The sequence below is a fragment of the Etheostoma cragini genome, chromosome 12 (genome assembly GCF_013103735.1).
Source record: "Etheostoma cragini isolate CJK2018 chromosome 12, CSU_Ecrag_1.0, whole genome shotgun sequence".
Classification (NCBI taxonomy): domain Eukaryota; kingdom Metazoa; phylum Chordata; class Actinopteri; order Perciformes; family Percidae; genus Etheostoma; species Etheostoma cragini.
In genome coordinates this window covers 10,596,473-10,710,358 of record NC_048418.1, presented here as the reverse complement: position 1 = coordinate 10,710,358, position 113,886 = coordinate 10,596,473, and the positions used below count along the sequence as shown (strand labels likewise).

The window sequence follows — 113,886 nt, the reverse complement described above, 5'->3', positions numbered from 1 at the left end:
TACACACACACACACACAAAGAAAGCATCTCCTCCCTTACCAACCTGCCCACATGTATTTGCTTTTATTTATACATGTTTCTGCACAATACCATCTAGATTTACCCTGGATTATCATTGATTAGGGTATGTTTTGTTTTATTGTGATTGTTTTACACAGGACTTGGTGGAATACTACACGCAGCACTCTCTAAAGGAGGGTTTCAGCAGTCTTGACACCACTCTGCAGGTCCCCTATAAGGAACTGTCCAATGGAAACATGCCCAATGCCATTACCAAGGCTGGCAGTGGTGAGTCTGCTTCACAAACATTCAGGTTGCCTTCCTGAGACTGAAGTAAATGCCACCAGATCAGATATTGATCAGGTTACAGTTAAAAGTAAAACGCATTTGTTTTGACCTGTTTGCAGTAGGGTGCGGAGGGGTGGGTTTAGCTACAACAGTTCAATTTGGATTGAGGCAGGTGAGATGTTTTTCTCTGGGAAGTAGACGTGCATGTTAAAGCCTTTTTGTTTGACAAAACAGTCAATGGGAACTGATATGGCTCAGGTCATCAAGTAGAAACAACAGGACACAACAGTCTGCTGATGTCAGTAGGCCTATCTCCCATGCTATATTTCATTACTACAGACCAGCTTACGTACTGTATGCCCCCACCTATACAAACTGTAGAAAAAGGTCCCACCTTACATTACAAAATGATGGTGACAGAGCATTTGCCGGGTGATTCAACACTCAAGTTGAAACTGTGTCTTAATACCGGAGGCAGTCGTGTCTTTAGATGTGACATGCTAGAAATATTTATCACAGCATAATTATCTTACATGATTACCTGCAGGATAATGCTGGATGGAAGAAAGCAGCCATTTTTGTTGGTTGATCATCTTTTTCTTGTCACAAGTCAAATACAGAATTTTTAAGTATACAGATTTTTTATGTATAATGTCATTTAGGTTTGACTACAAACATAAGACTTAATCTCCTTATGACATGGCATGTGGTGTGCATGAAATGTTTGCTATTGTTTTTTTGATATTTTTTTTTTACTAACTAGCAAAATATACTTACTGTAGTTTTGTTCAGTGATGTAAGATGTCAAACATTTCAAAAACTAGCCGATACAGCTACTGTAGCGAACATTATTTGGCAAAACTCTAATCAAGATGGTTTTATACCCGCAATGTACATCCAGTAAACCAGACTAAGATCAAGCTGATCAAATCCTATACACGTAGGTTGCAATGTATTTCATATGCATTTGTGCTTTGAATAAATGTGTTTTTCCTTACCCAGAGAAGATATCCAAATACAGATGGCATGTTTATACCAAGTGTGAATGGGGTAAAAGAGAGACACATGGTACAAAGGGAAGATATGGGATTAGAGAGAGAGAGAGGGAAAGCAAAAGACAAAGGAGGGAGTGAGACAGACAGGGGGTAAAAGAAATAGAAAGGAGCCTCGGCAGCTCACCAGGCTTGGCAGAGAGGTCCCAGTTAGGGCTCAATGCCCCAGGCAAGCACCAGGAGCCTGCTACTCCAAACGTCACACTGAGCATGCTGCTCAGCTCTAAGATGGCTTCACAATTTTCCTGACAGGACATGACATTTCACTTGGGCTGGTAGCGGAGAAAACTGTGTGACAGCCGCCTGCTGACACATACCTGGGGGATACCCCTGGTCCAACTGCGCCTGTTTCCACAAAACTGGGAAAAGTTTGAAAATATGATCTGATGTAAAAGAGCATAAAGCAGCTGGAGGTAAACTGTCTTAACTAAAAGAGAGGGTGTTTGTGTAAACAAGCAGAGCCGCTGCAGCAGACGCAAGCAGACGAACGCTGGAACAAAGTTAAAAGTTAGCCGTTTGTGTCTGTTCGGATGTAAAATTCTGCTACATCCTTGTCCCTCTGCCTCCTTTAGTTGGTCTCCCAGCGCATCAGGCTTCAAAGCAGCTCTGCAAGAGGTGTGTTTGTGCATCGTTGCCATTCACCGTGCTTCCTTATGTGAGGAAGCCTTGACAGACCCGCCATTGCCTCAGTAAATTCTGGGATAGATTATTATTGCCTTAAGTCGTCCACCCCCATAGACAGACTTAGTGTGGGCACCACGTTCTGTGTCTGGTAAACAGCCTCTGTGGAAAGACAGATGTCATGCCAAAACAAAACACACACACACACACACAAAATGTTTTGAATTTCAAAACGGATACCTCTTAGCAAGGAAAACAGAATGCAAGGCTGAGCAAACAATCACAAGATGCAGAATTATTGAGTGACTTGTTCGTGGAAACGCCAGCTAGCATTTTTAATTAGGAGTGCTTTTCCCCTGTGTTTGTGTGTAAATGTATGGATGGAGAATCAATTTAAATTATTTGGATTTTGTAGTAAATTATCAGTGTTTTCGGTTTAGACAATTCTGTTGTCTAAAATTAATGACTGTAACTTATGCAGTATCTGTCAAAAGGATATCTTAAAATATTAGATTCATTAGAGAAATACTGAAAATAGTACAGGTTATTTAATTTGACCACACTGAACTCTATCATCTTCTTGCATCAAATCCTAGTGCTAGCTTATGCTAGTCTGTACAGTACTATTTATTTATATATGTAAACATGCAGTAGCCTATGTAACTGTTTATACGGTATACACTTCCTGCAGGTATGTTTATAGTTGTTTGTATGCACTCTGGTCAGACAAACAGTTGAAACATACTGGCCTGCATTTACGTATCCCTCTGGGGGAGAGAGAAGAAGGAACCATATTGTTGTGATGACAGCAGGTGGTTTTCTCAGTGTGAGGGGTCTGCTGGCTCAGTTGGGATTTCATATGGGAGCAGAAATCGTTGGCTCTGCGCACTGCACATATGTTTATGATACTCTGAGACAGGATTCTACAACTCTGGAAAGTTATCACCAATGCAATCTTTCATCGCAATAATGGCAAGTAGACCTGTAGACATATAATGTTCACATTTGATTGGCCACTGATGCACCTTGTAGAGTGACATTATGTTGCATAGCAACAAAAGTAGAGCTTGGTTAGACTATTTTTGCTGTAAGACCCGTTTTGCAATGCCACTGCAAGGCTGGACTGGCCTCATTCAAAGGAACGATGAGGCAGTGTCTTTTTCATGCGGAGTTGGCCCTGGGTCACAGCATTTCAAATCATCCCAAAGGTGTTGGATGCGCCTGAGTTCAGGGATCTGTGCAGGCCAGACAAGTTCTTCCATATTAAACTTAAAGAAAGTATTTCTTTATGGATCTGGCTTTGTGCAAAGGGGTATTGTCATGTTGAAACAGAAATGGCTCTCTCCAAACTGTTAGCAAAGAAATGGAAGCAAAGTAGTGTTTGAAATATCAGTGTGTGTTGTATGATTAAGACTTCCTTCAATGGTACAAAGGAGCATAGCCCAAATAGTGAAAACCCCCCGCCTCAAACCAATGTACGCATACTTTTGTTTATATCCAAAAGTAAGTTAATTATGGATGTTGACTATTTTTATACCCAACCAGGTGAAACAACAAATTGTCTGATGCTTTCATTGTTTTGATTCCTCTCTAACTCTCCTCTCCTACCCGTCCTTGTTTTTTCCTCGTTCTTTGACTTTGTCAACTTTTCCCCTCTCTCCTTTCCCCTCTGTCATAATCTCTTTCCATCAAACTTGTGTTGACTTTGCTTATGTTTTCTCTTTGCTCCCACTACGGCCTGTTTGCCACCCCCCCTGCTCCATTTCTCTGTAGTTCCTCTTGGCGGCTGCAGCTTTGTTCCACCTTCCTCCTCGCCTTTCTGGTCAGGTACAGGTACATCTTTTCTTCTCTGTGTGTTTCTCCTTTGCAGTATGCCCACATTTCCAGTTTTCCGTAAAGGTTTTCCTATCTTTGTTAAATAATGTAATTATATTAGAGTTGGACACTCCAAACTGAACAGACATTAATCATCTATAGATTTGGCGTGTCGCCTAATTTTGTAGTAGGCAATGTGCCCCTCGGGAGGGAAACCGGGAGCTTGGCCGAGGCCTGCTGGGAAGCTGCTTATGTATAGCGCGCAGAGTAGCCGGAAAAACTTGTGCAACTGCTGGCAAAGGACAACATGCTTGAAAGACCAAGATCCTGAGTGTTCATCTACCATGTGTTGTATACAATTATTTTCATTGTTTGTATGTAGGGTAGTTTGTATGCTGTTCCTCCCGTTCTCTTAACACATCCATGTTTCCACCCTCTCTAAAGGAACAATAGGCCATAAAAATAATGGATGTAGCATTTTTAAGTAAGGCTAAATCATGGATAATAGTGAAGGTATTTTGATGGTGCTAACATAATTAATGTTATAAGTTAGTTCACAAGCTTACAATTTGAGTCGAAAGATTTACTTTCCAAATAGTCGTATTGATCGACAGTGCCCCACTGCGGAAGACATTCTTGATTGAGAGCCATGAAGGCTGCACCCGCATCTGCACACGGTTAGCTGTTTTTTTCCCTTCAACCTTTATCATATGGTCGCTTAGTTTGTTAAAATTCAATGCCGAGTTCATTTGGTACCCAGCAATACAGCCGTCAAGTGTGAAGTAGATCCAATGAACGGTTCTCAACACACACACACACACACACACACACACACACAAACACACACAGTCCTGTTTTTTTTCTATTGGATATCATTTTTTGACTACAAGGTTAGCAATGGCAGTAACAATGTTGGTTTAATGAGTAAATGCTCCCAAGTTAGAATAGTGGGAGGTTTCACCATTTTTCTTATTCTGCCAACATGGCATGAATTCAGCACAAAAGTCTATTGCAATTACTTTGTTTGTATCTGCCTTTGTGTGCATGAGCAAATGCATGCATGTATGTTTCATGTTAACATTAACATTAAATGAACACATCACCATGATAACCTATGACCTGTCATCTATTTGTCTAATATCTCCATCTGTGATTCTGTGGTTTTGCTTTAACACTTAGTATGACTCAGGCACAGAAGTCAAGCCTCTTTACTGCATCATCCTCCTTACGAAAAAGCCACAGTCATTTCCCTTTGCATAATACTTGATGGAAATGTGTTTCATACCATTGTAAACCTTTTACAAACTAAAAAAATCTAAAGAAATACTGTATAATGGTAATTTACAACTGTATATTAAAGGTAGAGAAACTGTATAACTAGAGCACCGTAGATACTATAGTATTTGTGCATTTGTAGTTAATTGGTTGCTCTTTTAACTTCCCTCTTAGAAAATCCCTCATTATCTCTGACAGTATTATCATGATATTTGTGAAATTAAGTGGAGATTGTGCTCAATAATAAGTCAAGATGTCTTTTTTCCAGTGTTTTCTCCCCGGGTGGTGGGTATTGCAGTGGCACGCTATGACTTCTGTTCCAGAGACACACGGGAGCTCTCCCTGCTGCAGGGAGACATTATCAAGATCTATACCAAGATGTCCAATGGGTGGTGGAAGGGAGAGGTCAACGGCAGGGTAGGTCTGCTGTAGGATCCTCTCATGATGGCAACGTTTTGTACACATTTGATTTCATCTTTACCTTGGTGATTTTGTTCCATCTGTGCTTTTTTAATGTTCTGTGGCAACTATGGTAAAACTATTCTCTACACATGTATTTTACGTATTCATACAGTATTGTTACACATTTAGTTTATTAGAAAGTTCTCTCTTGAATCTCATGTATTAAACTGTGGTATGTGTCATAATGTTCTGCAGTTCAGTTAATCTGAATAAAAGTAATCAATTTCTTCCCTCTTAGATCTTAAACAAAACAAAAAATCTGTTTTTTTTAAAGTCTTTTCTGAGCAGTGGAGTTTCAGTGTATGTACTGACCAAAATAGTCTACAAATATTTTAGTGTTCAAACTAACTAAATCTCAATCAGAAATTTAGGCATGTGTAGGCCGGGCCAAAAGTAAGAGTTTAAAAGAACTTTTCACCATTTAAAGTATATTAACCATATATACTGTATGTATTTGCACTGTATAATTGTATCCTGTTGGGTTGCTTCTCAGATGGGCTGGTTCCCCTCTACCTACGTGGAAGAGGAGGACTGAATTTCCGGGATGTATGACATCTATTCAGCGTTTGTTCAGAGCTGACCACCTCCAGCGAGCACCGCGCTGCTCAGCCCCTCTCTGTGCCCTGCAAGTAAAATCTCTTTGATAAAACCCAGAGACTCGGACTAAAGAGGAAGCGGTGGTGCCCTCAAAAACCTTACACTGCCCTCTGACAGACTCTCAGACAGAGCAGATGTCAAATCACAGTTTCCAGGAGTGTCATGCCATATCTCGCCTCTCTTCGGCCCTGTCTGCCCCCGCGGCCCACTGGGAAGTTCCTGTGCTGTACCCAGATAACTCTCCCTCCTTCCTTCCTGCTCACCTTGTCTTATTATTGATGACTCCTTTGGCTGGTGCGAGACTTGCCTTCACTGTCATCATGTTTCAATACCAGGAAGGCTCAGGCACCCAACTGGAACACAGATCCTGCTGACAGCGCACCGCCCAGGTACCAAACCAAATTGAAAGACAGGATCTTAGGGGCTTCGACTGTTGTTGGAACACTATTGCTCTCTTGAATATTCAGACTTATGTTTTTAACGGTCTGTCCAAGACTTTTATTTTTTAACGGTTAAATCCCAGGAATAATGTATACTATGTGATATTTAAATGCAGTTGCTGAATTGTGATTTGACATAGTTTGAAAAAAGGATGGGAAGATGTCAGTGCCACAGCGTGAAGGATTGATCTGTCATGCACATGCGGTGTGTTTGCCATCTTAATGACTTATTAGTATTTTATTAGTATTTTGGAGCCAAGGGTGATATGGTCATATCATTACAGGACAGCATGTCTAGAAGCAACGTAGTTGATAATGTTGCTGTAGAAGGTGTTTAAATACACCAGTGATAAAGGTGTGTCTTCAAGCTTTGATTTCCTGTTTAATTTATTTGTAGTCATTGTTTAGTTGAAGAACTACCTCAACTTTAAGAAGCATCTTCAGGAGACATTGGATTGATGTAAAAATTTAAAAAGTAGTTCACCCATTATTGTTTCCACCTACATGTAAAGCAATAGTTGAAATTCTGGAATTTGTTTTGTTTTCTTGCCAAAAGTTTGGATGAGAAGATTGATACCACTCTAATACAGTATGCTTCTATTCAGTATGAAGCTACAGCCAGCAGCTGGTTCAGCTGCATGAATAGACTCATTTGCAAACATGATTTAGTTTCGTAATATGTGAAATTTAGTTCATTTTTTTGGCAACAACAACTTTATTCTACATGATAATGCTGATTTTTCAATCAGCGGTTCTCATTACAATCAAGCGAGACAGAATAAAGCTCTGTCTCTCAAGACAATATATACTTAGTTAATTACTATATTGAAGGCTTTTTTTCTTGGTGACCTGTTGACTCCCTTTAGAGCCATCTGAAGGCAGTAGGTATCTGTCTGCAGTCTCTAATTGGAGTGATGTTGCGCACAGCAGATCGCACAGGGTAAATTTTGAGCAACCAGACTCGTACTGCTGTAAAATAACCACAGAAACCTCCCTGCCCATATGCACATCAAGCCTGTTGTTTTGATTTATTATTCTAACTTACTCAGGAGCAGTCTTTCAGATCCCAACTTGAGTGTGCCCAAGTGTGCCACAGGTGCATCAAGCCACGACATTTTCAAAAGTGCGTTTGACACTGTCCCGACAAACTTGGCAGAGCAGACTTGAATCTGGAAATGCTGATGGGTTCAAGAAAATGAAGCCAGCAGCGGGTGTTCTCTTGTGTGTACAGAGCAGCAACTAACCATCGACTTGTAGAGGTAAGGAGAACAAACGCTCTGTGTAGAGAAAGTACTGACAGTTGCTTATTCTGAGGGCAAAAATTCCACAATACCCTTTCAGCATATTGTAATTCAGGTGGTCTGAGAGAAAAATAGTCTTGCACCTTTTTGGCCCTGTTTTCAGCTTTTAAAAAATCTAGCCGGTGAATGGGAATGGATATGCATTTTTCCCAAATTATTGAATATAGTGGATCATCGAAAGGAAGAACTAACACACACGTAAATAATAATTCATTTTGCTCCCATTCAATGGCACTAACAGGAAAAAGAATGCCCATTTTTTATGTTTGGCTTCACATACGTGAAACCATCAAATAGGCAAAGAAAAAGAATTACAAAGTCAAATAAGATTTAAAAGGCCATGGGTGTGGGGTAGATTGTGTAATTGGAGGTATAGGTAGATACTTCACTTCGAGCTGCTTTTGATCATTCTCTGTTTTACAGGTTTTGTGTTTACCTCAACTCTTTTTGGAGTTAAAATGAATGATTCAAGGGTGATGTAACACCTGTTCACTGTAGTGCAAAGTAGCACAAGAGCGTTGAGTGATGCTGTTTTCCTTCAAACGTTAACATCCCGCTAGCCATGTGTGTGACATCAATATTTAATAAAAGCATACTCTTTGAATTGTACTGTTGAAATTTGATAGGCTATTCTTCCCGCTTCAGACAAACGTTGGCTTTGTGGTTGCATCACAAATCATAGCTGTGTCGGAAATTGTTATGGAGGCGCAGTGGAGAACTGGCAGCGCTCAAATTATGGCTAAACAAACAGAACAGAAAAGAGAGACACAAGAAAGCAGTTGTGGAATGGGAATATGCAAGTTTAGCAAAGGTCTATGTTTTCTGTCTAAATTTGCATCACCGAAACTGGAAACAATCTCAAGCCCCTTTCACCAGTGTAGCGTTAACATTTGTTGCATATAACGCATTTCATGGCTCCTTGGCATGTTTAAAACAGCAAAAGGTATTGGCTGTATCTAAACAAGTCATTTATTAAAATACATGAATGTGTTAAATATACAAACAGGGACGTGGTTTGGCAGAGAAAATCATAGTTTACACCATTGTTTCCAGCAATAAGGCTTTATTATTTTCTAATTGATTAAAAAGTGTGTTGGAAAACCGTTTTAGATCCTTTGAACTTTTAGTATGAAGTTAGTTATTGTCCAATCATGTCTGTTACCATATGTCTGTACTGGGTTTTGGCATATTTTTCTGCAGTGTTCTGATGCTCTCAACCTATTACACTGAGTCTGTGTTTGTCGGTTGATGTGCTCTGTCTACAGTTTTATACACATTCATTTATTACCTTTTCTCTTATATGTATTTTGAAATATAGGATTAAACAGAAATGCACTGTCAAATTTGACAATGCAGTTCCACACCACTGTCTCATAATATCCGTATTCTGGTAATGTAAACAGTCCCTCACGCGTACTTTTCCCTCACTGCTCTGCAGTCCCTCTTATGACCAAACTTAGCAGAGGTAGGGCTCTGCTGCGCTAACAGTAACCCTCCCGTCACAAAGAGGCAGAAAGAATGGCTCCCCTAATACTCTTCTGCTCCTTAATCTGCCTGTTCTTGTCTTAGCCAGATAGATAAAAGGCGACGACAGAGAAGTTGGACAGCAGCCAGAGAGAGAGAAATGGGTGTACAAGGTTGCACGGAGTAGATAACGTGCAGGGAGAACGGGGATGGTGTATAGGGGAATGTGTGTGGATCTGAGAGAGAGACAAAAGGCAGACAGAGAGAGCAAAGGAAGCCATGCATCATTTTCATCTGTCTGAATGATCTTCTTAACCCCCAGTCTTTGCCAGTCGGCCCCTCTGGATCTCTATATGGGGTTAAACAGGGATTTAGTAAAAGCTGAAGCTGCCCTCAAATACGGAGAGCTCCCAGTTTCTCTCCAGAAGACTTTATCTATAAGATTTATATTAAACTGCTGACTGTCTACCCCCTTACAAAATCATAAAACTACAACACAGAGTTTTTCTGTATTCAGACAAAGTACATAAAACCTGCCTTGTACGAGAAATGAGAATGTAGAAACATATATCCAGTCAAAACTCAGAGAAGCTGTTGTAGTTGTAGTCATTTACTATGCAATGTCCACCTGATACTATAAAATCAGAATTTGACTTTGTGAAGGGGGACTCAACCAAATACTACTTCTATGCAAGTATCCATGCCAATAGTGGAAAATTGTATTGATTGAAATCTGCAGAATCTTTCTGATTCTTCTCACCTTTATCGTACAAATTCATGCCCTGCTCCTAACAATGATTTCTTTCAACCATGCAGGCAGTCTTGTTATAACCATTACCATAACCACAGTGTTTATCCAATTCTAAAGAATTTTTAGGAGGGGAGGAGAGAACATCTAGAAATATATACAGTATTTCATGAGATGGCAGCAGGACATGTTTTTGGTGATTTAGTCTTCATCAATGTGAAGCACCCTTCCTAAAATGCAGACCCATAAAGATCCCTAAAGAGTAGACACTGCCTGTGTTGGTGGGGGTGATGTGGGTTGAGCAAAGCATCACAAAGATATTTGAAGAGCAGCGTCCAATGGTTTATGGAATTTGGGAAGAATGATAATTGGTCAGGTTCAATGATGTAAGAATGTGTTAATGAGAGGAGCTCTGAAAAAGCTGGGAAATAAGGTTGGAGCTGGCAGGAAAAAGCTGAAATTCAATAAAAGAAAAGATCTTCCTCACTGACCTTCAAAGACTCATTACCTGCCAAATTATAAATGTATCTCAAAAAATATGGTTGGTGGATCAAAAAACATTCATGGGGTGTTTTTCCGGTAGTAAAATGAGTCATTCTGGAACCTGTGTTGTCAAGGTGTAAGAGCTTTCATCTAACAAAACCAGCAGGCCACATCCAGTGAAATATTTACACATAACTCTTCCTTTGCCATTATTGTCAGGTCAAAATTTAACTTCTTTTCCAAAAACGGTATGTTCAAATTCCTGCAAAACTAAGGGTTTTCCCGTCGGCCTTTGATTGTACTTTGTGTTAAGTAAAAATAAGTTAGCTCAAACAATAAACTAAGATGGCTAAACATTACATTACATAGTGTTTTATTCAAAGCACCACTATGCCAAAGTAACTCCCTACAGCTTCCAAAGTGGATGTATAAGTTTATTCTGCCTTACCGTTAATAGAAATAAAATAAAATAATGTGCAGGAATGGAGATGAGTTTATCCAGAGAATAAAAAGGAATAGGAAAGCAAAGGTATGGACAAGACCACCCTTCTCCCTCCACGCCTTGCAGATGGTATTGCTAAGTTGCTGTGATGGCTCCATCAGTGCAACCCAGCAATTAACATCTCACAGATCAAAGCAGTCTAAATGAGCTAATCCTCAAATAACCGCTGCTCTCTCCTTTTCCATCTCTCTCTTTCCCTTTCTATCACTCCCTCACCCTGGTTACTTTCTCGTGACTCATGGCTTCATGTGCTGACTGGGTTTAGATTCTTGACAGCGCTGGGTCTGCTAAATGTAAAATAGTGAATTAATTGATAACACTTTCATATCCTTAGTGCCAATTTGCACAGGCTCGGGAGCATGTTTTTAAGGCTCTCAAGACATAATTGGTGATTATGAATCTGGATATCAGCTGCCCACATGCAGTGCAGCTGAGCGCGGAAGCCTAACACAAACTTGTGAGGACCATTTTTGCAGAAAGGCATTTTGCACAATGTTTATTAACAATCAATATTCATTCAAGCCAAACCTGCATGGTGCAACAACAAGCCCCTTGTGAGTGTGGTGAGTTGGAACCAGCGCTGACGTGAAACCGAGTGACAGCTTTGAGGTCAATAGTTGTTCAAAGGAGCGTGACGCCACTGGCTGCTTAGCAGCTCGGCCATTACCATAGAAAAAGCAGAGCATCTGCCTGTGACTCCTGCGGACAGGTTTAACGAGGTGGCGATGCTCATCATGGGAGCCACTTTGGCAGGGCCTGTCTGTCCCTCACCATTCCTGCTCCTTCTCTCTCCTCCATCTTCCTCCTTTCCTCCAATCCCTTCCTCCAGGTCTGCCAAACAGGGGTGTTCATGTTTACTGCTGCCTCTTTTCATTAGGGAACCATTGTTTCATGGCGGGCTTTTGTGATGAAGGCTTATATTTTCCCTACTTTATTTCTTCCCACTGTAACTTGAAGCAGTTCTTGTGTCTGTCAGTCTGTCGCTCTGACTATCTTTCTGCATGTCTGTTTCTTCTCTATCTGCCTTTGTAGCAGCTCTTTGTTTTGGGATTTTCTGTCATGACCACCACCTGTGCTTCATTTTCTTCCAAATCGTAAGACAACAGTCCTAGGATTAACAAATACAATCGCCAACAATGGTTTGCGAAAAATGTGGAACAAATACTTTTTGTCAAAATACAGACTTGTTAAAATTATAATTATTGATGGTATAATTTGTTTTTTTTACATAAATCCATTTCTACTTCCACCCTAAAATACTATGTAGGTGACTCGTTTAAAAGAAATAGTCCCTGTGAAGGCCCAGGTCTGTGACCTGTGAACTGGACATTTTTGCTTTTGAATTTTGTAAGCGTAAAGGGAAACACACTGCATGCGTGCAGTGCATCAAATTTCTGCATCCATTGTTGTGAGCCTGCACGATGGCTAAATCTTGACCCATGTGATTGGATGAATCGAGACAACACAGGATATACCATTGTCATATTTTCTATCGCCGATGCATGTTGACTCCTCAGAAAAGCCGCAAATTTATCACATTTACTCCAACAATCCATGCATTCGGTCTCCTGTACTTATGGCTTTTTTCCACTGCATGCTACCTACTAAACTTGCCTCGAATCTATCTAGAGAGGTAAAAAGCTAAAAAAATGGCAAAATAATGCACCTTTAATGCAAAATATAATTAATCATCAACACTGCATTTGCAAAATGTGCAGGCATTCCACAGCCAAGCTTACAGCTTAACAATGTGTGTATTCATTTTTATCTAGCATTTTTATTGTAGCCTGTAGCGTTAGATCTGTGTATGCCTGTTCTTGACTGTTTAAATTTTACTGAAATAAATTACTAATTGGAGCCTAAACACATACTCAACTTATACACTGTTGTTTCTGGAACTCAGGTTAGGTTTTCCTGACAGGATTGCACACTATCTGTTGCCTACTTTTAAGAAAGGTAGAGCAAAATACTAAATGTTAAAATCTTTCCAGTTTGATTTTCAGGACTCATTATGTAGAGAACTTGAAATCAGTCCTTGTGTTCAATGTGCTTTGGAACAGGTGATAATTTTTGCATGTTGTTTTTTTGTTTTCCAAGTCAAAGGTGTTTATGATGCAACCCAGGGAGCAAGGCAAACCCCACATCCTTTTCAGCACGTGAAAAAAAACAAGGATAAAGAGTTTTCTTTCAAGCTTGGGGAACTCTGGAACAGACTGTGAATGGTATCTTTTATTTATGGACAACGTCGGTGTCATACATAAATAATTTCTTCAGGGTGTCGGGGGCTTGCGGTGCCAACCCCAGCTGTGGCTGATTTGCAATTTAGGTGTGGGACTGAAGGCCAGAAGTGCTGGACTTGGCATTGAGAAAAAATAGACAAGAATTGTGATCTTGTGTGACACTGAATAGGATTACCATCTGTATCCGAAGCTCCGATTGCTGCCCTAGATTGTATTGAAATGAGGGGACATCAGATTGGTTTGTGGCCGTGACAAGAAAACAGGTTTCTTTTATAGCTTTAGCTTTGTGCCCCTTAACACTCCTGCATAAAGCTGCGTATGCGTAAAAATCATTTACATTTTATATTGTTCGCAATAATTGTTAGGCAGTTTATTTGACGCCGACATTAGCTCTATCACATCAAAGCTTAACAGACAAGTCCTCAGCGTCACATGATAGTTTCAAATAAAATAAGTTTTTTTTCATACATCTTTCTTGAGCTAATGGATGGTGGCAGAGTGGAAGCATGGTTAGTCATTTCTAAGAACTCTGAATGAGCAGTAGGGGGAAAGGTATTTCCATCATGTTCCAGCAGAGGCAGTTTAACTTGCTTTTTGTTCTGTCTGTTGATTCCAGTGCCTTCTAGCTCCGTGTGCCAAGCCAGCGGACCACCCACCAGCTGTCCTTGCAATGTCCGGGATGTGAATAAGAGTTTGATAAATCAACAGATGGCATGCTGCTCCCACCCCCCATAACTGCCATTCCTGATGTGTTGCCACATACTGTAAATGGAGTCAATACAATTTCAACTGCTGGAGCTGACACATTAGTTAAGATGTAGAAAGTGGAAGGTCCTATATATGTTGTTGAGTTAGTGTGCCTGTACTGTACACAAAAAAGCACAGGAGGGGCACTTTTAGATGCGTGTGTGCTTCAGGCTCTCGAATGATGTTAAACCTTTTTTACTGGTCCAAAGAAAACTTAATACAGTCTTATAAAATAAGCTGGATAATGCACAAAGGCATCATCATTGCCATTACGTATTTCTAGTTCTGTCCTTGTAAATTTGTTTTTAATTGCTTTTAACAAATCATAGTGCATTTAGAACATGATGTGTTTGTATGTATAAATGTATGAAATATAATATATATATTTATATGTATTAAAGGTAAATAGGCCTGTATCATCGATTTCACCTTGTGGAGGTTCTTTGTCCTTTGCTGCACCTTTTTCATATAAAACCTAAATGACAGGGGAGATTTAAAAAACTAGCACAGAGAAAATTAAACGAAAAAGAAAGAAGCTTGGAGAGCTGTTGTAAATGACTAGCTCTAACATGTACCTGACCGGCTAGCATGCTAAAGTTTAACCTGATTGCCACAGCTCTGCAAGTATCTGCAACCAAACTAATCTTTGCAAAGATGAGCAGTTTCATTTTGCTGGTAAGTTGAAGGAGTTCATGTTGCATATACATACAGATTAGAGATTGTTGCATGCATGTTAGCTCAATGGTTAGTACTGTGGCCTCACAGCAAGAAGGTTTTGGATTCGAATCCAGGGTAGTTGTGGGCCTTTCTCTGTAGAGTTTGTATGTTCTCCCCGTGTTTGCGTCGGTTTCCTCCGGGTGCTCCAGCTTCCCCCATCATCTCACTTCCCTCAAAAATCATGCACTAGGTTGGCCCCTGGGTGCTGTAAATAGCTGTCCAGCTATTATAGCTGTAGGAAAATGAAAATACAAAGAATTCAATCCAGCATCTCAATCTGTTCAGAAGCTCCATCATTTCCAAACTGTCTCAAGTATGTACTATACAGTAATTAGTTTTCATTTCGTTCATGTAATATTTTTTTTTTTAGAATAAGTGCAACTTTTCTTCAAATGGATACCGTTTGCAACAAAACTTTCTGAGCAGACAAACAAACTGAACTGACAATATAAATAAATAAAGTAACTTCCATTGTCAGGCAGCAGACAGCTTTCACTCTATGAAAATAGCACTGCTGCTCAAAGGAGGAAAAGGTCTTTGTGGAAACTGCAACTCTTCATATGGAACCACTCGTGTAGTTTCATTTTTTCTTATTGTTACCGTGACAGTTGGGCCAGCAGCTACAGCTCGCTAAGTGACGGGTCAAGGACGACTTATTGTTAGAAACACAGTACTATAGCCTACTTGAGAAGTATAGGTACATGCAAACTCTTGGATTTGGAGTAGTAAATCATAGTCTATATATTCTCAACATGATAAAGCAGAAGCTGTACTCTTTTATTTGAAAGCCATGGGAAGAAATATAAATAAGGCTTTGGGTTCTCATTTTTAGCACAAGCTTCAGTAAAATTAAAATGGTTTGGAAAAATGCATGCATTAGTATTGTCTAAATTGGCAGAAAGGTTTAGCTTTCTGTCCCTGAGCAGCACCGATTTGTGCTTTGAGGCACTGTTGGGCATTTCAAAGACTGTCATTGATGAGCTCAATATGGATATTGGATTGCTAATACACTGAGTGCTCCAGTGATGTTGCTGAGCCACTTCTTTCCTAGATACTGAATACCCCTTGTCTTATGTTATGTAACTTTCAGTTGGTGCCACCAGTGCTGACAGTGGCAGAACACAAGGACTGTTCATGTCTAAAAATGTCCTCCTTATACCTCCTCCTGAGTCTAAGAAGTGAAAGAAGGAAGGACAAGGTGTTGCTGTGACAAAGAACAGTGTGGAACATAACTAAATCCTCAGGTCTTTTTTTTTGTGCACTAAATTCTGACCCCCCCCAAAAAAGCCTCATGCTAGACTCCAAACTTTTTCCAAAAATCATTATCATAAAATGTTTCAAGGCTGCCAGGTTTGAATATCAACATTTTTATTAAGCTATTTATGAAAGTACTAGAAGATATATGCATGCATACTATGTGTTCAATAGCAAGTTGGAGTTGCCACAACTCTTAATAGCAGTCTCTTAATCTGGTGTAAAAGAATGGATTGCTTTAAATACCTTCATGCCGATACTCCAGCGCAGTAAGTGGGCCATGTAGAAGAATTATAACTCTCATTTTCCCTCCATGGCTAAGAATGTTTAGTTGGCAATGTGTTGAACTTGCACTGGAAGCAAAGAAATGGTTGTTCATCAATCTTTTTTGCCATAATCTGCTTTTAATTGCAAGACACTTGTGTTTAACCTTAAAACTTGTTTGTGCCAATAGCTAAATACAGCCCAAAGCCAGGAGCAAGTGTCATAAAACACCAACTTTATTGCACCAACAAGTCATTAAGGTAATTGTCTTACACACACACACACACACGCACGCACACACCCATAACAAACACACAGCTCTAAAACTTTCTTTCCTCCAGCTGTCACCACAAACTGTCTTAGGACTGCCACTACACATTCTGCAGAGCCAGTTCAGAGACAGGAACCTTGAGCTAAACTATTAAATCACAGGTGGCGAAATAGCCTATGTGTAATGATTTATAAATGTTGTTTTTGTATTTGGGGTAAGAACATAGTTGTTTGTCACTTTTAGTCACATCTACAAGCTTAAAAAAGCAATTGACCTTTCACAAATTCCTCGCCCCTCTTAGTTACTGTTACGGCTATCAAGTTTCCTGCTCTGGCACGTATGCAGTTAACACAATAACAAAGAGAGATTTACCATTGTAGTTGTTGGCAATCCTTGAAACAATGGTTCAGTCAGGAACACTATCGTCATAGATTTAGCCATTCATTACAACAAATGAAGAAACAGTTATGCTTTGCGCTGATGTCTCTGCTCTTAACAATGCTTGCTGGATTAGCCAAGCAGCACGCTAAACTGAAACAGGGAGCACAATACAGAAAACCCCAATTGGTATACAAGAGTGGGCCCAAAAAAAGATATTTAACCTTTGGGTCATGTTAGGACTCTTAACTAGGAAGGTGGAGGCTGGGGTGGTGGAGGCAAAGAACAGGACAGAGGCGCTTTAGCCTATACTCTGATATAGTATTTGGGACTGGCTTCCACATAGTGAATGTGTTATTGTAAACATATCTTTTGCTTTCCTTTTTTAATGCAATACGTATCCCCACAAAGTCTTTTTGGCTTTGGAGCAATGCTAATGTTTGCAGCTTAGGTTAGAGCAGAAAAACACAATGTTTAACCAATTTCCTAGACTTTACTCTTGAATTTTTGGTTTGGAAAGGCTAAATTGCTCTTAATAAGCCTTATGCTCACCACTTCAACATGTGGAGAAATTAAAAACACTTCACAGTGCCTATTAGTTACCGTTGCTAACCTATGATTGAACAATCACTGTTTTGGGGAGATGTTTTGCAAATGGTCAGTTCTTTCAGGGTGATTTTTTTCTTCGATTTTATGCTACAACATAATTGATTCTTGTTTTTGGATGACCATGAGCTTTTTCCTTCCAAAAATGTCAAATTGCTCTGGTAAATAAATACCATCTATTATTTTCCTCTTATGTCACACACTGTATTAACCCATGTAAAGGACCTAATTTTAGTTTCCAAAAGTTGCTTTATCTGTCAAAAAATGCATTTGCTACCCTTTTCATCGACAGTGTCATTTAATGAGAGGCACTTACAGTAGACTCAAACACAATTAGGTGTTTCATGACGACCTTGGTAAAGAAATTAATCTCTCAAATGAAATTGGTCTCAGTGCTCAGTATGTCACCCAGTGGGATGCGACTTCATTTCTATTCATTGACCCTCCATGAATTAAAGCTCATTTCCGTAGTGTGTCGCTTCTCGGAGGCTCCCGCAGCAGGATGCAGGCTCTTAACCGTACCAGTTCAGAAAACCTTCATCCCCTTCCATTTGATTCAAGGATTAAATTTGATTACAGATTTGAGAGGGGCAACCTCTGTGGCAGCCATGCACAGTCTTCTTGTTAAATTTACACATATCAGATGGCATTTTGAGATTTTTGATGTTTCATGAGCACAACGAGGATGGTTTCAACACATTGGAAAGTTATAGAACTAGAAATTCATTGTTCTTGATTGTTGATATATTCCTACTAGCAACTGTTGCTTCAGTAAATAAGTCAACGATTGGCATTGATAGCTTTAAAAAAATCCTTTAAAATGACATTCAGCTACTGTCATTGGCTTGTACCTATCTACAATCAATACACTGTTTTATTCTACACATGTTGTCTCAAATGTTATGTTACTTCTTAATAAGATTACTACTGTTCAACAACAAGACAAAGACATGTTTTTTGTTTTTCCCTTTGGTGGAAGTGTATTGTATAACTGTGTCTGTAAACATAGTTTTGACAGCAGCTCTCAAATAAAGAGAACCATGTGCCACATAAGCAAAGAAATAATACAACCAAACTCTTTGCACACTCACAGTCCATGTCTAGGACAGGTCGGCAGCAATAGAAAACAAGTAATACATCTTTTTGTTTTGCGTAGTCATGAAAATATCTGTTTTATACAAAAATTAAATACAGTTACAGTATGTTACAACCTTTTTTCCCACAAACAGGTGAGCTTAAGCATGACTACAAAGCCTCTGAAAAAGTAGGCTAAAGCAAAATACTAGAAGTAGTACATTGGTACCTGTCAAAGGGCTTGATGACAATAATACAACAGACAGGCAAAATAGCAGACAACCTTCAGCAAATTAAAATCACCAGAGTCAACGAAGCGCAGGGAGGAGAAGGTGAAGGAAAAATGGAAGAGTTACGATAGGAGATGAAGAAGGTAGCAAGTAAGGAAAGAGGCAGTGAGGCAATGTGTTTTAAGATGTCCCCGTCCACATAATAATTTTTAATAACTTCAGATGATTTAAATCATGTGTCTAGTTTTGTACAGTACAGTACAGTCTCTGTGTGGGTAGCTCTATCTGAGTCTCCAGTCTGCCTTTAATGAAGTTTAAGCCAAAGACATTATCACAAAGTGAGGGCTCCAACCGCTCCCTCTGTGACAGTATAAGACAATAGTGACTCCAAAAGCCTTTCATAAATCCATCTAGCATTCAGGATAAGATCAGTGCACAACCTGTTGCAACAACACTGTCACTCACCACTGTGGCCTTTGATATACAAAAGAGTTGCTTGTATTGTATGCTGAGCACATTGTCACAGCCTTTGTCCTTGATTTCCTTAAGGTTGAGAGTTCAGTCTCAACACATGTGTACTTAGGGTTTTGTTTGAGGATGGGAGGCTGTTCAGGTCTCTCAGCAAAGGGAAACTATCAATAGCAGGAGTACTACAAGGGTAAAAGCGAGCTGGCTGATGGGGGGATGATGGAAGGAGGCCCGTCCAGATAATTGGTCATCACACTCCTCGGGGCCCTGGCAGCGAGCTCTCTCGCACAGGACACCGGTGAAGCCAGTGGAACAGTGGCACCGCTGATGGTGGTGGCAAGTGCCACCGTTCTGACAGCGCAGCATCGCGTTGTCACACACCCGAGCTGCGGAGACAAAGCAAAAAGGGCAGGGGAGACAGGAAGGGGTGATAAATAGATCACTCAGTGATAGGGCGGCACAGAACATCAACAGGCAAGTTCACAGGGCACAAGCTGCCTCTTCCTGTCCTGTCTGTATCACTCTGTGTCCTTAGAGAACAGCTGACACATTAGGGAGGGTGAAGCCAAGGACTTTTGTGTGTAAGTGTGGTGGAGAAAGAGGAGACGGAAAACCAGGGCACATACTGCACCAAAGGGACTCTAGAGCAAATAATCCTGGCAAAACAAAAGACCAAAGAAACCATGGCAGTGATGAGGTGAAATTAATTATTAGTGTATCAAAGGATGCCAGAGTATTGTGAAACAGCCCCCCTGAGCAGGACGGGAGAATTCAATTTTGCTTCCCTCTGGCACAACGACACTCAACGAACAGAAAGAGGAGAAGACATGGGATGGATACCTGGTTCCACCTGCCCCACGATTACCTTTGAAATGCAAATAAGCATTTCTAGTGAGTCAGCAATTGCTGTTATTTTCTTCTCTGCTTGCGGTTAGCGTTACAACAAACAATACATACCGGTAAAAGGAAAATTATGTAACATCCAGGACTGCATTGTTCTAGTGGCCACCAAACATTTCTTTGTTTTGATATAGATTGATTAGGACTACATAAGCTAATATTCACAACTGTAGACAAAAACTCAAGAAGGAATTATCACAGGAAGCGTTTCTGCTGGCAGAAGTGAAATCTTGGAAGAGGTAATATTTGCCAAGTGATTTCAGTGTAATTGGATATCTCTCCTTGCATAAATAGAAATCACATTTTTGGATTTCTGTAATGTGGCTCATGCATCCAAATAAACTCAACAAATAGCAATTGCTACTGCCAAAACTGATTAGAACGGCATATGTATTGCATTAAACTTAATGGTATTCCCATCCCCCTCACACAGACCCAACTGCTATTTTATGTTTTATACGTAAAATGAACTTTATTGTACCCTCAGCTCTGTGGAAATGTTTGTGACTTTGCAGCTTATTGTTTTGGTTTTCTGGCCTGCAACTTTACCGTGTTGTTCACTTTCACAGCTCTCATGGCATTTTTGGCAGCAGCAGGCTTTTTTTTAGGCTGTATTTCTTTTCTTTTTTTTAATGTTTTTTTTAGCAAAAAGCACTCAAAAATCAGAGACAAACATTTCCCTCAGAAGTTGGTGGGGCCCCAACACAGAGCTAAAAGAAGAGTATTGAACACCAAATAAATGCCAACCTTGATTTGTGTCTGCTGGATGTGTAAATACAGTAAACAACTTTCTAATGCCCAGTCAGCAATATCAACTTAAAGTGTGATGATATGTCAGCATTGTTTTAACAGCTTGTTTTAACTTTTTTATTGCAGGTTTGACCATAGTTTAATTGTAATGTGTATAACCAAGCCTAACCCTAACCTAAAACTGCCTCACATCACTGCATGCAAAATGAGCTTAAGTCCAGCTAAAACGTGACTCTGACAGTCTTTTTTCATGTCTGACAGTACCACTCATCAATCCACTCATACCCAAATAACACCTTACTGGTGTAAAAGTGTCTTGAACTTTTCTTACTTGTGTCTTGAACTTTGTGTCTTGAACTTTGCATGAATGAAAAGAATTATGGAGTGCTATCCTGTCCTCAGTGGGTTCAAGCATTAATGGCCTTTTGGCTACAACCTAATCAGTCATGTGAAAGCAGCTCATTTTACAGCTAATGGAAAACACCTGCTCTGTGTATTTTGGTTAAAATTACCATGGGATCAGCTGAGTCTCCATTGTCTACTCTACACATTAACTTTGTTTCCTGTGGCCGAAGGATAATCTCTGCGTCTTTCAGCAGACCCTTAGGACCATTGTCTTTCTAAAAGCATCTGTAGCCCAATTAGTTTGCTGATGCCGAGGCTTAAGCCTACGGTGTCTTTGTGGAGCAACAGGGCCCTTCTATCATGACAAAATACTGAGAATAACAAGTCAATTATTCGGTGTTGTTTAGAAAAAATCTCACATCTCAATCTCAAATAAAAAGTTAATTTCAGTTAATATTTATTATAATTATGAACATGTCTGTAACAGTTTGTGTGTGTGTGTGTTGAAACAACACATGAAAAAAATTTGACATTTTAGGCTATATTTTGGACTTTGCTCAACAATGTGCATTTACACATGCATAGTAATCTTTAACTTCAAAATAAGAACATGTAAACGTTTGAATTGAGATATGAAATGTGAAATGTTATCTCATGAAAAATGTTTTTATTTTAATTTTTTATTGTTATGAAAACATATGGGGTACAAAGCTGCTTCAATTTGTGCATGATTCGTCATCAAGCAGAACGTGGGGGTGATAGAAAGGAAGGACCAAGAACTAAATTCAATTTCATATTACTGTGTGTGACTGGAGGCATGATGCAATTGAATGGTGTGTTTTCTAAATATGCTTTTGTCTTGTCTTTTGTCTACTGGATATTTTGTTCCTTCTATTGTGACTTTCTTCAGAGAATCTGGCGGTCTATTTATATCCTAAACATGCTCAGGCAGTTCTCTAATCCTCTCATCTCAGTGAACTCTTGATGTCCTCATATACTCTGCGACTGAAGTTTCTGAGAAACAACTTTTTGTGAAATTTTACATGACAACCAACTGAATATTACTTTGTAGTAGTAGTAGAAGTAGTAGAGGACACTCAGCCCGGCCTCGAGACACAAATTCAGGTTTCTCAGAGGTTAATGAACATGTTTTCTTATGCCTCAATGGCACAAAAGTAACTTATGCAATAAAATAAAAATCTGTAACAAGCTGTAACAAAATGATAGCTCTCTTTTCAATAAAGATTTTGACAAAATGTTCTTAAAATGACCTCTTCTGTGTCGGCTTCAAAATCCAGCTTCAACTAAATATCTCTTTAAACCTTTTCAATGTTATAAGATAAATATCCAAAAATGTGTGTTGCAATTGTCGCCTGTAAATGCAATACATTTTTTAGACAAAATGTTTTTTTTGCCAGTGTCTTAATGAGATATTTTGCGATGGATTGTCCTGTCTCATTAGGTGTGTCTTTAACCTCAATCAATTTTGTTAGCACACCACCCTTCTTCCAGTCAAAATTCTGGATTAGGATTGGGAATATTTTCCCTGCTCCGTGGTTATCCCTGTCTGTACAAACACCGCAGTAGCCTAATGTATTTCTTTGAGTGCTTCATGAGCAACTTCAAAAGGTCGGGCACTTTAACACCATTGACAATGGCTTTGGTCTTAGTGCGAGCACTACTAAACCTTTTATGTCAGAGTCTAGAAATGACTTTTTTAGCAAGGTACTGGTGCAATCCATGGACCTATGGCTGTTGTAGTGTTTCACAGCGTGAAATGCTATTGCACCTTCCGCTGCATTTACAGCATCGTCTGTTTTACCAGGTCTAATAAATAACTCAGTCAACTTTGCGGAAAAACTCTCACCTCGCACAGCTTTTTTATATTTTTTGGTGTCTATGTGAGCTTTGAGATCTCCAGCAACTTTATTAGACATTGAAACATATGTGCCAGCTTTGCACACAGTGCACTCCGCCTCCCACTTGTCCTGACCGGGATGGTACCTAAAAAAATCTTTTGCAGTTAAAATGTGAAGCTGCACTCACGCTTTGCCATTTTTTGTGCAATGCTGCTCTGCTGTTAGATGTGCTCATAGACAGTTAAAAAACATGGACCAACAGATCCCATTGCTCTTGACGGAGACCAGCGAAGTATATTAGAAGCACTTTTCAGGAGAACTGAGCTTGCCGACGTAGGTGTGACGTGAGCAACCTGTCTGAAAGTTGTAAGTCTTCTGGTAGCTGTGCCAAGACAAATCTCAATAAGTCCCAATCAGCAGAGATGGAGAGTGTAGGTATATGTTAGGAGATAACAGGCTAATTAATGCCAACTAAAAAAATAAATGCCACTTTTAAAATTATGTGTATTTTTGTTTTTGGTCAAATGGGCTTTTGATGAGAGTGCTGGGGGCACTATGAACACATCAAAATCACTATTTTTAAAACATTAAGAAGGCTCAACACAACATAAAACTATTATCACCACCACTAGTATCACCAGGGACTCTACACATGAACTCAGTGAGCATTGAGAACATTGTTTGCAAGCAACCTGTTTCCAGCTTTGTGACTCAGAAGAAGAGAAGGGAAACCACTCTCTTGATCGTGGAAATCCTGAAAGTCCTCTTTTAATTTTTTTTTCCTCTTCTGACTGTGAGAGCAGAGGTGCAGATGCAACTTAACACTCACTACACAGGATATCTGGGCCTGAGGATTATCTGGAGACAGCTGGAGATCTACACAAACCCCCCGGAGCTTCGTCTTTCCTTTTCTCTCCTTCTCCTCATCCCTTTTTTCCTTGTCAATATGGCCGAAAGAGTGCACCCCCAGAGAGCATTCTGGGTAATTAAAAAGAGGGCATGATCAAATGTGTTAGGAGGCTGTGGACTCGGTTATCATGAGACATGTGCTCCATTCCCTACAGTGTTCTCACAACAAAGAGTCTGTCTTGTAAGGACCAGCGTGTTTTTTTGTGCATGCAGGATGAAAGCATCTGGGCTTCGGGAAAACAACCTACTGCGCATATTCTACATTACACTTTTTTCAATTTGCCAATCAATTAACAATCAGTTCTTTCTATGTTTTGTTAATGTCATGCTGAAGTTACAAAGCCTAAAAGCCTACCTTGGTTACGATTTGCAACACCAAGAGATGAAGCATTTGCTCGATCTGTGTAAAAATGGGAAAGGTTATATATTACTCTGAGTTGTCGTATAATTATTAGTTATGTATTTAAAGCACAGGAACAACATGCACAGGGTCTTATTTTTTATAAAAACATTTTTTTTTACAATAATCTGGGACTTATCTGGGCTGATATGCCTCAGAACTATTAGTGTTTTGGAGCTATAATAATAATAATAATAATAATGGACTGATGTAGAATTGTGTGCATGCAGTTTAATGAGTGAATCTTCCACAAGACATAGGCAGATACATGTACATATGGTAGCTGCTTTTGTTATTCAGTATGAGGAGTCCCCTTCAGGCATCAACATGCTTAAGGATGCATGGTGGGAGCATCGTCTTCATAAAAAATGTTTTTCTTTTCTTTGGCTTTGGGCAAATATCTGTCTGTGTGCTTAGAACAAATATTCTAGTTTGTAAGGGAGATAAGGATTCTCAATAGCGCCTGCTGACGCAACGGCTCAAACATGCAGGACTCCTACAATATTTTATGAACTAGCAAATTATTTAATTTTAAACCATACTGGTGTTTTTACAAGTTTTAGCTTATCTACAAACTAAACGGTTGTTATCCTAGTGAGCATTTTGCAGTAGGTATTTCCTACCTCATAACAATGGATTCCTGGAAACATAACAAAGACATCTCTGTCTTCCATTGTTTTTAATTGGTGCATTACATTCATTTCTGTGCAATATGAAAATAAGCCATTGGTTTCCAATTATGGCAGGAAAGGCAGGAAAACAGGACAGCATGGTTTTCAAAACTGTTTGCAGGATTGTGATGTATATATGGTTTGTAATAAAACATAGCCCTTACAAAAAGATAGACATTTATTCAATGGGATGAGAAAATTGTACTTGTTTCAAGGGCAGTGTCAGACAAGAGTTAGTTAACACTGAGGGAATAATCAGTTAGTCAGCATGCAAATTTAAAAGGATTGATCAACTTACGCACTGGTCCGTGATTACTGGGGATACCTGTGAAAAGAGCAAAGACACAATGTTTTCATAAAAGCATGGACTTATGCCCTTTTACCAACAAGTCCTTCAAACCAAACCACCACATAGGAGCATTTTCCGTCCTCATACCAACAGTTAGGGTTTTAAACACATTTTTAACGTTGTAGAGTGGGCGCAGTTTGGTTAGGTTTAGTCACAAAAAGTACTATGGTTAGCTTTAGAAAGAGATTGTGGTTTGGGTTGAAATCAATACATTTTCAAACAGGACACAAACACAGCTCTGGTGGGTGAAAGTCATGTGTTTGTTTGAACCATCAACCATCCACCAACCCAACTTTCCTTCTTATGTGGAGTTTTCTAATACTTTGTTATCTTACTTCCTGCTTTGTTCTCATCATTATTACTATAGCTACAAGCGGAGGGCACCGCCACAATAAAGATAAACATGGGTAGTACTTGCTGCTTGTACAAAGGATGGGGGCGCTTTTCAAGGAAAGACATTTTCCAATTTACTCTTGAAACTTTACTCATGAAACTGCAAGAGAAAACATGATTGTTTGCCTTGAATAATTCCGAACACATCAGCACTTATCAAGTTGGTCCACTGTGTCCACTGATTAACAGCGGCAATGGCTCTGCAGAGAACCTAGCCACTGCATAGGCCAACACCCGCCTACTTCTGATGATAATAACAGGTCTGCCAATGACAAAATGTCAACAGAATCAAAACTTTAAAAACAGAAACAGAAAAAAGTATTTTCATCAGCGTTTTAATTTATGTTTCAAATAACATGTTGCCGACAGTCAGCTTTCCTTATCTACTATTTGCGTTAAAAGGTGTTTTTTTTCTATCGTCGTTGAATCTCTCAAATCTCTGAATCAAACACGTCAAACATCATCTGCAAATAATTTATAGTTTTTTGTAATGCCCGATTGTCAAGATGGTTGCCAATCAAAGAAACCAAATAATGATAAAAATGCTTTCAAACACACCTATGATTGTGTATAAAGACAAATAAAAAATCAAACAGTGATGGTAAAACAGGGTTTGTCTGTGAGCTGGAGCTGACTTTGGCAACCCTGTTGCAACCTTTGAAATATGTCTTATCAGTATCTGGCTGTGGATTCACCCTCTTTGTGCTACATTGATGTAATCAGCGGGGGAATATCTACCCCACAATTAGTGTAATTTCTGATAATTTTTTCTCCTAGCAATTTATCCTTCTGTGATTATGTTTCAGTGGGGTTTTCATATTTGTTTGCACCCCATTCCCCACTTCATTACCAGTTTGGAACTGTCACTACAAGTGCTGAGAAGTGCACAACATTGCAGCAGCAGGGAAAGTACAGATTTTATGCTCCAATTTGCCACAAAGCAACAAGCCGCAACTCCTAACCAGTAGTTGTTCTGTGTGAGAAATGGAGGGCTAGCAATATTGCCCTTTGAAGCCAAAGTACATTCTACAGTCTGATCAAACTCTTAGCCCCAACCCCACTTAACCTGTGAACCTGGTTTGGAACACAAGATGAGTTGACGCGCTCTGCAAAGTGGACTGTCAACATAATTCTCAAAGTAATTCCTCTTCTGCACCGCAGGCAACTAACAACTTACTTTTCTCCTTATTTTAGGGAAGTATTGGATTTGAATCACTCTCAGTCCCTCTCTGCTGCTGACAGCTATGGCACATAGCAATGCAGGGCTCCATTTCAGGCTTTAATTTATTAGATGAAGGGTCACGTATGTTCATATATCTGCACATGCAGGGATTTGAATATGTAATAGACCTCGCCCTGTTCCTACCTGCGAGATAAATGACTTCCATAATTAAAGAGGAAGACTTGATGACAGATGAAAGCTATTAAATCATAATTACATTTTGTGCGTTCAGCATATTTGTCTTGATACGAGGTCTGTATGTTTAATATCCTCATTGGAAATATGAGCTTCAAATAATGTACAGTAAAAAGGCATGTTACATGACCTGGGCTTTACTTATGAGAGAAATAAGAATAATTCAAGACAAAAGAGTGTTCATTCAACACCTAGGGGCCAATATGTTTACGTCACTTCCATGTGCGACATTATTGCATGTTATGCCACTGCCAAACAAGTGCTAATATTGCTTTTGATATAACAAGAACTTGGTTTCATCAGTTCAGTGCAGATGCGGCCAAGTATTGGATTTTTTAATAACAGCCTGTCAATCTGACAATGAGCACCACATTGCAGGGAGACTCATAACACAGAAGAGGTGCAGGGGTAAATCCAGCAATATCTCCTTAGGGTCCACAGACGCTCCAAAAAACCAACTCCCACTCACAATCAAATGTCTTGCGTGTGCATGCAACAAAGACTCATAACACATATAAGACTTATACAAATGACTGTGTAATCCTTCAAATCATCATCAACAAATAGCCCAAAGAAGAGCAATCAAAAGCACTGTTACTGCACAGATGTACTCACACCAAATCAGTAGATCAATAGCAATAGCACATCTCTGTACAAATCTAATCAGAGCACAATATCTGAGAATTGAAGTCAGACAATCATACTAAGTATCTGAAAAACCTGCTGTCAATCCCAGGAGACTGCTGTCATGCTAGTTTTTGACTGTATGGCTGAATCAGTGTGAATGGAGGACCAGAGGGCTAGATCCTCCACCATCTGGCCTCGCCAGTCCGTCGACCACACATCCCTGTGTGGCTGTATTAGATTTATTGAGGCAATGAGCCCCCTGCCTCAGGCATGGGATTTGATGAATGTGACTCAACTCCCGTCCAAGATTATAATGGGGATAATGCAAAAGAGCACCTTCTGCCTCAGAGATACCATGTGAACAGGCAGGAAAATATCTAGCATTCGTTCACACTGGTCATCAGCATTGGAAGGAAGTATGTTTACTTAACAATGAATGGAAAAATGACATCATGACTTCATCATGAATGATCAGTTACAAAATCCCAATAAAAGAAAACCTAACATGCTCAACAAGTGCGCATATCGAGTAACGAAATAGCTCACCAATATAACTTCTAAAAATGACTTATGAGGGTTTTCTGATTGGCCACCACTATGGTTCAAGAATAGGTTATGTTTAGAAAACTAAAACTAGTAAAAAATAATCTTAGGTCAACATCCGCTTACAAGCCTTTTAAAGAGCTTTCAGGTGAAACTTACTGTCTTCTTGAGCAGATGGACTTTGCTCACTTGTCACAGAGGTGGCTTGGCTAGCATTATGTGACCTACCTATGGAACTTAAGTCACGCAATAACAGCTGCTCCTATATGGGGTGGGATGGGGGAAGGACCCTAGGGGTGAAAGTGGCTGTACTTGTCACACAACACAACTTGCTGTCTTGTTTTCACACTACCTGACTGACTGGCATTGACGCACACACTACTAGCTCTTTCGCCATGAGGAATCCCAGAAGATAGTCCCCAACTCATGTCAACACGCAAGAAGTGACATGGGACTGACGTAAAACCAGTCACGAGACAGAATTTTTGTATGTCCACCAGAAACAAGCACTCTGAGTTGGTGGTGGTTGATTTACAGCAATATAAAAAAAAAAAAAAAAAAAGAGATGCTTTTACGGGGTGTTGAAGTTGGCGCATGTACTGTACATGTACACGAACGTAAAGTACAGACGACAATTCGCCATGGTTTCCGCGCAGAACAGTTTTGGATGTTTAGCCTGCTACATATCTTGAATGTGTCTGCTTGGCACCAGCAAGCCTCTGGTCTCACATTTTTGAACAGTTCACACTTTGCACTTAAGCGTGTGCACAAGTGACACACATGTGCCTCCAATATGGGGCTTTTTTGTGGGGATTCCCCAAAAACTATTGACCAGCAAAAAAATCATTGCTAAAGTAATTTGGTGGGCACTTGTCATAACTTGACATGGCAGATGTTTTGTTACACAGAACAGTTTATAATTTCATTTAAAATAAAAAACTACTTATCCCAGTGCTTTATGACTCTGCTTCAATAAAGTACGAAGACAAAAGGAAAAAGGAGAGAAACTAAAGGGAAATGACTGAAAGAAGGGGAGTGGTGAGTGTGAGCTCAGTCCTAGACTAAGCTTAACACATACATGGAACATAAAGTACTGGCACACTCGGATGCCCAGATAGCTCAGTTGGTAGCGCGGTCGCCCACAGAGGTTTACTCCTTGACGCAGTGGGCCCGGGTGTGACTCTGACCTGTTGCCCTTTGCTACATGTCATTCCCCCTCTCTCTACCTTTTCATGTCTTCAGTTGTCCTATATAAATAAAGGCTTAAAATGTCGAAAAAACAATCTTAAAAAACTACTGACACACTCCAACAGACACAAAATGTTGTGTTACTACCAGCACCATCATACTAGTAAAGCTGCATGGATAACACATCTCTTGAACATTATAAATACTGATATACTTACATGTATTTGCTGTTCCTTTGGGTATAGGGAGGTAGGAGCCCACACTCCAGGCTCTTCCATGGTAGTGCCTCTTACAGCGGCTGCAGTCTGGTCCTGTGGTGTTGTGTTCACACTCACAGCCCAGCTTCCCCTTGTCAAACACACAGCTGTTGGCATGCAGGTTACACTTGCACCTGAGACAGAAAGATAACAACAAAAGATGGACACATGAATGGGCATTATTCTGCAGCCACGGAATCAATACCCACTGGAGGGAACAAAGTCTGCCCTTGCCGCGACTTGATTTGTGGGTTTTCAATTTTTTTGACTGGGTTAAATTGAAATCCTGGTGGGTTATCTGACTTGGATCGTGCCTCCACAAAGCTTCATTGTACTCTCCTTTAAAAAAAACAAGGCCTCATTTGTCGCTGCCTCTGTGGAGAGAACAGCAATGCAAATAAGGTCACTTTTGCCACTCTGCGAGCTAAATGAAAGGCACTTTGTAAGATTCACTAATTGAGGACAAAACAGGGATCTGATAGAGAGATGATAGCATAAAGAGAAGCCGTGTAGCCTGAGAATTCTCTTTTTACTTACTCTTCAAAGTTACTGTGTTATTTGCCGAAGGAGCCTTCAGGCAGGAAACCCTACTGGTCCACTGAGCTAGTTTATTAGACAGAACTCTCGTGGAGCTGGCAGACAATCGTGAACGGAGAGGAGAGAAGGCCTGACGGCTTTCAACACGCAATCAAATCAACCCCTTCTTTTGACCACATGTAAGAAGCAAGCTTGTATTTTAAAGCTTGTGAAAAAACTAAAACAGGTGGGTTGCAGTCTCACTTTTGTGTTTCTAACACGCTGAATGAGTAGTATAAATTATGTATTATGTTCTCAGAATATAACCTTTTTTTATTGTAGTGAGACTGTTGTTTACTCTCAGTGAAGAGTCCTATCAGAGGCAGACCAGGCTGTTTGTTCTCTCAAAGGATTTTACAGTTTCATATTCCACGTGTATTCCAAATATAATACTCTGTGTTTGATTTTTCTCCTTAGAGGGTAAAAGGTTACAACTAGTGACCTCAGCTTCTTGGAAGATCAGGGGGTGATACAGAAACAGTTGGAGGGGGGAGAGAACATTGAGTGGATCGGACACACTACCCGTCTACAGGGGTTTGGGCGTCATGGATTCACATCGTGACTGTTTGTTTTTACGAAGTGCTTCCGAGGGAAGATTTCTCCTGTTTGAGACTGAGGAACCGGCTAACTGTTGTCTACTATCAGCAGTGAATATGAGACGGAGAAATGACAACAGCAGTCAGAAATACATCCATTATAATTGACTTCCTGGCCTTACTATGACATCTAACATTAATGATAGACAATAATATGGATGTCTGGTTACATCTACTATGGGTGACACTTTATTGTAACACTATTTAGCAATTAGAAGCACAATCATACAAACAAATACTAGATATTTATAAAATTACAACATGGCTTTTGTATTGTAAAAGTGTATGCATAAAAATATATGTGTTGGAATGAAAGATATCTTTATAACAGCTCCTTGCAATTTTATAGTTTATAATTATCATTAATAAATTATTATGCACACATATATTTATGTAAACAGTGTTTTGTAAAAAGAGTACCAATATATTCAGATACAGTACATTAGTGTTTAAAGCATGTATTACCTGTTTGTGTACATACAACTGTATATGTATTAACCTTACAACATTATACATGTATATGTTAAATGTTAAACTGTTTAGTTATTGAGGTGTAAAGGACTGGTTAAAATCCTTCTGTTAACAATTATGTAACAGTGCATTACAAAACTATATTAACTGTCTAGTACCTATTATGAATGCTAGATAGGGGGGTTTAAAGGGGGTTGCTCCAAAAGGCAAAATTGTGACATTTAAAGTTAATTAAGTAAATTAAGTTAATATGTAAGTAATGTAAGTAAAAATCACCATTTTTTAAGAGGCATTGTGAGTAATACTTTCTGTGATGTGAGGTGCTCCAAGGTAAAAAAAGTGCCTAAAATAGCACAAGCATTAAAAATACCAAAATTAGTATGTAAAAGTATCACTTTAAAAACATGTACAGGATGTTGAATGTTTAAATCACTCAAAGTACAAGATGGATTAGATGACCATGCAAACCTCTCAGTTCAAACCATTTTGCAGTTACATGGATTGCCACAGCTACAACCACATCAATGTTGAAAACAACTTCTATCTGTAAAAGAAATCACCATACTGTATTTCCTTGGGTTAAATGCTGTCTGAAAACATTAGCAGCCATAATGGATGCGACTGAATACCAACTCGTAGTCACAGCAACTAAATGCTAGTGCCTCTCAAACCGCATTCCCTATGGTCCTTATCTTTTTAATCAATTAAAGTCCCTCCTCCATAAAATTAATGACTGGGTGTAGCTCTTCTGCCATGCAGACAGCAGCAGCTCCCCGAAGTCAAGAGCGTTGCAATTTGACCTTCCACTTAATTAAAAACCAGCAAAATCTGGATCATCGAGTCCAACCGGTGCGCGTAACACGCTGATAGAGAAGAAGATGTGCGCTCAGTGGAGCTCTGGGATGTGATGCTTTTGCCGCTGGCATTGTCATTTTGAAATCAGAGAGTTTTTATGTCCCCAGTTTGGGCCACAAGAGGGAAGAGATCCCCTGTACTTCCAGCCTTTTCCACCAGCACCATTATGAATACTCATGAACTTTTATCCATTGTACAGCCCAATAAAAAATGCTGTTATCCATTATACAAACAAGTGACCCTCCCTTAGGAGACACTAGAGATCATCAAGCGTCTTTGTCCCTCCTTCATCAATTGTATTTCTTCAGCTGGGGGGGTCAAATGCTCTTTGAAAGGATGCAAAGAACTACTGTTATGAATGCCTTGTTTGTTAAAGTGTATGTGTGTGCAAAAAATGGGTAGTAGGAATCATCACTAGACACACTTTAAAGGTTCAGCTCATTTAAATTACAAAAAGCACATTTTCATATCGCTATAGCTAACTATAAAAATACTTTAGATTTTATTTGTTCAACAATATCTTTGTCCAGAGAAAAATGCCAACTGTTATCAATGTGTTGTCAACAGTTGTTGTTGGGGCAATAGAAACAAGGACATCAACCAATCAATCAATTTTTATTTGTCACAGGAAATCTTACGAGGTAAAAATCAAGTGAAAATGTAATCCCATTAGCACCTTAAACCATGATTCATCATAAAGCAGAATGTGGCCATGAGATCAGCACACAGAAAAAGAGTCACCCGGATGAATGGCACTTCTAGGATCCAGCCAAGTCTTGGAAAAGAGACACCACTGATCCTAACATCTGGCTGGAAATGAATGGAGGCACGGAGGCTCAACCACATTGCCTCTGTTAAATTGTATACATTAAATATCTCAATGCTGTTAACACTACATATAAAATTCCCTTTACCATCTTTGAACTGGTTTTAGGAGGTACCTTCAAACATGGCCAAATAAAATCTAAACTCTCTGCAACGATAAATCCCATTTGAGTTATCAAGAAAATATAAACATAAATATAGAATAAATTTTCTTTTTTTTGTATGGACCATAGCTTTTACATTTAACAGGGTAGACTTGAGGCTTTAATAAATGTTGTCACAACCGTTTTAGTTCTGAATTAACTTCTTTAATCCTCACATTAAAAAAAGAAGACACTATAATGTTCTGCATTTTATTCATGCTGCACCTGGTGAATAATCCAATCTCTAGATAGCAATGCGCCAAGAATGCACCTGAACACATCTCCCTGTAAGACCAGCACGCCAATGGTTGCACAGAAGGGCGCACAGATGGGCGCAGGGGCATTCGCTGTTCAAACAAATTGAGCCCTGGACAGGAAACTGACAACTGCGTTGGTCTTAAACTAGCCAAGACGCATGTGTTGGGCTTTGCGCTGCACCAGGTGCAAGATAGGGCCCCTGATTGTTTTGCTATTTTTTTTAAAGTTAAACCCTCCAGGGACTTTCAAGAAAACTCGCATAAAGGCCACTGTTTCATATAGTGTAAGTTTAGTGCATTCCTGTAAAACATTTGTTCTGGTCTCGGCCACATTTACAGTTATCAAACTTTTAATGGAATAAACTGCAATTTTTGCCAAAGTATATGAATCTTTTTCATACAGGTAAAGGATACAGCCATGAGGTAATTGTGGATGACTAAGAATATGATGAACTTTCATTTGTTGCATTACCTCTCGGACAAATTAACAGCTGATACATTAAACTAAACTCAGTGTCAAGCAATACAAATGTTTAAAAAGGGAGAAATAAAAGTTATGAAAGCCATAATACGAGTCTAATAGTCTAAAAAGAACATTAAGAATGTAGCAGAATTAAATTTAGAAGTTATACGTTATGTCCTGTTATCTGGTGCCTTCAAGTAGACATCATTATTAAATCTGCATACAAAATACATGGATTAATGTGGCTTTGAACCCTGTTTCAAGATGGACTGATTTTAGCCGATATCTTCCTTTTTCTTACATGTCCTATTAGTCCATCCACACAGGTGTTAGTATTAGTATTAGTAACATAATTATTTTCCTGGTTAAACCTCTCAAGGTCACTTACTCTCCTGTAGCAGGCCTACCTGTAAAGGTTTGTATTTGTTCAGGCCTTTTTCACAGAAGACATTTTTGACATGTAACAATAGGAAAAGCAAAGGTGTAAATAGCAAATTGTGCTGAATGTTATTTTGCTGTGTTGGTTTTAGTGACCTTGTATTGTGAGACAGATGAATAAAAAAGAGCCATAATTAATGTCATTAGGAACACCTGGGCTTTTCCTACTTTAACAAGACAAAGTGACTGCTGTAAAAAAGGCCTGTTGGTGGATTGAGTTTGGTGACCTTTTTGTAATTCCTAGCATAGCCCTGTCAACCTAGGCCTTAGGTCCAATTAATATGAATAACTGAACATACTTGTGTGATGTAATTAATACATGTGTGCAGACCATTAGAAATAAAGGAGAATATAAGCATTGATTGATGATTCGAATATATCTGGGATACGTTTAGATAAGAAGTGGCTTTGACACCTTGGTTTTTGTAACCACAGCATTTCAGTGTAGTCCTAACTACATATAGATATTATGTTTATAGAAATTCTTATGGTAATAAAGTCTGCACTCTCTATTTTTCACAATTCAATTCATGGCTTCCTTTCTGCTATCAAATCTGAAATATGATTTAATTTGTTTTGGCATTTTAGGCCTTTACTTGTGACAGGACAGCTTAGACATGAAAAAGGAGAGAGAAAGGCAATGACATGGCAAAGAGACGCAGGTCAGAATCAAACCCGCGGCCGCTGCGTCGAGGACCGAGCCTCTGTGTATGTTGTACGTGAATAGTTGCTGACAGACAACTAACAAACAATACTGTATGTGCCTAGTATTTTGTCCAATAGTTCAACTTGGATTCTCTTTCCCTTTGTGGAGGCAATGGTGTGGGTGACCTTATAGATTGTTTGCACCTGTGGTAGGGTAAACATTCTGAGGCTCACAGGGCCAGGTCACAAATTGATAAAGGGCTGATAGTTAAAGGTCTTTTAATACATCGTTCCCCACTGCTCTGAAGATAAAGAAAATAAAGATAATAAGAATTGTATATTATTAGCGTAGTATTAGTGTCATCCTGCAAAATGTTTTCTTAAAAACAAATTATCCTAAACCATTGCTTAAAGCCTGCAAATGTGTACTGAATGCAGACTTTTCAAAAATGTCTGGGTAGAATTTTAGACTGGAAAACCCCTTTTTCCATTCTATTTCCATCCCATGACCGCTACTCGGACTGTCAAGACTGATTGTGCAAGACTAGTCTCCCTCAGCTTTATATCTCACCTGTTCCCTCATACAATTTGCCCATGGTCAGAACCTGTAATGTGCCTCCATGCTGTATAAATACATACTGAGGTTTCCTGAAACTTTACTCGACAAGACACGTTGAGAGCCTCACCTGTGCTGACCACTGATAGCTCTTAGATATGGAGAGAGCAAGGCTGTTGAGGAGGAAACTTTGGCCTTGCTGAAGGTTTTAGAGAATACTCTGCCAGCACCTAACAAGAAAAAGAGGCTGTTTGATGTATTTAAGATGAGAGGAAGGAACAATGTGATACATTTGAGCTGCACAAGGAACAAGATAGGAGGATTTATTTAAAGATCCCATGGCATGTAAATGTCACTTTATGTGGTTATTTAACATTAATATACATTCCTTTGACTAGTTAAAAGGTATGTTATTATAAATCCCACTGCTTTTCTTAAGCACGTCAACAGTGTTTGCGTAATTACTGTCAATACCAAAGAGGGGAGACAAAAGTTCCACACTCCCGCTTTAAAGGTACAATATGTAACATTTCTGCATTAAAGTGTCTAAAAATAACTATACCTATGTTTTACATTTCATGAGTTGTGTACATACACTATCCCAAATGTTTCCAACAATTTTCCAACCCAAAGAAATATTTAGTTTTATTTCTGACACGAGACGTTTTGTTTAGTTGCTTGTCAGTGGCGTAGTATAACTTTTGACCCCGCTAGTTACCCTAACTCACGTCAAAACACAGGAACCTAGATGATACACTTGAGAGTATTTGTATATCACACAATGTTACAGAAATTATACTCAGTACTGCTTTTTCTGCCACATAGCATCATTTTGTCATAGATTACATGTGTAACCAGGTTAAAAATACTAAGCATTGTCATAGGATGTTGATCTAAAATTTGTAACTTAGTCAAAAACCAACATAACACTAGGTATTGTTGTACATAAGGTTAAAAAAAGTTGTTTTATGAAAGGGTCAAAAAGTGCAGTGTAACAGATTGGATTGGATTAGATTATATTATACTTTATTCCTCCCACAGCGGGGAAATTACCTTATTACAGCAGCATTTTCTACAATAAAAGCAAAAATAAACAAACACAGTAGGTAAAATAAGTTTTGTCTAGTCACATATGTCTTGTCTTATTCTGAAGAGTTCATGGTTGTAAGACGTAGTGGTGTTTGTGAATTAGAGTAATACTGGTCGTCCATTGGTCAAGGTGGGTGGGATCCCAGGTATAAAGGAAGTGAGTGTGATAACGTGTCTTGAGCATAGACCGTATATATCTATGGTCTTGAGTGATGGCTTGACGGACAAAGTCGGAACAGGAGGAATGTAAAAGTTTGCACAACAAAGTATGTAGTTGTTGTCATTTATTCGACAGTCCTCGCACAGAAATTCCGTATACATATCTTGTGCGAGTAACTACATATCTTTCTACTCGAAGTTTATCGGACAGTTATTCACGTGTGTTGCTAGCTCATTAGCCACTGAGTGTACGTTGTTAGCATTAGCAAAGGAAATTGACTTTTAGCCACCGTTGCTAACCCACCTAACGCTCCAATCCAGTGCAGCGTTTTCAACGAGGAAACTTAAATATTCATCAGATACGTTTTTCCTGCAAGCTGCAACATCGATGGTTAGAGACATTGGAATAGAGAGAGCACACCAGCTTATCCCATTCTTCACCAGAGACCGGGAGAAGGATCAAAAGCTTCTGACGACTTCTTGCCATTCCCAGTCTTCACCAGAGAGTACACGTGCAGACTGGACTCTGACCTTTTAACCAAGGTAACATGTTATTTTATTTGCCGTTTTTGATTAAAGTGAATGGAAATACAGTGAACTTCTCTATTTACTCTTAAGCATCGCATCAGGCCTGCAACGATTTATTTTAAACCTCATGTTGTCCTCGGGTCAATTTTTCCATTTTCCTATATCAATGTTCTTTTAATTACCCCAAATTACATGATTGATTCCACACAACACTCTTTGGCAAGTATAAATCTCTACTTTCATTAATTTTGGGGAGTCTTATACAATGTTATAGCATTTAAAAAATAATTTAAGTAGTTTTGAAATAGCATTGAGTAAAAGTTGACATATTCCAGTCCGTGATTATATGCATCAACATATATTGCTTTAATTTTAGTCTAAATTATTCCTAATTTCTGCTTTTCTAATTCAAACATTAGGTATAATTTCCTATAAATGAGGTTTATTGACCATAAATTCCAAAAATAACTTTAAAACTAAAGTTAGTGTTGAAAACGTAAAAAAAGTGTTAACAAAAGTGTTGATTTTTTTTTTTGGGAAGACAACACAAAGGTTAAACCCAACCATTTAAACCCCACCCGCTGTCACCTGCAAGAGAAACACGTACTTCATGTCTTATTTAATTTCCCCAGATCAATACAGTGTAGACTTACTTTTTTTTCTCATCCAGAAGCTTTTTTAATCCATCATGGAATTAGTGTCTTCATATCAAATAAATCCAAATTATGAATCAAAAAATCTAATCACAAATCTGTTTTGCTACAGAACCTTTTAACCCACTGTCACTTTTTGTTTTTAGCCTTGTAATGTTTTTTTGTTTGGTGTCTTTGAAGCCCTTTGAACCAGTATTTAACTTAACAAGTGTTTATATAACTTGATTGTGCATAACAAGGGTTGAGATTATACAAGCATCGTTACACAAGGAGACCAGGCAAACCAAATATGGGAAAAATTTGCTTAGACCTCTAAGGGTTTATGTATATGCTTTTGTGTATGTGTGTGTTTGTTTGTGTGTTTGGAGTGTGGGCCCACTGAGTTTAGTGTGACCTTGAATTTAAGGTAACCTGATATAAGGTTTACAGTTAAAGGGAATATCTTTTGTCATTATACACTAATTGTTTCCAAATTAAAAATTATTTTGTGCTGTAACTTAAGTTATTGAAGGGAAAGAGAAAAACATTTTAAAGGAGACTAATGTAATTTCATTATGCATATTTTGTCATTTTCAAAAGTAAATAATGGATGTTAACTGTCTCTAAAAGTGAACGAAGTGTGTTTGTGTTTGGTCATTTCCTTTACTAGAGGTTTTCAAATTAAGGTGCTAAAGGTTAGTGAATGTGTTATTCAGCTATATCTCATTGCCATATGCTAATTCTTTAAAAGCCATTTCAGTGCATTCATTTAAGTGGGTTACGTAAACTAAGTCTAATAATAGTTTTTACAGATGATGTAAGGTGGCTAAAGGAACTCAAGACATTTAAAATGTAAATAGATAAAAGAGAAATATTACAACATTGCTTTATTGTGAAGTACGTTAACTGATACGAACTCAGGGCCCTCCTCTGACTATACTGGGGAGTTACACGCCACTTTGCAACACAGGAATACAGCAGAAACCTAACAATACTACAGTGTGGTGGTTGACAAGCCCATAAATATGTTCACCAGTAACATTAGCTGTAAAGATTGGTCTACGTCAGTGGGACAGATATAATGCTAATTAAGCCAGCTAGCATGCCCTGGTCTGTCTGCCTCACTCCGCTAGCGCTAAGAGACTTGTCAGGATGAGAGCAGCTGACAGCCCTGGGGATCCCCATCCACTATTTCTAAAATCCTTTGGTCCATTTATGTTATCTGGTTTACTAAAATGTATTTACTCTTTTGGAATAAACACAATTCATGAACATTCAAAGAAATAATACAGCTTGCATAATGTGATTTGAAAATACATTTGGAGATAACACAGTAAAAAGGTCCCTGAAGGTAAAAGGTTCATGACCGTAAATTAAATACAAAATCCATCTTAGTTTCATTAACTAGAACAAGGCAAAGCCTTTACAGTAAATTCCATAACACATAGTTACAGGAATAAGGAAAGAAAAGACTGAAAGCCCTAACATCAACAACAATAATTTGAGCAGGCACAAGGCATATCCAGCTAACATAATGAATTTGATGTGTTACTTTACATAGACTCTTTTTTTTTTTCATTTCGGAGGGGCATTGAACTCTTTCTTGACGCGAGGAGGGGAGTCACAGAGTTACCTCATTACACCAGGCTATGTCACCGTGAAATTGAAGAGTCCGATTAGGCTTGTTTTCACCGCTTTGTGCTGTGGCCAATTTTGTCATTCTTCAGGGTGTAATGTTATACATCTCAAGCAAATTGTTTGCGTCCTCCATCCAAATATAAAGTAGCTACGCCAGGGCCGCCCAAATTGTTGGTGAAATATTAGGAACGGATCACAAGTTAATTCCCCTGCTCCAATTTTCTGCTGAGGCAAAATGAAATTTAAATTGATGTGGCTTGGGCCATTGCCACTAAAAGACTGTGATTTGTTTAAATGACAGGGTCTATTACAGTATTGAGGTTGGGCATTGATGTTGGCATACAGTATGGTACTGTCTACCCACCCAAGCGTGTGTGTGTGTGTGTGTGTGTGTGTGAGATGCTTACTGCATGCGCTTAACCTATTACTTTGTAAAGGGTGAAAGTGTACACACACACATAAACACGCGTGTACACCATTTGAACTCATGAAGCCACATCTACCTTGTCTGTAGCAGTGCTTGATCATACAATAAGTGTAGCAAAAGGACATGATGATTTTACTATTCATGGCTTCCAGCCCACCAGAGACCGCTTATGTTGATCTACTTTCTCTCTATATATTATTTACAAAGAAAGCCTGGGTCTTAATGAGCACTACTTAAACGCTGGAGACTGGGAGATGACTGGCAGAAAACATGGCAGCATGTGACAGACATCTGGTGGAAGATAAGTTGGAAGGCGTTGGCAGAGCCGGAGAGAGCCTTACAGTGGTAGCAGAGTAACGCTGGGGGTCGTGTGAACCTGCACTTGGAACCTGACTTTCAAACTCTGTCAATCAAGCTGGCTACAGCTGTCATGGTTTACAGGGCACAGACGTGGAGGATAGGAGGCATGTATGTGCGAGTGTATACTATGTGAGAGGCTGGATAACAGCCAGGGAGTTTTTTGTGTGCATGTGTGAGTGTGTGCAGTTTGTGTTGGCTGATTATTTTACGTTATGTTATGTGAAAGGCCAACCGCAATGTAGCCATTTCAAGGTAGATTCCAGACCAGTACTAAAAACTGTTTACTCCAGCTGTCAGCTAAATAAATTCTGAATTTAGGTTTTCACTGTCTGTTTCCTGTTTTTGCCACACGTCATTTCAATCTCCTGTCCCGCCCCACCCCCATACTCACCTGCTCCTCATCAGCTAACTGTTTACTATTGAAGATTGACCACCTGGGTTGACCTTGTTTTTTCTGTCATGCTATTGGGTTCTTGCCTGCCTCTTGTGAAACCTGGGGCCTCTCCTACAAGGCCCGATTTGGCGTTAACAAGGTAACTACAGCTTCAACCCAGGGTTTTGTTTATCACGACGTTGGATCACTTATTACCAGGTTAAATTCGCTGTGGAACTTATGCTGAACACCTAACCTGGTTGGGAGCAGGTTATGTTGGAGATTAGAAATCAACCAGTGTAAAGCACCTCACTGCCAGGGTTGCAACTAAAAATAATAGGCCAAAGCAATGGCAGTATATGGAAAGCACAAGTGTAATTAGGGTCAGATCTTGTGCCTGGCTGATGGGGAAGTGATAGGCCTATTGACAAGCCTTGTGATTTGCACATTCTAGTTGTTAACCAGCGTTGTGACACAGCTCATACGGGACCGCCTTTGTTAGGTTAGGTGAAGCCGGGTAACTGAAATAAAAACATGTTGACCCTGATTTGTACAGCTGTTTTAAATGCCAAATATCTTGTGGGAAAACACAAAATCCTTTTTAAAAGGTAAATTAGAGAGATTTAATTTAAAATGTAGGGAGATCAAAGCAGCCTTAAAAATATTAGGGCGTATTTGTAAATGTATTGAGTTGCAAATGTAAACTCCTTCGGCTTTTTAAATCCACCACATTTCCATAAACTGCCTTAATATTTTTTACGACTTGCTCGTTAGCTACTTAAAAGTCTGTGAAATTCAAAATTTGTACTGCTTACTGTTCTGCTCGACCTAACCATGAAATCAATATGGTAACTGCCAGGCAATGATTTAAAATGCAAATAGTGGATCAACAATTTAACATAAACAGCAGGCTTTAACACAGTGTTCACCAGGCATCAAAACAAAAAGCATCCATCTGAGGCAGCAAAGGGACACAGAAATTGCTTAAAGATGAGGGCGAATCTATTGGTCCTTTGTTGTGTCTTTGTGTGTCTGTGTCTGCTGTTTTGTCTCCCTCCCAGCTTTTTTTCTCTGTGTTTTTTTGGCTCTGGGACGTGTTCCATGTCTCAGTGTATTGTTTGTATCTGTTAATTTATGAATATATAAAAAACATTTTGATCACAAAAAAAGATTTGGGTGAATCTGGGTTCTAAAACGTTGTGAATGTGAAAATACTAAGGGAGGAAAAACATGAAACATGGCTGGGTTAAGAACCCAGCTACACGCTGTGCAACTCTGGACGCTCTGCAATATTTGCCGTAGTCTGCTTTGCAACAGTAAAAAAGAAAATATATTTCCACCCACTGAGCTAAATATCAACAAAAAATGTCATCAAGCTACTCAACAACATTCTTTTATGGCGAAATATCCATTTATTTCCTCAGGCTGTATCCTGTCCTGCCCTTTATAAGTGGCAAGCTCGAGAAAGAAAGAGGGAAAGAGACACACACAAAAAGTAAGGAAGGCTACTTCTTCAGAATACAAGTGTATTTAAATCTCAGTGTAAATGAGGGAGGACAATGTCCTGGAACATGACACAGTCCATCATATGGTGTAATATTACATTTCTTGAATTTTCATGTGCGACAGTTGGAAGGCATATTGTAGATATCTTCAGGGTTTAAAGTGCTCATATTATGCTAATTTTCAGGTTCATAATTGTATTTAGAGGTTATATTGGAATAGGTTTACATGGTTGGCCACAGCTCCTCTTTTCACCCTGTGTGTTGAGCTCTCTGTTTCGGCTACAGAGTGAGGCATCTCACTTCTGTTCCATCTTTGTTGGGAGTTGCACATGGGCAGTAAGGACTACAAGCCATTTAGAAGCAGAGCATGAGGGAGTGCCATGCTAGCAGCTAGGCGAGCATTATTAAGCGTGTTACAAAGAGACGCACGTTTGTCATGGAAGTAAAGGCTGGACTACAAGATAGTTGTTTGGAGCGGTTTGTGAACAATGTTTTCTGTTGGAGATGGTAAGTCCCTTTGGGGTGGACTTTGGGCCTTTTCACTTTCTAAACTTATAATGTGCACAAAAAAGACATACGGTATAACACAATAAAGAAAATGGAAAAAGCCCAAAAGCATAATATGAGTCCTTTAAGATCTTCTAAATGTGGTCCAGCACATCATATGCACTGTGCAGGGGCTACATTTACATTGGAGATGGACTGTAAGATACAGTTGAAGTGTGTGAGACAGTACTTTATGAGCTCAGGATTCCCATCGGGAGAGGGGGATGCAGAGTTTATAGCTCTAGAGAAAGATTTTGGGGGGGGGAATATAATATTAGTGAAATATATATCATATCTTTTCTAAAACTATTTGGTATCTAAATTGCCTTTGAATATCTCTCATGTATACCTCAGAGGAAAGATTCAGGATATTTGGAGAGAAATAGCATATTAGCACTTATGGATTAACTGCCTCTCGTTCCCAGGCCCCACTGCAGCCCTGCAGATGTGCAGCTCTGACCGCACAGCCAGCCGGTAGCGGTCATGTCTTAATTAACCAGCGGACATCTGATCAATAATTGAGGAACGATGGAGAGGGAGACGTGAAAGGTGGGAAAGCCTGCACGGTTCAAGGTTTTTGTTTTCCGTTGATGTGGAATAACATTAGAGATCTATAGCACGACTTGCCCCACAACAAACGACTCCCTAATCAGGGGAGGTGGCATAAATAACCCCCCTTTTATTTCTTTCTTCATGTCTTCCTTTACTCAAATCTTTTCTATCATAAAGAATCATTGTGCAGGAAGGTTTTTACACAGTTGTTTCAATGCAAAGTGATTTTAAGCCTTGTAAATCCAGTTTTATAAACTTGTGTTCTGTATAATTATTAGCTTATTTAAGGAGACATCTACTCTGGTCTGTATGGGGTCATGCGTGGCATCTAAAGCGTCCCAGGATTTATTTCTGCATGAAATGATTTTTACTTTTATTGGTGTGCCTTCTTTGATTTGTACCTGCCTTGGGCACTTAAGTCTGGGGTTTAATTAGGTTTTTCTCAATGGCTTCCAAGATCCCGCAGGTTATGAGCCTCATTCTTTAAGAGACATAAGAGGAGGAAAGAGTATGTTGTGTGTACATGTGTGTTGACTCAGCAGGGACATCACAAAAGTTCTCTATTTGGAGCACGCCATATGAATTGTTTTCTGAATTGCTTATTTGTCAGTATCCTGTCCCTGGTCTTGTCTCTCCCCTGTGTGTTAATATCTCCCTCAATGACTTGAGTCACAATGCTTATTTGAATGCAAAGATTAATTGGTTGTGTAGTATGACGTGAGATGATTTACAATGCACGCAATTAATCTGCGAGTTTCCTTGGCTGCTAAACCTTTGCCATAAAGGCTAGAAAAAACCCAATCCTGTTCAAATAGAAATGTTAATAATTCTGTGTTTTATCGGTCATAAATCCAGGTCAGGATGGTGTCTGGGTACGAAAGGGATGGATTCTGGTAATTTTGCTACCTGGGATGGCATCACCCCTCAAATTGCCTAAGTTTTTATTGTTCAGGTCGGCTTTCTACACGAGACGGATGTAACATGATCAATCATTGCTTCTTTCACTATGAAAGAGAGTGGGGGGTCGCAGTGAGCAGAAAGTTTGCAGTGGAAATGGCTTAGATGTGTCTTACTGAAAAGGAGAAGAAAACGGTATGGCTTTTTGGCTGCTACTCTTCCATGAAAACCACTTCTGGTCAGACTTCTCCAGACAGTAGATGGGTGCAATACCTGGGTCCCCCTGGTTTCTGCCAGTTCTGAGCTGATGTCACTGCTGGACATCTTCCAATTTCGAAGGGAAATAAGCTTGATGTGTTTTTCATCTCCTGCACTAAGTTTCCTTGGTCGACCACTGCGTCTTCGATCCTCAACGTTGCTATGAGAACTGATGGTGCTTTGAAGGTAAAGGGTAGTAACACCAAACATTTATTTGATTTAGATTTTTCTTTTGTTTACTCACTTTGCATTTTATAAACAAGACTTTTTCATAGTAGTGTATATTAGCAAAGTTTCTCATGAACCTTACACAAGCAAATTCCTATTTTGTCACTTCTGAAATATATAATGTATAGATAAAATGAAGTATAAGTGTAAAATGAGGCAAAACCATTCACAGATTGTGGAAATATAATTTGATGTTTATACAGCATGCCAGTCTCCATCCATTCAGAGCTGTGACATTCATGAACATATCCGCAGGTTTCCTGACACTACAAATGTTCAGCATATGAGGGAAAGTTAATCAGTGTTTGTGGAGTATTCTGGGAATTCTCGGACAGGATGGTCATTCTGTGATAAGGCTTTCACATTTGGTTGTAGCCAGAAGGCTGCTGAGGCTGGTGGGAACTCTAATCAGTCTCTCCCCACCCGTTTCCATCACCCTCTTTCAAGTGAGTTACTGATCCACCTCTGGACAAAAATTGCATGTTTATTTTCTTTTCTTTCTCACTGCAAACCTTTGGTGGAAAATTGAATTCGATGTCCATGGGCAGGATGGGAAATTGAGCAAAATAGCTTATTTTCCTCCCACCCAACCTGTTGCCACTTTTTTTATAATGAATGGTAAAATAAGATATCTGTGAGAGATGCTATTCTGTTTTCGGGAGCAAGCCTTGCAATTTAGAACTCATCAATTCATGTTTACAGTATGAGTGTGAATATTGGAAGAGTGTGTTTGACTGCTGAACGTGCATCTCTCTGATTGGGCTAAATTGCAAATATCACTTGCCATCATTATGAATGGCATGTGTTCATGGCATGTGATAAAAGACATAAAACATCATTCTCATATTCAGTGACTTGCAACAAGCAGTTAAAGCTTATTAAAACATACTAGAGATGTATGAAAGTGTTTTTTTTAAAGCATAAATTGTAGCGTAAATAACTTGCTCAAAAAAGGAAACTTCATAGATTAAACCATCAATATACTTATTATTAAACAGGGGAAGGCTATATTTGGAACCATGGCCTGGCAATTCTGAATGTCTCCACGTTTCACTGATGTGTCTCTGATGATTACCATTTAATCAGCTGCAAATGCTCTTAATTACAAGATTAGTCTCCTACCAATTAGCCAACATGCTAATGGTTCTAATCTGCCATTGAAGTCGACTGAATTCTAATTAGGGACTAACTGTTTCAATTCACAGAGGGCCCATCTGATGGGTCATTACCAACCAAGTTATCCTCATATAAACCAACTGCAGCAAGCAGCACAGGTCCCATTTGGAGAGCAGCTGTAGAGGCTTTATGACTACCATGTGGGCCATTTCCATGCATCATGAAACGACAATGTTTCCTTTCCCTGAAAATCACAGAGGCATTTTGATGACTCACGGATGAAAATATTAGACGCTGCAAAATTGCAAGCTGTATTAATCACATCGTTTGCAAAGGAAGTCTTCTTAATATTACTGAAAATGTAGGTTTTTAAATTGGAAAATTAGGAAAACTTAAGTGGAGACGGAGCGTCCAAATTCAAAGAGATGACATACTGTAATTAAAGCTGCACTAATATTTATCTTTTATATTAACAATGAATCAAATTAGTAGGAGCAATGTGAAAGAGCAGTAACAAACCAACTGAAATGACCTACCACTGTAATTCCCATCAGCTCTACAATGCAGTTTTAGATTTTGTTTCTGGCCTGCAAATGCATGATTCCATCATCCTCATTTACCAGTTATGAAATCTTAGACACTGTAGTCACTCAACATGGAATAGCCGACAGACAAAAGATAAACTAGTCAAACATAATAGAGCAATTAGCAACGAAAAAGTTTCCCTCTAGCCAAAAGGAGAGTGCAAATTTGACTAACATTAACAAGAAACATGAATTTTGCCACGTGCTATAAATGTAATACATACAGTACACATAAGCTTATATTTCCATGCTGTGCTTGTACTGCTGCCCCCAAGTGGCCAAAAATCACTTAGCTACTTCGGTGCAGACAGTTTTTTGTTGTTGTTGTTATTTTAGGTTAATATTTTTTTTTATAAGACAGCTGAAGACATGAAGGGGGGGGGGGGGTTAAATCCGTGGCCGCTGCATCAAGGAATAAAGGGGCAGGTAAGCTACCCAGGTGCCCCCACTTAGTACAGCTTTAATGAAGCTGAAGCAATATCATGTGCTTTCAACCAATCATACAGTTATTCATGTGTTTATTTTTACGTGAACATTACTTTACACTGAACATAACATTTGCAAAAAATATCTTTGTCTCCTTACCCAGGCTATGGAAATGAATTAGGCACATAAAAGGTTCCCTTCACACAGCTCACGTTTCTTACAATCATTCATCCAGAAGAACTAAAAAATATGGACATTTCTCTAAAAAGAGCCCTTAAATCAAACCTAATGAGCAATACAAGTTCAAAATGACTTTATCAGTCTTACCTAAATCAAGTCTTTTGTCTTCAGGGAGACGTGTGTGTGTGTGTTTGTGTGTGTGTGTGTGTGTCATACTGAATATTCAAACATATTCCCAAAGACTAAAACTTTGCTACACATAAGGTTCCACGCTAGTTGTTTTACATCCGAAAAAATAAAACTAATAAAAACACTTTACATTTTTTTTTATGCTCATGCAATGTGTTCTTATAGCTTTTTTTCCTCTGCTGTCTTGTGTCCCCCATGTCCCCTGTATTGTGTGATGGCAAATAAACTAAACTGAACTGGTTCCATTGGACTACACATTATTAAACATTGTATCACATATAATCCTGTTAATCTTAGCAGCTGACTTGTGCTTGTGATTAAGGAGACCACTGTTTTAATGCAGAAATGTGTTTTGAATGAGGATTGGATTGTGATATCTTTGGTTGTAATACATCTTGAAAGAGTTAATTAATTACAATAACAATCTTTGTGTTATTCTACAAAATGTTGTAGTGATGTAAAATATTCATCAAAAATCTAAGTAATCAAAAGAAAACATTTTTATTTAAACTGAAAATCAAGTAAGGGTTATAAGTAATTTAGGAGAGTAGTAGTTCAGTTTCTGCTCAGGCTGCGCCTTTTTTGCCTGATTTGGGCTAATTTAAAAAAAGAAAGAATTTTGAGCTGTGTTAAACGTACTCTAGGTCTTAAACACATGCTTATTTGCTTAGGAATTCTCCTTATCAAAATGCATTTATAGAATTCCATTCATGTTTAGACGGTGACAGTTTTTTGGTCAGCTGATGGCGCTTTCTAAAATCCTATTCAGCAACATTTTTGATGTCCCTTTGTGGAAATGCGAAAACACATCGGATTTTGTTGTGCAAAAAACTGGACCATTAGAACAAGAAAAGGCAACTTTTGATTAAAAGAGAGAAAGGATAGGTTGCTTTATACCAGAGATGGTGAAATGAACCACGGAGAAGCCCCTGTCTTCAGGTTTTAATTCCTGCCTATTACCTCAGCAGGTGATTGCAATTATGAGCTCTTCCCTGCTACTTGGAGTAGGGGAAATTAGTTTATGGTTTTTTATTTGAAATAAAAACAACTGTTGGGACTCAATAGCACAAGGTTGGCCACCCTCAGTCAATACTGTTATTATATATCATTACATAGCGGAATGGTCTTGAATCAGACCAGCTGATTCAAGACCCCTCCGCTTCATGTTGGCCCTGATCACCCGTTGTATTCGCTGTAACATGTGTCTCACCACACAAGGACTTACAATTAGGTGTTTAGGTTTTGTCAACAACTGTACATAGAAGTGCAGCATGCACCAGCAAAGGTAACAAAGATTGCAAACGGGTAAACATGGATATAATGACCCATGCTTGATTTAAAATATAGAAATATCAGCTCTGTAAATATTTCATGAGGAAGGATTTGAACTCATGTTTGTTTAGACTTCAAGGATACACAGTGGTTTTTGGTGAGAAATACTGCATGCAAACATTTTAATTTAAAAATGTGTAGAAAGTTACTACAAACTGAAGCTGCTGTGAAATACAGCTTAAGCTTTTGAAGCAACCAAACTTCAAGACTTGATTTTATTCAATACAAAAAAACAGTAAGAAATATAAATAGATTTACCTGCCCTGCACCTTGATGTCAGAGATGGCATAGAAGTATCTGGACAGGTTATTCTCATCCACCATGGTGGCTCCAGTGGCTGGCTTCAGCAGCTTAATCCTCAGATCAGTGATGGTGAAGAAGTCCCTTAGGTTCTTGGTGGTATCCAGCTGGCCGTAAAGGGAGGCCATGTTGTGCAGCCGAGGCCCGGCAAAGAGGGCAAAGCGGTCCTTTATCTCAAAACGTACCGTCTTGTCATTCTTCCACACGTAGCCTCGGGAGTAGTCCTCAGTGCAGATGATATCCAGCAGGGTGCGCTGGGTGAGATCGCTGACTGTCTTGGGTTCCATGGTGAAGGCGTCCAGGCAGTCCGTGGCATAGAACTGGTACGGGCTCCAGGTCCGGCCGTAGTCGAGTGATTTTTCCAGGACCATCTGCTCCGGTCTGCCTGATTCAAAGGTCAGTATGATGTCGTCCGTCAGCTCGATAGTTTTGTTCCACGACAGCGTTATGTTGACCTGGAGGGGCTTTGGGTATTTCTTCCATGATGTGGACTGCCAAAATGTTGTGGGATTGCGACCCTCAAAGTCAAACATCAACTCTGGAGGATGAGCCAGCTCCTCAGTGATAGCATCACATTCATTGTTGCACATATACGGATTTTCCTATAAAGAAACAAATACATACACCCATGTAAGTACACAAATGTGTATGCTGCAACACTTAGGTATTGTATAGTTACATTTGACTAATTCGAGGGAGTTTTAAAAGATATATTTTCACACTGCAGTGCCCAAGATAAAACATGTATCTGGGCTTTAATTCAGGGACATTAGCCTATACAATACTTTGAGAAATATGAAATCCAGTGAGTACATTTGTTCATCTTTATAACACTGCAATGCATTTGTTGTTTGTTAAACTCTTGGGGTGTGATTCAGTGCTGCTTATTTTTTCATGAAAAGATATCAACCAAAGAAAATTACATTTTAACTTTTTTTTTTATTTCACAAAAAATGCAAAAACTTGCCTTTACTCTCCTTTTGGTTACATGAATGGAGGAAACTGTCAATTGTGTATTTAGTATTTATTTTTAAGATTCAGATATGCAGATTGTATGTGTATACGGTTACTTATGGCTGTCCTTTCAAAAGACGCAAAAACAAATATGTTACATTTACAGTTATTATACCTGATAGCCAGTTCATCAAATGTATGTTTCCCTGTTAGCTAACAAGTGGTGTAGGGCGTGATTTAATTGAATTATGTGTTAGACGGTTTGAGACTCCTTTGGATTGTATCAAGAGTGCAGCCCTCGCTGCTAGCTGTGAAGTAATTAAATCTAACATATCTGGAATTTTAATCGGTACACCATTGTGCAAAAAAACTTGGAACAAACTAAGCTTTGTAGTTTAAGGAAGGGAAATTAAGCAATTAAAATGGTAAAAAGGTATTTATTTTGTATGAAATACTTTGAGTGAAATGCTGGGAACACTTGGTTTGTTATAAAGCAGCTCGCTGTAATAGTCCCACCCTCACAATTACAAACTCTAAAGCATCTCCCAGGTTGGATGTTGGTCTATTTTCCCTCAAAAGGTTATTTGCTTTTCCAGTGCCTCGTTGGCTCAACATCCAATCGTGATTCACCCACCGTACTCAATAGCACTACTATCACATTCAGGCAAACGTGTATTTTATAATCTGCGCAAGCAATGTTGGCCCTAGAGCTGCATGAGATAGTGACCCTCTCATTATCATGACATTGTGGATCCCATATTATCGTTCAGTGCCATTCCTGCCTACACTGTCACCCAAATTGCCAGTGTAATTGATATTCCTGTGTGGTGTTTCAGCAGAGATGGGAATGGAATCCCAATGAGTGTTTCTTATGAAACACGCAAAGGGACATGCATTTTTCATGGGCCTGTGTCTGCTCTGTACCATTGACATGCACTGAGTCTGGATGTTTGTGTGAGCATGTTAGTTGGGGAGAAAGAGGAGCTCTTCATGTGTTTGTTTGTGAGAGGGAAAGAGAGCTCTGAATGTATTTGCTTATGTGTGCACATGCAGTATGTATCTTGTGTGTGTGGGTATGTGTGAGTGAATGGCAAAGAGGGAAAGGGAGCGAGAGCGAGCTGAAACGGAGCCAGAAAGCACAAGACACACTTCAATTGACATTCCTCTCACCTCTGCTCCAGGAACAATAAGGTCAAGTGCAGATGAGATTCAGATCAACTTTAAAGCGGTTCGATAATCAGCAATCATCTGACACTCGCACACTCAAAATTATCTAAAGGTGAGAACAGTGCTATCTGCAACATTACTCGCTCATCTCTCCCGTATGGCGGTGCATTCATAGGAGACTGCAACTTTGAGTGAGGATCACTGGCAGGAATACTGATAAGCAGACGCCATTATATTTTATTTGAAAAGACCAATGGCTGCTTTTAGTCTTTGAGTAAGGACCCTAAATTTATCTCACCCAATGAAAAAATGTATTTAATATTTTATCTTCTTGACAGTAAGACCTATGTATGACTACACTGTCTTTAGATACTGATCTTGTCAGTCCATTTTATTTCCTTTAGGACTGTGACATGCTATCAGTTCCTCTGCCACAGTAGAAGCGATAACTACTGTATGGGATGAGGTAGAACAAGATTTAAGGAATTGTAGGTCACTAGGCCTAATCAGCTGACTCAAAGGAGCATTGCATGATCCAATTAGTAGGGTAATAAGGGTTATGCTGCTAAGACAGAGCATAAGAGAGAGTGGGAGGGAGAGAGAATGTTAAACAAGTACACCTTTTTTTTTGTAGCTGAAAGTATTCTCTCACGCCCCTGCACACCCACACATGCAAAGCCAACATGTAGCTTGAAAGGCCATACTGAAAGCAGAAATACAGGGAAAGAGAGACAGTAATCTGAAAGAGAGCGAGAGTTAAAGGGTAATAGGGAGAACGGTGGCTTCTTGAGTTTGACCACAGGGAAAATAAATTGTACTAGTCAACTGTTTGCCAGTAACGTGTGCCAAGGCTTGTTATATTCCTTACTTGTGCTTGAACTGCCTTGGAGGTCTGTTCAGACCTTGATTGTACATGTAGAGTGAGGGAGGAAGAGTAACACAGACGAGTGAGAGAGAGTGATTTCTCTATTGAAGAGCATGAATTTTCACTTATTTTTTTCTATTTGTTGTCACGATTAGGTTTGGGAGAGCAGTGGGGTGCCTGCCTGCATCTGCTGAAATGGGAGCCTTATTCACAGTTGATATAAAGAACTCAGACTGCAGCATCGGTGGCTAATGAGAAAAATAAATTTCCCGACTAAACAGTAACAAGCAGAGTAGATATAAAAACAACTTTAAAAACGGAGAAATTAGCTTCACCATGCCAGAAAATGTGGTTAGAGACTAGTAGAAAGCAAATAAAAATTCAATCCAATCCATCATTCTCTCAATGCCTGCCTCGACTTCAGGCCTTCAGGGAAGTGATCATTCTAACCATTCACATATTGGAGCTGGCTGTGGACAAACCTTTCATAAAAGCCTTTTCCATCATTAATAGCACTAAATAATGTGAAGGCACTTTTCTAATCTAACAAAGTGCATGTAAAGTATTTACTTTCTCCTATTAAAGCCCACCATACTGGAATGCCTTTATACAGCCCAGTGGAGGTGGAACGATAGAAGCTTAGACAAAGGTCAGGACCTTTCAATGGTTTGTTATTTAACAACAAAAACCGTGCCTTATGAACATCAATGCCTTCTGTGGTCATTTAAGACCCAGGGCTTCAGTACTCCGCTGCAGGGCGGCTATTGAAAAACAATAAACCCTGTAAGCTTGATCCTTTACCTGTGATCATGGCTGTGGGAGAGGGATATAGTCTGCAGAGAGTTAGAAAGAAACAAGAGTTTTGTACCAAAATGAGATATCGACCTTCTGAAAAATTTTGCCCGCCCTTACTAAAGAATAACTGCCATGAAAGTATAACTTAGCATGGATTACTATTGAAGGTAATGGTTATTGTAATGGCACTCTTAATAAAAATGAAATATTTTGATGATGTAATTAGATTATTGAAAAATACATTAATGCATTTGCAATACTATAAATGTGTTTTGGTGTTAGGATGAAAGCCCCTTGCAGATATGTACACACTTACTCAGACATTCTATTATAGTTGGAAATGATAGTTTAATAGTAGAATATCATATCACATGTTGTATGGCATAATTATGTGATTATCCTCATGCAATTCTGCTACATTCAGTTATAGCGTTAGTTATCTGATACAGCATATTTAAAATGTTACGCATTAAAAATATTTGTTTTAGGTGTGTAAGTTTTAAGGATCCTTACGGGGTCATGTCATAGAGGTCAGATAGTCTTCCTTAGTCCACACCTATTGACATTACATACAGCACTGCAAGGGCTTCTAATGGCCTGTCTCTTCTTTGTATTGCTGACATCTCCATTGCCACCATGGCTGCTGTGTAACTGAGCCCAGCTGGTTTCTATCAGTGCTATATGATCTGTCCGGGGGCAGTGGCTTAGTGCAGCAGGCCTGAGCAGCAAATCTGTGGCTGGTCGCAGCTAATGATGTCCCGATCTCTGCAGCCTGTAAGGTTAACTCAATATCTGGGTGTCACACAGCAAAAGGACAAGGAAGAGCAAGAGGGAGCCAGGACTAGAGCTAATGCCCGTTCAAATATCATTGTCAATGGAAAATAATAACGATAAATCGTTTTTTTTATATTGTAGAAGTCAATGAACAGTGAGAGATCACAGCACAGAATATATCTGTTGCAAGCTGATTATATCATAAAAGGTTTGACATTTTGACACAAAAAATGTACTAAAAGTACAGCAATTTGTTTCCCTCTCCTAAATGGACTACACTGACAAGACCCACGCAGAAAATCTCTGAGACAAATGTAATGCAATTGGATTACAAATGCACACATTAAACAATACTCCATGCAAACACTTAACACACTAACACAGACACACAATGATGTGATGTGAGGAAGAAGTTCAAATGAGGGACATATAGCCTGTGAGACTGACAAAGCGTAACCTCTTGTTGATGTGATAAATGATAAATTATCTGACCAACGACAGCTCCAGTTGAAAGATGGGTGCAGGCAATCCAACCAATCAGTTCAGTTGACAGATTTCTGGACTTGAAGCTCAGATCACAGATTGAATTCACCACAGTGTTTTACTCTAGCTATCTCCTTTTAAGCCAAGCTTGTTATTTTCCTTTGTGACATGTTTAAGTTTGATAAGAGCTCACCGTTTTGTTCCTCTATGAATCACTCTTCCTCTATGAATCAAGCACTTTTTGCTTAGTAAATGCTTTTTGAATTAATTTGGCTTGACTTTTTTGACTGATGCAACCCTTTTCAGGAAAAAAACAAACTGGAAATATTGTGCTATCAGTAACCAAACAGTCCCGGGGGAAAATTTATTTTGGGTATAATCAGAAGCCCACGGCAGTTCTCTCAGTACACGAATTGAAAAGCAATTCAGTCAGAAGCCACATCACTGGAATGGTATAATAATGATAATATTTAACCCAGTTGGTCAGCTGTTATAACTTCAAATTGACGGTCAATACAATAAATACCGATTACATTTTTATTAGTTCTGTATTTGCGAGTTTTCCCCAACTGTCCCACCTACATAAAAATAGCACATACACATAATTACACGTGCATTGATACTGTAAATGCATGAATACAAGCTAGAAATACTCTATTAATAGGTGAGATGTTTGTTTGAGATTAGAAGTAATAGCAGGGCCCTTCCAATGTAGAGAATGGATTTTAGGAATCTGAAGTTGAGGATGATAAAAATGAAGATGATTAAATGTACATCCTCTCTCTCCCTCTTCATCCTTTGTATATTCTCTTACATGACAAGGCATATACAACTCTGTAGCTTTGCATACATTGCATTTTCTTACTAACGTACTGCTCTTAAAATAATTTTTTGATTAAAATACAGTACATTAACACAGTAGATGAGTAGATGGAAAAATTAGAAGTATGATTTGAACAATTACAGACCTTATACTCCTAAGGATAATCCCATTTTAGTACTTGGGTATGGTCATTTTGACACAGTACAGTATACTCTTTAGAGCAATTGCTGAGATAGAGGAACACGTTGGTACATTTATACAACAAAGTTTGAAGGGGGCATCAAACACAATGTATGATTTGAGGTAAAGATACAATGTAAAACATAAGGTAATATAACAATAAGTCTGTACTTTCCTGGTTTGTTACTGAGCCCTCTACTGTAACTTCCTCGCTACAGAGCCTCTGTGGCTGCGGGAGAAGTCTTTCCCACTGGACTTGAGGTGTTACTGGATTAATCAGCACATCCCGCTCGGCCTTACACCTCCTAACCTGTCGCATGCCACCTGCAGACCAGTCGCTGGCCCAAACCCCCACTATCACACCTCCTGAAGCCCATCCTTATTCATGGTGTTCACCAGAATTTGACAAATGACAGCTTGGCGATATCACTTGTCTGTGGTTCAGTGTTTAGGAAGTTGATCCACATCAACAAAAATGGCAATTATTTGAGCTGAAACACCACTTGGCAAAATTACAATAAAATCTCAACTTTCAACCTTTGCATAAAGGCAAGCTCTCTATGCCCTGCACTAACATGGAACTTCAATATACTATATTTGAGGATATGTTTGTAGTGATGTACAGAAGCCAGGCATTGGCGACAGTTTGGTTTGAAATGTGCTGGGTACAATGACGCATTCATAGCTTACTAATGTAAAGAGATAAAGATGCATACAAAAATGTGATAATGTCTGACACATTTTATGAAAAAGGAAGAATTAGGTTTTTAAAGTATTAGACTTATGACCCACTCTGTTACTCTTTATGTATCCATGTACCATGTTGACAATGTGACATGACGTAACGTCAGACTCTTAGAGAGGAGCTACGAAAGGTGTTGTGAACATAGAAGCATGTAGCCAGCACAGCAGCAGAACGGCTGTGTCTGTGCCTGCCCTGTGGGGATAGAATTTTTTTGGGGGATTTGATGGCATCTGTTGCTCAAGAATTATGTCTTCTGAACTTGATTTTTTTTTAAACTTGAGCTTGAGGTTCTCAAAAAATTGGTAGGTACAAAATGACTCATGACGAAATCTGATAGGTACCCACCGTCCCCAGCAAAATCGACGCTTGGAGCCAAGTCAGAAAGGATGATATCAAGGTAGATTTCTGTTGTTTTTTTTTGCTCAAGTGTATGGCAAACACAGGGACTGGATGTTGATCCTTTCAGGGCTTGGTATAAGCCCTGACGGAAGAGACAGCTCAGATGAGCCATGGTGAGATATTGGGAGAGTCAGAGTTTTGGCAGAAACTCAATAGAGCTTTAATGACCTGCAGTCAGGGCCAGCAGTGGCTCACAACAGATCCAGGCTTTTCATTCTTCTGACCTTCAGAAGAATGAAGGACAGGAGGATTGCTTATCTGACCTGAATGCACCATACTATCACATCTAAGGTTGGATAGTTGTGAACATCTGTGACCTGACAACAGATAATGGCCATTTATTATCATGCATGTACAGCACAAAAGCACTATTCCAGCCCACCTAACATTTTTTTTTGTATAGAATAAAAATCAATTAGTCCAAACTTTATGGCCAACCTATGGGTCCTAGGATTATTTTGAAGGGTCACAAGCAGGACTTTTCTTGTGAGATACTGTATTTGATTCATTAAGATAGATTACCTAGATTATTTTCACATTAATCAAGAATGGTCAAAGTTGGTGCTATAGAGATTAGTTTATCTTGACTTTTATTTTCTAGTATGAGGTCAAAGGTTGATCCTGTGTGAGGCTGCACACAGCTAACAAAATGAAAACATATGCATCAGGTGGTTCAGTAAACAGCACATCAGAGGGTGCAGAGGTGATGGCCGCAACGGTGCCATTGTCGGCTCAAAATAAAACCCGAACTTCTCCTGGTGCTCATGTTTCGATTTCTCACATGCCAAGCACTCCGCCCTTTGGTAACATAGCCCTTGCCAAAGCAGTTCTTTTGAAAACTGCAGTACAGCCATTCTGGGCTTTTGAAGTACACTGCTTGGCAAATAAACTGCACCGCGATCCAGCGTTGATTGGAATTCACGGGGAGGCGGTAGACAAGGGGAAATGCACGCCACATTAATTAACACCTGGCCTCATTATCTGTCCCATGTGGCAGAGTCCCATTGGGATAAATTTAACACAGCCTTATTTTCATGGGGGATGGTGGTGGACTTTCATGTGTGCAAATCTGTCTGCATACAGAGAAGTGAAGCAAAGTAATTCGTACATGTGTATTTGTTCTGTGTGTATTTTTATATCTGTATGAGCTTTCAGGTATCTTCCTATGTATTAGTGTGTGCGTAGCTACATGAATCTCCATGTGTAAGCTTGGTTGTTTGTAGGATTAGATTCCCTCTGATGTCAGAATTAAATAAAAAAGCTTTAACATTGCGATAATGAAAGGGTGTTTAAGTCTCTTTGCTGGATCTTTTCCTCTCTTTGTGGTGCTCTGTATTCCAAATTAGTTTTTGGATGAAACACTGCCTGCTTGTGTGGAAAAAAAATTATATCTCTCTTGTCAAGATACTTTAGAGGGAGTACTTACCAAGTGCAGATATTCGTGTCGAAAATAAACACATCAGATGAGTTTACAAGCATCTTTTTTGATCCTGTAGAAATAGAGCATGGCACTCACATTCAGGGGCAATCTTTATCTTTGGATAAAACCCATTTGAGAAGTTTTGTGTTATAAAACCTAAAACAAATGAGAATGTTGTCTTAACAATGTAATTTCCTATAGAACAAATGTTTGCATTATGGTTTGTGCTTACCATATATAAATGTTAATTAGTGCTTTAGAGCTGCTGGTAGGCATATAGCGAGAGCTACGCTAGCTGTTGTCCTGCTTTTCGTGTTTAGCTAATTAAGGTAATCACCCCATCCAGCTCCAGCTCCATATGTGATGCACAGACATGACGGTTGTAACAATCCTCTCCTAGGACTATTGTTGTGAAGAAAGAAAATGTCAGTTGTTAATATACAGTAAATATAAAATGCTGAACACCTTTTAAACTCCATCAAGATGATTTGCAATTGGTCATCGCACCAAATTTGTGTGTCAGTGTTTCAAACTATTTAAATCCCAGACAAAAGCACCATATTAAATCACCATTATTGCCACTAGTGACTAAAGTGATAGTTGCAAGGTTAGCTGTCCTTTGCTAAGCTACCAGACTTGTGTGGATTCTTAATCTTAATTGTCATTCATCAGATAAGTAACAATTTACTTTGTATCCCAGAAGTGTTCACACAAACTCACATTTTGTTATCTGCTCTAATTCACTCCTATTCAGCCTTATAGTGTGATACAATTTAAAACAAAATGAAAATGAAAGTATAATCCATTTGTTACCCCAGAATACCTCCGCCCTAACAATACACTGATATTCTAAAATCATTGCATTATTGATTTAGACTCTTGCTGGTTTCATATAAGCAGCTTTAAAAAACGCCAATCTGCCACAGAGGGATTCTGAGTGCTCTCTCATTGGGAAGAAAATCAGAGGACACAGACTCAGTTCTCAGCTTTTTACAATGAGAAGCAGGGGTCATAGCAGAGAAATTGATAGAAACTGGGATGAAATTGAGAGAGCGAGGAAAATTAAAACAAGAGACAGTTAGAGTGAAATTGCTGCATTGTTCATCAGTGTGTTAGCTCATTGTGTCAACTCATCCTCCGTCTTTTCAATCTGCATAGTTATTAGAGGCTTTTATTAATTTGAAATGCCAACGCGACGAATAAAGCATTACTGAAATGTCAACCCTTTCACTGTTCATGATAAAATCACATCAGCCACTTTTGGAAACGGACATTATTCCCTTCTGCACTTTTATCCTTTTATCTCCCTCTGTACAGCACAGGGTCTTCCACTCTTCCTCAGAGATCGATATGGCCTGACAACATGATGGCTGGGTTTCCTAAGGGGTGCTGGGTCCCAACAGTCATCTCACCATTATTTCTCTCTTTTAAGTCTTACCTCGCTAACAAAATTACAAAAATATAAAATTCTGCGGTATGATGCTTGACTTTATCTAGAGGATGTTAGAGGGAACACAATGCAACGTTAATGTGCTGCACGTATTAACAGCTGTAAGGTGTAGTTTGAAAATTTGGGAAATACACTCATTTGCTTTCTTTCCAAGAGTCAGATAAGAGCATCAACATCAACGTCATGTACTGTATGTGTGTTAAGTATAGAGCTGCAGCTTAGATGTCTTTAGCCTAGCTTAGCATAAAGACAGGAAACAGTGAGAAAGAGACTGGAGACAGTGAGAAATAGCTAAATTGGTTCTGTCTAAAGACATTTATCCTTTGAGTAATTTTTTCATCGGCCTTTCTAAAAATAATTAGATGTGTTCCTGCAGTTCCATATGCTGCAGCACTTGCTATCTATATTTCTTGATTTCAAGAAAACAGCGATAGATTGTTTTACATACATGAATAACTAGGTTAGTTATGTCATCATTTGTTTCATACATACCAGAACATTTTTTGAACATGTTTTGACAGGTCTAAACTAGCTGCATTTGTTGAGTTGTGACCTTTAACCTGGTAAACAATATTAGAGTATATTTATATATTATATACTGTGTGTGTGTGTGTGTGTGTGTGTGTGTGTGTGTGTGTATATATATATATAGTAAATATAAAAAAAACGTATCTATATTTATAAAGTAAACCACACATGTTCCAAGGCAGGATTTCTACTGTACATTTATTTATTTATAATACCGGATATGTCAATGTGATTTTGAATGAGTTTTAAGCATATCACAAACATGTTGAATCTTTTCAAGCATTAAGCCATTGCAAGAGACACCACAGATTTGTGTAATCCTACAATATCTTACTGATTATCACATTCTAGCTATTCTATTACATCCAGGAATAGGTTATCTGCTGTGTTTTCATGTTTAAAAGGCAAGAGTGGCCTTTTAAAAAAAGCTGTCTTGTGACACAGCTGCATTCCCACCAACACAGACTTTTAAGGTTAGCGCTTTTAAAGAGTTCCTCTCCCATGAGATAAATGCTTGATTGCTTGACACTTCACAGTCTGGCCAAAATTAAAGACTGTCCTGGGGGAGGGGATGTCCTTTACATTCACATGCGCTTCACTGCTAAGAAAAAAACAACCTTTGGCAGATGGGTGAGCCAAGTTGAGTTTTTTTTTGTGCAGCAACAGAGCTAGACTGCCAAAAGCTTTGGAGTAATGCAATTACTGTATCGTTTACAGGTATCCCATTCAGCTTGTCAGACATAAAATGATTCTGAATGTGTGTACAAGCACTGAAAGCTGGGAGAGCGCAAAGAATTCAATTTAATGGTGAAGGGATTCCTTTTATATTTGAAAATTACAGTGTGGACAGTCCTGTTACCCTGTTATTTCTTAAGTGAAAAGGTAGAGCTGAGATGGACATGGCAAAACAGGAGGAACAGGAAACTCTCTGAGGGGTATGAGTCAATATCAAGCTAGCAGAGGCCCTAGGGTCACCACAACAACGTCATCAATAGGAAAGTACTTCATTCAAAGCTCCAAATTACTCTTGCTCTCTGAGTACTGTCTCATTTGAATTGACAGGCACCACACATGCTGAAATAACAAACTGTTGAGGTGTAAGACAAACACGGTAATTCACCAATGAAACTTTCATACTTGTATTACAGTATGTCTTTGCCAGGCAAGTGGAAAAATTGCTTTGGCATGTGAGTCTAAAGCAACTGGAGGTTGAACTACTGGAAGGAAGCTAAGTTGTAGTGAAGTAAAAAAAGTTCCTCGGAATCATTTCAAAATACTATCTGATCTCCTGCTATGTGGGTCCCGTAGAAGTAAATGCTAATGAGATTTGTCTTTGCCATTGTGCTTTAAAATTCAGACCTAAAGGGTCTGAAAATATTGAATCCCTTATGTCCGTTGAGCTAGAAAAAGACGTAGTGATGCAGTCAATTCACTTTTAGTGATTTTACTGATTTTCTCATGTAAAATTAAAACTGCAATTGGCAAACGTGTGTAGAAATGCACTGTCCAAAACACACAAAGAGGGTTCCAGTTTTGGCATTGTATGATTTAATCTAAAAGACTAGTCTCAAAACTAATACTATATGACCTTTACTTTGGTATGAGCAATCCCAGACGGTGTGGTTTGGTGAAATGAGCACACTGTGTTTGTTAATTGATGACCAGTGTTTGGGAGTAACGGAATATATGTACCAGCTTTACAGATTCAGAAATCAAATTGTGAGTAACTGTATTATGTTACAGTTACAATTTATATAGGTAGTATTTAGAATATAGTAACATTGCTGAAATTAATGGATTAGATGACGATGCTTCTCTGTTTCTAGATCTCTGTATCTAAATAATAGTTTACAATATCACTACTTTTCCCAACTTGTAAAAACTCAAGTTTTCTTTATTCCCGACAACCGCGACCGAAGCTAAATGAAAGTACAATGTGATCGATCGATCAATCACCTGCTGAGCTGAATCTGACACATCCTGGTGCATCAGTTTGTAATCGATGTGGTCATCAATGTCGTTTTTTGACTGTTTATAACCTCACTCTAAATATAAATACTTTGCTTTGGAGTGGTACGGCTCTTTTTCCTCAAAGCTTTAAAAAAAAAATAAAAACAATAATGGATTTTCTAAACATTTTATAATTTCTTCTGACATTAGGGGAGGCACCACAGCTCTTAAACACTTTGGGGAAACAAGACTTCAATTAAAATTTAGTTGGTTTTACCATAATAAGAAAATGTGTCATGATATTTCTGCATCGCCTGAATGAAATTAACCCGGCCCTAGATGTATTAAGTAAAAACATGCGTCACAGTTTGACTACATCTTGTCAAACACAGTGGGCAAACATAACATTAGAGTCCATAAATGTTAGACATTGAGCCATGCCACTCAACGGTTTCATCAAACATCAGTGAAAGTAACAGAGAGTAAAATAGAATCTGAGAACTGTGCAATCTGTTTCACAGATTGATAGCTGTTCATAAAACAATGTATATTAATAACATGTATATTAGAGAATTTGAAAAAGTAAGAGAATGTATATATCTGACAATGATTGTATTAGCAGGTGTCTGGATAGCTCAGTTGATAGCGTGGGCACTCGTAAACAGAGGGTGTACTCCTTAACACAGCAGGCCTGGGTTCGACTCCGAGCTACGGCCCTTTGCTGCATGTCAGTCCCCCCACTCTCTCCCCTTTCATGTCTTCAGCTGTCCTATCAAAATAAATGCCCAATAAAATAATCTTTAAAATAAATGATTGTATTAGTAATAGACAGTCTGGTGTTATTGTAAGTTTAGTTTACGGCAACAAGGAAACCTGCTATTATCCTTTGGGCTAATAAAACAAAAGTCCTGACACTTAAAACTTAAAAAATATTCTAACCTGGCTTTTAAAGTATTGTGTCTTCTTGAATTTTCAGGTTTTAAAGAATAAATGAATATGGTTATAGGCATTAATTTCAGCTAGCAAACATGCATTAAAATGTTAAGCTGTTCAGACAGACTCTGTCGAGTCGAACCACAATGCCCATCACTTTCTTTTATATCTTCATGCATAATTCATCTGTTATTTACAACTCTCTAAGAATTAACCTGTCACAGATCCCCGGGAATAATTCCGACATATCTCTATTCGTCAAGTGCTCATCTCATATGGAGCATCCAACCTCCACATGTTCAAACAAGGCATGGATATTATGCATAATCAGCTGACAGAAAACAAAGGACAGGGAAATTATAAAGCCAGGAGACAAAAGAGGTGGCAGGCGAGAGAAAAAATAAATGACGAAACCCCCCTCTCGTGGAGTCAGGGGACATGTTGCATGTCATCTTGGTGTCTTGGTACGCAGTGGTGCGATGATGATGGGCTGGGCAGGGCCAGTTCAGAACAGAGTCAAGGGCACGGGGTTGACAGGAAGCTAAACGCTCCAACTGTTTCCTGTCCCCAAACAAATAAAGGAATGAATGACATGGGGCAAGCAATTACATATCCTCCACAATGTAACTGGCAAAGCAGGTTAGTAGTGTATATAAACATATTTTGTAGGAGAGTTGAGGTTTTAACCACTCTTCAGATTTATTTCTTATGTCAACGACCTCACAGCCTATGTAGCAAAGGCTTTCCTTTCTCTTGTCCATAATCGATTTCTCATACTAACGTCTATTAAATCAATTCTTATGGGCATGTAAGACACAGATTGAAAGTTCACAATGACTCCCGTCATCTGCTGCATTGACTGTCAATAACGTGGCAGTCTCTGAGCAGCTTAGTGGGAGCTCTCATCTTGTCTTTCCTTCCTAAGCCTCCGAAGGGGCCGTGTGGTGAACTGGCAGCAGCAACTCCTTTCATCCATTCTGAGAACTGAATAAAGTTCAGAGGAATTACAAGAATCTTCCCAGTTAGACTCAGAAAAGCTGGAATACCAGTCAATCACACAAATGTTCCTACAATTGCCAACGTGACGCCGATGAATCAGCATGGCTGCAAATATTGTGGAGCATGTGGGCAACTGACACCTAACTCAAAGCTCACGTTCATTCCTTTAGATCTACTGCCCGATCACTTTAGATGTTGTTGGAGAAAAGCGTGCCTCACAACTTCTTCCACCAAGATATTTCCCTGCCAGGTTTCAAACCACCAAACCACTGTGTGAAAGGTTCTCTAATCAGCAGGGTACTAATCCAAACACTTCTCCACCATGGCAGTCTTAGTTAGAAATGCTTAACGGGGTGGTCTATTTAACAAAACAGAATATGTATACCCTGCAGATTTAGATTGGGAAACTTTTAAGACGATGTGGCAGCCATCTGCCAAACGCTTATTTTTGTTTTGTGTATAAACACTTCCATGCTCATTACATGGCAACTACAAATGATTCAGTTTAACTTTGATTTGCATGAAAATGAAGCCTCCTCTCTAAATGAAGTCCACGTAATGGCCTGCCACTTTTGAAAAAAGACCTTAAACCGGTGTTGTACGCCACAGTGCACCACAGGAGAACAGCTTTAATACCAACACATTTTGAAGACACCCTGAAGGTCTCCAGCTAAAAAAAAAAACAGGGCTAATTCCCTGATGTAGAACATCTGTCCTGGTTATCTTGGACTCTTTTATTGCTTGTCCTAAACATTCAATAGAAAGCAGGCTTAATATTTTGACCAAAACCAAAAGGGTATCTTTACCATTTCATCCAAAAAGTAAACGACCTCAAAACTTTACTTATAAAAGATCCACTCTTGAATGATTAATGCCCTTTTCATGAGCAAAGGCTGTCATAACTATATTCAGCAGAGCTTAGTTTAGACAAAAAAACATCCTTGAGCGACAGAGATGGGAATCATAAGCACAAGAAAGAGTGAAGGGAGGGGTGACGAGTCATCCAGGATTCTTTGACCATCCGTGATGAGGGAAACCAACTCCTGGGGAAAGTGATTTGACTAGGCTTACCGCAGGCAACTTGGTGATTGGCTAAAAGAGCTAATTTGCATGCTGCTTTCATCTCAAACAAACTCCCAGGGAGCACCGGTGGATAAGGTCAGCAGTGTCAGTCTGCCAGTGTGCCAGCCAAGAACGTAAATAGATCAAATGCACACGTCATTTGAGCGAGTGCTGGAGGAACCTGTGTTCTTGATCATCTGGACAATGATGACCTCAAATTCGTGTCAGAGGTGATCCTGGCACCCTGACTATCAGGTGTCGGGACATCCGAGCAATCACATAACAAAACCTTTTAGTCAAGTCAAGGTACCGCTTGAATGTACACGTTAAGCGGTGTTGATGTTATATTCTATCCATGAGGTGAACAGGATCTTTTTAAGCCTTGTTCCTATTTGTGATGATACTAGTTGAAACTTTCAACTTCTTTCAAAGAGCCGGTCTAAAGCGTTCACACCAATGTGACTAGACGAGACAGGGTATCATCTCCATAGCAACCGCTCTTTGGAGTGCCGTTCTAACTTCCGTATGTTAGGCTTTTTTTTTTTAAGCTGGATGTGTCATTTTTTTGGGGTCTACATATGAATATGGGTAATGTTAGTGATATTGAGACGCTTGCTACAGTTGCGTTTCTAGTTCTAGTGAACGCATTTTAGTTCTTTGATTGACCATATGACGTTACCATCCTTTCAAGCAGTCGTTGAGGCTCCATCTAAAACTCTGCCATTTCGACCAGCTGTTTGGAACATAAAAATAAAATACTGAACTGGGCTTTATCATTTATGTTGATAATCTTAGTTTTCATTGACCTGCAGTGTTTCCATCAATATCTAAAACACAAAAAGTGCATTTATTAATATAAGGGTTTTAACCGTGTCTACTCATGACTGGAATTTGACATTTTAGTTAAAAATGTAATATAAATATTAATAATGACCATTAAACTATATAATGAGTGTTGTTAGTTAAGTGTTCTTTCATTCATGACTATTTGTATTTCATTGCCTCTGGTTAGAACTTACCTGTAAAATGTTAACTTTTTTTAATCAGTGTTTTACTCTGTGTTATGTTAATGTTGCGTAAGGTAATCTAGTTGACTAATAAAGCTTTCACTGTTCGTTTAGATATAAAGCTTCACAGAAATGTCACACACGACTGGCAACCAGCTCCTTTTCATCCTACAGCGGCATGAAATGTCTCAATGCCATCTGGAGCTGAGAAAAATAAAAACTCTTTTTTTAAAGATGCCCATTTTAATTGGTAAATATTTACTTGCAGGAGCTCTCGGGGGGCACGCATGCACACGACTTCTAATAAAGCACTTTAAAGCCTATGGGCTCTTGCTGCTTACTTTTAGTGTGATTCTTAACAAATGCAACCTGTGGTTGAACTGTGGATAATGGTTGATAAGGGCCAATGAAACACAATGCTAAACACTGTGGTGAGCATGCAGAACATAATAACTGAGCCCCTACAATTACCATGGCACTGTGTGTTTGCGCGTGCGTACGTGTGTGGTTTGACTGTGTATGTGCAATCATATTTAAGTGTTTGTGTGCACTATCACAATATTTTCACCAAATAGATCATAATAACATTATTTGAGGAGGAATAAAAGTAACATTAAAGTTCTACATTTGCATGCGGATTGTGCGAGAGAGCACAACATATATCCCAATATATACGGGAACCCAAAGAGATTGATAAAAGTGTCCCTTTTATGGCTTTGTAGAAATTAAAAAATACATACACATGACATTTGTCAACATCATCAGTGTCAGAAAACATTTCATATAACTTAGCTAGACCAGACAAATGAGCTCAGAAATGTTTAATTTTATTGTTATTCATGCTCTATGACTTATGTGCTTGTGCATGTAAGTGTGAATGTCTACATGTGCCTGTCCATATTACACGGTTCATGTGTGAGTCCATAGATGCCTGTATGTCCTACCTTTAAGTGCAGTACATGTTTTAGTGTATATGCGTGTACTCATCTTCTGTATCTTAATACCTGCTTCTCCAAGATTGTGTGTGTGTGTGTGTGTGTGTGTGTGTGTGTGTGTCTAGCTTGTGACTGATGCATGTTAGAACTTGTATTCTTACTTGCACACCGGGTCTGTTTGCACATTAATCTCTGCTGCAGCATGTTGCCTTGTATACACTGCTCTCTCTCCCTGACCCAGTATGCTGTGTGATCCTGCCTACTACCTCATTTGTCTCCATCATGGGACAGTCAAGGTTTCCACTCACCAAAGCGCAGTATGTTTCTGGCGGATCTCCACACGTGATATTTGGGGGGTCGAGGGCCACTCGCAGGTACTTTGTCATGTCGGTGGCTTCTGGCTGACAGGCCATGTAGTCCCATGTCAGGCCCTCCTCTGTATAGATCTGGGACTTGCACACATCATAGTGTCCCCAGGCCGCCGGGTAATGTTGCATGGAATGTGCCACACTGGTGCACACAGCTTGCAGAGTGAACAATGCGGGCCACATCATCTCTGATCTAGTTCTGTATGGTGTATGTGGACCTTTTTTTGTCTTTACAGCTGATTCTTTGTCACAGAAATGACAATATTGCTGAGCATTTTCTAAATTAACTGCAGCTTTGAATGGTGCAATGGTGCTTTTGGGAACTGTGGTAGCATGTTGCTACTTTTGTTTGAGCAACTCCAGGCAATGGTTAGCACTCATTCAGTTATTTTGTCTTCGATTGCTGCCACTTCTGCCTGGCTGATGAGGTGTGTCCACAAGGGAGCTTCTTCCCAAGTGTTGGGCGTTGATGAAAGGGTCAACAAACGGTCAGATGTGATGTGCAGAGAGTTGTGATAGTAGTCAGGGGCTGCTAGATGTCTTAGCTAGATCTCCTGTCAATTGTGGTTTTAGCAGCAGTCAGCTTCCTAAAAGACAGAAGAACATGACAGTTTGAATTAGACAGATGGCATAAACAGTTATCACTGTTAATAGAGGTTCGACATGGTTTAGGGGAATGAGGTGGCTATGTAGTAAATGTAAATGTGCTGTATTTATATAGCGCTTTTCCAGTCTTAACAACTGCTCAAAGCGCTTTACTTCTACAGGAAACATTCACCATTCACACACATTCATACACTGTGGCCGGGGCTGCAGTACAAGGTGCCACCTGCTCATCAGATAAACATTCACACACATTCATACTCCGATGCGCAGCACCGGGGGCAACTCGGGGCTCAGTGTCTTGCCCAAGGACACTTCGACAATCACTGCAGGGGCGGGGATTGAACCACCAACCTTCCGATTGGCAGGCAACCGCTCTACCACTGAGCCACAGCCGCCGTAGTGCATCTTACACACACATACATAATACATGCACAAACACAATGCAGGGCTCTGCTGATTATATTCATCCCTATATAATAGCCTTGCCAAAATCACTGTATACATCTCAAATTGAGCTTGTTCTGCAAAGCCTAATCTCCATTTGACTTTTGTTAACAAAAACACTTATTTTGATGTGTCAAGTTACTGCTTTTAAGTTATTGCTTTTCCGATTTTCTTGCTCCTGTATGGCCGAATGCGGAGTTGCGTTTGTCCCAATGCCTTCAGAGGCATTTGGGAAATATTAAAGTAAAATTGGGAGACAGAAATGGTCTATTTGAGGGATTGCATGTTTCTCGGAGCTATCACAAGCCATCAGTCAGATGGCCTAACTCATCAGGTAATAGTGCCTGGCAGCAGTCAGAGGAGACCCACGCAATGTCTCAGGTACAACGTGGGTGCAGTAGTGTAGAAAATATAACTGAGCAGCTATATACAGCTGCCTGCAACAGAGTAATGACAGAGTAAATAGGAATTAAGTTACTGTTGACTGTCAGCGTGCTCAGGTGGCCTGAGGTTTTGCCATAGAGAAAGAAAGTCAATGTTCCTGCGAGTGGCAGATTCACTCACATTTCAATTGGACCTCTGCCTACTTAGGGGACCTTTTCAACAAGCATGTATGGTCTATGCTCTTAAAAAGCCCATTACAAGTTTGCCGTGTCACGTCACATTTATTCTTACGCAGATTCAGACTTGAAAAATGCCTGACACAAGCAGCTGGTACATGCAGTTGAACCAGTAAGTTTCCGGTCAGCAGCTTTCCTCTCTACCCTTTAGGCTACAGCCGCGTCCCTTTGACTGACAGATACTGGTGAAAGAAAATGTTTCAGGTAAAATGGGGTTTGAAGCATTTGGAGAATCTTTATTGTTCTAAGGAAAGAGCTGTGTCAAGAGATTAAAGTTTTTATCCAGAGATTACCAAGTCAATTCAAATTAATTAACAAAGGGATTTTAATAAAAAGGTTTGACGTGTGAAAGGAGAAAGACAGATCAGATTTGAGAAAAAGCAACTTAATGAGTTGCTGTGGCTCACATATGCAGGCTGGTTCCTGGGCTCCCTGCTTACACCTAGAGGCATTAGAATTCAGTATTTTAATTTGGCCAGCTTGTCTTGGAATAAAAATTTTGCAAATTTGAATGAGTTTTGACCACATCTAAGGTAATTACTGCTTTCTTTCTTCCAACCTAATGCCCCTTTCACAATTTGACTACAGGCTTGAATGCATTCCAACTGTAATGTCAGTTCATCTGAGGCAGAAAGATCAGCTACACTACACACCCTTCAAAGTGAGCCATGTCAGGAGGTATAAATGCCAGACTTCGGGTGGGAAATTTTGGCTCTTTAAATGTGTGCTCATGTCAATCAACGAGACTCCCAAGAAGAGGCCAATTACAAATTTGATAACACAGCTGGAACTCTCAGTTATAAATAAGCCATTTCTTTAAGGGGATGCATGCATCAAAATTCATGAATATAAATGTCAGTGATCAGAAATGCAGCACGGAATGGACCACTCTCAACTCACATGACCACGCACGCACGCACGCAAGCACAGGTTTACCACCTTTCATAATGAAGCAGAATTTCATTATAAAGAGAGTGAGCAGCTGCTCAGTAACCAGTGGATCAGTCTGTGGTTGTACTGGGCAGCTTCCAGGTATGAATATGTAACTGTGTAAATGTGATCAGGGTGTCCCCTAAAAAGAGAGGCTTCCTCTCACTGAACCTTCCCTGAATGAATAAAGGTAAAAAAGGTTGCTTATCATTGTATTCAATAATTCAAAGCTAATAAGCAAATGGAGCTAACCACGGGAATATTGGATTTAATTCCTCGACACTTGGAGCAATGAAAACCATACAGATAAAAGGAAGGTCTCCGTAGACAGACACTATTCAACATTAGAGCACTACTAAGTGACAGGAAAGGCAATAAAAAAAACAATATCATATGTTTAACATTTGTGTAATGCTTAATTATAAATTGTACTCACAAAATGTTGCTATAGAGGTCCTAACATAAAAAGGTCACAATCATCAGTTAAAATTATACAGAAAAGTAGTGAATGCAATGTACCCCAACATTAGAATGATCTACCTCCGTTTCCTCCAGCTTTGCATTTATCAAAATGCAAGGAAAAGCTCAGGAATGTCATAATTTCACTGAGAAAAAAATATGAGGTCAGATTCTATATTAAAAGTCATCAATATTTGAGCATCTCTCCTACGCAGGGGGAGAGAGAGCTTAGGGTGACTCCCCCCACCCCCCACCCTCTTTTCCTTTACTTGTTTTTGAAGCCTCTGAAACACCCCCTTGTGTCCGCTTGCATTTCATCCCCTGGGCAACTCAAGCATGGCAGAGTGTTTTAAAAGTCAGCAGGCAGCCGTGCCCTGTGGATTATATTGGTTACAAACTCCCAGCCAGAGTCTTCAAAACCATACTAGGATGTATTCCTTTCATTTTATAGTAATCTGGCTAAAGTGTGGGCTTGCTCTCTGTTTCTAGTGTGTTATAAAGACGCATACTTGTTTTTTAGCATGTACTTTTTATCAATGCCATTTGGGCTCCATTGACTGACATTACCTTGCGATTGCATGTCAATTTACGCCATAGCGAGTACTATGAAAGGGTGAATCTCCATGTAGGGAGGTTTGTCGGGGTGGTGGATGGGTAAAACACAAGACTTTTGTCCAAGAGACCGGGGATTGCGTCCTGCGTGTGACGTTTCCTTGTCCCGCTTTTGACACACGTCAATTGTTGCGTTCTTCTTTTACCAAAGCCAAACTTGTTTTTCATTTCCTAAACCCAACCCAGTTGTTCTTTTCCTAAACTCAACAAAAACGTTCTTCTTTTAATAAAAGCCAACCCCGTTCTTCTTTTCCTAAACTCTAAACCATAGCTTCATTCAGTGTACAGTGTCTATACAGCGTAGACATACCTGTACATACGGATAGCTAAAAAAAGCGTACAGATAACACGCCACCTGACTTAAGGAAGTTGGTGTGTACATTTACGCGAAGTCATGATGCCATGTTGGACTGTGGCTTTATGTTCACCTCTTGGCTCCCCTACAGGGAAAAGTGATGGGGAGCTGTCCGTGGTGCTGAAAAACAGGACATCATATCCGCTCCTGTGCTCCACAGTGTCTTTAACATTGACATTAGTATTTTCAAGATGACACCTTTATTGATTCTAGAATAAAAACTAAAAAAGTCTCAAGACAGCCTAAGCTGATGCTCACTCTGTGGTTTATTATGCGACATTTTGCTATTTTGTTGTTTAGCCTTTTTCTATAGAGCACCTGCATGGGCAGGATTTTGGATGTTCACAGGTACAATACCGCCTTGTTGTCTATATTCATTTTGCTGACTTCCAACCAATAACTTCTGATCCATTGCCAGTTTGAGCAGACTGATGCTTTGTGGCTGGCTGATGAGCGCAACAATAAACGGTTAATGCTTCCAACTTTCTCCGTGCCAAGAACAAACCCTTCCATATGAGTCACAGTGGGATCTACTGGCAAGCAGGAGCATGTGTGTACACATTTGTTTTCTTATTGTTTTTCACTCCTCTCTCTGGATCCCTCCTTCAATTTCAGTCCTGCTCTCTCTTTTCAAACCATTCTCCATGTCTTTTTCTCTCAACAGCATTCTTGCTGCACTATCCCCAAGCACATTCAATATTACAATTAATGTCCAAGATCTGCACCTTTAGCCTCCGTAATTAGAATGCATTTTTATAAAACAAGGACTGACTGTGCATTTCTGCAAATAGTTTACTTGACAGGATGTGGTTGATATGGGGACAATGTGAGGGTCACTCACTGTGGAGCCCAGCTAGAGAGCCAGCCTGCCTGCACCACTGCCACACATGAAATATGATGCCATGTATTATTCAAAGTTCCTCTGCTGAACCACTAACATGAAAAAACCCAGAACATGTTGCCCACATATAAAATCCAGGACATGGAACTTGCATGCAATAAGAAACCGAGGAAAAACATTAAGAAAAAAGTCAAATCATGTTATATTTTGTCAGGTCATATACCCAGGTCAAATACAGATGCAAAGAAAGCCACCATTTATCAGAACTTAGGCGTAACATAAGCTGTGCTCAGCATGTTCTGGGTCAGATTTTGCGCAGAGGCGAGGCACACCTAGATCTGATTTTACTGACCTGCTGCGCAACAGGTTAAAGTCCATTTTATTGAATTTGGGCTGTTCGAATGAGGAAAATGGGGGTACATTTAGAGTAACAACAGTTTTAGATAAAGTAATTCCAATGTATATTTATAAGCTCCCATATCTTGCAAAACAAAGACAATTTCCTTAATACAGTAAAACCTATTAAAAAGGAAATTGAAGAAACGCTGTTGAATTTTTTTTATTCTAATACTTGTGCGCTGCTCATTCCTTATTCACTTAACCCTCTTGAAACCTGATTACAGTTAACGTTCCGCCCATGAAACAGCCCCCTATAATTACCCCATAATTGCCCATTTAGTTACGATTGTGTGACGGTATGCAAAAACAATACTCACTTTTAACTTACACTCCAGGGACGAGCTGCTCATTCAACAAGTTACTTACAGCCAAGACTACTTGCAGAAAGATTTCCATACGCCTTTTACTGATTCTTCTATTACCAATGTATTCAAATTTCCCCCGATGGACCTGTAAACGCGATGTATGCGCAGAAGGCGCTCAACGTTTTCTCTTTCTCACAACTTTTCTTTAAACTTTTGCTCCTCATTAAAGCGGCCTTTCCTTCCATATAGCATTCCAGGACTTGCTCACGTTTAGACCTTTTCTTTCGCGCTTAACGCCGCCGAACATCGACTGGTCTGGTGTCCACACAGCTATTTGGCTTTGCGCAGCGCTGCTCTTGGCTCAGCGTTCATCGGAATGGTGCACGAAAGGCACTTCAAGTATAGCCTTCAAGGGAATTCACAGTGGTCGCAAATTAACTCCATGAACGCGTATTAAAACACATCCCAATGGAGAGCAACTCTTGGAGTCGTTTGAATAGATTTCTCATTCCAGCCGAGTTGTGGACGGGAGATGAGCAAATTGATAACCAATCTTTCTAAAATGGAGCCATTATGTCCAGTTACATATAGCGTTCCGCCGGGTCCTAAAGATAATAGTGACTTGCTTGTAAATCTCAACTTCATCCGTTGTTTTTACGCGGTTGTTTTATTTCGATCAGCTGCGCCAAGTTTTCAGCATTCCCTAGAGAAATTTATTGTGATAGGCGATACAGCTGTTTGCCATTAGGGCTGATACTGTGTTTAAAATGCAACTCGTCGCTAAAATTCAACAAAGCCAGTGACTTTATCTCGCTGTGATGCTTGTAGAAAATCATGGGAAATGATATTCTCACTTTTATTTATATGAAGGAAATCCTAAACCCTTAACACCAATCGATTTGTAAACGTAAACATATCTGCAGGAGCACTAGTGGAATCTTGTATATAAAGTCGCCCGATTATTACTCAGCCACGAGCTGCATCGCTTTCTACAGCTGCCCAAACAGCCCAAACAACTGCAATCCTGAACGCTCCGATGTCATTCGGAAAACAGTTCAAACAGGTCGGCTACAGTATGCAGTAATAGGCATTGCAATCCTCACCTGTAATAAAGAATAGGCCTATCACACACATATCTATATATCCATAGGTAAATCAAACCTGGAGTAAACTGACTGAGTTTTTATTATCACGTTTTAGGAGCAGGACGGGGGATCCATGTGGAGAGTAAATCCACCGAAACTTAACAGAGGCAAGTCCTCAGGGCAGGCATTCAAAGAAGGCTGCAACGCAATTAGAATGCAGTCTAAGTTGCAAGAATTGGATCTCCGGAGAAAAAAAAAAACATAATCTAAAAATACGATTTAATTCTCTTGTTTGTCCATAAACTGAGAACCGCCCGGAGGTCACAGACACAGACTATTACCAGATCAACACCGCTTCAGCCGCACTCGATGCTTTCGGGAAAAACAAAAGAAGAGCTTACCTTCCATCTAAGAATGTTTGGGATTGGAGCTCCGCTGCAAAAAAAAAAAAAATAAGGAAAAGGAGAAAAACTCCTCTGGCTGGACTTGTTGGTGTAATTATTTGGCGAATTTTGAAGGCAGAGCTGAAAGAATAACTACAGTTAGGTGCGTCTACCAGGCTCCCTTGGCGAGGAGTCATAGATGTCACCCCCTCCTCTACGGGGTGCCAAGCAGCACGGCAAACAGCCGCGGTGACAGGTCGTTTTCAACACGCATTTTAATTGTGCTGTATTGCCAACTGGTGGAGATTGCACGATAAGAACGACCGCGCCCATCTGAAGGTCACCACAGTAATTGAGTGGACCGTGTCGGTGCATAAAGGCTTAATGCTCCTGAGTTTTAGCATCAGGAACTCTAGCCCTCGTATTCTCCATTCTTATTTTTAGAGGTGTGTGAAATGATTGTGTTCCTTCAAAGACACAGCGCCAACTCAGTTCTGGTTTAACAAGAAATGCAAAGATGCTGCTCCGGAAAGCTTTTCAGTTTTCTTACATACCACTGGTTTTACTGTCTGCTGATCTACTTTTCCCTGCATGTTCAGCACCCTGGACAGCTCTTACGCACTGTAGGCAACTTCACAACATGCTGGAGTGGGTTTTTAACAACAAAAGTGTAATTTTATTAATTGAAATGATGCTGGAAAGTACTTCATAACCGTTGTTTAGAAATAAGTTTGTTATGAATCCGTTTTGTTATAGTAAGAAATTTGGGGCTCCCAATGGGTTACTTCCTTCCCTCAATCTTTTTTTCCTAATCTTTAGTCATTCACTTGTCCTTCTCTCCTCCCCTCCTTACATCAATTCATCCATTGTATTTTAAAATTTAAGAAGAACCCCATTGTAAAAAACCATCCTGTTTTCAAGGTGTCCATGTAACCGTCTTTGTTATTTTCATGTCATCTCTTTCTTTTAGATACAGTATCAGAAAGTACTAGTGTACATCAAAACCTTTCTGTCCTGCTCTTCATTACTCTTTATTTGGAGCATATACTCTAAGCAGTTCAGTGTCTAAAATGCCCCCTAAATAGAACCACAGCCCGTATGGATTAATATGCACTCGAAAAATGGAACGAAAGAACTGCAATCCCATTAAAAAGTGACAATGCCATTTCTGTTCTGATAAAGACGGATTTTGTTTGGGACCGGAGCTGAATGACAACAAGTGTCTCTTCCCCACTGAGGTAAAGTGGCTCACATTGTATCTGAGGGCTCAGCCTTTGCTTAGAGCGACTGCTGCTCTTGACATTTCCATTAAATCATTCCTCTAGGAAATGCTACCATCCCGCCCTGACAGTCACATTTCCATGACTGTGCTCTGTCATTTTGATTATAAGCAGTATAGATAGATGGATGGATGGATGGATAGATAGATAGAAGTCCGTTTCTCAAAAACATTAAGGGATTATGACTACAAGACAAATAGTCTACAGCCATGGTAGTGGCTCTTAGACAAAATATTAACAAGCTAACATGTTCACAGTGAAAATGCTAACAACGCTGAGTTTAAGTTTAGTGTTTTAGCATGCTAACATTTGTGTTATATTCATTCATTCTATTCAACACAAAGTACATTCAACACAAAGTACATCTAAGGCTGATAGGAGTGTGTCTTTGGTTTAGTTGTCCATTCATTTGATTATAAACCAAATATTTGACGAATAAGAACATTCTGACCTAATGATTCAATTCAATTTTATTTATGGTATATAAATCAAATCATAACAAGCGTTATGTGGAGACACTTTACAGATAGAGTAGGTCTAGACCACTCTCCATAATTTACAAAGACCCAACAATTCCAGTAATTCCCACAAGAGCAAACATTTAGTGTGACAGTGGCTAGGAAACTAGGATGGCAATAGGTGAAAAGTCAGAGGATCACTAAAGTGATTACAACTACTCAGTACTAAATGTCATGGTAACTCATCCACTCCTTCAAACAGTTTTCAATCATTTAACTCAAAACCACAAATGTCAACCTCCTAGTGATGCTAGAAGAAGAGGAAGTCAGAGGATCACCAACATCATTAGGAGTCATTCTCTGGGGACTATAATTGCCTGGAAAACAGTGCATGGCAATCCATCTAATAGTTACTTCAGTTTTATTTAAAGTGGTGGACTGACCGACCGCCATTGCCGTTGCTACAGCAATGCCAGTAGATTGGCTAAAAAAAAAAATGTCCAAAGCCACAATGTAAAAAATATTCCACAATCACAATCATTTTGTGGGTTTCTGTTTTTGCTTTACCTATTTTTATTCCATAAACAGTAGTAGAGGAACAACTATTAGACCACAGTTCATTAAATTTCAATGTTTGCACACTACAGTAGTTTGACGTAGTAGGAATACAAATTGCTGCAATATGTGGCTCCCTCACAGCCCCCATGGGTCAAAGGCTGCAGGGTCATCTGAATGAATCCACAATGCCTGCTTGAAATCACATCAGAGAGTAAGGAATTCCTCCATAGCTGCTCCACGGTCTTTCAGCAGCATGCTACGGTGTACAATGAGGATACAGAGGTGGATTCTGCCCTCTCACCCTCTCACCCTCTGCACGTCCTCTCCCTCGGTGCCACCCAGAGCTTACGCTGACAGAGATGGAGGGTTTGCTGTTTGATTCAACTCTCAGGGGTCTATTGATAGTTTCAAAGTGGAGTCCACCTGCCACTGCTTTAATCATCCGTGACCCCAGCTGCATGTTGGAAGACTGCAGAGGGGGACGGGATCAGCAGCCCTTTACGTGTGTGTGTGTGTGTGTGTGTTTGTGCAGTCAAGGGAGAAAGAAATAGAAGATAGATGCACAGATAAAGATAGAGAGAGGATGAAGAAACATTCAGACCTAAAGAGATATGATGAGGAGAATGAATGAGTCTGTCCAGCCATTTCTTTAACCTCGTCATTATGTGTGGGTTGAGAGTCTATGCGAGAGAGAATAACACTTGTTTTGATTCCACTCAGCTCCAGACTTTTTTTTTCTTCTTCTCATGAAGCATTTCTTTCTGGTTTAAATGTATTATTAGTGTATCCAATCAGATTTTTCTCCAGAGTTAGAGCAGAGTAAATCAGCATGCAAGCACAACTTATGGCTGCCAAATTAATTCAATTTATTTCTAAGCCTTTCTTAAGGCCAAGGTTATAATTATGGCATGCAATTAGAAGGGGTATAAATATTAGATAACTTCTAAATTCCCTGTGAAAGTTAACCCAAAAGTTGTTTTTTCAGGTATTGGTGATTTACATAAAGAGCTCAGAGTGCTTCTGGCTTTAATTAAAGTAAAATTTACATACCGCTGACAAACATTGCTCATCTATTGTAGAGTTTGTGTGAGAAGGTTGTTATATCTGTTTACCTTTGCTGATTGCGTCACCAGAAGTCTACTGATAATTGGTGAAACTTTACCTTTAAAGTGACAAGTTGAGCAACCGTGTGGTGGCATATGATGTGACAGTGTAGCTTTTCACCAAGTAAAATTTGAGTAGGTTGTTGCCACACATAAAAGTCTCAGTGTACAAGAAATATGTGACTTTTCTGGAGATTATGCCAAAGCCACTGCAGTGCAGCTTAAAACAGGAAGTGATCAGGGCAAGGAAGGAGATGGGAGAGTGAGAAATCTCTCTTTGGAATTATTTCAAGCACTCCTGTGTGTGTGTGTGTGTGTGTGTGTGTGTGTGTGTGTGTGTGTGTGTGTGTGTGTGTGTGTGTGTGTGTGTGTGTGTGTGTGTGTGTGTGTGTGTGTGTGTGTGTGTGTGTGTGTGTGTGTGTGTGTGCGCGCTAGGGAAAGTGATGCTGTTTTGAGACACTAAGCATGAAATGTATTCATTAAATTTGTAAACATCCTTATTACTTTTATGGCAAAGATGTAACAGATAAATTATACTGCAATTACTTCTATGGCTTAATAACCTCTATTAGTTACCAGTACAATTAGTTAACTGAGTTACCACAAGACAATAATCATAAGCAAATCAAACCATAGGGATGGTCTTGTCCCATTTCGGATTTGTCCATCGATTCAAATTTGTCGGGTGTTGCACTCATTGATGGTAGTTTTCCCAGATTGAAGAAGCAATTGACTCATTAGAGCTTTGTACATTTTTAACATTTTTTTTTTTAAAGCTATCTGGCTCTCTATCTAAATCTGTAAAAAATAGCAAAAGAAACATGGCCACAAAATAGGCAACAAGTATGAGTGGGATTGACACAACTGTACGAAAATAACAACTTTTAAATTAGCATGTTTCTTTGACTTGACACAATTAAAGGGGACTTTTTTCACACTTTTTCAGTGTGTGTGCACATACATTTAGTTATCAGGAGTGCCTAACAATCCACACACCCAGTCAGTTTAAGTGGTCTTCCCACATCAGAAAACAAGAGATTCAACACATTCAGATTTAGCTCCCTCTTCTATGTCACATGCAGGCTCATTAGAATATACTACTATACTACCCCCCCCCCCCCCCCCCCCCCCCCCCCCCCCCCCCCCCCCCCCCCATCTGAGTGTCTCCACCTATAGCTTCAGAACTACCTCTCGCAAGCCAATGAGAGCAGGCTGAGCTTTTTGAGAGGGGAACTTACAGAGACAGGTGCTAAATTGGAGCGTTTTGAGACAGAGGTCAAATACAGGTATATTCAGAAAGACAGTGTGAGAAAAATGTATGTGTTTTTTGCGTATCCATGTTCTAGTAGAAACCCATAATATGAACCTGAAAATGACTTTATGTCTCCTTTAAACCAACTGCTCCTAGCAGCTCCTGCCGCAAGTGATGACAGCGAGACAGATTCCTCACTTACTAGTAATTGTTTAGGGCAAAACAAAGCAACATGTTTTTCTCAATTGTTCTCCCCAGTAAAATTGCTGCCATCATAACTTCTGTATCAATAGTTAAAAAGACCTACTTTTGCCGCAAAACTCACAGGAAAATCAGGGTAGTGTGTGCCTCTGTGGCTCACATAACTGGCCAAGAGAGTGCAGTCACACTCTCCATTTAAAATAATTTTCTTAATCTGTACAACAATGCACTCGCGCTTTTGATGTGAAAGCCCAGAAACATGAACAAAAGTACAATGCAATACATTTTGGATTATTGGGTTAACAAAAGTGGTACTATTGGAGCAACTGTTTCTCAACCCCCCCCTTCCATAACCATCATCATCATCATTCTGGATTCTGGATCTTCTCAAAAGTGATTGTCGTTTCTAGTCTATGCACACCAAGCACCAATAGGATGCTCTGGCTGGAGCTGGACTCTGCATTGTTGCAAAGAAGGAAAAGGAAAACAATTGATAGAACCAAATCCAATTTGAAGTCTGAGTAAAAGACTACTCTTTGCACTCTGGAATCCAAAGTTTTGTTGAGTGGGTGGCACACTTCCCTGCCAGGTATGAGAGGCAAGCGGGTGGCACCTCAGCTGCACCAGAACCGGGTTATATAAGCAGCTGGAGCCCAGATTCTCTGTGCTACATTTCACAACATGATAGATGGCAAGAACAAATCGGTTCATTAACAGCCCTCCTTAATTTTTGAAAGGAGATCAAAAAGTGTTCTTTTAGGATGAAATTGATGATCTAATGATGTGATAACTGTGAACTTTTCCCATCTGAGCTATAGGCCCATTGACACATTCAGATTTTTTTCTGCCCTTTCGCTTCAATAGACAAATGAGATGTTGCTAATGAGTGTTTAATTGTGGCTGTATGCACTTACAATGGCTTATACTGTACTTGCCACAGGCTTATTCAAATTATCAAGATGATATCAAGCTATCAAGATGACTTTAAATTAAAAATTGATAAAATCAAAGTGCTTAACGTGTCATAAAACAGTCACTGCTAGTTTTGGAGGTGAAAAAGAACATCCCATTAGGTAATAGTCTGCTGGTGGCTTTGTACGTGTTTTTCTTTCTTTTGCAGTACAGCGTTAATTCCAACAGCTCTAAGTTTTGATTCACATGTCTACAAACCAAAGTGAGCCTCTTGACATTTATTAGGTGCGGCATGCCAAAAAGTCCACATATTCCCTGAGGTTCTTTTGATTTGTCTTGACAATGTTTAGACTTTTATGTGTTGCAGAGGAGAGTAGATATTTCCTTGCAAGATTTCTAGTGGATTGAGAGTACAGTGGTGTTATATTGCACATAAGAAATTTGGAATAGTTGACCATAAAGTTTTAATTGTTTTGTTCCTTGATCTTTGCCAGTATATTATTTGGTGGATTGTAAAGGCTCATTTACTGGGAAACTGTGGTGTCGGTGTTTGGAGCATATTGTAAAGTTTATTAAATCACATCTCTTTGTCATAAGAAATAAATAAAAAAAACATTAGAATGAATCAGACCAAGACAGTATTTCTTGGCTCAACATTTTATGTCTTGAAGATTTCCAGTAGTTTGTTTCTACTTCAAGAAAGTTGATGTTCACATCCATGAAGTTGCTGGTGCAGGACACATAAGTATTCAAAACAAGTGTAGTCTACACAACAACTGGATATGTGCCTTATTTGCACAATTAACGTAATTTTCCGGAGCATCCAGCTGTTGTGCGGACTCACCGCTAGTCTGCTTCCCAGAAGGCAGCCTTAGATGAAATATGTCCCAGAATCTATTATCTATAAATTGGATTATATTACAGTTAACAGTAGCACTGAATAGGTCTAGTAGAGGCACTCAGAAGACAGTAATCAGAGTGTAACCAACCAACACTGGACGCAAGGTAACACGGTTCAGCACAGACAAACGTTGCCACTGTCATTAATTAAAATTCCAAGCAGCCATCCATTATTCTTTGTCGCTACTACATGCATCTCTCTATTCAACAGGCAGTGCCATGTTATCCCACAAACATGAAACTATTAATGGATTGGACTTTTCTTGGGTTCCGGCTTATTAATCACCTGACTATAAATTAAGCCTGCACATTCTGTGCTGAGCTTGTTACTCTCATATATCATGCTATTTGCGTCTGTCATGTTCGGAGCGCTTCATCATTTTCAACATGGACCATTGGCACCCGACAAGGTAGTCATTGACCTCCATTGATGTGGAGCCTGCCTGCTAATGTTTAGGTCCACTTAGAGAATATTGACTCAGAAGGTTAGAACATGCTGTAAAATAAACATGTTGATTTGTGTGTCTGTAAATGCTTGACTAAGAATCCACTCACACATGCTTTTCATTGAGGTTAACCTGTTAGGATGTTTAAAAACCACAGGGACATCAAAAAATGAACTCAACTGCTAAAGCTGCTGTATTATCCGGAGGAAAGAGATCCCATCTTCAAAAACTCTAGCGAGCTCAACAAATAACAAACTTCGTGCTCCCACTGGCTCTCCTACACTGCACTGCATTTCACTTTGAAATTACAATAGTAAATGTCAGTTATATTATTACCTGGCTTTTCGTTAGCCACTAAACACGCCTACTGCATATTATATAATAGTTACAAATTACCCTGCATGGTGTATGTAGCCTCTGGGAGTCCAGACAACCTTAGTTGTCAAGTCAATTCTCCGACAAATTCAGTTGAGTTTGAGGTGAGACAAGGACCAGAAGCTATTAGTAGGCTTGCCACGGTAGTCGTTGTTACACGTCGGGGGGTTGGACATACACCGATTACATTTCTGTTTAGAAAGAAAACCAATTCATATAATTTTGGCCTTCATGCATAACTCTACTAACATGTATACCTGCTGAATCAATGGTTTATTAGATGGCCCTCTAATAAGGAGTTACTAACATTTATACCTGCAACCCATAAATATTTAAAAATGGATTTCCAACATTTATAACTGCATGTGTTTATTAATTCAGCCATTCATTGTTATGCTGCAGTTAGAGAACAGTTGGTTTGTCTTTGTCGCACTATTAACAGGCTTTGACATGCCTCCAGCTAAGGTATTTCATCAGAAACTCAGGTGATTAAAAGTAGAGGGGAAGCAGATTTTGCATAGTTGGAATGTCTTAGCCACAAGTTTTCTGGAGCGTTCCTTGAGCAGACTTTTATGTGGAAGATAACTGTCATCACATACTTTTTTCTGCCAATCTTATCCCCCCCAAAAACATGATATTTTTGGAGATAGAGTTACTGTATTTTACAGGCTCACGTATCTACCCATAGTGTTCTCTGTTCTCCCTCTATACTACCCCTGATATGTATGGTGCCATTATTTATTCCACCCACACAAACAGATACCTGTGCACACAAGCACCCAGACACACACAAATACACATTCACACACACACATTTACACACACACACACACACACATCATTCAAACAAGAATACACATATTTGAAAACACCGCCCTCAAATGGATGCATCCTTGTGAAACGATTCTTGTTGTTTTCTTATTCGGGTTTGCCATGCTCCTTGAAGTAACCTTCTCATTCTGAGAATCTGCAATGCAGGCTGTCTTCATTTAGGAGTTTGTTGGGTGGGCAGGGTGGAGACTGCATTATTTATGATGAGGCAAACCAGCAGCAAGTGTTAGGCACCAAACAGACATGAGAACAGCCCCTCATACCAGAGCGAAGCAATCAAACACAGTTTCCGTGCATTTAGTGACGCCTCATGACACCTCTTTTCATTTTACACATAAAACATTGCATCCTCTCCTGCTGAGTGCCTCGGAGAGGACAAGAATGAAAAGCTTCAGAATTGGAAGTCCAAAGAAAGCGTGTCAGCATATCTTCCCCAAATGTTGGTGTAAAAGTGTTGCATCTGATTTGTCAGAAAATAAAGGAGTGTGTCTGAATTATGATAAACATTTCTCCAGATGAAAAAGGACACCTCTATCTCCACCCCTCATCTGGAGGAAGCATTGTTTTTTCAGCGCTGAAATAGGCAGCCGTCTCCTTGATATAGACAGATCTAATGAATTCATATTACAATGCAAATAGCACCTATCCATTATCATCCACCACTGAATCCTCTCTGTTTGTCGGGATTAACATTAATCTCAGAATCTGAAGAGTGGCCGACAGAGACTTACTTGTGATGTTTATGTCATGGAAAATGAATAAAGCATGAAGGCGAAGTGTTTGGGTGCAGAACAGGCTTTGCAGTGAATACAGGGACGGGTTGAGAGATGTAGTGGGTGGATAGGTGTGAAGGAGATGTTGTGGGAGGGAGGGTGGTGTGGAGGCCACAGGGTTCGCAGTTCAGGTCATTTGAGAAATCCTCGGTATTTCTTCAGTATGCAAGGCAGGTGCTGTAATCCGGCAAAAACTCCTTAATATTAAACGCCAACCACCTGCAGTTTCTATCTCTCTTTCTATTCAATAATAGGGCCAGCCAGCGAAGCTGTGATATGAGTGATGGTTGCATAACAGAGAATGGTAGAAGGCATGTTTGCCACAAAACCAACACATAACCATCCAATGTGTCCCTGTAGTTATTGGGACATAGATTCTGTTGGATAAATAATAAACTTAAATGGTCCTTCTACTTAATCAACAGATTTCTCGAATATCATGAGCGCCTTTTAAGAAACTGGCTGGAAGGTTGTTCTTTTCAACAAAATTAGAATTTCTAAAAAATCCTCATGGTTGTACGCATAACATCAATTGTGTATATTTTTCCTAATTAGATAACTGCAGGCTTAACATTTGACAAATAGATAGTTTGTTGATCTTTTCATTCCTAAAATTGACTTCAATCCCCGAAATGGATTTTGGTATTTCTCTGGAGGCCCAGTGTTGGCCTCATTTCCTGATCAAAAGAGTTGTCTCTTCCTGTCTGGGACAGATCTGGGATTAAATGGCTACCTTTGATGATTCACTTAGCAAAATTACAACCCTGTCTCCAAAGATTACACTCTCTCCGCACACTCTCCCATTTCTGAGGTTCTGTCTGTTAAAATACTTAATTTTAGATGTCAATTTAAAATCAGCTTTATTGGTGTACTCAATAAATTCTTTTTTTGCTCACTATATACTTTATGCACAGACATATATTGGTTATATTTTTAAATAAACAGTTATGACAATAAATCAAACATGTAAAAACCGTATTCACCCATGGTGGCAATCTCAAATGAAGGCAAGAATTAGTTTAAACATTTAAGACTCCAATACCCAGAGGTCCAAAGGAACATTATTTCCCAACACATAGGCTTTCAAGTGGGGGAGCAGAGTTCATGACCCATAAAAACAAGACTTTCACCCAGGAAATGGGGGTCCGTGTCCTGGGAGTACTACTTAAGCGGACCGGTGTTTTAACCCCAACCACAATCTTTTTTCTAGACCGCAAAACATAACTGTCATGCGACCAATTTTTACGTGACAGTCACCGTAATTTCGTAAGATATCATACAAATTGTTGCGCATACGTTTTTGTACACTCTCATAGGTCTATCACATGTTCTTAATGAGAAAATGTGACGTTTAAATGCAGTCCGAGAATAGGCTACCAATCTCCGTAATGGTTTGCTTGTTCAGTTTATTCAAAACAGCTATTTATACATATATTCATACTTATGGGTGTCTATCAACATTTGAAACATACACAGTGAAACAAGAGTGGGATTAACAAGTGGCAGTGAAATAGACAGCAAATAAGTGTATTTCCCAAAATGTTAAACTGTTCTTTTAATTTGGGCAAATATGTTGCTTTAGTGTCTCCTTGGGGGAATTTGGTTTGCTTCACACACTTAAAAATGGAAGGCAGGTAAACCAACAGCACAGTGGCATTGTGGGGAATGGCAGAAGCATGCAGGTTAGAGAAATAGTTGTGTTGCTTTCATGTTACCAGTTTGAATCTAATCTCTGCACTCCCTTGATGTCTGTTAATTGAATGCTTTAAAGCAAGGTATTAGGTTTGTTTTAGGTTGCACTCGTTCATCCTTATAAAATTATTCAATGCCATTTTTGAATGAACTGTTGTGTATTATTAACATTTTTGTAGATTTGTTTTCTAAAAAGATAAAACCTTAACAGATGTAAAGCATAGCTGTTGTTTTTGTGAATGTTCTTAGAAACAGGATAAGGGGAAAAAAATGACATGCTTACAAAAGCCTGGATTAACACCCATTGACGCTAGAACCACCCTTTCTCATCAGTTCATTATATTTCAATAAAAGGAGAATCCACAACATCCCCTATAACAGATTAATCTGTATATTTCAGCTCTAAGTATGTCGTTCCACATGTGTAATTAAAAGGGAATTCCCTTTTAAGGGGCAATTGGGCATGTGACACCAATGAATGTCCACGTGGCCTTTTCTTGGGTAGGGTTGATAGTGGTAACAAGATCCAACAGGGCACTTTTAGGGTCCATTTCAAATGTCGCCATCATGTCGTTGTGTTGCCTGACAGCTGTGAATGACAGAGACAGAGAGGTCATAAGAGGAAATTTTATCCACTCTACGGCGAGGGGCGAGACGAGACGTGCACCTCTGTCAAGGCAATCCAGAGCTCGGCTGACAGATAACTGATACCTAGGCTTTAAAAGAAATGAGAAACGAGAGCAAGTCTAGGGCATCATAATCCCTTTGGAAAGGTTTTCCATCTGTCACAAACGTTAGTGACCGGGCTTGGGTAATTTCCCCACAGGATTTACAGAGAACATAAAAAAAGAGCCATGTAATGTTCCCCCTACCTCAAAGAGCCTAGCGGGTAGACCGTTGCAGTGGGGCCAGGTATGGAGAGATATATGAATTAACTCTTTTCATTTCAAATGAAAAGCCAAAGTTTGCATGTCTTGATAGGCTTCTTTGGACAGCTATTATTTGGGGGGGATCAGAAATTACATCACTTTCATCCAAACTTTATCGTGCAAAGCTATGATGCCACAATATTGTGTTGATTTTAACAAGCTGTCACCACATACATTTATCACTCACTAGTTACTTTCACAATAATGGACATAATAATGGACACAATAATGGACACAATGATGGCAACATCTTCTGGATATAGCCACATAAGCATAAGCAACAACAAATCTGATTGGTACAAAATAGATAAAATAACAAGATATTGTTTTTTCTTGTCAGACCCTGTTGCTCATAGTGAGAATCTGGTAGAGCCTGTGTGATCTGGTCTTGAATAAGGGTGTGTTCTTTTTACTTCCCCTCATCCTACCCTGTCTCCTACAAATTACGTTTATACACACACCAAATTTGCAACACCAAAGATGTAATGCAGAAAGGATTACGTTTTCTGTTGACACAGTAAGGATGTTTTGAATAATAATAATAAAAATTGAATAATAAAAAAGGCTATTTTGGCAGAAGACAAAGGAATGATGTTATCAGTGAACATTTTACTGATATGATAGGCAGAATAATCTATTGTATTTAAAATATTAGGTAAATTGTCAAATATAACACAAAGTACCAAGTCAATATTTGAAATTAAAATTTAAATGTGGAGTGCAAAGATGTTGTTTTTTCATAATGTAAATTTGATGCCTGACAAAAATCCATGACCGAAAGAATGTTTCTCTTATAAAGTCTTTGTTGACAGTGTGTGTGAAATCAACCTATGTGAGTGAGCGCGAACTAGTTGAATGACGGAATTTCACAACAGCATTGATTTGCAGCAGCATTCTGGATATTAAGATGTAGGCATGGACAAATCGGGTGTGGGGTCAGGGGTCACTAGGGCTCATTACCTTCTATAATTGGATATTGCATCATAAATGGTGTTGTTCCGCAGAAGGAAGAAGGCACAGATCTGGCAAAGGATTTCCCTGTAATATTAATGGGCCATTGCTTTCTTTTGTGTGAAGAGAGCTCCACACAGTCCATAGGCAGATTTAATCATTTGAGGTGCTTATAAATTACATGTTAAAGTTCATGTCTGTATATTCTCTATGGCATGGTATGTATTTATTAGAAGGCTGTGTAATTTGCTAAACTCTGGAACCAGCAATATCAACTTTGTATGGGCCAGTCATTGCATGGAAGTGTACACATTAGTTCACTAAGTTATTTTTATGATACAAAGTTTGCATGTACATATTGTAAGTAATGTTTACAAATGACACTCAAGGTCTCTCCCTGTTGCTTTACTTAGCACCAGGAGGGGCCCTCTACGTCTGTGAGACTGTGGTTGGTGTTTGAGATATTGTTGCATTTCATATGCCTGCTATTTGGCTTCCCACCACCTACTGTTTGGCATCCGTGATAGCTGGTGGGTGGCATTTGCTGCTAGAGTGCTTTTGATGTGGAAGAGACCTGTGGACCAAGAAGAGACCTGTGGGTGTGAGAGGCAGATGCCTGGGCCTACAGTGTTGCCCTCTGATTCAAATGTTGTGTGATACAATGTGTGTTTTCACCACCTTAGTGTCACCAAAATATGTCACCTCCCACATATTTACGCAAAGTTTGATGTGTGTCAGGTACAGTACAGTCTGCCCTGGGGAGAGACCTGTGGTTCTTAGGTACAAACTAAATCTGCAAACACAGTCAATAATAATATACTATGATGAAAATGTATAAAGCCTAGGGAACGAGCAGACAAAGCCAGGGAAAAACACTAATGCATCTTGTGAGCCACGCAACATGGAAGCTAATTAAAAAAACCTCCTTGGGATTAGGCATTGGAAAAGCAACTTTCATTAGAATGAATTGGTGCTGTTCTGTTGTCCGGTATTCAGTTCTTATACATCTACGTATATTTTACAGACTGTCCAGCAGGTGCATTTTCTACGCTCATATCTAAATGGAAAAGTCCCAGTTTTAGGCACAAACACTAATTTTCCGTCTGTACTCACATAACAGAAAAATTAAAAATGCACAGAGTTTGCCTCTCTTCTACTTCATCACCTTACTTTCTGCTTTACTCCCATCATAATTACTATGGCTACTAGAGGGTGCCGCCACGTAGAAATGTAAATATGAATCATAATTACTGCTTGAACAAACCACTTATGGGGTCATTTTTTGGGGGAGGAAAGTCTCGTCACAAGCTATAAAATATGCTAAAAAGCGTTCACAAGTAGACTCAGCTTTTCTATAGGGTTCACAAGTCTAAAAGGTAGAGAAACCATAGGACTATAGTGCCTTATGTGACCACTCATATGGTGGGTCTCTGTTGACCCACCATATGACAGAATGGTTATTGTGCACTTAAATGCAAATTCTAGAAGCAGACGCCTTTACACCCCCCCAACATTCATGTTATCCCACTTTTTTTCTAGTTCAACACAAAGTTCCCATATTTTTATGCCCACTGAAAAACAGATTACAGCTCCCATTACATAACAGATCACTGAAACATTACCACATATTCTGAATGGCTACCATGCTTACAGGGAATGTACATGTCATGACAGAATAGTGGATCTAATACTTAAACCATGTCAAACCATTTCTCCCCTTCAGCAAGAATGTACAAAAATGATTGTGTTAAACCATCAATGTTTGAACACTGCAATAGTATGTCTGAGTATGCCATTCTGCCTAACTTATACTCAAAAGAACGGAGGGGCATGCTTAATAGTATGAATACCTGCTGTATGCCAATGGCCTATGATTTTGTACATGTATTTAACTACATCTATAATAGTTATGTCTATAAATTAGTCTTTTCAAGTGGAATTGTTAAAATGTGTGTGTGTGTGTGTGTGTGTGTGTCTGTGTGTGTGTGTGTGTGTGTCTGTGTGTGTGTGTGTGTTTTAGCACTCACAACACACACATTACGCTACTCAATCAATTTTTCTGCCCAATGTATCCAGGCACATGGTTTGGCCTCTGGACTCTATAAGGTTGAGTGGTTCTTAAATATAGATATTCTCCATAAAATATATATTTTGCAGTCAAAAATTACCGATCATGATTTCAAGTCCCCATTGTTAAAATTGCTAAAACTGAAAGACTGAAATAATTTCAGGCTTACCTGTTCCCTCTTTTTATCTTCTGCTCAACAGGTAAATGTGGCTCAGAATGGTAATGAGAGCAACAGTGCATGGCCTTGAAATTATGCCTGTCTGATGCGCACCCTTGAGACACAGTTGAACAGTTCAGCACTGAACCAGAGGGGAGCAGCGTGAATGAATATGCACTTTGACTGGGTGAGTGGAAACCATAACCCCCTCAGCCGGGCTATCTGACAGCCTCCTGCTGTTCAGCACTTGACTTGTGGCAGCTTGCAAAGTTTTTTGTTTTTATTATGTATAGTATGTTTTGGTGGATCACAAGCTAAGCCATTCTGAAATGAGATGAGCAAAACCTTCTTGATTAGGTTGTTAAAGGGGCTCAGAAATTGATAGGGAGTGAAATCTTGTGTGACTGCACCTTGAGTCTTCAGTTTAAAAAAAATTTACTTTAAGGTTTTACCGCAGGTGGAAAGAAATGGATCTTGATATATAAATATTCCAAAATGAATTTGGACATACTTGAGATATAAAACGATATACTTTATGTGAATAATAAATGTAGAAACACAGAATGAAAACCTAATATAATGCTTCCTCAAAATTGTGCTCACATGTGGTCACATTTTACACAGATAATAAAACATGCAAATATTGTAAAGTGGTGCTTTGGATGTATTCATTTATTCAAAGCAGCACTTTTATCACGTTTTCAGAAGTAAAAGCCTTACAGTAGGGAGGAAGTTTACTCACTGTAATGCACAGCATTGTACAGCCTGTCACAATGAACAGAAGCTCAGTCGAGCGAGGAGAGAGGACCATGCAGAGACAGGCAGTGACCTCGTGGGAAGGTACACACCATCTCGGTTCATCAAATGGCTCCAGATGGGAACTGGCAAGTGGCAAAACAGAAGAGAATTGTATCGACAAGTTATGCCTGGGCAGGCCCTGAGCAAGGCCATTAGCCATGTCACTGAGTCACCAGGGAAAGCTCCGTCAGTCGGAGATTTCACTTCACCTGAGTGTTGATGGAAGCTCTCTATGGCCATTCCGCCCAGCAGCCTAACACTCAGGCAGATTCCCAATCAAGACGCTGATGAGAAAAACACTGCAAAACTTAAGTAGTAACTACCTCTAATGAAGGGAATGGATTGGGATAATGGTCTTGTCCCTGTGCACATCTCCTTCTTTTTAATGAGATTATTACAAGGTTCAAATGACTTGTTCTGTCCTTCCTAACTTTTAACAATTCAAACCATCTATGGTTAGTACCTTAAAGTTGAGAGACTATTATCACCAGAGGGCCTAGCACGAACACAGCATGAACTTTGTGAGTTACCTCCAAGCTATCTTTTATGAAAGGAGACTTAAATGGCTAAAGACAAAGGTTATTAGAACTCATGTAAATTTTAGTAGTTCAGTTAAACTAAATCAAACAAAACAAAACATTGAGTGACCAAAGAAAGCACATAAATGAAGCTCATATGCAAAGATACTACACATGCTTAAAGCCAGGTAATATTACCTATGTTCCTGGTTTTAGTTGAAAGTTTAGCTGTAGCATTATGTTTTAGTTAGAGTCTGTTGAGCATTTGGTTTTTACCATTATAATAGGCATTGATTGGCCATCTGAAGGGTGGTCTACTTGTGTGGGCTGCAGGTGCTTTACACCAGTCCAAAGTCTTTTTTTTTTTTAATCGACCCAAAGAGAGAAGAGAGATCATATGATTGGCCCACTTGTGTGTCTTCCATGTGAGCACTGGCCATTCACATCTTTGGCCTTTGGCTGACTGTCCAACAGAGAGGAGAAAGATCAAACAACAAAAATATTGCTCGCACCCTAGAGCCCTGTAAGCTGACCGACACTAACTAGCACCGACTAGCACTGGTCACTGCTGTTGTCTGAAAAACAACAGGCGGGACAAAATGTTGCGTTTACTAGTAAACTGGTAAACCTTGAGACCGATGTATGGGCGACTGCTATCTGTCGAATTTTCCTCCCGTTACTCTGTCCTCTGTGACGGTCTACATCTTGAAACTAAGTTGCGTGATGCAGGAAACAACTCTGACTGGCACAACGTCAGACAGTGGTTTACGGAGCAGTAGATTAGCTTTGCAAAAAATCCCGGAGCGTTCTAGTAAATGACGCATTTAAAAAATTGCTTGATTACGCAAATTTGATCGTGGGAAGTCAAAATCGTGATTGTGATTAAAATTAAATTAATTGCGCAGCCCTAGTTCAGGGGAATTTGTAACTAAACATTTTTGACTTCACATAAATACAACTATATACTGTAATAAACTATAATATTTGTCTAGATGATTAACAAGCATTCATGTCCCAGTTTGCTTCTGATGAAAAGATTTTTTGTCCCTGAAATGAAGAAGAAGGTTTCTTAGAGATCAAGTCAAGTAGAACAGACTCTATTTGTTGATTTAATTTTGCCCATTTGATATCCACTTAATATTTTCTTTAGTGTATAAAAAGTCCAGACCTATGCTGGATGCATGGACCTAAAAACTGACATATTTGAAAGTTTAACAATGTGTTACAGACCTTCGCCATGCTGTAAAATGAGCATCCAACAGCAGTCCCCACTTTTTGACAGACTGTGATGTGGAGCTCACTTAGCAATGCTGAGAGAGGCGTCTATTCTGATCAGCTTTACTTGGGCAGGGTATTTGGAGTGAACACTGTCAAAACCCTCTACAGTCCTCATCTCAGCTGAAGACAACTCGTGCCATAGCACATCAGTCAAAAGACAGGCCTCAATGCCTCTGTCGCCACGAGATCAAAAATTGGTGTGAGTGTGAATGCATAAAAAAGTTTGCAGATGGCATTTTTATTTAACGCAGAGAAAACACACCTGGGTAGACAAGCCTCAATCAATTTTGAATAAATCCCGCAATGCTAGAAGTTGTGAATTGAATAACAGAAAATGGGTATAAAACATTTCTTAGGAGAACGTCAAAAATATTCATAGCATTTCTAAATGGTACCAAGACGTTTGGCACATTGACAGAGATGCATTTTTTTTTAAAAAGATAATAGGATTGTTTGATTAATAACAAACAGTAAGATGTGAATTGCACTTACAGCACATTTGTCTGTGTCTTGTCACCTTCCTATCCATCTGTCTGCCAGTATCTCTATGCATGTGTGCTTGCCTCTCACCACCGACAGCATGTGTTGGCCTGTGCCTCTGTGTATGCATGTTTTCGCCCTCTGACTCTATAAGCCAGGGGAGTCGAGGGAGTTGTCAGGAGGTTGTTTGCCTGGTTTCCTTAGCAAGAAAGATGAACTTCTCCTGCACAACCCAAGAGGCTTGTGCAGGAGATTCAACCTGCTTGATTGTAGCAGAGAAAAACATAACCATCAAAACAAGCTTCCAAACCGGTGAAATTCACCACCAAAACTAAACAAAATAGATCTGATAGCAGTGGTACTAATCAACACCACCACCTTTTATTTTCATGTTGTACACCTTATTTATTAGTTCCTATCTGATAAGTAACAGCTATTGTGACAGAGGATTAAAACTCTTCCTCACACTTATCTCAGCTTCTTGGATGCGGCTTGTTTGGTGTGCTCCCGCGTGAACTCTTTCCACCAGCTGATGGATTTTGCATATCCCTAGCGCAGCCTCCTTGGGCTTTACTAAATGAATTAGGGAGGCCTGAGTAGCTACATTTTTAGCTTCATGCACTAGATGCACATTATCCTGAGCCGTTGAAAGCCTAAATACCTGCTGGGCCTCGCTATGACCGTTCAGCCGCCATCAAGAGCCCGCAGAGAGGTCGGAGAAGAAGAGAATCTACAGAGCATAGAGAGAGCACGCAGGAGAGAGTGGCTGATGACAGCAAAATCAATTAATTGAATGAGTGGACAACTCTTGCACGGATTGAGTTGCACTGCTGTGATAAAACAAAGTGCACATTATGTTTTAAAATGAGTAAAAAATGAGTTAAGCACCCAGAGGCCCATCAATGATCGGCAACTGCGTTTACTACTTCACATCTTTTATAGCTGCAGAAGCTCCCTGTGCTTCGCTGCAGCTCAGACAGACGCAGAGGCACCAGAAGACGCCTTTACTTTCCCTCCCTGGAGATTCACATCCTCCATCAATATTTAGGTTTGTTTATGTTTAGCTGTTTCACTTCATTGACCATGGTGAGGCTACTTTCATATTTTCTTTACTTGTCCTTGTTTTAATAATGCAGCAGTCTGATTTGTGTGTTGTTATGTACAGAACTATAATGCTAAAGTATATACAGTAGTTATCTTCATCTCTAGTAAAGTGATTTTTATAACAGCACTTGGTTCCCTCGAATTTTTGTTGCTTCTCTAAAAGCGTCACATTCACTGCACTCTTAGCATGATTGTAGCCATTATCAGAAGAATAATCAAACTCTCCCACACAACGTTATCCCTAATAACATCCAGTTTATTGCTTATTTTGCTGAGCACTAGTTAACAATCCATGGCAACCCTATAACTTTCACAATAACCTCACTGGTTTGCTGCCAGCTTTATCTGCGATCGAGATAGGGCAAGATAACCAGATTACAGGTGCACTACATCAGTCTTTGCTCGTGTCAATGGGATTACATGTCCTCTGTAGCCCAAGATGTACGGAAGGAGGGATGGAGCAAAGAAGCTGGGGAAATAGGTCAAGCACACTGATAAGGGCAGGTGTTCTTTTGAAGATGTCTTTACAGTCTCTGGGGGACCAAGTACAGCAAAAACATTTCTACTTCAATGAAAAAGAGAAAGCTTCTGTTAAAATCAGTGCAGCGGTTCAAGGGGTTCTTTCAGTAGATGTTTGGTTAAAGTCTAACGTGAACATGAGTCTACTGCATGTCTGAGCTTTGTAATTAATGAACTTAGGATGATGCACCCAGCACCATCTTCGTCCTCTTTTATCCTAAAGTGACCATATGTAACTTTTAAATGTTTTTGAAACAGTGTAATTTTTCATTTGATGACCAACAGAAAAACGTGACAGTGAAACAGTGCAAAGAATGCTATTTTTATATAGTTTATCATTAACGCCTTTGACTCTGTCCAATTCTTCCTGCAAAGTTACAGAAAGATTTTCGGCACGTAGACGGCGCTACAGAGCACACAGCTTTTGGCGTAACACCGGAAAAGTCTGTGTTAGTGAGTATGCGGGTAAAAGGTACCAGGAGTTTTCTTTATACAGGCCTGACTGCATTTTTATGTTATTTTAAAAGTTATCCATTGTAGTGATTGCTGATACTGGGGCAGGGCCATCACAGAGAAAAAGGAAATTCATGAAAAAATGCTGAAAGGGAAACAATGTTTTATTTCTTTTAGTTTGAATTGGATGACTATTTTCTTTTCCTTTGTCCTGCTGTGGCCTAGTTGTGTAGAGCATCCATGGGTTTCAACCTCCTAAGGCTTTGGTTGATGATACAGTAACAGTGATACCTGGTTTAGCTCACAATTTAGCTCACTAAGTTACCTTATGCAACACTTGAAATGCAATGATGCATCTATAAGGTATTCTCTTATTGTAAATTATTATTTTATGTCTGAGCAAAACAGTAATCGTAACTATATAACTTCTCTGTAACACTAACTCAGTAATCTACAGTGGGCAATATAGCACCATAAAGAAAAGACCACACAACAGCAGTACAAATAACCCACAGATTTTTTGTTGTGCATCAGAGAGGCCCTTTCCCCTGAAGTACACTAAGACCATTACAAACAGACAGAGCGTAAAGGTCTTATCAGTTCCCAGATAAGAAGACTGCAAAATTGGTATAACGATCTTGTAAAAAAACTGCATGCTTGGTAATGAAACTGATCCTGAGAACAGCTGGGAAGCTGCCATCAACACTCACAACAAAACATTAAAAGGCTCTTAAAGTTGCTAACTATCAACTATACTGTAGTCTCGAGTCTTGCCAAAGTCTGCAGGCAGCCATGAATAGTAGCCACGGGCAAACAAGCAATTTGTTTACTGTCTGACTCTGTTACTTGAACAAATCGAGCAGTCTTTTCTGTATTCTTTTATGGGAAGCATTGAGGGCTGCAAGTTAGTTTGAGAGCTGGTATCAGCCGCTGTTGAGTTGAGTTGAGTTGAATTGAGTATGTGGGTTTTGCAGCACCATTGCTAACAATTTAAACTCAGGGGCAGGAAACACAAGCAGTCATGTGATGTTTTAAAAAAACCCTTGAGGTTGGTCAAATTTTCCTGCCTTCGAAAAATTAAGTAAATGGTCTGTCGTGAAACATCACAAACAGAACAGTTTATAGACCAACTTCCTGGTTTTTCATTGGCCTAGGTGCCACAGTGCACAAAGTGTTTCTGTACAATGAGGCATTGTTATTGACATTTCAGGTGTGCTCACTCGGGTTTTCTTTCCAAATAAAGTGTTTTAGATAATCTTGCTAAACTTTTGCCTAGCTGTCTCATCGGATCACTTGTGTTCCATGCCTCAGGGAGTACAATGTTATCCTAATCAACAGGCATTACGACCAAAAACATGGAAAAGACCCAAGATGTATTAAACAACAATATTCATTTAAGAGTCAATCTGATGATCTGATCAGTTAGAAAATTCAGAAAAGGAAGTCAAGTGTAGTCTTTCATATTTATATACTGTAGCTCTAAATCACAATCTGGCTAACAAGACCTTTGATTTGGATAAAACTTAGCCAAATACTTTACCAAATAAACTTTTCCAGTAGTAAAATTACAACATGCAACACCAGAACCACAATAATATCAACAGATTGCAAACACATACGAAGCATACAGCAGGAACAGTAGTTATTGACTGGGTAAACAATTGATGATCTGGTGTCTGGATCAAAACAAAACTAAATATTATAGAATAAAGCTCAGTTTAACAGCTAATTACATTTAATTTGGGAATAAAGACACACACCTGTCTCCCATTCACTCTTAATGCAGAGGTCTGATGATATCCCAAACCATTATGTCCAAACAGAGTTTTTGAATAAACTCTCCTCAACAACAGGATGTTTTGTATTCTTTTTTAATATACAGCATTCAATTTTAATGAGACATTTTCTCAGGTGTAGCCAGAGGGATGATGTCATTGTGATGAAAGGCAAAGTGATCATGTCTTTCATGTTGGCAATCCCTCCATTAACTAACAGATGAAAGAGCAGCTAAAGAAAAAAAGAGATGGCCACGCCGGATAGAAAAGACAAAAGCCAATGCTTAGAAGAGGATTTCAAGGACAGGTGGCATTGTATCTCTGCACTGACAATGAATCTGTCGACCCCTCTGTCATCTTGGGAAGTAGCTCTGACCTTGGTGATGGATTTTGCATTTTGCATTTGGCATCCTTTTGACTTTCCTCCAATGCCGACATGAAATAGAATCCAGATACTTTGAAGTGAGGTGTCAAAACACAGGTCCTAGCTTGCTGGTGAATAAGTTATGACAGTAGCCGTTGTGGTCAAAGTGTTATTCTTCTGCTTTGTTTGGAAGTCCAAAACATATACTGTTCTGTTCAGTTGGCTTTCACATAAGAAATTATATGATAACATGTAATTAAAAAAGAAAGAGAAAGAAAAGAGAAATGTTTTCTCTTCCTTTCCACCCTTTTAATCACCGTACAACCCCTTAGGTTTATTTTGTGACCCTTTGGAGGGACCAACCCCTAGCTTGGGAACCAATTAACCAAACTAAATGTATATTAGAGGAAGGGTTGGAAACTATTTACTATATACTGTACTCTTTACACCCTGACAGCAATAAATAACTCACAGGCTCTATAAAAGGAGTAAAAAAAGATCTGTCATCAGCAGCTGCTGTAATCCTGGAAAAACACAATCTGCTTGAAAAGAACAAATGAAATGCCTCTTTGCCCCGCTGCGTGTACTCTACCCCTCCCATCCAGTTAGCTGCATTGCTATCTGTAGTTATATTTTTTCTAAACATTGGGTATGATATTATTAGGTGTTTGCTTACTGGTGAATGAGACATGAAGTAAAATTGTGGCCCTTCCTCCGCTTTGCTCTGAAGCAGCAATGCAGTGGTGCTCATGCATGTCTGTGTGTGGGTGGGAGCAGTGAGGGCAGGGCAAGGGGTCAGACGGAGCCCCGAGGAGAAGCTGCTTTCAAATCGTGCTAGTTTCCAACATTGGTAACCCTGCCTTTAAGTGGTGAAAATTAACTCTACCTTGACAAGCTACAGGATTAAAATGCTGCTGTCATATTCTTTTATAACATTTTTCTGCACAACAAGACTTTTTTCCTTTAAATTATTTAGCAACATGTTCTAATTATACTGCTGTAAATGTACCTATTGTATGTAGAGTTTTGATTCAGTAATTGAGTATTCTTTGTTCTCAAGTAAAGGATCTTACTTCTTTCTCCACTGACAGTTATTCTAAATATGTATTTTGTGTTGCTGATCTACAATTGCAGGGTTGTGAGTGGGGGAAACAATCATAAATGAGGGGCATCTGCTACACAGAAATTATTCCACTCACACACCTACTGTTTAGCCTTCTGGAGGCGTTGTGAACTAACTTTGACAAAACGTCAGTGACAGGAAGATGCACAGTTAACATCACCAGTGGGATACAGTTTGCTCGCCGTCGTAGTGTTTTGCTTAAAATCAAACTCAGTTTTTTATACAAGCACTTGTGTGAGGGAGGGATTATTTAGGACACTTTACATGAAGCTCATTATATTGTCTTCAAACAAGCTATCACGTATAGAAATCTAGCTTGCCAAGATCTAATTGTCTATTTCCCCAATGTCACATGATGGTGCATATTTGCTGCAACATTCCCATCCCGCCCCCTCATTAAGTGAATAATTTCTTCAGATGCTCTAATGGCTCCTACACATTGTTATGGGGGCAATTTAATTTGTGTGTGAGAAATCCTAACACACACTTTTGGCTCACAGATGAGTAATTATATGTTTGGCTAAATAGATTATTGGATAGGCTTGAAGATAGATTAGTGCATTTGTTAACAGGAGCATTAAAAAAATGCAAGCAATTGAATTTACAAAATATTACAATGTTACATATTTATACTTTAAAAATAATTGAAATGTAACAAGTTAATGAAACTAGAAGAAGTTGCCCTCTTTGGACTAATTAACAGGTAGATTTTCAGGTTTATTCAAATAGTTGTTGTGTTTACAATATTACCTGCAGCAGTAATATTATATATCTTCATTCAATAAGATGAATTCTCTCTGGAAATCTCACATATTGTTACAGTTCATACAGCACTACTAACCTCTGACAGACACGTTAGTGTATTGATTCACAATATTTATTTTCAAATGATCATGACCCGACTAATGATGTCCTAAAGTAAGATGCTTGAATGTTTACATTTGTAAAATTGCATGGTGTGGTCAAGTCTGTACACATTGGCATCCCATCATTGTTGGTCTTAAGATGATGTAGAGTTAAGGCTTAAACAACAACCCTGACCATTTTAGCACATCAGTGGAAGTTTTTTTTTCAGTGGAGCATCCAACATCCTGAGACTGTGTCAATCCGAAATCTTCACGCGGCAGAGCCTGAATGATTTATGCATTTGTCATTTCTCATTTGTTGAAACAAGGTGTCAACATTTTCGTTCCATTGCACCAGTCAAGCCCACAGAGACAAAGAGGTAAGGATAGAGCAAATGCCCTCGAAGGGAAGCGCAATGTCAACTTGTCAATTTGTCCAGGCTCGTCTCTATTCTCAAGTATGTTGTTGTGAAGGTGAGACACTAGTAGACAATCACATTGCGACTCATCTGTCCTTCCAATATTTGATCGCACAGTGCATGCATGTACATTGTCAAAGCAATCGCTGTTTTAAGGAAATTTGTTTTACTTGCTTTTGAAAATACCAACTTATGGCAGAAACTGATGTCAACTGCTTTAATCCACTTTGACTTTGATAAAGAATTAATTGAATATCTGCATTATTCTTTCTTTGACCACAACATTCAAAGGAAATTGCTGAGTGAATATTTTTGTCCAAATTTACTTGTATTACAAATCCACCATAGTTGACCTTCAGCCTAGGGGGCTCTGGTACCACGTATACTTTGTGCATCCCTGTGCTTGAACATGGTGTTTGTTATAGACAATCCATGACTAGCACAGAAGTCCAACAACAGACAACCACTCTGGTTTAGATCATGGAGGCCTATCCTCACAATCACACCTCTCTATGTATCTCCATCACTGCCCATGTGTGCTTTGAAATCCCCCAGCATAACTAGTGAGTCCTCCACTGGAACCCCCATACAGGACTCCATTGAATACTCTGAACTCTTATTTGGTGCATGTGCACAAACAACAGTCAGCGTCAAGCTTAAATGTGAATTCAGACTAGATAATTTTCTATTATGCTCATGGCAACTTAGAGATTGTTTTTGTGGATCCTAAAGTCCTAAAACCCATATTTGTAAAATGAAAATGTTGCACAAAAAACAAGATTGCCGACTTCCTGTCAGCTGGAAAAAAGATAAGACCTATGTTCCCTCAAAATTTAGCATTTCAACTTCTCAATTTTTTCCGTATTCCAAAGCTCGTTAGGGGGCGCTATGGAGTCCCCTGGGAATGCTCGAGCCCAATCACTGCAGAACTTTGTAGTTTTTGCCAGATCTGACATGTGTGCACATTTTTGTGAGTTTACCAGTATGCTATACCCCTCAAAAATGCAAGTGACGTCGCCGAATAATAATCCTTCCAAAAACAATAGGTGCCTTTGCACTTTCAGTGCAAGGCAACATTGGGGCACCGTTGGGGACTTGCACTTTCTTGCTCGGCGCCCTAACAAGATTAACTCCAACTGAGAGGGATGACTTCAGTTAAAGTCAATACAAACATTGTAAAGTCAAATATGACACAGGATGTCATCATTGCTTCTCCTCCCCAGTCATACAGCTGTGATACATGTTCTGACGGTCCTGCATTGTGGCTAGTTTTAACCCAATACGTTGTAGAATTGTACTGCAGTCTAGCAGTAAGAAAAAGGACGAAAAAGGGAATGAAATGGAGAGCAAAAGAGAAGCAGCACTACCAGTCGTGATATTTTAGATTACTTGTCCAAAATGTGGCTAGTTCATATGCACATGGCATCAAATGCATGCAAAAGTGTGCAAGGAAGTACTGTATTCATAGAGCTCAATCTTGCATATACTCACGTACACCCACACAACTTTTGGGGAAGCTTGGCCTCATCCTGTCAGTGCAGGAGCTGACAGACAGGCTTTTTCTGTGTGTCAAAGGAAGTGGTCCGGTATAGACTTGAGGGATTCACTAACTGAACACTGAACAGGGGAAGAAAGAATGTGTGTAAGAGAGAGAAGGAGAGACAGATAAAGAGAGAGAGAGAGAATGACAGAGACAGAAAAAGAGAGTCCGAAAGGGAGAGGAGGAGAGAAGTGTGTGTGTGTGTGTGTGTGTGTGTGTGTGTGTGTGTGTGTGTGTCCCCAAACCACATTTGAAGATGGCAAGGCCTGAGAACTCCCTGCTGCTGGGGAACAAGACAAAACAACAATCCCAAATGTATAAACTTTAACACCATGTCCTTCCTTGTAAATACATGAGCAATACTCAAAGCTCACTTTGACATTTCACTAACTCAGTTTGGGATATAGCACAAATTTTGGTTTACATGCAAGCAGTGTTGAATTGAGACACACTAGCCTAAACTGAAAGGTCTTGCTTGTTTTTAGACGGAGTCATGTCTAAAAGCATTAGGTGAGTGCACTTGAATTTGTTGCTAACAACCTAAAATTATGTGTAGTGGGTTAATTTTGATGGCTAAATACAATTAATGAGGCTTTGATTGCTTTTCCTGTGTATTTCTCTTCACAGGCTGAAGCAGTGTACATGGAGGCTGTTGTAATAAACCGAAACAAGCTAACAATTTAGCTGAAATCATTAGAAGCTGGTGTTGTGTGACGCATTACAGTAACGTAACTACTTTGTTCGGGTAAAATGAAGTTTAACGCGCTACTACTGACCATTTGGTAACGAAACGTAGTTCCTTTTTCAATTCGGCGCTTCAATTTCAATTCCAGTATTCACAAGCTCCACACGGTACATGACAGAGGCTGGTAGCAGAGCATCATGGCAAGAGAGAAACACCCAAAGCTAACTTTTGAGAACGTTTTAAGCTTTGTGATTTTTTGCTGTACGGCACTCTGAGCGGAGAGCTCTAAGACACTAATTTGTCCGTCCTACAAACAGAGCATGGCAGGACACAAAGCTGACAACCTCACAGATGGATGTGGTGGAGATGGGCTCATAAATACATGCAGTGGACCGCTGTGGACTTGTGTCGGTTGCAAGGACAAGGATTTCCAGAAAAGGCTGCGTGTGTCTACGTCAATGCACGGACCACCGTGGCTGCGTGACCATTCTAAGTTGATAAACACATTACATACACTGTATGTATTGCTTCGCTCTGTAAGAAGAGAATCCATTCTGCAGTGCAGTTCAGACACTTCACTGATGAACCATAGTTTGGCTTTATGCAAAGATAGTTTTTTTATAATTAACTTCAGTCTCTGCCAGAGATGCCTCCTTTTAAAGTAATGTAACAGTAACGAGTATCATAAAAGTTACTTTTCATCGGGGGTAACTAAGTAAAGTAAGAGATTACTTTTTTAAGAAGTAATGAGTAACGAGCTAACGCTACTTTTTAAAAGTAACTTCCCCATCACTGTCAGCAACTAACTAGCTTACTCTCTAAAGTAGTTACTGACCGTAGCCAAGGAGTACATCATTTACTAAATGCATTAGTTTGTGGGGTTACAGGTTTCATTAACTATCACAATCACATCATCAGTCAAGGTTAATGTTTGCAGCTCTTTCCTGTTTTTTTTTTAGAAAGATACACTACAGCAACCCAAACCACCATTGCCCAATATAGCATTACATTTGCCAAACCCATGTACTGTAAGTCCTCATCCTAGAAGCCTTTATTCTTGCAAAGTAAAAAGTAAAAACTTACCAATTGAAAACATGATCAATGTAAGCAGCCAACATTTAATGTATGAAGGAAATGACAATCACATTTTTCTGTATCATGCTCACAATACTAGAACTAACTAGCCCTACATGCGCTACAAGAACATATGTGTCTTTATTTCCATGTATTCTACATGGATAATCAGATGAGGAGGATGCTGACTTTTTGCCTGCAACATGCGCTTCAACTTTAGTCTTGATGTTTGATTATTTAGCTAGCTGCAGCTAATCGAATCTGCAAGCAAAAGTCATGTTTTTAGATGTCAAAATTGAATGTAAGCAGCTATAAGATGCTTGCTTTTGTCTTTCTCTGTCTGGAATACAGAACCCACTGAAAGTTTTTAGTGGTAAACCCTTAACAGTAAGAGTAACTAAGGGCCAGTGCAGGGCTTGGTGAATTGTCAGCTAACTAAGGAATTATTTCATAGTTTAAGCTACGTGCTACGTCCTGTAGCACTGTAAGGAAATCACTCAACACACCGTATCACATCACCTACGGACATTTTCAAAATCTGAGACAGGACAGACACGAAATACTTTGAAAGTCAAAAGGTTAAGGGCATAGAAAATGATTCCAGCACAATGGTTGTCTGCTCAGTGTTCAATTATTGCTGATGAAAGGGACATTTAGTGGGGCGGACATCAGAGAGTGGGATTAGTGAAAGTGATTTCCTTGTCCTGGGTTGTTTGACAAAGTCTGCCTGTAATCCTCTTGAAAACTTTGCCGTTGGCTTTGCTCTGAGCTAAGGATGGCACACAGAGCAGAAAAAAGATGTCTACTTATGTCTTGAGGAAAAGTAATCCAAGCTATAGACTACACACAAAACGTGTAGAGGGTATATCATTTTTAATACTAATGTATTTTTAGTATCAGCTGTAAATTAAATGTGACCTAAATTCTAAAGCTTCTGTCTGTTTTGTCAGCCAGTTTACTATAGCCTACCACTGGCCTTACTTCTATAGTGATTTATTGGTTAACGACAGGTTGAATTGATTAAGTATGTAGGAAGCATAATAAAATACTCAAGCATGGATGAAATGTCATCTCTATTGTCCACCTGATAGCAAATCATTAAGTTAAATAGAAAGGGCAGCTTTTATTCTTAAAAGTAACAATTACGGCAACAATCTACACGGTGTAGACAATACATGCACAACTGCCAAGGGTTGTTTTGTATGTGGAGGCCATTAAACAAAGCAAAAATATTCCAATGAGCTGATGGTCATTACTAAATAAATGTTGAATGCAAAAATGAATAGGATATTGCTTAAAGCACTGATGCTTTCCTTTTCAGAATCATTAATGTATTAATGTTTTAGCAAAAGACATTTTTTGGTGAGATGCACTAAATCGTATATTCTGTAAATCAAAATTAAATTAGGTGAAATTGGTTTAGGTCAAATTCAAGTTTAATTTCAATGTGTGTCTTAAAATGTGATTGTTATTTTGTGGCGGTGTCTCATCCAGTTCAATGACCCAGCTAAGTGGATCCAAACACGTGGATTTACGTAATCAAACTTACCAGAAAACCGTTACTATTTGAATAAGGCAGGAATATAGGAGCCTGCTCACAGCAGTGAGATCCAGACTGCCTGAGACTATCATAGAGGTACAATTTACCCCATAGTGTTTTTTTCTTACAGGAATAATTATAATTTCCTTTTCACATTCGCATTGCAGATAGATAGATCGATAGATAGATCGATAGATAGATCGATAGATACACCTTCTGTGATAAGGACAAGTCAAAAGACACCCTTTGACGGTATATGGTGTGTTCTTGTTTTTTTAAGAAGCTGTAACCATTTGGAAATGTGTGTGACTTATTTAGAGTTAAATGAGAAGAGGATCAACGGACAATTTTAGATCATGGGCTGGATTCTTTATGTTTTATTTAACAGAACACAAAGAGTTAATGGAATTCTTTCTGACCAAGTTTCCTCCTCAAGTGGCTCCCCACAAGGATTTGTGCTTTTGCTCCTATTATGTAATTATATATTTTAGCAGAAGAGAAAAAAGGACCATCTTAAAGTATGTAGATGACCATGTTATTGTTCAGCCATGGCCTGGTGATCGACGACTTTGTTAGGTGTTGTGAGGAGTCCTTTCATCAATTAAACATATCCAAAACCAAAGATGTGATCATATATTTTATAGACATGCCCACTTACATGAGGAAATTGTTCTATTTCCACATTGGCAACCATGATGACCTTATTCAATCAAGCTTTTATTGAATCAATTTGATCTTTTTCTTGAGTTTCTGTCTTTAAAGAACAGAAACTCTCTGAATCAAATTGTCAAATAGTCTAGTAGGCTGATTCGTGTCCAGTGTCTCTGTGTTACTTTGCGCTATGTTGATTAATTTGCTGTTGTTCTTCAGCAATTTAAATTTTTTTGAAGTATTTTTGTGATCTCACAGGTGTTTCTTTTCTTACCAGACTTCACTTCACTTCTTGCATCTTACTTGTCTAAACGCTGCATTCAAAGTTAAATTATTTTAACATTGACCTCATTGTTGCTGACCTTTCAAGGCGCAACCATTAAATGAGATAGCCAGAAGGAATACGGACTTATTTTTGCAGCACAAAGGGTCCAGGGTATTCACTCGTTTGATGCCTTCTAAAAAGAGTGGAAAGACACTTGGCCAGCACAAGCAGAAACAGCAAAAGCTATGAAGACAGCACCAGCAACACAGCATACTAGACAATTTCACAACATTAAGTTCAGTAGCTATCTGTGTCACAAGTTGTGTAGCAGTTATAAACATTTGAAGCAACATCTGAAAGAAAGGTCTATGTTTTACCCTTAGGGACAAAACATAGGAGCTCAAAAATCCAAAATGCTTCACTCTAAAACCTTTGGTGTCATCCTGTGTCGCTGAGAATTTTGTGTTGATTCTGAATTCGACCACAACAATAGCACCAGTAAAACAAACTCCCATGACTTAAAAAGACATGCTTAGCATTTATAGCTAATTCATTAGCACAAGAGATCTCTGATTATATTCGGATAAGATCATGTTGGAAGCAAATCAAGGCTACTTCTTTTAATCATAAACATACCATGCAATCTCACTTCCCTCACTGAAATTGAATTAACAATCATGTTGCTTGGAAATATATATTGTGCGGTGTACATTGCAGGTGTGCTTTATTAGAAATGTATCTACACAACATTTAATAAAACTTGCCAAATGATATTAAGATCACACCTGCAATGGCAAGGCCCTGGTGTACAGTATGTGTCAAGTTATTTGAAATGAAGGTGCATTACTGCTTTAATCTCCACACTGGATTAAAATGCCAAAGACAGAGTCCGGGCAAATCCGTAGCTCTCTATTCATAGACGAGTGCTGGCCCCTACTCATATGTATAATCTGTTTAGTATGCCCAGGCAGGTCTAGTGCCTTTTCTACAGATGCTCATCCCTTTTCTCTCTATCTATTTAATTGTAATAGGATCTTTAAATTTAGAGAATGATGTTACACATTAGGGGGTGAAGAAACAATTCCCTGTGGTGGCCATTACTCTGCAGACTGATGGGGGAACACCCTGCTGAGATATACAGCGTAGAGTTATCTGGTGACAAATGTTTGTTTTATGCATTGCGGTTTTCACATTGTGAGAGGCAAATTGTTATTTTGGGGAATAACTCTTCCATGACTTTAAACAGTAATGTAACAAAGCCTTGAATTCTTTTGTTTGATATTATAGATGCAGTTCCACATTTATATACACCACTGTATATAAATCATTTAGGGGGATCAAACCAGCAAAGAGATTAATAAACCTAAAATACATATATTTTAAATCCATTTACAGACATACAAAAGCCTGGTACAATATGCTGAAATGGTATAGTAATTACTTCTATCCGTGCTGAAATGATTATTGTAAAGAAAAAATACTAATTTAAAAAATGCTTCAGGCTGATTTTTTATTTTCATATTCATTGCCATTGCTCTTCCAATTATCTTCCTTCAAGAAACACCTCCAATTATTCACGTTATGTTGTTATTTGTGGGGGCATGTCTTTAGTTTTACATCACAACCACTGTTAAAAAGAGGGCAAAAAAGGAGTCTGCACACTGAGAAGGAAACATGTGTGCTGGTAACTCCTTTGCTTAACCAGAGAGGAAATATACTGATAAGAAAGAGTGCTGATCCTTCCGCTGAATATCTAGACAAAAATGTTGTTTTCAATAAATTGTTGCACAATTTTTACCTTTGTCCCAATAAAATGTGAGTCAGTGCATATAATATTTAAGTGGACAGACTGATCTTATGAAAAGGCGTCAATGACAATTAATTTGCCATTCTTGGCATGTTATCAAGACGCATACTCGCTGTTTAGCGGGGTCATCAACCTTGTTTGGCCTCCATTGACTTACATTACTTAGCGATTGTGTTGCCGTAGCGAGTAGGATGAAAGGTTGAAAATCCCCATAGGTAGGTTGGATGAAGAGGTGGATGATTACCAGAATGTCTGAGTGTATGAACAAAAAGCTTATAATTCTAGCTTCAAGAGAGTAGAGCAAAGGCACAGGTAATGTGTCATTTATGTAAAGACATACATACAGCAGCAGAAGATACTTCAGTAGTGTATGTGTAATGTAGTGTATCACTTACAAAAATAAAACTCCAAATAGATGCTAATAATGCTCTGTCTCTGCTCGATGTGTAAATAGGTGTAACCTTTGCCTTAATAAATTGTTGTGGTCATAACTTGTCACTGTTGTGTTTATAGCTTGTTCTGCTGCCTACAAACATGAACCAATAAACTATATTGTAACAAACTGTATTTATTACATGTGGAGTTCCCCAAGGCTCAGTCCTTGACCTCTTCTGTTTAACATCTACATGCTTCCTCTAGCTCATATTATGGTAAACAATAAAATAAGTCACCATAGTTGTGCCGATGATACACAACTTTATATAACTTTAACACCAGGAGACTATAGCCCAATACCGAAACTAACTGGGTGCATTGAACACATCGACAACTGGATGTGCCAACACTTTCTTAAATTAAATGAAAAAATACTGAGGTGGTGGTTTTTGAAGCAAAGGACAACCGATTAAAGGTCAGCACTGAGCTTCAAGCGGCAATGTTGAAAACAACAGACAAAGCAAAAAATCTTGGTGTTGTCATGGACCCAGACCTGAATTTCAACAACCACATTAAGACAACAAAATTAGCCTATTACCATTTTAAGAATGTATCCAGGATTAGGGGATTTATGTCTCAGCAGGACTTGAAAAAACTACCATACTTTTATCTTTAGTAGACTTGACTATTGTAACAGTGTCCTTACAGGTCTCCCTAAAAAATCAGTTAGACAGCTGCAGCTGATTGAGAACACTACTGCACGAGTTCTAACTTAGACCAAGAAAGTGGATCACATTACTCCAATTCTCAAGTCTTTACATTGGCTTCCTGTGCCTCAAATAATAGACTTCAACAGCACTTCTGCTGGTATAAAAATCTCTAAACGGCTTAGAGCCAATATGTATTTCTGATCTGTTATTGGACTATGAACCACCCAGACCTCTCAGGTCCTCTGGGACAGGTCTGTTCGTGGTCCCCAGAGTCAGAACTAAACAGGCTGAAGACCTTTTTTCATGTTGCCTATTCTTAATTTTTACAATAAACTGTTAATTTTATTCTTGTAATTTATCTTACATTAATTTTATACTGAACTGCAAATTTCATTCTTGTATTTTATGTTGTTATATTTGCATTCGTCAATATTTTTATTAGTGCCGTCAAACAGTTAGAATATTTAATTCGCACATTTTTATCTATTCTAAATGTTGTGGCTATATATCAACAACAACAAAACGCATGCGTGAGATAAAGCTGTTGTCACACACACAGGTAATTCACTTGTTCATTGCCAAAAGTTCAAATCATTTTAAAGTTAATGTGCAACATTGCCCCTATTTTCACCTGATGCTGAGTAACGTACATTAGCTTGAATGTAGTATACCTTTAGCAAGCTCCTTTGTAATAACTAGCGGTAGAAACAATTGTCGAAGAGGTGCTCCATGCTACAGAATTGCAATTGCTAGTTGTTTAAGCCGCTACAGACCTCAGTCACAACTTGGTCGTATCAGCAAAATTTAGTAGATGTGTTGAGCAGCAAGAGTTCCTCAACACCGCCTCTGGTGCCCTGCATGGTGCTCCTTAAGGTCAGCGGTAGCGGTGGTTCAGTTATCCGAGAATGCTGTAGGTGACTCTTAGCCGGAGAAAGAGCACCGTGAGCTGCTCATTTCGGCAGAGATTACGGTTAAGTAAGTAATGAAACGACTAGTGTGCGACTACTAGTAGCCTGTTGTTTTGTTTCCGGTCTAGCTAGATCCAGTGTGGTGTTGTAGTTTTTATTCGGTCACACCTTTACAGATACAGTTTGTTAAGTTTGGACATAATTTCTGCTTTTTCTGTACAAAGTTCAAAATTAGTTTTTCAAACAATTAAAATGTCTTTGTCAGGGAAAACTCTACCACGTACAACATGAGTGTGCCATTACAATGAAGGCATTTCAATTGTTTGTTTAAAAGAGTGTGTAATAGAGTTTTCTTTTAAGTTATGATACAAGTGAGTATTTATCCTCTCAGTGTATCTTCAGGACTTAAAAGGGTCTGGGTACTCTATGCAATATGTGCCCTTCTATCCTGTGGGGAGAACTCAAAGCAAGTGCAAAACAACAGCAACAAAAGCTCTGTCTAAGGGGCCTCAGAGGTGGTCACAGACAATGAAATCCTGTTATATACAGGCAAACGTGCCCACGTGTCTCATGATCCGCTCACGAACACCAAACACACAATGCATAGTGTGCTATTATTTTCACTGGAGATTAAGCGCTGATAAATGGACATTCAGCATTACGCTCCAAAACCATTTATCTCTTCCCTGGGTCAACTGCAGACAGTCTTTATTTGCAGATTTTAGGTCATTTTAAACTACTTCACTTAGAGTTATTCCATTGTATTTTTTTCTAGATTCTGTATTTTACTGTAACCTCAACCTCATGATCAACATCACAAATAAATATTACTTTGTTATTCAAGTTTAAGAATTAGCAGTACTTGCTATTTGACTCTGTTACCTAAACAGTTGATTTGTTTCGAGGTTGATGAGTTCATTGTCAGAATGTTAAAATATATAAATTCAGAGTTCACCAATCTCCACATCTCATAACACATACATACATAACATCTCTCAACGTATTTGTGCTCCAAATATGTCAAAACCCAAACATCAGGGAGCATCAATCACATCCATGTCTCACACAGGAGTCACCCAAACTGCAGGGAAACTTTGCACATTTGTCAGTGTGGGAGAGACAGAAACAGAGTTTTTTCCTCGAAGCATAAGAAATGATTGTATGGAAGAAAAACCATCATACATGAAATCATCTAAAAGGTATCTGTAGAAAAAGAGAGCCATGAAAAACAATGACACTTAAAAAAGTTTGACGGAACAAGACAGGGATTGTGTATTAGATTTGAAATTAACAGTTTAACTGCTGTTATTCAGTATGTTAATGTGAGAAAAACTACAGGTTGTGTTTATATGTACAGCATGTCTTCATATGGTGGTGTGTTATGTACTTTCTACTCTCAATCTCCTAGAAGATTTTATATTTAATAAGTTCATATTCAACTAATTTACAACTAAAATTAAGTTAAAATTGTTACAATTGTTGTTATTTTTCTTATTTTCAACTAGTCTCGTTTAAAAAAATAAAAAACAAAGAACAAAGCCAACATTCCATTTTGGGCGGTTTAGACCAAACACAGCCCTGCATTTAAAAATTAATAAATAAAATAAGCAAGCGGCGGCATTGGTGTTCAGTTATAGCTTCAGTTACTAGTGAGAAAATGAAATACAATCTAGGATGTCCAGTTTGACTAATAGTGTCTTGCCTCATCAGTTAAATTTTAGTCCAAAGCTTTCAGTAGTAACATAAATCCCATAATGACAAACAAGATTGTGTTCGACTTCTGTGAGCAGTTCAACGTTTGGAACCATATGCACAAATCTACTAATCATAATATTTGGCCAGGTGTAAAGGAAATATGGCAAAATCTTTCTACAGCATTGCAGCATCCAAACAACATAAGGTGACTAGAAATGAGAAAAATGTGTGCATTATTTGCTAGACTCTCAAAATCTTAATGGTGACTGACAGCCATAAACACCTACATACATAAAGTGGAGTTCAAAGGTGTTCATTTGCATCCACAACAAGATGGTTTTTGACAATTTCCCAGCTGCTCACTGTGGGAATCTTTCTAGAGATAATGATCCATCCTGACAGATTTGGTGCAATCAAACTTCTTTCTGCAGGTTATTTTCATTGTGCATACTCCACCCTAACTAGGAGAATGCTTGTGTGTCCAAGATAACGTTTAAAAAGACTTTGAGATTGCCGTGAGTTTGTAAAATTAGTGAACAGATTCTGAGAGAGGCAGTGTCTAGCCGTGTCACAAGTTACCCAGTTGATAACATTGTGAGTCATTTTTAGAATGAGCTTTGTTTTCATGTTTTTCCAATGACCAGCCCTCAAAGGCAGATGTAGCTGTCGACAGGAGTTGGAATGTTTAAAGCTGTCCAAAGGAAGAGAGAAACCCAGGCAGGGAGAGATAGAAACAGAGACAGATTGGCAGATGGAATGAGAGGCGCCAGTGATTCATAGCATGTCAAAGAGCCCTGTGATGGTGAGGGGAAAAAATAACCTCAATCTCACCCTAAGAACAGTGGCATTGTTGTTCTCTTGTTCATTATTTCAACCACATGTGGTCTTCATGTAGATGCGATGTGGTGTTAATGTTTGATCTAGTGCACCTTACATCTCAATTTGTGGCAACAAATGGTAGATGTAGGAGTTACACTGGATAGATTCACTGTTGAGCAAATAACTAAGTGCATGTTGAGGTTATTGTGGCATTGTATTGCACGACAATCTAAAAATACAATGGGCTTATTAGTATTTTATCTAACGTGTGGTGAAAATAAATACTGAGAAACCACACAATTGATAATCATTCCAAACAAAGGCATATTGATTATCTTTTTATTTTATTTTACTTTTTTTTTTATAGCTAAGCAATTTTTTTGCAAAGTGGTTTGCTGTAGACTAGAGTTTATTGTACACACCAGTAAATAGTGCATTTCTTAGGGACAATTTTCAGCCACGGATGAATATGCATTTGGAGCTCTAGTGAGTACTTACAGCAGCAAGATGGTTTTATATGAGATTGCCATGTATCTCAATAATGTGTTTTAATAAAAACATGGTAAGCTATATCAAGCTTTGGCCGTACAGGCTATACTTTGTTTGTTCAAAAGTTTGTTTACCCATAAAAAAGTGAAACCATACCCTAAAAAAAAACAATAGTTGCTGTCTAACAGATAAATGACCAAAGATTCTACATTCCAGTGCTGTGATATACTGTATGTAGAAATATATTAGTCAACAAAGCAGTTTAGCACTTTAAATGCTACTTCAGGTTCCTCACAAACTGTAATATTGCTGTGTAAGTGCTGTATAAGTAGCTTCTTATTCCAATCCAACTGAGCCCTCAGATTGCAATGCTTTTCCCAACCCAGTCAGGCCAATTGACAGCACAATTGATTTCCTGATTAATGTCCCGGCCCACCTACTAGCATTGAAGCCTAGAGACATAATTTCCCTGTGAGCATGATCAATAGCTGCATCTACATAAGTAAAGGCGGAACAAAAATACATTTTAGTAAGAAATAAGACCTTCAAGGTTTGTAAGTTATGCTTATTGCTCTCTTTCATTCTGTTGTGTGTTGAGAAGCACATGCAGTAACTGATTTGACCTCATGTAACATTTGCTGGTGACTACATTGCTACATGGTGGTGTGGATGTTGCCTCAGTGCTGGACTGCTGACCTCTCCCCAGCGTGCCTTTACACGACGAGCAGAGATAAAATATGTAGCAAGCAGTCATCTAAATTTGGCGTCCTGCTCTTCCATCATCACTTTCTAAGTTTTGTGCTTAAAAAAGGTATCTTGGACTCATCATCATCTCCTAAGTATATTACAGGGTAATGTGTACAGTGTGAGACAAGGGGTGAGCGACTTTGACCTAAAAAGGTTACAATTGAGTTCATAAAACAAGAAAGAAAAAAAAAACATTTTGTAACAGAGTAGATCTCTATCTGAACATGTTATTTCATTTCATTTGGACCTAGACATGGCTTTCATTTTTAAAGGTTTTTTCTCGAATGCACAATGCTTTTCAAATGTTAAACAAACACTCCCAACATAGAAACCTCAACAGTGGCTATCATTTATTGTCGCTGTCCCTGGTGTCGCAAAACGACCCTAAACAAAAACTGTGATTCATTTGTAGTATGCCCAAGACCAGTGTTGTTTCCAGCCACTGATGACTTTGAGAGAATAATTAAAGTGTGGGGTGAGTGTTGCTTGGGGATATTTTACATGCAGTAGAAGGGATGGGACAGGGAAGCGGCCAGAGATATTGATTACTGCTGGGATTACAGCACCATGAGCATCGCTCTCAGTCCAACAATGTAATCATCAGCCTTCTACTTGTAATGCACAGGTCGCCACAGCCTCACCAGGGGAGGGAAAGAGAGAGGCAGAGGGAGAAGTGCAAGTGGACATGGAACAGATGGATAATGTTTCATCTGCCATTGTCCTTCAACTCATGATGAATTTAAGGTTGAAATTTGCAGACTGGGAATTGTTTTATAACGTTTTTAAAGAAAGTTTAAAAGAGCTTTGCCACACACTAATTACTTGGATATCAGTGTCTGGTATGTATTTAAGGTCAAAAATATCTTGAGGAAATAATTGTTTTGTCTAACACCTGCTCTGTTTAACAAATTTCATCCATTTTTGTGGAATAGGACTGTATTTTTCTCAGAGTTTAAGCTGATTGTTTCTCCTTTGCTCAGTAACTGTCACCATGGCTGCTAGTTCTAAATTGGATTCAGAGAAGGCATTGATGTAAGTTGTCAAATTCTTGAAAAAAAATCTCCTTTTTGCAAGTTTAATCTTCATAATGCATGACAGTGCTGATCCAGTAGTTTCCCATATTTTATCCATATTTTTTTTACATATCTCTCAAAACTATCAACTTCCTAAATAAGAGCTGCATTTCATTCATCCCATATATATTTATATACACCAAACCAGTCAAACATTGATTTTAAAATGTTCTTGTGTCACCTCCTACTTCCCCCACATTCAGCATTGAATTGGTGGCTTTATTTTTCATTACTGTGATGCATGTGTTGTGTAGGAAGAGTCAGGAAGACGCTTTGTCGCAATGGGACTCTCTTATGTTAATAAAGCTTGTAGTACCCAAATAAAAACAAAAACAGTAGAAAAGATGTTATCACACTGCCCATACAAATGTAAGGTTTATAATGTATTTGTATTAATGAATATTAAAAAATCTGTGTTATTGCCAGATGCAGAAAACATTGTGATGCAATCAAATTCTTGCTTTGTGAGCTCATCTTAGCCATGTGTAGAAGCGATCCATACAGCATGACCCCATTCGTAAGTGGGCTCATCAGAATGACCCTTTTCACACTATGGCTGCAAAGATATCCAGTATGAAACCAAAATTGCTACACTCAGATACACAAACCTGTGTCGCAAAGTGAGAATGCAGAATCGCAACACAACCCTTCCCACTCCCAGAGTTATCCTTCCCGTCCAGATACATCTATACCATCCATCCATCCATCCATCTTCATCCGCTTATCCAGTATCGGGTCGCGGGGGCAGCAGCTCCAGTAGGGGTCCCCAAACTTCCCTTTCCCGAGCCACATCAACCAGCTCCGACTGGGGGATCCCGAGGCGTTCCCAGGCCAGGTTGGAGATATAATCTCTCCACCTAGTCCTGGGTCTTCCCCGAGGCCTCCTCCCAGCTGGACGTGCCTGGAACACCACCCTAGGGAGGCGCCCAGGAGGCATCCTCGCCAGATGCCCGAACCACCTCAACTGGCTCCTTTCGACGCAAAGGAGCAGCGGCTCTACTCCGAGCTCCTCTCGGATGA

The 113,886-nt window shown here is 39.2% G+C and overlaps 2 protein-coding genes across 7 annotated transcripts in view; one reads left to right on the top strand and one right to left on the bottom strand.

The window, feature by feature from the left end:
• The window catches only part of LOC117954747 (guanine nucleotide exchange factor VAV3-like), a 47,716-nt gene extending 39,255 nt beyond the window's left edge, over positions 1 to 8,461 (top strand). For 2 of the 4 annotated variants that reach the window (XM_034888714.1, XM_034888713.1), the window contains exons 25-28: positions 160 to 289; positions 3,736 to 3,789; positions 5,321 to 5,469; positions 6,008 to 8,461. In XM_034888714.1, the coding sequence (XP_034744605.1) occupies positions 160 to 289; positions 3,736 to 3,789; positions 5,321 to 5,469; positions 6,008 to 6,049 (375 nt within the window). In that variant the 3' untranslated portion in view covers positions 6,050 to 8,461. The remainder of the gene's footprint in view (positions 1 to 159; positions 290 to 3,735; positions 3,790 to 5,320; positions 5,470 to 6,007) is intronic. The other 2 variants (XM_034888717.1, XM_034888716.1) reach the window with 1 other exon arrangement.
• Positions 8,462 to 16,970: 8,509 nt separating this feature from the next.
• On the bottom strand, positions 16,971 to 74,129 carry LOC117954504 (netrin-G1-like). Of its 3 annotated transcripts, none has more exons than XM_034888356.1 (7): positions 73,945 to 74,129; positions 66,828 to 67,474; positions 49,009 to 49,652; positions 29,868 to 30,040; positions 25,431 to 25,457; positions 24,417 to 24,461; positions 16,971 to 19,684 (listed from the first exon to the last, which is right to left on the bottom strand). In XM_034888356.1, exons 2-7 carry the CDS (start codon positions 67,071 to 67,073, stop codon positions 19,449 to 19,451), a joined length of 1,371 nt encoding a protein of 456 aa, XP_034744247.1. In that variant the 5' UTR covers positions 67,074 to 67,474; positions 73,945 to 74,129; the 3' UTR covers positions 16,971 to 19,448. The 3 variants fall into 3 exon arrangements, with proteins under 3 accessions (XP_034744247.1, XP_034744248.1, XP_034744250.1); XM_034888357.1 differs by lacking the exon at positions 73,945 to 74,129 and adding an exon at positions 72,471 to 73,015; XM_034888359.1 differs by lacking the exon at positions 24,417 to 24,461.
• Between the last annotated feature and the right edge of the window lie 39,757 nt (positions 74,130 to 113,886).

What these genes read in the sequence shown, in the direction of transcription:
- LOC117954504 (XM_034888356.1), bottom strand. Translation starts at nt 67,073, where the DNA reads ATGATGTGGCCCGCATTGTTCACTCTGCAAGCTGTGTGCACCAGTGTG. An exon ending in CAGAAACATACTGCGCTTTG is followed by an intron (nt 49,653 to 66,827) that starts GTGAGTGGAAAC and finishes GTTTCTTTATAG; the next exon opens with GAAAATCCGTATATGTGCAA. An exon ending in CAGTAATCACGGACCAGTGC is followed by an intron (nt 24,462 to 25,430) that starts GTAAGTTGATCA and finishes ATTTTTACACAG; the next exon opens with ATCGAGCAAATGCTTCATCT.